General features: G+C 41.7%; 4 protein-coding genes across 5 annotated transcripts; 2 read left to right on the forward strand and 2 right to left on the reverse strand.

Moving 5' to 3' along the window:
• Nucleotides 1–3434: 3434 nt before the first annotated feature.
• OIP5 (Opa interacting protein 5) lies at nt 3435–19312 on the reverse strand. 2 transcript variants are annotated; one of them, XR_009531751.1, is made up of 6 exons: nt 18954–19312; nt 18656–18722; nt 14109–14231; nt 10581–10662; nt 6700–6825; nt 6446–6534 (listed from the first exon to the last, which is right to left on the reverse strand). XR_009531751.1 is itself a non-coding variant. In XM_060096638.1 (5 exons), exons 1-5 carry the CDS (start codon nt 19273–19275, stop codon nt 6439–6441), a joined length of 690 nt encoding a protein of 229 aa, XP_059952621.1. In that variant the 5' UTR covers nt 19276–19312; the 3' UTR covers nt 3435–6438. The 2 variants fall into 2 exon arrangements, 1 of the variants encoding a protein (XP_059952621.1); XM_060096638.1 differs by lacking the exon at nt 6700–6825 and having other exon boundaries at nt 3435–6534.
• A 246-nt stretch (nt 19313–19558) lies between these two features.
• NUSAP1 (nucleolar and spindle associated protein 1) lies at nt 19559–52856 on the forward strand. Its single transcript, XM_060096640.1, has 11 exons — nt 19559–19746; nt 26471–26539; nt 30919–31062; nt 32080–32236; nt 37537–37638; nt 38730–38839; nt 42286–42467; nt 44732–44889; nt 47825–47941; nt 50751–50859; nt 51936–52856. The coding sequence occupies exons 1-11, from the start codon at nt 19654–19656 to the stop codon at nt 52030–52032; spliced, it is 1338 nt and encodes a 445-aa protein (XP_059952623.1). The 5' UTR covers nt 19559–19653; the 3' UTR covers nt 52033–52856.
• NDUFAF1 (NADH:ubiquinone oxidoreductase complex assembly factor 1) lies at nt 50345–71693 on the reverse strand. Its single transcript, XM_060096641.1, has 5 exons — nt 71578–71693; nt 66406–67058; nt 62363–62548; nt 55834–55908; nt 50345–55329 (listed from the first exon to the last, which is right to left on the reverse strand). Exons 2-5 carry the CDS (start codon nt 66979–66981, stop codon nt 55180–55182), a joined length of 987 nt encoding a protein of 328 aa, XP_059952624.1. The 5' UTR covers nt 66982–67058; nt 71578–71693; the 3' UTR covers nt 50345–55179.
• A 22400-nt stretch (nt 71694–94093) lies between these two features.
• RTF1 (RTF1 homolog, Paf1/RNA polymerase II complex component) lies at nt 94094–142238 on the forward strand. Its single transcript, XM_060096642.1, has 18 exons — nt 94094–94291; nt 107429–107539; nt 117859–118006; nt 119391–119595; nt 127033–127147; nt 127826–127937; nt 133673–133808; nt 134302–134479; nt 136479–136561; nt 137731–137818; nt 137926–138033; nt 138617–138694; nt 139223–139344; nt 139501–139558; nt 140001–140078; nt 140552–140647; nt 141616–141727; nt 141972–142238. Exons 1-18 carry the CDS (start codon nt 94094–94096, stop codon nt 142076–142078), a joined length of 2133 nt encoding a protein of 710 aa, XP_059952625.1. The 3' UTR covers nt 142079–142238.
• The last annotated feature ends 1941 nt before the right edge of the window (nt 142239–144179 follow it).

Below are 144179 nucleotides of genomic sequence, written 5' to 3' on the forward strand. Positions count from 1 at the left end.
AGTTTAGTTACTTAGAACAATTAAAGATTACCCTTAATAGCAACATTCATAGTTTTAAATGCTCAAATGTGCAACAAGTTTTTGTAGTCTCCAAGTATGGTTGATACTTCTCAATGTTGTTTTGGTCTCATGTTTACTCTTTGTGTACCTGTGATATGCAAAATATGAAGAGACCCTTGGCCTCCAGGAGTTTACATTCTCATGGTGCTGCTGGTGCAAGCAAATTGCTTCTAGTTTATTCAGAACATTGCTTGGCTGTTAATTATACCATGTTTGGAAGGATTCCTTGGCCAATAGTTTTCAAAAGCAGAGGGCTATGCTAAACTTCAGGGCATTGATTTTTGAGTTTACATTGTATTAGCTCTGCTGTTCATGAACTCCTTTTCCCCAGGGAGCTGTGCAGGTAATGCTCATTCATGTGAATCAAACTATTCTGCCTAAGAGCATCTTCATCATCTCTATACCACCTATGCTCTTCTATGCCATCAATGTTAGTAAATGGCCAAGAAAACTCACTGCTCCAGAGGACATCTCTCAGTACTCTATTTTCCCAAATTTTTTACATCATTCTCTATCCAAAAGGACCAGAATTTGCAATTAATCCTTTTATAACTGAATAATGGTCCTAATTTTAACCTTTTTGTGTGTGACTTTTGTACCTCTGTCTGAAGCAGCATTGTGATAGATGTGGAGCACCTGCCTGCATTTCTAAGCAATCACTTTATTAACCCACATTTTCAGTTGAAATTTTGCATGTATCCTTGTAATTTCCTCTACTTCCTCTGAGTCAAGGGGTTTACTCTGCATGTTTATTAAAAGTGGGTCTGGATGGAAGTGCAAGCAATAGTGGCAGGCCCATAGCTCTTATTTTAGAGTATAATATTCTAATGCATGGTTGAAAATGTCCAGTGTTACGTGGCTACTAGTAATTAGATATATGCATTTATTAATAATGAAGCAATAGAGACTTAAACCACTAGCTTGAATTTATTGTTTGGATTATTAGTTTTCATTTTCTAAGATTATCTTACTTCCATTGAAAATGGAAGCTAGAAGATAAACAGGGGCAACCATAAGACATTCAAACTGTCAGGAATAGAGCATAACAGTGCTCACCTTCTAACCTCTTGCCTGGTTCCATTAGTCCCCAAGCATGTTTAAAAACAAAAGGCACAAACTAAGCATGTTCAAATAAATAAAGAAGCTGCTATGGCTATAATAATAATCAGAAAGGTGCAGAGTTTCAGAAAGGGTATGGAATACCAGTGTGGAAGATGTAGAGTAACTAGGGATGGGGTTTGTCTGATACAGTTTATGTGGCTTAAGTTTGTATCTCTTAAGACTAGAATCTTGGAAGTGAATAGAGGCAACATGGACATATTTCAGATGTTCCAGGATTTTCAGGTAACTAGGTGACTCTTTGGATGGTACTGGTATTACCCAGCCATAAAAGATCTTTCCAGCAAAGGCCCCATTCCATTTTATGGAAATAGTCCTTAAAATATAGACACATCTGTGGTTTGGTTTTTCTGTTGTTATTGTATTTAAGTTTTTAAAGAAATTTTTTTATAGCCAGAGTTTTATCCTTGATGTTTTGGTTAGACGTCATAATTTGTTGCCTAAAGCTTTTGATGCCAGGTAGACAGGAGCAAGTTTTCCCGTTTTGTAAAAAAGAAAAACCTTGCTGTTTATTTTCTTACTTGATGCAGAAAATAGATCAGTTCATTGTAATAGCTTAAAATTTTTTGAGATGATTCCTGACTTTGAAATAACCCGTGTAAGTACATGTGATCATAACAAATAATGTACAAATGCAATTCCTTATATTTGAAAGAGACCTAAGTAGAAGAGAATTCAAGATTAGACTGGATGATTTTCACTAGGCCCCTTCCAGGTTTCATGTTCTATGATTGAAAAATAATTTTTCCAAAATTATTTCAACCTCATTTTAATCTTCACTGTGGGATTTCACTCTGAATACCTTTATGAATGTTTAAGTGGAATGGTAACTTTCCAGTAGTTCCTAATGAATAACTTATAGTCCTTTTACCCAGTTCAGGAAGTGAAATGTCATATCCCATATGTAAAGTTTCTGTTTGGTACTTATCAGTAAATGTCTGCCAAACAATGAAACCAGTAAAGATTTAAGGACAGAGTTTCTCTAATCTCTGTTCCTATTATTTCCACTAGGCCATATTAAAATGTTAGTATTAGAAGCCAGACATCACAGATTTCTCCAGGAACCTATACTCATAAACCATTAAAGTCAATAGTAGATAAGGTTAGAATTTTCAAAAGATTTTGTCTCCCTTGTTGATGGTATGCCATGCCATAGATTAAAATATAATTTTCTCCCAGGGATAAATATTCTGGCAATACATTATCATCAGTCCGTAAACAACAGTAATAGTCTTGGCCCTTACCTTAAAACCACCTATCACTGGTAATTTAAAAGATTCATGTTAGAATAACCTTTGCATAGAGTTTTACTTCAGTAGCTTTTGTTTTTACTTGCTGTTCAGATCTTCTTCATTGCCTCATTGGTATAGAAGATAATGTTAAAAGAATTTCATTGAATGTTTGAAGTTTTACAAAAGGCAGCTTGCTTTCTAATCTATGCATCTTTGGGATATTAGAAATATTCTTTGCTGTAAAAAGGAACTGCTGTAAAAGTTGGAAACTCTGCGCCTGTGTACATATATATTTTGGCAATAAAGCAGCATGGGCTGAGAATGCACTGAAATTTCACTGTGTTGTTATTTGGAATGGGTAATTCTAATAATGCAGTAAATTATGGAGATGGAAGAAGGAGCCTATCCACAGACCTGTGCTTAGGTAGGCGCCAGATGTCAAATAAAGAAGACAAAGGACCTGGGTTTCTTGATGCCAAGTTGTGGCAGTTTCTGTTGTAGTTCAAGGGAAAAACAGGCAACCATATGAATAAAGAGGCACCTTATTTAAACTATGCCCTTATGCCATCCCCTGTTTTACCTTTAGGGCCAACCTTATGCTAGGTCTAGGAGCAAATGTTTAGTTTCTGGTAAGGAAATAATGATACAATTATTGCCAATAATTAAGCTTTTATATTTAATTTTAAAAAGTTAACTAAAGACGTTGCAACACTAATTAAGAAGAGATCCTCCTAGATTCAGGGGAAAGGAAAGGAGTTTTTTCAGTTTTAAGAAAGCTGTTACAAACTTCCTTGGGATTGGCTATTGTCAAATGAACAAAAGCTATGTGGTTTTTGTGATGTGATAACTAATGTAATAGTTCCTTCCTTTGATTTATGAGACTATTCATTTAACACACACTGATATACTCCACTCCCAGGTACTGTGCTAGATGCTGGAGTTATAAAAATTGAGATGGTTTCTGCCATTAATTAAGGAGCTCAAAAGTGTACAACTGAGGACTTTATATATGCAATTTTTTTGTTCTCATAAATACATGGAATTTTGAAAACACTTTTATTCAACATATACACAATGCTAAATGATAACTAGCCTTAGAATCTGTTAATATCAGCCAGTCATTATTGATGTTATAGACTTCCAGAGGAGCTTTTATACCACTAAGGCCTTGTTTAAAAAAGTCACCCATTAGTGAGAGTATTAGTACAATTGGTACAACATTTATGGAAGGCATAATATCAAAATTGTAAATGCACATGCCCTTTGACTCTGTTCCACTTTAAGAATCACTCCTACAGAAATACCAAGACAGATACGCAAAGACATGACAAGGATCCAATAAAACAATGGTTAAATTCTGATGTATTCATGATTGAATCATATGCAGGTGTTAAGTAATTTGTGAGGCCTGGTATAGAAAGCTGTCTGTGACATGTATTATTTGAGAAGCAGGCTGCAGAATAATGTGAAAAATATAATTGCCTTTTATGTCTGTGTCTGTCCACACGCATGAAGGTTATAATAGCTAGCATTTATTAAGCACTTAATATTAAGCGTTACTCTTAATTACATTAGATGTATTCATTAACTCATTTAATCCTCACTAGAGCCCTAGTTAGTTTTTAATCCCTATTTTACAAGAAGAGTTTAATTCTTCAAGTTCATGGCTAATAAGTAACCAAGCCACAATCTGAATCTAAATCATTTGGCTCCCAGCATGCTACATTGTGCCTCTCAGAAATGTAAGGGGAAGTGTACTTTTACCCTTTCCTTTGTCACACATCTATATCTGAATTTTTTTCTAGAGTAAACATGTAATTTGTATTTGAGATAAAAAAATATTTTAAACCAGCCAGCTTAATTTTTTTTTTTTTTTTTTTTTTTTTTTTTTGCAGTACGCGGGCCTCTCACTGTTGTGGCCTCTCCTGTTGCGGAGCACAGGCTCCGGACGCGCAGGCTCAGCGGCCATGGCTCACGGGCCCAGCCGCTCCGCAGCATGTGGGATCTTCCCGGACCGGGGCACGAACCCGTGTCCCCTGCATCGGCAGGCGGACTCCCAACCACTGCGCCATCAGGGAAGCCCCAGCCAGCTTAATTTGATGTCAAGTTCAAGCATTTAATTTTCTATTGAAAGTCTACCAAAACAGCAAATCCAGAGGTTAAGGAAAATAGCTACGTAAGAACAGCTTTTTAAAGAAAGGAAATATGTTGAGTTGAGGCAGACATACCCATACGCAGTAAGAATCCCAGGGTGATTCAATGTAGTATTATTATTAGGTCTCATTCTTTAGGAGTAGAAAGAGCTTTTCTGGTACTGGTTGTTGCCAGAGGCTTTGCCCTTACTTAACCAAATTTTGCAACTCAAAAGCATAAAGCGAGCCAGAATTTTCTCTCTCAAATAGTTTTAAAGGAAAATATCCTATATGCAGTCTAAAATGGAAAGAATCTGCTCTTATATCTGCTAGCCACTGGGGACTCCCCTGGTGGTCCAGTGGTTAAGACTGCGCTTCCAATACAGGGGGTGTGGGTTCGATCCCTGGTCAGGGAACTAAGATCCCACGTGCTGTGCAGCACAGCAAAAAAAAAAAAAATCTGCTGGCCACATCGGAACCACATTAACGTCTCTGTGCACCACCACCTGGCTATCATCTCTTGATTGAGCTAGTGCCAGCCCCTCCTTGGTGGTCTGCTTGCCGCCCTCCCACCCATTCTCATAGGACAACCCTAATGAGGTTCTGAAAACGAAAACTTGATCCTGTCACAGGCCTCCTTTAATAGTCTTCAACGTTCTTGGGAGAAAAACAAACATCCTTTGGAAGGCTGATAAGACCTTGCAGCCGCTGGTTTCTGGACACCGTTGTAACTCCTACAGGTCTTTTTAAGGGCCTTTGTATAGACTGTTCTCTTCATCAGCTTATTAAACGCCTACTCATATTTCAGACCACTGCTGAAACATTACTTCCACAGAGAGGCCTTACCTGACCCCCAAACCAGGTCAGTTACTTGCTATATGTGCTTATATCTCTATGTCCCTTTTCTTCAGAACCCTTACTACAGTTGTAATTTTAAATGTCTTCATGTGGTTATTTGAGTGTCCCATCTCTTGACTACATTATAAACTGAGGATACAGAGTAGCTGATTTTGCTTATCTTTCATCCCCAGCAGCTAATAAATATTTATACTTTATAAATATTTATTAAATGAATAATATGATGAGCTACTGAGCCACAGTGCTACATAAAGCAAAAGAAAGCATTTCAGTAAATGTTTGATGTTTTTATCATTCCTTTCATTATCATCCTGTTAAGCTCAGTTTACAACAGAAAAGGGAAAGATAAATATATATTATGCAGTTAACTTACTGAACATAACCTACAGAAAATGTATGTACCCGTATTTCACATAAGAAAAAAATGATTCTCAGTATTCATGACAGTTGCTCCATGTAGGAATAATAGTCAACATAAGTACAATGCTATTTTCAGGGCAAACATGCATCTTTAGATCAGAGCACTCATGGGACATTGCCTCTTAATCCCTAAATTTGCAGTCAAAATGTTTTCCGAAATTGATAAAAAGCTAAAATAAATTCTTTTTTTTTTTGCGCTATGCGGGCCTCACACTGTTGTGGCCTCCCCCGTTGCGGAGCACAGGCTCTGGACGCGCAGGCTCAGCGGCCATGGCTCACGGGCCCAGCCGCTCCGCGGCATATGGGATCCTCCCAGACCGGGGCACGAACCCGTATCCCCTGCATCGGCAGGCGGACTCTCAACCACTTGCGCCACCAGGGAGGCCCCTAAAATAAATTCTTAAGACAAATAACTATGAAACCTGGACAGAAGTCTCAGTTTCTCATCTTCCAGAAACAGCTTCACAAATCACTTGGAAAATCAGTCTAGAGGTAAACAATAAACCACATTTCCCATCCATCCTTGAAACTGATCTTTCTTGAGAAGTGATCAAACAGCACCTGTTGTTGAAGACAGCAATAAGGCCTGAACATGATACTCAAGCTTTGATTCTGGATCAGTTTGTTGGCTTGGACTCGTCAGGAGTCACTTCCTTCAGAATCTTCATAAGTGAATTTAAGCGAGTATGCGTTAACATTATCTTCTCTTTCAGCTGGGAAGAGAAATACATAGATATCAGGGAATCTTAAATTTAACTCTCAATCTGCTGGTTCTAGAAGCCACTTCAGACTTCAGCTAGTGATTGGGAGCTGGCAATACTGCAACACATTTCAAAAGGACATCTGTTCTATTTCTGAAAGAATTTTATACAACAAACCTAGAGCATAATAAGGTGACAGATACAAAGTTTCATGTGGAAAAAGACCAGCCACTGCTGAGCATCACTGCTTCTAGTCTCCATCCTTCCTAGCCCTTATCACCAGTTTGGTGATAACTCCAAAACCTGGGGAGGAAGACAAGAATAAAGGGGGATAAGAAAGCTTGTGGAAACAGAAGCATTAATAAGTCTTTCCCTTTTTTTTCCAGTGGCAAGAATTTTTTTTTTTCTAATTCTTTGTTCACAGTAACAAATACCTGTCTTTAATATTCTGCTAATCACCTTCAAGAGTAGCTCTGGTTGTCAGATTTAGAACAGATGTTTGTGGTAGCTAATTTTCAATAGTTTTTTCAGCTTAGAATAGCTATACCTAGAACCAAACTTAGTGGTGTTACTCAGAATACAACCTGTACTCAGACTCACAAAGTTATCATGGATAAGTCTTCTGTTGAAGTAAAAAAAAAAAAAAAAAAAAAGATATTTCTGCCATAATTTGCATAGCACAAAATCTACTTTTTATGATACAAGATACAAGAATACACAAAATTCATCAGGAAATTTTGCTTAAACAGGTCACTCTAGAGCCCATTAATCTTATTTGGGTGCTCTTGGACACAATGAATCATTTTTGTTACTTTAAAGATTTTTCTTCAGTCTTTAGCGTTCAACATTTTTACTGTGTGTTGGGGTACAGTTCTCTCTGCATTTATCCTACCTGTGCTTGTTGAGCTTATAGACATGTAGATTGTCTTTTATCAGATTTGGGAAGTTTTCAACCATTATTTCCTTGAACATTTTTTCTACTTTCTCTTTCCCTTTTGTACTCCCATTACCAAAGCATATTTAGGTGTGCTTGATGGTGTCCAACAGGTCTCTTAGACTGTTAATTTTTCTTCATTCTTTTTTCTTTCTTCTTCAGATTGCAAATCTCATCAGTCTATCTCCAAGTTTGCTGATTCTTTGCCCAATTCAGATCTGCTGTTGAGCCTCTCTGGTGAATTTTTCATTTCAATTGTTGATTGTATTTTTTTTTTTTTTATACAGCAGGTCTTTATTAGTCATCAGTTTTATACACATCAGTGTATACATGTCAATCCCAATCTCCCAATTCATCACACCACCACCACCACCCGCTGCCGCTTTCCCCCCTTACTGTCCCTACGTTTGTTTTCTTGTTGATTGTATTTCAACTCCAGGATTTCCATTTAGGTGTTGTTTGTTTTTTAAGCCCTTTTAAAAAAATTTACTATTCTTTTTTAATCTTTGGCTGCGTTGGGTCTTCGTTGCTGTGCACGCGGGCTTTCTCTAGTTGTGGTGAGCGGGGGCTACTCTTTGTTGCAGTGCGCAGGCTTCTCACTGCGGTGGCTTCTGTTGTTGCAGAGCACAGGCTCTAGGTACATGGGCTTCAGTAGTCGTGGCTCACGGGTTCTAGAGCACAGGCTCAATAGTTGTGGCACACGGGCTTAGTTGCTCCGCAGCATGTGGGATCTTCCTGGACCAGGGTTCAAACCCGTGTCCCCTGCATTGGCAGGCAGATTCTTAACCACTGCACCAATAGGGAAGCCCCTTTTGCACATACTTTTAATTGCTGCTTTGAAGGCTGTGTCTGCTAAGTCCCAACATCTGGGCCTTTTCAAACAGTTTCTGATGCCTGTATTTTATCCTGTGTATGGGTCATACTTTTCTTTGCATGTCTCCTAATTTTTATTGAAAACCAGACATTTTAGGTAACATATTAAAGTAATTTGGGATATTAAACATCCCCCTACCTCCACCCCATGTCCTGGCTTGTAGTGGTTATTTTTTGCTTATCTGTTTAGTAGTTGGCTTGACTATTTCATTGATGTCTATTTCCCTCACAGTGTGCAGCTTCTGATGTCACTCCTCGGAGGACAAAGCCTTGGGCACGTGCAGTCACCCTGGGATGACAGTGGATTTAGCAGGGCCTTCTTTGACTCTCTTTCCCTGAGCTCTGTGTAAATTGGATGCCTTTGTTGATATCACACCCAGCTATTAGCCTTCACTAATTTCTGGCTGACTGCTCTATTTTGACAGTGCCCTGGGACATAAATTGCTCCACAGTCTAATCCAGTTAAAATCAGACCCATTTATACGGGGGTAGTCTCTAAGGCCAGTCTTCTTTTGTCCCAACTCCAGGAGGGCTCTTATTTTAGCTGTCTGTTTCCCGGATTTTCTCTTATAAATTTCTAACTTGTCCAAACTTATCAGCTTCCTCTTAATTGCTCACCACCAAAATCTCCATTGTTTTGGGTAGAATCCTTAGACTTGAATATCCCCACACCCTGTTCCAAATAAAGTTAGTTCCCTTAGGAAAGCTTCAGAGCTCTTTTTTTTTACGATCTACCTCTTAATATGGGCTCCCAAGCTGGGGTGGGGTAGTGTCTCTCAGAGTAACACCCCTGCTTTACCAGCAGGGCGCTGGGCAGAAGCAGTAGCTTCTGGTCTTCTCTGCTTGCATCTGTCAGCATGAAGCCTCTGCCCTACAAGCAATCTGGGACAAAACTGACTGGGTTCCTAGTACTCTTAGCCTATTGTGCCAGTGGTAGAACTTGCACACTACAAATGGCTGTTCTTGCCTAGAATAGAGCTTCTGATGAGAAATGCTGGTAGCCTGCCCCTCCTGGGAAGATACCACAGCCCTAAACTGAGAGCTAGGGAAAAAGGATCCCTGTGCTCTTGGCTGCATTTGCCCAGATGGAGCCTCCCTCCCTCTGAGCTGGAGGGGCAAGGGAGGGAGGGAGTAGGTTGTGGCTCAAATGCCACAGGTTTTCACTGCTCTTACCAAAGTTTAGTAGATTTTCTTCAATAAATAAATATCTCTTCATTTGCTTTAAGCCTTGAGGAAAATTTCCACAGACTTAAGATGGCTGTTTTCTTTATAATTTTCTTCGGTTATGGCTGTTTTGTTGGGGAGGGGTCCATGAAGCAACTCCGGCCACCATTCTAGAAGTTATCTCCCATACGAATTATTTCTAACCACAGTATTTACTGACCCTGCTCATCAACTTAGTTGCTCAGAGCAAGGGTAGGCGAACTATGGACTGCAGGACAGCCTGCTGCCCATTTGTTTTAATAATGTTTTATTGCTCCAAAGCTATATCCATGTGTTTATATACCGTCTATGTCTGCTTTTGCACTACAATAGCAGAGATGAATAGTAGAGACTGAATGGTCTAGCTTAAGACATTTGTCGTCTGGTCCTTTACAGAAAAAGTTTGCCAATTCCTGGCTTAGAACATGGTTTCATGAGCTTAGTTAATTATGCAAAAAAAGAAAAAAAAATCACTGTTCCCCTGTCCTAAAAGTTACTTAAACTTTGAAAAGTAAATGCCCTGGTTACTAAATGTGTAATTACCGAGGAATAAACTATTAACAGTGCTAAAAACAAAACCAACAGTAAATTCTAAGGTTGTTCTTCCGACGGTAGTAAAGTTGTAGCCAAATTTCCACTCAGAATGAGCCAGCAAGCTACTGAAACAAAGTTCATTTCTTCAACTGGAAACCATGAAACACTAGTAAAGCCCATTTAAGTAAGAATTCTTAATGATGGTTTCAGCACTCTTTTTCCTCCAAGCTATCTAAGCATGAGGTGCTTGCAAAGAGGAAAGACCTATGAAGGATGATGGTGTCCATACCCAGCAGAGAGGAGGAATAGGAATGTGGAGCTCAGCAGCTCTCCACCTCCTCCTGAACCAGACTTGACAATATGGCTTTACTATTTTGCTTTGTGTCACAAATTCAATAACCAGGTATAAAGAATTACTGGCGTATTCACCATTTCACTGCCCCTAAATTCACAGGTACAGATTATTAGGAATTGCCTATATTAAAGGAAACACACAACCATCATGAAATTTTACCTCTGCAACCTTTTCTGGTAGAGATACGTTGTGAATATCCATCTCAGATGCGTTTACTATGGCTTTTGTTTTTAAGAGGTAGCTAAGTAGAAAATATAGAGAGAAAATATTAGTACCATACCACAGTTATAATTATCAAGGAACCAAACTTGCAATATCTCTCAAGCAAAGATTGCCTTCTTGCTTATTTCAAGATTCATAATGTATTTTGTAGGAAAAATATTCTCAATTAATAAGTCATCACGGGCTTCCCTGGTGGCGCAGTGGTTGAGAGTCCGCCTGCCGATGCAGGGGACACAGGTTTGTGCCCCGGTCCGGGAGGATCCCACATGCTGCAGAGCAGCTGGGCCAGTGAGCCATGGCCGCTGAGCCTGTGCGTCCGGAGCCTGTGCTCCGCAACGGGAGAGGCCACAACAGTGAGAGGCCCGCGTACCGCAAAAAAAAAAAAAAAATAAAAGTCATCAGAGGGACTTCCCTGGTGAGCACAGTGGTTAAGAATACGCCTGCCAATGCAGGGGACACGGGTTCGATCCCTGGTCTGAGAAGATCCCACATGCCTCAGAGCAACTAAGCCCGTGTACCACAACTACTGAGCCTGCACTCTAGAGCCTGCGAGCCACAACTACTGAGCCCACGTGCCACAACTACTGGAGCCCGTGCTCTGCAACAAAGAGAAGCCATTGCAATGAGAAGCCCCCGCTGGCCGCAACTAGAGAAAGCCCGTGCGCAGCAACGAAGACCCAATGCAGCCAAAAATAACACAAAAAAATATATAATTTTTTACATATTAAAAAATAATAATAATGAAGTCATCAGAGAGACCCTGTGCCTCATCTCACCCCTTGCCAACCCAGAATACATGATTTAAAATTATCCTAGGACAAACTAAAGACAAAAAACCAGGGTCATATGAATAACTGTGATAAGTATAAGCCTCATAACTCTACCAGTAGATGGTGTAGCACAGTTAGAAGAAAAGTAACCACAATTGTGACAAATACTGTTGGTTGCCTACCCCAGAGCCATTCCTCAAGTTTTTGTTGCTAACAGAACCCAGATTTTGTTTAGGGCAGCAGTGTGTCCAGTCCTAAAAGATGAATCATAACTGTTCTGGGCCGACTGTGGCAATCTTATTCCCTACTGTCACATACTTGCTTTCCCAGCTTAAGGCAACCATGTGACATAGTTCTGCCAATGATAAGGAAATTTTTGCTGATAAAAGAAGACCATTCCCTGTGTTCCCACACTTACCATATCCTTTTCCTTCCAGTTTTGGATGCTACTATTTATGGATGTAATGCTTATACTTGCAGCATCCAAGAGGAAAAGGCCAAGAGAATCAGAGATGCTGACCCAGAGCCCTGTCATGGCTGAGCGACTAGAACAATCCTGGAGTGGCCAACTGCCCCACACTGTACTTGTTGAAGCCACTCTTTGGTTTTCTGTAACTAGCAACCAAATTCATTCTGATACAGACATAGATTTATCACATTCCCAGACGCATGCTACCTATACTTTCCCTTTTTTAAAAAAAATTTAATTTTATTTATTGACTGAGTTGGGTCTTCGTTGCTGCGTGCGGGGCTTTCTCTAGTTGTGGCAAGCGGGGACTACTCTTCATTGTGGTGCACGGGCTTTTCATTACAGTGGCTTCTCTTGTTGAGCGCAGGCTCTAGGTGTGCGGGCTTAGTTGCTCTGCGGCATGTGGGATCTTCTCGGACCAGGGCTCAAACCTATATCACCCGCATTGGCTGGTGGATTCTTAACCACTGCGCCACCAGGGAAGTTCCCTAATGTCTACTTAATCAGAAAGAATATACTGACCTTTGAGTCCAGCTCCTCATTTTGATTAAGAAATTACTTAAAAATCTCATAATGCTTTTCAAATTTATATTAAAAATTTTTGTTACTAAAAGCTTATTTCCCTAAGCAAAAACTCAATTACAGGTTGGCTGGAATAATTACTTAAAACTATTTCTAAAAAAGATTCGAGGTTACGAATAGCACACATTTAGGGATACTTTTCCCTGTGTCTTTAAACTTAATTCTAAATAGAAATTATTTAAGAATGAACTAGAAATTGAAAGTAAAATATCAGTCCATCTCAAGTACATATATCCTGTTGAAAATCAGCATTGAGGGACTTCCCTGGTGGTCCCCGGTTAAGACACCACACTCACAATGCAGGGGGCCTGGGGTTCGATCCCTGGTCAGGGAACTAAATCCCGCACGCCACAACCATCCACGTGTGTGCCGCAACTAAGACCAAGTTTAGCCAAATAAATAAATAAATAAATAAATAAATGTTTAAAAAAAAAAAGAAAATTGGCATTGAAGAACAAATAGTGTACCTAATGTGCACTGAACAACCTCATGGTAAAGAATGGGCTTTATTTATTTATTTATTTATTTTTGGGGGGGGCTTTATTTTTAAGGTTGTTTGTTTGTTTTTGCGGAGTCTTAACCACTGGACTACCAGGGAAGTCCCCACTATTTATAAGTTTTATTCCTCTTGTCCTCCATAGCTCAGCTAGAAACACCCATCTAAGCGCATTAAATGAGGAAAAGGAAACTTTCTGTTTTATGAATGGAAATTAAGCTTTGGAGTTAAGACATGGACTCAATTCTCAGCTCCTCCACATCTCCAAGCCCCAGTTTTCTTACATTAAGAACTCAGTAGGGGGAAAAAAAAAAACTCAGTGAGGTAAGCATAGTACAATACCTGACACAAACTAGGTCATCAGTGGCTGTTTTTGTTTCTAATAACAAAGAAAAGACTTTGATGGATGTTTCAGTTTGTTGCAATAAAAGAAAAGCTTAAGTAAAAAGTAGAATTTATATTTAGAAAGATAAGAAATATCCAAAGTAATTCATGAGAAGGAACAAACAATAGGGAATTTCTTCTGACTTTATGAGGCCACATGGTCATTATTTTTTACTTTTGTGTATCTGCTTCATTCTCCTTTTTCTCTAGACAAATTTCTCTGCATTTACATGGACGACATAGAAAATATCTACCCTAAACCTAGAGCTTTCACTTCCCAACTTCAGCACCAGTTCCATCTACAGATGACCAATGTCTCTGGGTCTTTATTTCAAATTCTTAGGGTAAAAAGCCTGATTGGCTTAGCTTAGGTCAGGTCTATTCCTGATCCCATCACCTGGGAGTGGTATCACACAGGATAAAAAACATGGCCACAAAGCCCCACACTATGGGAGGGAGACAGGGGCTAGGCACAAACCCCAAAAGTGTCTACTACAGCATTATTTTGCAAAAACTTACCTTCCAAAAGTTCTTGGAATGAAAGAATATCCTCTCAGTTATTCCATGGTATGATTATTAACACATGGTATGATTATGAGACATCTAAAATGATCATAATGTTATAAGACTGTGTTTTGGTCCCATTGCCATCTTTTTTGTAAGAAACAGTACCTGGCTTTAGCATTTTCTCTGGTACAAACATTCTGCCTTTTCTCGAAGATGTTTTAAAATTTATTTGATAAAGCATATCTAAGTCTACTTACCACACCATTTTGTCAGTGGAAAGGCAGAAGTGACCTCTCAAGGCAGCAAGGGCAGCATGAGTAGAATACAGATGGAAACCAATGGGAATCTCACAGGAACTACAGAATAAAAGGTTGTAAGTGCTGGGAGGAAAAAACAGGATATGGGTTAAGAAAGAAAATCAGAGAACAAATATAAAATAACTCACGTTATGGACTCATTCCTAAAAAATAGGCTATAGTAGGAATGAGACTAAGGAAATGTCACATTCAAGAAAGGTTAACTCAGAGATTATAGATACCCTTGTGGATTCTGGCCACAAAAGCCATCATATGATATATAACTGTCATTTCACTGAAGTAATTTATATCTGAAAGCAGAAAAAGAGCTAACAAATCAGATTAACATTTAAACAGGGACCTCCCTGGTGGCTCAGTGGTTAAGAATCCACCTGCCAATGCAGGGGACACAGGTTCAAACCCTGGTCCGGGAAGATCCCACATGCTGTGGAGCAACTAAGCCCATGCACCACAACTACTGAGCCTGCGCTCTAGAGCCCATAAGCCACAACTACTGAGCTCACGTGCTGCAACTACTGAAGCCCGCGCGCCTAGAGCCTGTGCTCCGCAACAAAGAGAAGCCACCTCACTGAGAAGCCCATGCCTAGCAATGAAGGGTAGCCCCCGCTCGCCACAACTAGAGAAAGCCCGCAGGCAGCAATGAAGACACAATGCAACCATAAATAAATAAATTTATTTAAAAAAAAACAAAAAAACATTTAAACATATAAAACTACACATGACCATATAAATTAGCTACCATTAAGCCAATTTCCAGTTAAAGTAAAACAAATCGATTAGGGCTTATTAAGCAATTTATTAATAGAACTCAAATCAGGTTTTGTTTTGTTTTGTTTTTGCAGATATAACAAAAAATAAAAAAATTACCCAGATAAAATGCAAAAGAAAGAAAATAAATCGTATTGTCCTAGCAAGCTATTTTATTTTCCTTTATCCTTTGAAAGATTACTGGATGAGGAATCAGGAAACGTGGATTTTAGTTCTAGTTACACCATGTGGCTAAGTCACTTACCTTATTTGCTGGTATATAAGACAAATCCAAATATTACAAAAAATATTTAAGAAAATATTAACTTTCATCATTCATGTACTGAAAGCAATTTAAAGTGGTTTAGTAAGGGAAAAAAATTATCTGTATAAACATACTATATGCAGTAAATGAGTACTAATAAAGTATAATAATTGTATGGCTAAAAATAGATTCATGTCAATGGACACTAAAGACCAAGCAACAAAATATAAATTTACTGGTAAATGAAGTCCCACACCACACATGCAGTACTGTATTTTTGTGACTATGTTACCAAAAAGCAAGCCATGAAATAAAGTTGCATTTTTATTAATTCCTACGTAGGAATTAATTATATCAGACAAACCACAGTACCTGTAGACAAATATCTGTAGAAACTAATAAATGGGACAGAGCTGGGACTTCCCTGGTGGCGCAGTGGTTAAGAACCTGCCTGCCAATGCAGGGGACACGGGTTTGTTCCCTGATCCTTGAAGATCCCACATGCCGCGGAGCAACTAAGCCCGTGCACCACAACTACTGAGCCTGCACTCTAGAGCCCGCAAGCTACAACTACTGAGCCCGCATGCCACAACTACTGAAGCCCCCACGCCTAGAGCCCGGGCTCCGCAACAAAGAGAAGCCACCGCAATGAGAAGCCCGTGCGCCGCAACAAAGAGTAGCCCCCGCTCGTCGCAACTAGAGAAAGCCCGCGCACAGCAACCAAGACCCAACGCAGAAATAAATAAATAAATAATTGTAAAAGTGTCTTTAAAAAAATAAATGGCACAGAGCAAAATGTAAAGAGATCCCAAAATTATGCTTAGCATGTAACATATAACAAATATTTCATTGAATATTAGTCTGCTAATGGCCCAGGAATGAAGGTTTGCATCACACCAGGTAAAGGACTATGATCATCTGAGTGCCTTCTGAAGGCAATAGGAATACAGAATGGGTAGTGGAAGAGGGTAGTTATAAATACCAGCTATGACCATGTGAACCAGTTACAGGAATGTAATTGTCATGAATATCTCCTCTTTATTTTGTTATGAATAGGTTTACATGTATGTGCGTGTTTGTTTTCTTCCCTTTCTTTTCCCTTATATAACATAAGATGTACTGACTTTGTATTATAGTATTTTAAGTATTAATTTTACATCATAATATTTAAGCTATGAGATATCAAGGAGAAAAGTAAGTATCACTTAAGGACTTTATCTCCTTTTCTGGAGGAGGGTTTAGTGCGTTTTTAGTTGCATGCAAGATAGCTGTAACATGTTAGGAAGAATTATGACCTTGTTATTGTCTTTATTTGGAGATTAAGTATGGGTTTAGGAGATGCATGTGGATGCCAGGTTAACACGTAATGATTAAATTTATGTGTCAGCTTGACTGAGCCAAAGGGTGCCCAGTTATTTGGTCAAATGTTATTCTGAATGTGTTTATGAGTGTTTTTGAATGAGAGTAATATTTGAATCAGTAGACTGAGTAAAGCAGTTTGCCCTCCTTATCGTGGGTGACCCTCATCTAATCAGTTGAGGACCTGAATAGAACAAAAAGGCTGGCCCTCTCATGAAAAAGGGGAACTCCTCTTGCCTGACTGCCTTGAGTTGCAACACTGATCTTTTTTTCCTGCAACACTGATCTTTTTTTCCTGCCTTTGAACTTGAACTGAAACGTTCAGCTCTTCCTGGGTCTGGAGCCTGTTGGCTTTTGTACTGGAACTTACACCTTTGGCTCATGGATCTCAGGCCTGTGGACTTGGACTAGAACTAAACCTCTGGCTCTCCTGTGTCTCCAGCTTATCAACCTGTCTCTTGGGACTTCTCATCCTCCATAATCTAGTGAGCCAATCCTGACAATAAGTCTCTTCCTGCTGAGTCCCACGGCTCTCCTTATTCCAAACACATGGAACTTTCTGTCCAGTGTTTTATAAACCATCTAGATCTGTACTGTCTATTAAGAATGCAAGCCACATAAGTAATTTTACATCTTCTATTAGTTTATCTTCAAAAAAAAGTAAAAGAAACAGGTAAAATCAGTTTTAATACATTTTATGCTACCCAATATTCAAAAACATCGTAATCAAGGGAATTCCCTGAGGGTCCAGTGGTTAAGACTCAGCACTTTCACTGCCCTGGGCCTGGGTTTGATCCCTGGTCTGGGAACTAAGAGTCCCACAAGCCGTGCGGCGTGGCCAAAAACCAACAACAACAAAAAAACCCCCATGTAATCAGTACTTTTAAATTATTCAATGTTTTGGGCCAAGTTTTCAAAATCTGGCGTGTATTTTGCACTCACAGCATACTTCAATTCAGAATGGCCACCTTTTAAGTGCTCAATAGCCACCATGTGGCTCGTGGCTACAGTACTGGACAGCACAGGTCTAGCGAGATGTGCTTCCCTCTAAGATATTCAGAGAGCTTCTGCCTCTGGCCCCAAATGAACCAGTTCCAAGCAGGCCATCACTCCTTCCCTCTCTGTTTCCTTTGGGTGGGAAGAGGACACTCCTGCAAGGATAGGGAGTGTCTTTCAGTTAGGAAAGAGGAGCTGCAGAACTCTTCCTGATTACTGAGTACAGCAACTAAGAATTCCTATACGAACTCTACTTAACATTAAAATTGAACCAAACTGTGGTCAGAATGAATTGTCTTGCTGTTAAAACCAACACTGAAAACTGAGTACTACTGAATTCAACTGAATTCAACTGAGTACTTTGTTGTCACTTGTAAATCACACTAGTCAAGATGCAAAGTTTACCAGGCAATATTCAAGTAACTTTCCACCTGTGTTTTTCCCCAGGTTACAGCAGAATTAATCCTGCCATAACCTATTACAAATTCCAGGTTAAATGAAAACTTGTAATTCCTAGTTATGTCAAAGGATTGTAGTTTATGGTAAGTGATTCTCACTATACACTTAAAGGTAATTTTCTTCTTTTTCCCCTACTAGACATAACTTTCTTTTTTTTTTTTTTTTTTTTTTCGGTATGCGGGCCTCTCACTGTTGGGGCCTCTCCCGTTGCGGAACACAGGCTCCGGACGCGCAGGCTCAGCGGCCATGACTCACGGGCCCAGCCGCTCCGCGGCATGTGGGATCTTCCCGGACCGGGGCACGAACCCCTGCCCCCTGCATCGGCAGGCGGACGTTCAACCACTGCGCCATCAGGGAAGCCCAGACATAACTTTCTTAAACTCACTTCACTTGCACAACCCACTAGGGAGATGTGGCCCTCAGAAAGACCTTAAAACCTACACGCAAATATCTTTTCCATTTCATTAATACATCAAGTTCGTACAAGACTCAGTCAAGTAAAAGGAGCATCCTTCCAATACATTGTATGGATGGAACAGACTTTTATTCTAGTGCAAGATAGGAATAAACTGTTTTCTCCTCGTACAAGTCGGTTCCACGCTCCTCAGTCTCATTAAGTCAGGGAATGACTAGAGATCTATCTGGAATTCTCAGTACGTACCTGCCTTTGAGCGAACCGTCAATGCCAACTAGGAAGGGAGCCTCCAAAACTACATTATTTGTGACTCCTAGGAAGACAAACACGGGTCAGAATGACTACCTGTGAGGCATTGAAAGGGAAAAACTCTCCCCTCCAGAAAGACTCATCATGGCCGCAAAAATAATGAAAAGTGACTCGCCCCCGACCCCTGGCAAAGGAGTTAATTTCCTTCCAAATTTTCATCCCGCTTCCCTCCCAGCCGGCTCCCAGCCACCCAGTAAGAAAGCGGCAACGCTTTCCAGACGCCGTGCCCACTCACTGGAGAAGACCACGGCTCCAAGGGACCCCGACAGGTCCCAGGCGAGGTGCACAGAGTCAGCGAGCACGGCGTGGCACTGCGCACACTGGAACACAGCGCACCTCTCGGGCTGCAGCCACCATGGCAGCCGTGGGCCGGAAGACGGCTCCTCCGGCCCCAGCCCGGCGGGGCCGAGTGGCGAAGACCCTTTCACCACCTGCGTGTCCCACTCCATGGAAGTCGTAAGAGAAGGTTCATCAATCGTCTTCTTAGCGCCATCACAAAAGTTACCCCGCGGCTGCTTTGCAAAGCGCGAGCGATGCCTCCGCGGCCGAGCCGCCATCTTCTTGCAGCTGGCGCCTCAGTTTCAAAGACGCACCATGCCCCGCCCCAAGCTTGGTTCCTGGGTCCTCACTGGACAATGTGAGCCGGGTGGGGCTCTGCCGCCCACTCGTTGCCCGGACACGCCTTTTGGCGCCTTCGTGTTGGTGAGGGATGGTGAAGAACTTGCGTCTGGTGGAGGGGAAGTCTGCCTTTCTATTGGTCAACACCAGGAGACCCCGCCTTTGAGGTATTTTTAACCAATGGAAGTGCAGCTTTCTCAATTTAAACTCTGTAACATTGGGTTTGGTCAACGCTTAGAGCGGCGCCAGAGTTTTGAAAGGCGCTTTTGGGAGTGGAGCACCGATCCTCTGCGTGGTCGCCTGGATTGCAGTTCGCCATGACCGTCCCCTCCCTGGAGGAGCTGGACTCCTTCAAGTACAGTGACCTGCAGAACTTGGCCAAGAGTCTGGGTCTCCGGGCTAACCTGAGGGTACGGGGCAAGTGGCGGGTGGGGTACGACGAGCGGCCTCTACGAGACGGGGTGGGAGGGGACCGAGCGGGAATTCCAAAGGCTGAGGCTGCTGTCCCGGCCCGGGGGCGGTAGATTTGGTTCACAGAAGGGTCCTACTAACTCTGCAAAACCGAGAGGGAGCCATAGTTTTCACCTTATGTTGAGGCTGACTTTCCTGGGGACTCACAAAGACACCGACTCCAAAAGGGTTTGTTTGGTTTCGTTTTATTGGGAGTACTCTGTTATACTTACCAGGGCATCAGTTAGGAAACGGAGGCCCAGAGAGCTAAAGGAATGCTGCATCTAAATGCCGATTAATTGTTAGGCTGTCGCGGAAATAATTGCCTTGGCTTTTGGAAAACTCCAAACAGCTAACATTTCTGTAAATTGTAACAGCACCCCAAATCTGCTACTTAAATGGGGGACCTGGAAGAAAGGATGACTTTTAGGGGACCTCCCCCGTGGATAAGTTTTTACAACTCAGCCCTGATTTAGTCGGATCGTTCCTCTATTGATCACTACTGTGGTAGTGTTCTATTCAAAACCGGTGAGGTCTTTGAGATTTCAAAACGTTTGGGGGGAAATGTGAGGGTTCAATTCGGGATTCGGGTTCTCTATATTTTATTTTCCCACATAATATTAACGTATACCCTGGAGTTTTGTTCTGCAAGCTGTGATATTTACACGGAGTGAATACCTAAATCAGTCCTCACCAATGTTTTTAAGTGGTTTAAACAAAATAATCAGGGCCCATGCACCTGTTGGTGCTGAATGATAAAGGGCTATCTTTGGAGATATTTCTGAGCTATAGTATTTAATGGCTCCTCAATACTTCATAAACAAAATCTTAATTCCTTGGTTTAAATCTCTTAAATTTTTTTTGCAATCTGGCTGGAATCTTTTATCCAAGGCAGCATCCAGACTGTACTGGTGCCTGAACACTTGGCACCTTTGTCCATCTTTCTGCCTTTGCTAATTTTAATCCTTTGACCTCAAATCCCCTTCTCTCTCCCTCTTCTTTATCTGCATGAATAATTTCCAATTACTCGTCACAGTCCAACTGAAATGTCATCACTGACCTGGCACCTCGTCCCCTCCTCTTCATTCCCTTGGCCACAGGTCCACCACCCCAGTAATCCTAGGAACCCTCTGCGCCTTTAAGGCAGTATAATTCCAAGTACTTTTTCTGAGCACTTGCAGGCTTCCACCTGGCACTGTGGTTATTTGTGTAGATACGTTCTCTACTAAACGTTAAGTTCCTTGAACAGGGATCTCATCCATCCACCTTGGAAGTCTTTACAGCACTAAGTGCAGTACATTTTATTTGGGAGGCGTTGGATACTTATTCAGAACTACTATTTACAACTGCTTCTTGGCAGCGCTGGAACAATGCACCAGAGGGTAGCTCCTTTGTTACTATGGAGGTTTCCTACTTGAGTTCGGCGCTCTAACATTAAGGCCCCGCAACCTTTTGGATATCTGAAGAGCTGTTGCAACTTCGATCTTCTTCTGAAAATCCCACCTATCATTGTCTCTTGAAGAACCTGATCTGGGGTAGCCATTTAATCACCTGTTTTCATATAAGTGGTGTAGTACAGTATTTTGTGTCACTACAGACCTCATTGCTTGCCTAGCATACAACATCTGGTGCATAGTAGGTGTCAACAAATATCTGTTAGAGGTGCTCTTTCCCAGACAAATTTGACTATACGAGGCATTCTAATAACCAACTACAAAAAGACAACTTTGAGATGATGGGAGAAAATTAAACTTGGACTAGGTATTAAATTATATTAAGGTATTGTTAATTTTGTTGCATATGATGGTGGTATTGTGGTTATGCTTTTTTTTTTTTTTAAAGTCCTTACCTCTTAGCCAGATATTTACAGGTAAAATGTTATGATGCCTGGGATCTGCTATAAAATACTCCAGGAAAAAGAGGGGGAACTAGATGAAGTAAGAACAGCACAATGTTGATAACTGTTGAAATTGGGTGATAGATACATGGGGGTTCATTGTACACATTTGAAATCTTCCATAATTAAAATGTTTTAAGTTACAGTTGGTACAGCTTCAGAGCTCGTTAAATCAATTGCCTTTTTAAAATTCTAAGTGCATAGCAAAAAAATTGAATAAATTGCTCTAAGAAATTATCAAGATTTGATTATTTAAAAAACTTAACAGAATAAGATTTAAGTAAATTTCACCAGTATGATAACATTCAAAATAAATTTAGAAGAGAAAATATTAACTTTCTTTTGAGACACTACTCTTTTTTAAAAAAAAATTTATTGAAGTATAGTTGATTTACAATGTTGTGTTAATTTCTGCTGTATAGCAAAGTGACTCAGTTATACATATATATATATTCTTTTTCATATTCTTTTCTATTATAGTTTATCATAGAATACTGAACATAGTTCCCTGTGCTATACAGTAGGACCTTGTTGTTTATCCATTCTATATATAATAGTGAGACACTACTCTTAATAGTAAGGCAAAATGAAGGAGTCAGTTACTAAGATTTATTACATGGCCAGGGTCCTTTTCTCACTCTTGCAAGCTTCAATTATAAAACTACCACTGTTTCCACCTTCTTGCAGCTCCCTTCCCTCACCTGGCAAAACTCTACACCTGATTAAACAAGCTATGTGCTTAATCCTTGCCTGTACTAACCAGCTGACCCTGGCTGGAGAAAATCCCCTAACTTTGTTGACTGAACTTAATTTAAATGTGACCATAAATTTAATTTATGATTTATTTGATTCTCCTACACTTCCTTGGTAGTCATTAATTTTCCCATTATTGAGGACAGTTATTTCATATCTTCTCACCTTAGATTGGCGCCCTTCCATCACTTGATGACTTTGCCTCATAGGTCATGGAAACATAGATGCAATTAAGCTGAGAATTACCTCACCTTTCCATTACCAGACCCACCTGTCTCCGTATCCTTTGCCTTCAACCTGTTATATGTTATGGTAAAAGGCTGTGCCTGAGGGCAGCCTTGCAGTTTGTGCTGGAGATCCCATTCCCCCCTCTGGGGCTACATTCCTGCAGTTCTTCCTCCGCTGCATCAGTTTCTCTCACTCTGCTGGCTCATTTCCATAATGCGCCCAATCAGATCTTAATGTCATCCATCTTTTAAAAAAGAAACAAAACCCCTCTTCTGACCCACATCTTTTATCTACTGCCCAATTTCTCTGTTCTTTTCTACAGAAACTGATGTTTTTGAGGCCACCATGCCCTGCACCTTGCAAAGCTTGTGGTGCATCTCTATCTATCTTCACCTGCCCATCAGGAGCATTTGGCGTGATTGAACCCTCCCTTCTGCTCAGACCACTTCCTTTTCTAGACTTCTTTGATATTTGGTTTTCTCCTGCCTTGCTAGCACTTCTTTCCAGTCTCCTTTGCTAGTTCTTCCTCGGCTAAATCTCTAAATGTGGCGTATCCCAGGGTTCTCTCTTGGGCCTTCTTTTCTCTAATTGTGCTTCTCCCTTGGTGATCTTATTCATTCTCAGAACTTTAGATTCACCTGGAACTAATGACGCCCAAATACATACCTTCAGTAAGACCTCTCATCTGGTGACTTGTGCATTTAAGTGCATCGTAAACAGCATGATCAGGTCAAAACAATGAAGATCTATCCCCCGTGTCGGTAAATGATTGATTCCTCCCTTCACTGCCCACACCCATCCATCCTGGTGAGCTCTTCCTCCCAAGTATCAATACACCTGAAATCTGGCCTGTGTGCCATCTCCAGTGCTCTAAACCTGAGCCATGACACCCTCCTTTCTTGACCACTGCTTCAGGCTGTCTGCTGGTCTCCCTGACTCTACTCTTGCCTTAAAATAGTATTCTCCTGGTAGTTGGGTGATAGTTGAAACTTAGAATATGTCATTTTTCTGCTCAGTTCTCGTCAAATGATTTTCCTCACACCTAAAATAAAATCCAAACTTCTCCAAATGTAATGTGAGAATCTTGGGTTGATCCTGATTTGGAGGGAAAAAAAATTTTTTTAAGCTAAAACTGGAGACAATTGAGTAAATTTGATTTTAGGCTATGTATCAGAGGATATTAGAAAATTATTACTTTTCCGAGGTAATACATTAGAGGTTATGTAGGAAAATATCCCCTTATTTTTAGGAGATGTGGCTGATGTATTTAGTGGTAAAGTATCATGATGTCTGGAACTTATTTTCAACCAGCTTGGCAAGAAATACATATGAATGAGAAAGAAAGCAAACATGAGACAATGTTAAGGGTTGCTGAATCTACGTGAGGAGTATCAGAGTGTTTACTAGATTATTGACTTTTCTATAGACTCGACATTTTTATAATTTTAGTTAGAAGGAAGAAATCTACACTGCGTGCTGTGGCCTGTAACCCTCTTCTTGACCCAGGTCACCTCTTTGGTCTCCCTGCCCTCCACTCGCCCCAGTGTTCACTGTGCTCCCCACACTGGCTTCTCTCTGTCCTTCAAATTCACCAGCCCATCTCTGGGCTTCGTGTTCCCTCTGCTGGGAATGCTCTTCTCCTGCATCTTCACCTACTTCCCCTCCCTCATTCACATCTCACCTCAAAAGTCACCAACTCTGAGAGGCCTTTCCTGACCATCCTAACGCAGGTTGTCCTCCCCCGCCTCTACCCTGAGCCTCCGGTTTTGTTTTTGCTTCCTAACACCTAATGTCATACCATTTATTTTTGCTTACTTGGTTAATAGGATGTTTCCCCACTAGCCTACCTCTAGAGGTTCCTGGAGGGCAGAGACCTTGTCTGTTTTGCTCACCATTGTCTCTCCAGTGCCTGGAACAGCGTCCAGCACAATAAATCCTTGTTGAGGTAGTGCGTGAAAATGTGCTGATGCTAACATCGGCACCTCCAGCTCAGCTCCCCCGAACGTCACCCCCATCATTCCTCCTGCTGTATGCCCTCACCTGGCTCTGCCACAGGCCCTTCATTTCATCACTGTTGCATGTTTGAGGTTTTCGTGGCATTTTAAGATGTTCTAGAAATCTGTACAACATAGAGCCTATGATTAACAATACTTTAAAATTTGCTAAGAGGTTAGATCTTATGTTAAAGGCTCTTACCACCAAAAAAAATCCAAAGGGTGCAGTAGAAAACTTGGAGGTGATACATTTAAGGCAGTGATGATGGGTTCACAAGTGTATATTGATCTCCCAACATATCAATTTATATGTATTAAATATCGACAGCTGTTTGTATGTCAGTCATACCTCTGTAAAGTGATTGAGGGAGAAAAAAAGTCAGAAGAACCAAGAATGCCTAAATTCTGCCCTGCAATCACTCACTTCCCAGAGAAGACCCGAAGAGAGGTTCAAGAAACAACAGCAAGTAGAAAATAGGTCTCTCCTTTATTACTGCTAGCCAGTGTGGTGCCTGATATCTTGATGTACAGTTCTTACCACAGTTCTGGTAAAACTCACAGCCTGAGCACAGCATCTCCTGTGCCCTGAAGCCCAAACCAAATCGGGATCTCTGCCATTCTCACCTGAACACATGGCTGATGGTAAATGGTAGGAGCAGAGAAGAGACGAGCCTGGTGGCTGGGCCCCCCTTGAGAAGAAACTCTCTGGCTCTCAGCTGCATGGCTGGTGGAAGAGGAGGGAATGAAAACCCAGCCATGTGCTTGAGCTTTTAAAGCACAGGAAAACATAACCCGTCTGATTAGTATTCTTCTTTCAGGAAAGAACGGGAAGGGAAGTTCTCCTGTGGTGGAAGGAGGAACTAGGAGTTCTCTTCCCCTGGGGACCTGTAGCCATCCTCCTAAGGCGGCGCCTTTGGCCTTCCCCATCTTAGGACCCCCCACGCCTCCACACATGCTTCACCAGCTGCCCAAGCCAGAAACCTAGGCGTGATAAATTTCCCTGTTCCTCAACCCTCACATTCACACTGATTCTACTTCCTAGGAAAGTTTTTAATTCATCCGTGTGGCCTCAGTCCCATTCTAGCTCAGGCCGAAGTCGTCTCTGGCTTCCTACGACAGCCTCCTGGCCCTCGCCCTGTCTTCCATCTTGCCCTCACCAAATGCATTCTGCACATTATACAGCCAGAGTAATCATCCCGAGTAATGCAAAACTGATCACCCATTGCCCTGCTGCAAACTCTGCAGATTGCCTTTGCCCCGAGGGTGAAGTTCATACTCTTTAGAGGCTTAGTAGGCCTGGCAGGATCAGGCCCACTTTCCCAACATTCTCTCTCACCATCCCCTCCAACAGCTCCCTGGCTTCAGCCCACACTGAATTTTAGTTCTTCAAACTCCACACATTCTTACCTTCCTATGCTATTTCTTTGCCCTTTTCCCTATGTCCCACTCTCTCCTATTTGTCCTTCAGCCTCAGCAGCTAGTGACTTCACATCTTTGTCTTAGGACTGGCGTGTCCACTTACCTACTGAAGTCTACCCTAGCGGTCCAGGCTTTGGTGGCCCAGCCCACCTGTGTTCTCACACGACACCTGAGCTTCCTCATATGGGCATTTACCCCACTGCGCTGTAATTGCCACTTTCCTCTCTGGCTTCTGCCGTGAAATCTGTGCGGACAGGGACCCCTTCTGTCTTGGTTACCCTACTCCCAGCCTGCCCCGGATGACATTTGATGAGTAGAAGAACAGGAGAAAATGTTCAATGAATCTTTTGTGCTTATTTGATCTACTGATAAGGTCTTTAAACTTTTCTGCAGGCAGACAAGTTGTTAAAAGCCTTAAAGGCCCACCTTAAAAATGAAGCAAGAAAAGAAAATGAGAATCAGGTAAGTAACATTTTCATCACCTATTAAATAGCAAAACCATCAGTTAATGAATGATAAACACAGTTGGTGATGACTTAAGACATGCTATTTGTTACCAAAGAGATTGTCATTGGTAATTGTAAATCCTTTCATAATTCTTATAAATGACAAAGCTGCCTCTGTAATCTATTGAATAAGATGTTCTCATACAAAGGCAAAGATTAATTACTAGTTGCCACATGTATGCCAAATGGTGTGAATAGGGAGGGAACTGGATTTGAGGTCAGAAAAACCCAGTTAAGTAGCAGCTCTGTCTTTTTTGTATGTGTGACCTTGGAAAACTCAAATCATTTATTCTTAGTTTCCTGGTCTTTGAAATGGAAATAATATCTTTTCTGCCGAATTGAGGGTTGTGAGAATCACATGAAGTAGGGGCTGTGGAAGTGACTTGTGGGATACTAAACCACTGCTGATGGGAGGGAGCGGTGGTCATGGCTGCTTCAGACCCACTCCAAAGAGTTCTGACAAGGCTCAACACCTAAATGATCAATGAATGCTTCATTCTTAACTTGAAAAATAGGAAAATGTTGAAAGGCCTTAAGGAACTGGGCTTTGGAGGGCATCCATTATATATCTTGAAATGAAGGTAAATATAAACATGAACTGAGCATCTGAATTCCTTCTCTCTGTCTTTAGAGATTCCGTAATTCTCTGTATTCCAGGTTATAAACATTTAAAAACATTCAGTGTTCAAAATTCTTTTTGATTCCAGATTTAATTAATATAAAATAGACAACAAAATTGATTTTGGATTCCTTTAAGTTTCTATATCAACTAAATCAATATAGATATTTTAATTAATTAAAAATTTTTTCGGGGCTTCCCTGGTGGCGCAGTGGTTGAGAGTCCGCCTGCCGATGCAGGGGACACGGGTTTGTGCCCCGGTCCGGGAGGATCCCGCGTGCCGCGGAGCGGCTGGGCCCGTGGGCCGTGGCCGCTGGGCCTGCGCGTCTGGAGCCTGTGCTCCGCAACGGGAGAGGCCGCAGCAGTGAGAGGCCCGCGTACCGCAAAAAAAAAAAAAAAAAAAAAAAAAAAAAAAAAAAATTCATGGTTAAGGATACATGATCGTAGTGCCATCTGAAATCGGGATTTTACTTTGGGTGGTAATTGATGGGCTAAATTTAAAATGATCTATCATGTTTCAAATTCAGCATCTCAAGAGCCATTCCATTTTGAAAAACTTTCACAAGAGCAGGATGATAATCAAAATTTGGTCAGCTGTAGAATTCCTAAGTGGTGAATCTGTCAATAGTGAGCTTAGGTTGGTGGAAAGAACTGACATAGACAAAGAGTTTATTTATCTAAAACTGCAGGAGTCAGCACAGTCCAAATACATGGCAAAGAGATCAGTAATATTACCAAGGACAGACAGATGGGTAAGCTTCCAGACCTCCAAATCGTCACCTAGGGAAGTGCACGGGTGTGGGTCACATCTAAGTGAGCATGACCTTCTGGATGCCTTGTTCCCCCTCTGTAGATTAGCCTTAACTATATGAGTTGGAGCAGCTCTGTATGTAGGTTAGTCTGACTGTGTGCTGGGGACTCTCAGAACCAGCTGTGCCACTTCAGTCTTGGGCTTATACAAGTCTTTACAGGTACATCATGGTGCGTTCAGGAATGAACATATCCTACCTGATCACTGCTGGCCTCCCAGACTAACATACCCTGGGTAAGGTGTGTGGGGTTAAAACAAGACGTCTCTGGGAGTCGTGTTGATAGGTTTCTAAACCAGTTATAGGACCTCTTCTGTACTGTGTTAATGGGGGTAGGGAGCAATAAGTACTTTTAAAGTGTGTCTATACAATATGTATAACCTGAGGGTTACACTTCTGTAGTGAGAACGGCTTCTTTTTCCTCTCTTCTTCTTCATGACCATCCAGGGAGTTGGAAAGTAGGATTCAGATAGCGTCTTTCTACTCTCACGTAAATATCCCTGCTCCTTTGAGTTCAGGCTCACCAATGCTCATCTCTCATCTGTTGACTTCCTTGTTGCTTTCCAGTGTTCACTGTCTTATTGCCTGGCTCATCATCTCCTGTCCTGACCTTACTTTGGGTGAATTCAAAGGTCCACCTGGATGTCCCTTACTACCCTTGCCTCCCTGTTCCTTGAGTCCTGTGACTTTCTTTTCCACTCTTCATTAGCCATCCCCTTCTTTGGGTATACCTTGGATCTTAGATCACTTAGAACTATTATTCTTCTGTAATATTTCACCTCCGTCTAAAAACCTTCCATTTTCTAAGCCTCCTTATTCTTTTACAACCAAAACATTTATTTTATATTGTGGTTCTCAACCCAGGATGTGTGGGAGAATCATTTGTGGGGCTTTTTAAAAACACTGATATTTAGGCCTCACCAAATCCCAGGCAACTAAATTAACTCTCAGAGGGTGGGGTCCAGTCACCATACTGAAATGGACTGAAAAGTCAGGATGCAAAGCCCTCTTACCCACTACTTCCACGTGCAGAGTACCAGGTGTCTACTACCATCTAAAATGCTGGAAGGTTTCTCTGTAAGGAAGAAGATGACCCTAAAGGAAACATGATACAGAAAACAAATGAAAGCTTTGAAAAATGTCTTACAATAACCTATTGAATTACCAACTCCTGGAATCAAGCTACACAGACGATTCAATTAAGGTTACATAACAAGCTATAAATGTTAACAACTTAAAGAATAGACGACAGAAGTTGAGATAAGGACAGGAGGTGAAGAAAAGTATAAGGATGCTAATATATGCAGTTTACAGGATATGTGTCTGTAGTCATGGAACAAGAAATAAAGGTTTAAATATATTTAAAGCTGCAAAGGTAATAGAGTGAGTAAGTGGTATAAGTCTATTAGGAAGAAGATGGGGAGATGAGAGTGGTACAAATGAAGTAAATCTTAGTACATGAGGCACTGAAAATAGTTATTGAAAATAAAAATGAATATCCCATCAGCAAATCATTAGTGATATGTAAGTAACCTCTTAACATCAAACCCTAGAAATACGAAGGGTAGGGCAGAGAATGACTTACTTTTCATTATACTCTCTTTAGTATTTTATTATTTTAACTATATGTATGTATTAGTTTATTTCAAAAAATTAGAATTTACGTTTAACAAGCTACAAAAACACCAAGAACAAATCAAGCCTCTCCTTTATCGTCTCTAGGTAGGATAACATGCTTAATGCCTTCCTAACACTCGATGAGGATATAATTCACCTGTTTCTCCCTAGTGCTTTTATAGTTTCATATTTTACATTTAAACCTTTAATCCATCCAGATTTCATTTTGGTGTGAGAAAATGATCAAGTTGCATTGCCCACCCCCTCACCAAAAACATAGTCAATGTTTTCTCCACATCATGTGTTGAATAATGAATCCAACCATCCCCCACTAATGTGAGGTGCAACCATTGTCATACGATGATTTCTTCTAGAAGCAGTTCTATTCAAGACATTCTGGTACCTGTGCCATGCTGTTTTGATGACAAAGCTCTTTACTTCTAGTTTATGATAGTGCACATGCCCTTCTTCCCTTACTCCCTTATGTTGACCTTTAACAAGTTACTTTGGGCTCTCTAAGCCTCAGTTTCCCTACCTGTGAACTGCAGATAATGATTTTTTTTTTTTTTTTTTGCGGTACGCGGGCCTCTCACTGTTGTGGCCTCTCCCGTTGCGGAGCACAGGCTCCGGATGCACAGGCTCAGCGGCCATGGCTCACGGGCCCAGCCGCTCCGCGGCATGTGGGATCTTCCCGGACAGGGGCACGAACCCGTGTCCCCTGCATCGGCAGGCGGACTCTCAACCACTGCGCCACCAGGGAAGCCTGCAGATAATGTTAATACTTGTCTCATAGGCTTTGAGGAATAAATGAGATAATCCATGTGAATACTTAGCCCAGTGCAGTTATGATATTAGCTGTAATTGTTATTAGTTATAGCATACTGCCTAGATATAGTGTATATTCAGTAAATTAACATACTTTTAATAATTTGTGGGAATTCCCTGGCACTTTCACTGCCATGGGCCTGGGTTCAATACCTGTTCAGGGAACTAAGATCCCACAAACCATGTGGTGTGGCCCCCCCAAAAAAATAATTGGCTTATTTACGCACACTAAGATGCCTTTGAATGCTTTGCAAGCCTAGTTTTTTAGCTTGGGTTGTTAAGTGTGATTGTTTCTTTCTGAATACTCTATCATTCTTGTCCTTGCCTATAATTTAGTGCTGGAGGGTTTTAAAATTATCTCTTGCATATGTAATACATATTTTTTATTCAGTTTAAATTCTGATTCTTCCTGAGCGTTGTAACTCTATACATTGGACATGGCAGATTAATGTCTCTCTTTTTCAGGATGAAATTCAAACTTCTGTATCTTCTTGTGATGAGATTGAGTTACAGCTCAGCAGCCAGGAGCAAGCTGAGAGGGAGCCAGTTGGCCATGTCACCAAAACAAGGAGAAGGCGCAGGACTGTCTACAGGAGCCCTGACTCCCAGGTGAATAGAAATGTGCAAACTAAAAATAAGCTACCACCTGTGTCCAAACTGGTATATTATTAGGGAACCTTCTCTTAATTCCCTTATGATATCGGGTGGTGGCAAACACTGTTGTGAGCTCCATGAAAGCGCAAACCTGAGTCTGGCCTCATCACACCCCAGGCACTGGCACTCGGGAAGCACTTAGTAAGTATTAAGCACAAATTAAATGTTTGTTGAATAATATGAACATTCATTGAGTGTTTACTTAAGTGAGGTGTAGTAAGTAAGAAGGAAAGAGATACCAACATCAAATATGATTTTTTATTTTTCCTCCTTCCTATCTTGTCCCGGGCCTGGTGATCAGCTGAGCTTAGTCTTTGAACAGTGTGGTCACGTGATTCCGGGGGCTTCTCCCACTTGCTCTGAGAGGACTCTGATTTTATTATCCTTTCATTCAAATGTAACTTTTACAAGATGGTCCTAATTTTTATTTTCTAGCTTTATGTAGTCCCTTAGTCATTAGCTTGTCTAGGTCTCTCAGTGTTAGTTTCTCCTCCCTAGGAGAGCAACCTCTGCCATGTATGCCTTCCAGTGGTCCCTAGTCTCTACTATTCCCAGATGCATGTTCTCATGACATTTGGTGAGGCAGAGAACCAAATCTGCCACTCAAAAAAGCTTGGTCTCCTACTTTTCTTTCTTTAATTCATTTTCCTCCTCAATTTGGTTCCTATCTTTGGAAGGCAGTGATTACTTTTTTCTTTCTTTATGTCTGACTATAAGCAATGTTTTTAATGATATGTTTTTAAATTGAGATATAATTCACATGTAACATCCTATCAGTTTCAGGTGTACAATGTAATGATTCAATATTTGTGGCGATCATTTCACAATATATATACAATAAGTCTAGTTAACACCTCACGTAGTTACAGTTTTTTTCTTGTGATGAGAACTTTTCAGATCTACTCTTAGCAATTTTCAAGTGTGATTCCTTATTTGTTACTGAAATCATTTATTTTCTTTTAAAATTTGTAGCAGGATCATTCAGAGATAAAAGTATGTGATCCTACTGAATTCCAGAATGAAGAAAAGCATGAAAAGCAGGCTCTCAGAACTGCTGCAGAAGCTCCTTCTCTACCAAACAAGAGTCAAGATGAGAATGCAGTGCCCTCAGGAAAAAGTGGAATAAATGGTATGCCAAGTAACTTTTTTTTTTTTTTTTTTCTCTTTTTTTGCGGTACGCGGGCCTCTCACTGTTGTGGCCTCTCCCGTTGCGGAGCACAGGCTCCGGATGTGCAGGCCCAGCGGCCATGGCTCACGGGCCCAGCCGCTCCGCGGCATGTGGGATCTTCCTGGACTGGGGCACGAACCCGTGTCCCCTGCATCGGCAGGCGGACTCTTAACCACTGCGCCACCAGGGAAGCCCCCAAGTAACTTTTTAAAAATCCAGAGTTGCTAGGGTAACCACGTGCATTAGTTTCCTAGGACTGCCATAACAAAGTGCCATAAACTGGGCAACTTAAAACAACAGAAATTTGGGAATTCCCTGGCAGTCCAGTGGTTAGGACTCGGCGCTTTCACTGCTGGGACACGAGTTTAGTCCCTGGTCGGGGAACTAAAATCCTGAAAGCCGCACGGTGCGGCCAAAAAAAGAAAAAAAATTTATTCTCTCACGGTTCTGGAGGCTGGAGTCTAAAATCAGGGTGTCGGTAGGGCCACCTTCTTCCAAGATTCTGGGGAGAATCTTTCCTGGCCCCTTTGCACCTTCAGTGGTGGCTGTAGACCTTGGCTTGCAGCTAAATCTCTGCCTCCTCATCGTGTGGCAGTCTCTCTGTGTGTCTTTTTCTTTCTTTCTTTTTTTAAAAAAAAATATTCATTCATTCATTCATTCATTTATTTATTTATGGCTGCATTGGGTCTTTGTTGCGGCGAGCAGGGGCTACTCTTCCTTGGGGTGTGCGTGCTTCTCATTACGGTGGCTTCTCTTGCTGTGGAGCATGGCTCTAGGCCCATGGGCCTCAATTGTTCTGGCATGTGGGCTCAGTAGTTGTGGCTTGTGAGCTCTAGAGCGAAGGCTCAGTAGTTGTGGCGCACAGGCTTAGTTGCTCCATGGCATGTGGAATCTTCCCAGACCAGGGCTCGAACCCATGTCCCCTGCATTGGCAGGCAGGTTCTTAACCACTTCACCACCAGGGAAGTCCCTATTTATTTATTTATTTATTTATTTATTTGGCTGTGTCCAGTCTTAGTTGCGGCACGTGGGATCTTTCTTGCGGTGCGTGGGCTTGTCTCTAGTTGTGGCGCGTGGGCTCTCTAGTTGTGGCACACGGACTCTCTAGTTGTGGTGTGCGTGCTCTAGAGCTCATGGGCTCAGTAGTTGCAGCACATGGGCTTAGTTGCCCCACGGCATATGGGATCTTAGTTCCCTGACCAGGGATCAAACCTGAGTCCCCTGCATTGGAAGGCGGATTCTTAACCACTGGACCACCAGGGAAGTTCCTGTGTGTCTTTTTCTTTACATGGTTTTCTTAAAAGGACACCAGTTATATTGGATTAGGTCCATCCTAATGACCTTGGTTTAAGTTGATTACTTCTACAAAGACCCTTTCCAAATAAGGTCAGATCACAATTATTATTATTATTTTTTTTAATTAATTATTTATTTATGTTTGGCTGAGTTGGGTCTTTGTTGCTGCTCGCGGGCTTTCTCTAGTTGCGGCTCTTCGTTGTGGTGCCCGGCCTTCTCATTGCAGTGGCTTCTCTTGTGGCGGAGCACAGGCTCTAGGCGTGCAGGCTTCAGTAGTTGTGGCTTGCGGGCTCTAGAGCACAGGCTCAGTAGTTGTGGCACATGGGCTTAGTTGCTCCACGGCATGTGGGATCTTCCCGGACCAGGGCTCAAACCCGTGTTCCCTGCATTGGCAGGCGGATTCTTAACCACTGCGCCACCAGGGAAGCCCAGATCACAATTATTAGAGGTTAAGACTTCATTCAGCATATCTCTTTTGGGGAAACAGTTCAACCCGTTACACCATTATGTAGAACTTCTAAGGGTTCAGCAATGAAAGCACAAGTTAGAACCAAATACAGTAGGCCATCAGGTCACCTTTAATAACCGTGTAGAAAGCAGAATATGAGTGGTAGCTGGAAAGTTTAAGGCAGGATGAGGAGAGAGCCTGGCTCATTCTGCCAATTAGCTCCTTCTGGCCTGCTCCAGAGACAGGTACAAAGACCTGTTAGCCCCTTCAAGTAGGACAGTTAAAAAGGATCTGCAGAGTCTACCTTCCCAGGGGTGTGGCCATTTTATTATGATAAATGTATATTTTACTTAGTCTCTAACTTCCTAAAAACCTCTTCCCTAAACTTTCTCAACCAAAAATTTGTTTCAGTAAGGCCTGAAAACTTCAGTTCCCCTATGCCTAACAGGACTTGGTGCTTTCTGATTTCATCCCTCAGGAAGCCTGCCAGTTGCAACAGTGTCTCAGTGTTCATTTCCCCCAGCACATCTCTCTGGGACCTGAGGCTTGCCTGAGGGGATTGGGAGAGAAGATGATCCACTCATGTCCACCAAGCAGTTAAATGCAGAATTTCTAATGCTGTGCCCTCCCAGTTTCCCCAGAATTTTGAATGTCTTACTAAATCTAGAAAGTTAAAGAAGGTAGATGTTCTGATTTGTAGGTCTGAGGTGAGCCTGGAATTCTGCAGATTTAATAAGTATCCCCAGGTAATTTTGATGCATATGCCTCATAAACCCATTTTGAAATCCTGAGACGAGGGGAATGTAAAGAAATATAACAGAATCAGAAGTGGGGGTGGAATTTAAAATATCTATTATTCCACCAATCATGTTGTCAAGAAGACTTACCTCTAGGACCCAGTTTTGAAGGCATGGGAAAAATGAGGGTGGACCCTTTAAGTCAGGTTTGCCCAATGAAGCGCACAGGCTGTTTGAAGGAGAAAAATCTGATCATGCAGTTTCTGGTGAGAGGAATTTTTTAAACTTTGACATAATTCCAGACTTAAAGTTGTAAGAATAGTACCAAGAGTTCCTATATCTCGTTCACCTAGATTTCTCAAATGTTAATATTTTGCCGTATTTGCTTTATCCTCCTCTCTATTTATATTTATATACATATCTACGTACGTATATGTGTTATATACATTTTTTTCCTGAACTGTTTGAGAGTGTTTCAGATATGTGCCCGTTTACCCCTAAATATTTGTGTGTTTCTTAAAACATCAGGACGTTTTCTCACAAATGTACAGAGAGCAGAAAGTTCACTGATAGGGTTTCTTCATATTCCGCATTACAACTAACCTCTGAGAAACAACCACTTGTCAAGGTTTGGTATAGTATCAAAGAAGAATATCCACAATTATCTGAAAAGGCTATTAAAATACTCTTCACTTTCAACCACATAGCTGTATATGACAAAATTTGTTTTCATATATTACTTCAATCAAAACAATATATCACAACATATGTATACAGAAGAAAAGAGAATCCAGCTGCCTTTTATTGTCAGATGATAAAGAAATTGTAAAAACAAAAACAAAAAACACTCTACTCACTTTTTTGATTTAGAAATTTTAGCCATTTTTCATAAATTTTTTATGTTAACGTATAGTGGGTATATTTTTAGTGAATCAAATATTTTTTAATGTCTTAGTTTTAATATCTAATATGACACATACTGATATAACGTACATGAACAAAAATTCTTTGGGGTCCTCAGTAATTTTTTTTTTTTTTTTTTTTTTTTTTTTGCTGTACGCGGGCCTCTCACTGTTGTGGCCTCTCCCGTTGCGGAGCACAGGCTCCGGACGCGCAGGCTCCGCGGCCATGGCTCATGGGCCCAGCCGCTCCGCGGCATGTGGGATCTTCCTGGACCAGGGCACGAACCCATGTCCCCTGCATCGGCAGGCGGACTCTCAACCACTGCGCCACCAGGGAAGCCCCCTCAGTAATTTTTGAGAGTACAAAGGGATCCTGAGGCTAGAAAGTGTGAGACCTGCTAAGTAACCTGTAGACAGACCTTATCTAGATTTCATCCCAGCAATATCCCTTAAAACAAAGGCAAATCTCGATTCATTCTTTGCATTTCATTGCCATGTCTCTCCTTTTTTTAAAATAAATTTATTTATGTATACATTTTTTAATTTTTGGCTGCGTGGGGTCTTCGTTGCTGCACACAGGCTTTCTCTAGTTGCGGCGAGCAGAGACTACTCTTTGTTGCCGTGCGCAGGCTTCTCATTGCGGTTGCTTCTCGTTGCGGAGCACAGGCTCTAGGCGTGCGGGCTTCAGTAGTTGTGGCACGCGGGCTCAGTAGTTGTGGCTCACGGGCTCTAGAGCGCAGGCTCAGTAGTTGTGGCACGTGGGCTTAGTTGCTCCGCAGCATGTGGGATCTTCCCAGACCAGGGCTCGAACCCGTGTCTCCTGCATTGGCAGGCAAATTCTTAACCACTGCACCACCAGGGAAGTCCTGCCGTGTCTCTTTAACCTACTTTAGTCTGGAACAGTTCCTCAGCCTTCCTTTGTCTTCTAGCGCATTGACCTTTTTTAAATACAGGCCAGTTTCTTGGGTCCTCTGACTTGGTTTGTCTAATGTTGGTGATGGTTAGATTCAGATCATGCACTATTGGCAGGAATCCCACAAACTAGGGCTGTGTCCTCCTCATTCAGCACCCCAGAGGGCTCAGATGTTGGTTTGTCCTATGACTAGTCTTGTCAACTTGCATCACCTGGTTATGGTGGTGTCTGCTAGGTTGCTCCTTTGTAATAGTTATTATATTTCCATTTGTAGTAAGTATCTTGTGAGGAATGACTGTGACTCTTTAAATATCCTATTTCATGGCCAAGGTCCAAGCAAAAGCCCTATAGCCCCTCTGCTCTATCCAGTCATTCTTTTGCCTTGTTTTATGGATGCATTGGGAAACCTTAAGGATGAGTGACTTTATAAGTAGCATTTCTTGAAAACCCACTTGCACAGTTTTTAGTAGATTTTGCCTTAAGTTGAAAAAGATACTAGAATGTGGGAGATAAGTAGGCGGAAATAGCAACCCTTATATACGTGATGGCTTTAACTGGATTTAAAGAACAAAAGTAAAACAAATATAGAAGCAAAGGACCTGAGAAAATATAATAAATATAATAATAGCCAAAATGATAATAGTGTTTCTTAGGCTGGTGGGATTGTGTGACTTTTATCATCCTCCTTAAAACAGCTAGTCATGTTCATAGCAAAAGCTCTGGAAAAGAGTTTTATAAACATACAGAAATTTAAAAACGTCTATACAAGAAGCATAAAATGTCTGTCTACTTGAAATACGAGCTAAAATTGTGGTGATGCCGTAACTAATGCTTTGTGCTCCTTGCGCCGTCTCTGCCACACCTTGGCAGAGGCCTATCACATGAATATGCTCCACGTTAACTTACATTTCTTAATGGGAATAATTTTTGGAAGTCTTTCATTAGTTCTGTATCCTTGGATTCAGGTAATGAAGGTCCAAAGATACCTTCAGAAAGAAAGAAGTCTCTCTACACAGATGGGCTTTCCAAACCTGGAAAAAATAAAAGAACTGCAAGCACTACTCCAAGTAAGTTTTGCACACAAAGAAACATAAAGTGGTGGTTGGCCCCCTTCAGGCTGACGCTGGAGAGGCAGTGCACTGTGACAGCCGAAGGCTCAGACACTGGCATTGGGGTTTGCGCCCTCGTTCCCTCATTTTCTACCTGTGAGACCTTGGGAAACTTATTTATCCCCAGTAAACCCACGTCCTCAGTTTAAAGTGGGAATAATTAATCTACCTATTTCATCAGGTTAATACATGGATTAATTAAGACTGTTTTCCACTTCTGATTACCTAGCAGGGCAGCTAGCCTGTAGCAAGTATTCAAGAAATATCTGAGAATTAATGTGTATCAAGTACTTGGCACAATGTCTACCTTGTAAAAACTTATTATTTTTAGTAATAAGTCTAAGGGACTCCATTTCTGGACATGTAATTCTCTTTATTGCCTGGCACATAGAATGTTGACTGTGCTATGTGTTTAGATTACTTAAAATGCTGCTTAGCATATTTGAGAAATTCTAACAATTATACTTAATTAGAATATAATTAGTTAGAATAATACAGAGCAGGAGTCAGCAAACTATTGTCCATCTTGGCCTGTCTTATAGCCCTTGAGCTAAGAACGGTTTCTACATTTGTAAAGTGTTGTATAAAAGAAAGAATATGAGACAGAGACCACAGTGTATGTGACCGCCAAGCCTAAAATATTTACTGTCTGCCCGTTTACAGAAAGTTTACCAATCCTTTGCATAGATCTTTCTTAGCATTATTAAATGTCAAATTTATGATTAAGTAAAGGCCATTAATTAATTGGTGAGGGGAGAGGACAAATCTGTTAATCTTTTCTTATCCTCTGGACTAAACTAAGATGTTAGTCAGCAGTGAAATGGACAATGGAGAGATGGTCAGTGTTTGATAGCTTATAAGGTGAATATGCTTTGCCCCTGACTTTCTAAAACCTAAATGTTTTGAAACTAAAATTTTAGCAAAGATGATGCTGAAGTTGAATGTCAGGGATGCCGAGACAAGAATAAGAGTTAACAGAAAAACATAGGGAAGGTGAATAAATGGATTTTGTCTTGTTGTTAATTGTCATATTTGGGGAAATATTCTAGATTTTAAGAAGCTTCATGAGGCTCGTTTTAAGGAAATGGAGTCTATTGATCAATATGTTGAGAGAAAAAAGAAACATTTTGAAGAACACAATTCATTTAATGAACTGAAGGTATGCTGATAAAATTATGTTCTTAATGCCACTAAGCTGTTTGATTTTAATGTTGATACTGTGTATATACCATGGTTAATACAATTAGCTATTATTCTACTAGTGGAATGGATTTGTTTGAGTCTAATGTATTTTTATTATTTTAAATTTGTTTTTGAGAGTTTTCAAAACCCTCCAGATAAAGCAGTGAATCTTCACTATGAAAAAGAATTCTGTAAAAAATAAAGTTAAAAAAATAAAACATTTAAAAATTTGTAATAAAAAAATTTAAAAAGTAAACAGTAAAAAAAGGGAAAAAAAGGAAGAACTCCAAAGTAGCAATAAGTTGTTCTGTTTTCCACATTTAGACACTGTGCCTATCACTTTTGTTGGGGAAGGACTGATACATGGCTGAAGCCATCTTTCCCTGTCTCTGACCTAAAGGGAAAATGAGTGACTAGCAGTTGCTAATTTAAAGGCTTCCTGTCATAACTGAACTCCCTGGGTGGGGGGCCATCAGGCCAGGTCCTGCTGGACTCAAGCAGCTTCGAGTAAGAGAAGGTAAAGTCAACCCCGAGGCTGAGTTAGCAGCAGAGTAGTGAGTAAATAACATCCTAGGAAGTTGATGTTCCTGTCTTACGTGGTATTTGGTGTTAAAGGGGTGCCACAAAGATCGATGGGAAACATTTTTGAATTTAATAATACATAATAACCTGCCTATTTCTCAAAGAATTTGAGGCAGTTTACACACAACACAAAACAGTATAAAGCTGGCTTAAAAGGGGCAGAAAATGAGCACTGTTAACCGGCACAGTGACTAATATATCAGTCACTCAGTTGAGTTTTGAGTTTTCTGATACCAGTGCCAATGGGGAAATGCACTGGGTAATAAGTTCTAAATAATTAAAAAACAAAAAAACATACGGTTCTTAGAAGCTTAATCTTGGATAATAAATGTTCACTTGAACATTTATAAAACCACTGTTACCACAGTTGAAGACACTGTTAACAACCTTCTAGCAAACAGTCATGGCATTAAACATCTCCATTCCTTGATAGTGATCTAACAACATGGGTGGACAATCCAGGGAAGAGATTCAGTATGTCCATAAGAAGACTCTTAACTATTAGCAAGGACTAAGTATCACAACATTCACAGCTGAATATTGGGACGAGAGGCCCATCCCAGAGGAGCGGGGGAGGGTGTCCTGCTGATGCTTTACAGAAAGTAGACAGTTAGCTTCTTTTTCTGCATAGGCATGAGCTAGCCGCAAATATGCCTGTAAGGAGGGCCACTCGTTCTCCTTACCATGAAGCTGAGTCTACTTAAGTACTTGATTGAAAGTCAAGCTTTCTGTACTACATAATATGGATGAATTAATTTCCATGTAAAAGTTAAGGGCAGAACAACTGCTTCAACCATCAACTTGAGTGTAGCCTTGAAGATGTGTTGAATAAATGAGTAGCTTATGTTGTTTTTTAGTTGATAGCCCCATCTGAATGAGTTTAGTTCTAAAATCCCACCCCAGCGCCACTGTTTAAGGAATTGGCCAATCAAATGGGTTATTTGGTATGATCTGTTAGGAGACTAGAGAATAAAAAACAATTACAGTGACTTCATCATAGCTAATATGGTTTTCTTGATGGTTGACTTGTTTGGGGATTGGTCATTTGGAGAGTGATGGACAATAAGAAATGAGCAGAGATCTAGAGAGAATCATCCTGGCTGTGACCAATCTCTCCTTTCATGATTAGAGGATGGAAACCTGATTGAGTTAGTTGCCAAATGGCTCCCCTCTGCAATGATCTGAAACCTTGTGCCCCGAGTTGACTGTTTACTTGGCTAACAGTAGGAATGATCAAATTTTTTGATCTTTGACAGTATATGACAAAATCCCAATTGAATTTGCATTTCTCTGATCATTACATGTTACATGTTTATGTTACAAATCTTTATATGTGTTCATTGATGGTTTTGCTGTGAATTTGCTTTTTCTTAATTTTTGCTGATTTATGAGCCACTTATCTATATTAATGACATATATTATGTATTATATGTTCTAAATACTTTCCCACAGTTTGTCTTAACGGTGTCTTACCTTGTGGAAGGTTTTATTGTTTTATCCAACTATCCAGCTTTTCCTTCTAAAACTGAGGGTTTTGTCTTGCTCTCTCTGTCCCAAGATCATAAAAATATGCTTATATTTATTTTTACTGCTTTTATTATTTTTCCCTATGTTTACTCCTTAACCCACATTTTTATTTTTATGTATGGTATGATTGAGCTCTTTGCTTTGTTAAAACAGGATTTTTTTTGCTAAAAGAAAGGAAGGAATTGATTAGATACACTGCAAACAAAATAAATTAGTGCTACTAGAGTCTGCGGCATAATATTCTACCTGAAAAGTCAGAAAGATTGGTATTCAGTGCGAGTAGAATCATTTAAACATAAGTTGCTCAAGCAAAGGTGTAGAGTTGGTGATTCTGTCACCAGGTGAACTGGAAAGTGGGAATTTTAGGGGAAAGACAGAAGAAGATATAAAAGTTGTGGTTAAATATAACAGCATACTTAATACATCTAACCTGAGTTTTCAGCTTATAGTAAAGATATGTATTTACCAAATACTTTGGTTTTAAATTTGTCTCACAACATGAGAATCTCTTCTGCTCGTATGTCGAAATGAGAAGTTAACATAATTCTCTAGTTTCTTGTATTATTTCATAGGATATAATCAGAATTTTTATGTCTTTTGGCTTTACATTGTCAATTTTAATAGTCCTATCTCTGCTGTCAGTGAAGTTAGATTTCTTCTGCTTGCAACAGAGCTTAGACTAATGATAGTAAAACATTCAGTCATTCTTTGTGCTTTGACAGTATCTAAAAAAAGATAACATAAGCGGAACCCTTCCCTGCCATTTCATTCAAAGACAGCATTTCCCTTCCTCCCTTCTTTCTTTTCTTTAGGTTTTTTTAAAAAGAACTTTAAAAAGCTATTGGGGAGCCAGGGGTGGGTAGGGGAGGAATTATTTGTAGATTCCATAAGCTTTTTACATAGTAGGTTTCTCTTTGAGTTTGTATTTAATAAACTGCATATCATGCTCTCAAAGGAACCATCTTTCCGAGAGAACCGATTTATCCTCCCTTTCTGGCCATGGCTGACTGTTTAGCCACCTGCTTTCTCTAGTTAGAAAATACCTGGGGACATGGTAGCTGGGAAAGGCTTTCTGTAACACGTTACTCAGCACAACCAGAAGTTTCTCTTCAATCAGAGTCACCATAGCAACACAGGTGCAGGGAACTGCTCAGCCTGCCAGGCAGGTAGGGTAGGGTGAGGTAGTGGGGAAGGAAGGATGACGGGGTTAAAAGTGGCGATGAAACGGGATAAATGGGGGCACTCTGCTGCACTTTGCCCAGACAGTACTGTCTCAGAGGCCAGCTTTAATGTGGTGCGTTTCCCTTTCTTCAGAAGCAGCCCGGCACTAAGGGAGTGGCGGCAACTCCAGTTCCTCCCCGAGAAAGACTCTCTGTGGCTTGTACCCCCGCCGGCCAACGGGGCTCACAAGGCCGGCCCCACGCAGGCCGTAGTACCTTGTGTGTGAAGGGGCTGGCCAAGCGCTCCGCGCTCTCAGCGACTAAGATGAACGTCAGGTAAAGAAGAGCTCCAAAATGGAGCCAAGGGCGAGGGCTCAAAGCTTTACTGCTTCTAATACATCTCAGGTGGACCACAGCAAGTGTTTTAGCGTTGATGAAAAAGGAGAAAGGATCGGAATAGAGAGAAAGATCAGCAAACGGTTTTTATTTATAAGTTACTTTTTTCCCCTTAAATTTGTGTTTGATTTTCTTGTTTTGTCCACCTTCCCTAAGCTCGCGGGTTTTTTTTTTAAACACTACCTTTTTATTCATTTTGTTTTGGTTTTTTAATTTATTTATTTTTTGGCTGCGTTGGGTCTTCATTGCTGCACCCGGGCTTTCTCTAGTTGCGGTGAGCGGGGGCTACTCTTCCTTGTGGTGCACGGGCTTCTCATTGCAGTGGCTTCTCTTGTTGTGGCGCACGGGCTTGAGGTGCACGGGCTTCAGTAGTTGTGGCACACAGGCTCAACAGTTGTGGCTCGCGGGCCCCATTGCGCAGCCTTAGTAACTGTGGCGCACGGGCTTAGTTGCTCTGTGGCATGTGGGAACTTCCCGGACCAGGGCTCGAACCTGTGTCCCCTGCATTGGCAGGCGGATTCTTAACCACTGTGCCACCAGAGAAGTCCCCCTAAGCTCACATTTGATTCATAAGTAAAGATAGAAAATAAGATCTATATGGATATTTTACCTTATTAATTTAATGTATGTCTGCAAAGATGTGTAAATAGAAATTTTTCCGTTGATGTAAATATAAAGTTGAAGCTAAATTCCTAATCTCCCAATGTAGTGAGCTAAAGAATTGACTCATCCTAAACTATGAACATTGTAACCCACTGGGTACTGCAGTAGCATAGCCATCTCATGCTCATTGATCCCTGTTTTCTTTGCTTGTGCCTTTCCTGACATCAGGTTAGCCCTCAACTGTGACTGTCCCCACAGATGAAGATCTTCAGGCTCCTTTCTCTTAATACCGAAATTTGATTCGCTCCTTTTTTAAGGGCGTTTGCAGCATCTAACAGAACTGGTGCATGGTAACACTTCCCCAACACGTGCGATTATCTGACATAGTTTTTAAAAACTGAAAAATGCCCTTGAATTTGGAATTCTTATTGAGTTAGCCTGGAATATGAGGTACCTGTACTTGGCAGTTCTGATTGTATTTATTAATAGTTAAGAACACCATGGTCAGGGGCTAGTCCTTGCTTCATGCAGGGTACACAGCAGCCTGGAATTAGTAGCACTTTTCCTACCACACCTAATTTTCTTAACTCTGTTGTAGTCTTTGGTAATAATTTTAGATGTTGATTCAGGATCACCATCAAATCTTTAGTTGTAAGTCCAGAAGTTCCCTTCTGTTAACCCACCACCACCAACCCTATGTGTATTTATTTATGTCTGTCATTACTGGATTTTCATTGAATCTAAGATACCATCCACTGAAGACTCACCATTATTTTATGAACCACTAAGAAAAGGCACTGCCGACTAACTTTGATGTGTTACCAATTGTAAAACACATTCTAATTTCAGAGATGTTAAAATGTAGAAAAACTCTGCATCAGAGGATCAATGAGAAACATTTATGGCAATTTGCTCTGAGTAGAGAAGGACTTAGGTACCACTCAAATGAATGACATTCTTCTAGGAAGATGGAAGAAATGCTCCCATCACTCATTTGGCATCGCAATCTCCTGTTCCCTCGAACTTGCCCTCACTAGGAGGAGGAGGAAGAAGGGGAGCTTTTTAAAATACCTCCTAGGGCTTCCCTGGTGGCGCAGTGGTTGAGAGTCCGCCTGCCGATGCAGGGGACACGGGTTCGTGCCCCGGTCTGGGAAGATCCCACATGCCGCGGAGCGGCTGGGCCCGTGAGCCATGGCTGCTGAGCCTGCGCGTCCGCAGCCTGTGCTCCGCAACGGGAGAGGCCACAACAGTGAGAGGCCCGCATAATGCAAAAAAATAAAAATAAAAAATAAATAAATAAAATAAAATACCTCCTAAACTATAACTTGAGGCCCATAGGCATCTCCTTTGAGCTCTGCCTTATACTGTCATTGGCCAAGGCAGGGAGAGCAGAGAATATAAAACCATATTTTACAAATAACAGAAGTTGATAAATGATTTGCTCAAGCATCATTGTTTAAGAACATGTCTATTCTGTGAAAGAGGTGCATTTGTATAACAAGTATTTATTGAGGCCCTTTCAGTGCTTGGTGATGGGTAGGTGGTTTTGTTCAGAAGCTTGACCCAAGTACTCATGTCTTATACTCCACTGTCCTATTTAGGTTTTCAGCTGCTACTAAAGATAATGAGCATAAGCGTTCACTGACCAAGACTCCAGCCAGAAAGTCTCCACATGTGACCACATCTGGGAGTACCCCCAAAGGCCAGGCTGTGCTCGGGACACACGAGTTAAAGACCACAAGGGCTGAATCTGCTGCTGGTAAAAAAAAAAAAAAAAAAAAAAACAGAACAAAACAAAACAACCTCCCTCCCACCCCCCAAAGTTCTGGTTTATCTTTAAGCCATGTAGCTTCCTAATATGCTTGTCTGTTTCTTTAAAGCCTCTCCATTATCTATAGAATCAAAAGCAAAAATTTGTCTAACATAGTTTTCATTTATACTGGCAAGGGAAGTGCCAGAGACACAGACAAAAAAAACTGATATATCTGCCAGAGGACTCCATCCTGTCCAAGACGAGCCCTAAAATGGGTGACCCTCCCTGAAGAACATTCAGCCCCTTCTCAGGGATTAGGAGGGGGATTACAGTATTCATTGCAGCCTCTGAATGGTTCTGCCAGACTCTGAAACTAACAGGACCCAGAGTTCATGGAATAAATGCCACACTATTGACTACTAGTAGATTGTATAAGCCAGAATAAGCCATATAGATAATCTTCTCCACACTGTCTACTTAATCATCACCTACAAAGACCAAGTGGTTTTCAAAAGAACACTGCAATAGCAGTGTGAAGGTTTAAAAGAGTATCACCAACAGGTTAAGGCCTGTATTAGAACTGAGTATATCAGAATTCTCTCAAGAGTCCTACTGAATGTCAGGCAAGAGCCTTGATTACACAGGAAGGACTGCCAGATTCCCTGAGACTAGAGCAATCCAGCAGGAGTTTAAACAAGAGGAGAGTATTATTGTTGGTAATAATCAGCGTGGAGACTCTGAGGATTTTTTCATGCCTTTGACACCTAAATTAAAGATTGAATAGTGGGACTGACAATTAAATTTCAAGAGAGAGTACAGAGGTGGGATCAGAAAATTAATGATTCTTCCTCTAGATGACCTCTCTCATTCCTACCCACCCTTAATTGTTTCTATATCAGCAAGGAAACTTTCCACATAACATTCTAAATCATCCTGTAATAGGGGAAGAAAGGGGCTTGGGCAGAGAGCAGGGCTAAAAAATGAAGAGTGGACTTGCCTAAGATGTGACTGTGTCATTTTACATGGAGCAGGGGTCACTGAGCAGCAGCCACCTGCCTAATACTGAGAAAGGACTCACAAATACAGATAAGGACATGAGGCAGGAACTAAATGTTTGCCATATCCTGAGCTTTCTCCTCTAAGTAACTCAGGGGTGTGCCCAGTCGAAATGGGATAGTTTTCTTTCCCCGCTTATCAAATATGAATTTTATATAAATGAAATCAAACTAATTTTTTTCTTGTGATTTTCTTTATTCACTGTTTCAAGAATCATATTAATAAATGAACTAAAGTTCATTTTCACCGTGTTTTTCAATTGTATGAATATATTTCAACTTATCCATTTTACTGCTCATGGACCCCATGGGTATTTCCTACTTCTGTTATTTTGTATAGTGTAGCTATGACCATTCTGGAACATGTCTCCTGTCCATGTACACAGTTTCTCGAGAGTAGGACTGGGGCTGCTGGATAGTAGGGTAGACAGACACTTACATTATTGGTTGAACTGTACTAGTTTATATTCTCATCAGCAGTGTGGGACAGTCCCATTGTTCCCCTCCCTGCCAACACTTGATAGCAACACAGTGGAATGGCTTCAGCACAGGAGTTCTGTGCTTTTCTGGGTTGTTTCACTAGGTGGTCCTAGATCCTAGTTGCTTGTTCACATATACAGGCAAGTGCCAACATTTGACAATGGCCTGAAGGCAACCTGTGAGGGGAAAGGATTACAAAATGTGCCAGATATATGCTTCCCAACTGTAGCAAAAATGTGGCTTACCAAGTTATACCATCCTGGTATATTTTTAACTTTATGTTACAAAAATTCATATTCTTCAGTAACAGCCTTCATTAGTAACAACCAGAGCCATGGATCTTTTTATTTCTATGTGATTAGGTTCCTTGCAGGCTTTATATCTGTTTGTGTTAATGAAAATGTTACTATTAACAATATATAATTTTTTTAAAGGGTAGGGAATTCCCTGGTGGTCCAGCGGTTGGGACTCCACGCTTTCGCTGCAGGGGGTGCAGGTTTCATCCCTGGTCGGGGAAATAAGATCCCACATGCCACATGGCTTGGCCAAAAAAGAAAAATTAAATTAAAAAAAAAATAAATAAAAGGGTAACTATCAGGGAAGCAGCCTGAAAATATACCTAGTTATTTTTTTTTAACTGAAATAAACTTGATTTACAATGTTGTGTCAGTTTCAGGTGTACAGCAAAGTGATTCAATTACACATATATATACATATGTATATATAACTGTATATGTAATCTTTTGCAGATTCCTTTCCCTTATAGGATATTACAAAATATTGAGTATAGTTCCCTGTGCTCTACAATAGGTACTTTTTTTTGGTTATCTATTTTATGTATAGTGTGTATATATTAATCCCAAACTCCTAATTTATCCCTCCCACCCAATTAATTCTTTTTTTTAAAAATATTTATTTGGTTTTAGTTGCGGCATGTGAACTCTTAGTTGTGGCATGCCTGCGGGATCTAGTTCCCCAACCGGGGATTGAACCTGTGCCCCCTGCATTGGGAGCATGGCATCTTACCCACTGGAGCATCAGGGAAGTCCCTCACCCGATTAATTCTTAAAACTGGATTCTAAACTCCAGCTGATCCTAGGAAATGTCACGATATTTAGACTCTTTGGGGAGCTGCTAACGGGAACAGCTAAGGGGTTAGTTTTCCTCAGTTATTTTGTCCTTTTTTTTTTTCCTTCCCCCCGACCCCGTGTCCTCAAGTCCATTCTCTACGTCTGCATCTTTATTCCTGCCCTGCCCCTAGGTTCATCAGAACCATTTTCTCCTCCTTTTTAACCCTATATCTGTTTCAGACCGTTCATATTGAATTCTATTTTTAAGATTGAAAAGTGATACTTAAATAGGTCTTTTTTTCTAATTAAGCCCTTGGATCTGGTTTGTTGTTTTAGTTATTACCCCATTCAAGTTGACAGCTGAGGCGGCGCAGACTCCGATCTCCCATAGAAAACCAGTGTTTGATCTCAAAGCAAGTTTGTCTCGTCCCCTCAACTATGAGCCACACAAAGGTATGTGGGAATGTTTTGATGTATAAGATTTAAGATTGAACAATTCCGCATCTGAGGATGTGAAAAATTCTAGTGAGTCAGTGGAAGCCATACTTGGCGTAGAATTCCTGCCTCTGCCCCTGTATCCACGTGACCCATGATTTAAAAAGTGTCCATTAAAAAAAAAAAAAAGTGTCCATTAAGCAAATACTAAAAAAAATAATAATTGATTCACTTATGTTTTTATTAAGCAAAGACAACTTCTAATCAGTGTTACTACAAAGTATTAATAAAACTTCAGCCAAAATCAAGAAACTTGGAAGTTAGGCTGTGGGTAAATGAATGTTTTCTTTATAGTTTTTAAAGGATCCCAAGCTGAGAATCACGGGTCAAACAATCTGGGACATTTATTGGCCAGATGTCGCTCTTGGGGCTATATTAAAGTATCTTTACATCCATTTAAAATGTCAGTACTTAATGTGATCTATCTGTCAGTGCTTCTGGAATTACTTTAAAACAAAACCTTCCTATAAGAATCATGCATCAGTGTTTTTTTTTTTTTTTTTTTTTTGCGGTATAGTGTTTATTTTTAAATTACTAATGTTAATGAAACAAATATAATGAAAATGTAAGTCTTTTTTAAATAAATTTATTTTATTTTTGGCTACATTGGGTCTTCGTTGCTTCGCGTGGGCTTTCTCTAGTTGCGGTGAGCAACTACTCTTCGTTGCGGTGCGCAGGCTTCTCATTGCAGTGGCTTCTCTTGTTGCGGAGCACAGGCTCTAGGTGCGCGGGCTTCAGTAGTTGTGGCTCGCGGGCTCTAGAGCACAGGCTCAGTAGTCGTGACGCGCGGGCTTAGTTGCTCCGCAGCATGTGGGATCTTCCCAGACCAGGGCTCGAACTCGTGTCCCCTACGTTGGCAGGCAGATTCTTAACCACTGTGCCACCAGGGAAGCCTAAAAATGTAAGCCTTATTTAGAGGTAAGAGTCAAACTGAACCGTGGTTTAAGAAAACTTCTCCCACCCATTTTTCCTCCCCAGGTTTTCCCATCTGTGGCAATGGCACCTCTCTCCCGAGTGTCGGGGCAGAAGCCTAGGCGTCACCTTTGCTTCCTCACTCTCTCTCAGACCCCATATCCAGTCCATCGGCTAGTCCTTTCAACTCCATCTTTGAAATTGATCTTTAATCTGACCACTCTTCATCCCTCCACTGACTCCCTTTGGTCCAAGTCACATCATCTTACCTGGGCTTCTACAAAAGCCTCTTTGCCCCACTACAACCTTAAAAACAGGTCAGAGCACATCACTGCTTGCTCAGAACCTCCTAAGGTTTCCTGTCTCTCTCCCACCCTCATTTCATTGCCTCCTCCCTTCCCTGACTCTTTGCCAACCACACTGGTGTTTCAGCTCCTCAAACACTGAAACACCACCCCTCCTCGAGGTCTTTGAACTTGTTATCCCTCTGCTCCACCTGGAACACTATTCCCACTGATCTTTGCACAGCTTGCTCCCTTGTTTTAATGGGGCATCCACTCAACTGTCAGCAACCAAGAAAGGTCTTCCTTGCCCACCCACCTACCCGCACTCTTTATTCCTCACCTTGTTTTACATTTCTCCACAGCACATAGCACTACCTCGTGTTATCTTACTTGACTACTGTCTACCTCTACCACTGGAAATGTAACCCCAAGAGAGCAAGTATTTTTGACCACTTGGTTCACTGCTATGTCCCTAGCACCTAGAACAGTCCCTGGCACATACCAGGTACTCAAAAAGTATTTGTTATGGGAATGACTGATCACCACTAACTTCTACTGATGGTAAAAAACCTGGTTGAGAGCTTCATCTGTGCTTGTTATTTTATATCCTAGACAAGTCACTTAATTCCTTTATGGAAGGGAAAATAACTACTTCAGTGGTTACTGAAAGGATCAAATGATATGGCAAGTGTGAAAAGTCCTCTTTATAAAATGGGAAACACTGCAAATGATAATCTTTGGTACTCAGAAGTAGGTCAAACTATACAAATAAAGTAATATATAAACATCTGGAAATTTGGTCACAGTTCTAAAGCCAACACAATATTCCCACTTCTTCCATTCCAAATAAATTTTAATAGGTTAACAATAATAATAAACTGCACAGATGAAATACTACTTTAATATTAAACATTCCTATGCAACGTTGGGATAAACTACTTAGTTGTTATGGCTTCTTTTAATGTGCTATGTAATGGGATTCAGTATTAAGGGTTTTTTTTTGTTTGTTTTTTTAAGATTTTTTTCTGGCTTTCCAAGGATTAAAAAGTAGAAGACACTTATTTTTAAAGGAAAAAAATGTAACGTCTATCTGTGGAATATTAAATTGAAATTAATAGAATTATACTGGCAAATGCCTTTAAAAACAAAGTATGAATGTTGACAGCAAGCAGGTAGCCACAGATAAAGAGAAAATTAGGAATAGAAATACAGGAATCTTTTCATTTATTTATTTATGGCTGCATTGGGTCTTCATTGCTACGCGCAGGCTTTCTCTAGTTGCACTGAGTGGGGGCTACTCCTCGTTGCGGTGCATGGGCTTCTCGTTGCGGTGGCTTCTCTTGCTGCGGAGCATGGGCTCTAGGAGCGCAGGCTTCAGTAGTTGTGGCTCGCGGGCTCTAGAGCGCAGCCTCAGTCGTTGTGGCACACAGGCTTAGTTGCTCCGCGGCATGTGGGATCTTCCCAGGCCAGGGCTCGACCCATGTCCCCTGCATTGGCAGGCGGATTCTTAACCACTGCGCCACCAGGGAAGTTCCAAGAATCTTCTTAAATCTGTCTCTGTCTTAAACTAGGAAAACTGAAACCATGGGGACAATCTAAAGAAAACAGTTCTCTGAATGAACATGTCAACAGAGTTAGCTTACACAAGAAAAGTTATAAACAACCTCATCGCCAGACCAGGTAAGTACATAATTATCCAGTTCTATAATTCTTTTAATTTTGAAAGACTGTATATAAAAGCAGAGTCTCTGAGGGATAGAGTCACAGTAATAGTGGTGTTTAAGAAGAGGGTAGAAGTGGAATCATATACAGAACTTTCTAAAAGTACATGTGCCTAGGCAATACCACAGTGGGTTCTAATTCAGTAGGTTTGAGATGGGACCCACGTATCTGCATTGTTTCCAAAGCTCTGCAGGTGATTCAGAAGAGGACCCGGTTCACAGCACTGCTCTTACATGACCTATCTGCCCAAACAGTGCACCTGGATGTCCCTCCAGATACCAATCCAGGTGCCCAGGGCACCTAAGTATGCACATAAATTTCACACTCCCAGGGAAACCAGGCTTTCTAGGCTTCAGGGCTCTACACAGGGGGAAACCCCAGGATGATCCTTAGAGGCTTCTTTCTGCGTGAAAACCAAGTTAATGCCAGAGTCTGTCCTGGGCTGCAGCTGGTCCTGGTTTGCCGATTCCCTGTGTGACACCCTCCTGATACCGGGTTAACTACCATTTGACTTGCCAGCTACCACCAAGACCTTATTATTTGCTATTAAAATCATTATCATGATTCTGGGCCTTTTTTTCTCTTAATTCCTTCCCCCCAAAATCATAGTGGTTTAAGTCAGAGACCCTGATTCCAATTATAGCACTTTCATTAGACAATGTGATTTTGAGCTTGACCTTTGACTTCCACAGGTAGAGGTTTCTCATTTAAAACAAACTAAAAAAAACTACAGGGGTTGGATTCGATCTCCAAGGTGTCTTCTGCTTCCTATTCCATGCTTGATAGAATGCTGCCTTAACATTAAAAACACAACAAAAAAACCCCCAAGTTCTAGCCTTTTAACACAACAGTGACTTACAGGTGCGGCTTCCATCACACAGACCACTGGACAGAGCACAGTGTCCTGTAAGAGTGTGCTTTACACAAGTGTGCTGGATGTCATTTTAAGCTTGGACATTAGTCTAACAACAGGTGCTTTAAAGTGGTCCGTTTGGAGCTTCACTAGAGCCTAACGTATACCTATCCCTCCTTAGGGAGGAGCAACGGAAGAAACATGAGCAAGAACGAAAGGAGAAGAAAGCAAAGGTTCTGGGAGTTCGAAGGGGCCTCATTATGGCTGAACATTCATAATTTAATATCCCATAAATATTCCTTTTCTCTGAACCCTCTTTTGTAAATATTTTTGTACTGTCCTCTCACTTTAGCCAAAAGACCTTTTTCTGCTCTTAACTTTGTTCATATATATGTAGTGTCTGTGGCTTCTTCACGTTTTACCCCTGAAAAGACATTACTACCTTTAAAGCTCTCAAATTGTTTTGAAATAGTTTTTACCTAAGCCCCTGTACAACTAACTCAGTTTTCTTAAAAGACCCATCCTATAAATTCTTGACCTAGATTTTTAAGGTCAAGTTCCCTCTGCTGGCTCTAATAACAGAACTTCAGTCCTCTTCTAGGCAAAAGCACTTACCTGATGGTAGCTAGTTATACTACAGACTTTACTAGAAATTGAACAAGTTATGAATAGGGTAAGCTGTGAAAGGCCACCTCTTCATCCTATAGAGAACCTAGTAGTCTTACTGAAACTGTGGGCCATATGGGTTTATGAGGCATCAATATTTTATCTATGCGAAATGTTTCATTTAAGCTTCTATGTACCTCTTTCAGATCACTTCATGTAATTGTCAATTACATATCTTTTTTTTTCCTCAATATATTCTTAAAAACAAAACTCTATAGCTCATTCTAGCCTGGCTTATTTAAAAATATACAAGGTCATATTGAAATTTGAGGATTGCTGCTTTAAGGATTACTATATGCTCTGTCAAACTTATACATCTTACTCAATTTATGGAAAAGACTAGAGTTGCTTAGTATCATATCCATGTCTGTTGCACCCGAATGGAGCTTCTGAGTTTTGTACTGCTTAAAATTTTCATAAATAAAATTTTTTCTCATGGTGGTAGATTCATTCTTTGTAAATGTAATTGGTTTCTAAAATTTAGTTGACCAGCCAAGACTAACAAGAGTTGACTTGTACTCTTTGTGTATCCTTTCTTGACCTTACACTCCCCACTCCTAGAAGAAATCACTATGTCCTTTTGTATTTTCACAGCACCTGTCAGATTCTGTTATACTTATTGTTATACATATATGGGCCCATAGAACATGGCATACTCCTGGGTGCTTAATAAACTCAGATTTTGCTATCAAGAGGCAGAGATCAGATCAATCAAGAAATCTGTGTCAAATACACTGCTACTGGGAAGGTGAAATGATATAACCACTTTGGAAAACAGTTTGGTAGTTTCTTTAAAATATTTAAATGTACATCCACCATATGACCCAGCAATTCTAAGAAATGAAAACATATGTCCACACCAAAACTTGTGTCTGCAAATATTTACAGCAGTATTATTCACAGTAGCCAAAAAGTGCAGAAAAATCCAGCTATCCATCAATGGATGGATTTAAAAAATATGCACTAAAAAAATGAAATACTGATAAACACGCTACAACATGGATGAACCTCAAAAACATTACGCTAAGTGAAAAGAAGCAAGACACAAAAGATCATATATGATTCTACATATATGAAATATCCAGAGAAGATAAACCTATAGCAAAAGTAGATTAGTAATTGTGGGGCTGAGAGTGGGAATGAAGAGTAACTGTAAAGAGGCACTGAGGTTTCTTTCTAGGCTGATGGAAATTTCCTAGAATTAGTTCATGTAAAGACAGACTGCAGAATTCTGGGCATTCCCTGGCAGTCCAGTGGTTAAGATTTGGCGCTTTCACTGCCATGGTCCTGGGTTCAATCCCCGGTCAGGGAACTAAGAACCAGCAAGCCATGTGGCACGGCCAAAAAAAAAAAAAAGACTGCACGATTCAGTAAATAAACTAAAAAATCATTGAATTGTATACTTAAAACAGATGAACTTTGTTATGTAAATTATACCTCAATAAAGCTGAAAAACAGATAATTATATGAAAACATACAAAATAGGTATTTTAGGCCAAGATGATGGGAAAGCTATCAGCCTTTGTGTATTCTCTTATTTTAAACTTGGCTCTCGTAGGGTACTCTGGCTATATCATATAGTTTCCTACTTCTTCCTCTAAGATGACAAGAATTGATCAGTTTAAACTGTTAATCAAGGTCTTATTTTTGGTATATACAATCTCTAATACTAAAAATGACTGGGGAAGCCTTGGGGACATTAGTCTATAAAGTAAGAACTGGTAAGGATCACGCATCTTTGGAGAACCAGCTATGCAGGTGTTATGGACTGCATGCTTGTGTCCATTCCCCGCCCCCGCCTGCCCAATTCATATACTGAAATCCTAATTCCAAATGTGACTTGGTACTTTGAGGTATACTTGGAGGCCTTTGGGAGGTAATTAGGTCAGGCAGGTGGCACCCTCATGATGGGGTTAGTGCTATTATATGAAGAGAAAGAGACTAGAACTTGTTTTCTCCATGTGAGGATACAGTAAGAAGGCAGCTGTCTACAAGCCAAGAAGTACTCACCAGACACCAGGTATCCTGGACTTCCCAGCCTCCAGAACTGTGAGAAATACATATGTGTTTTGTTTAAGCCACCTAGTCTATAGTAATTTGTTATAGCAGCTTGGGCAGACTAAAACAGGTATCTTTTCCCAGTGACTACTACAGCACCTTAATATTCTTCAACAGTCTCCTATCCTGATAGATTAGAAAACAGAAGAAACCTATAAGGAATAGAATGGTAGAGGGCCATAAACAGTCACCTCAGAGACTCCCTGCTTTGGAAACCACCTACTTATATAGGAACTGTTGCTAATAGGAATCATTCTAACCAAAAACAGTTATTTACGTAGTACCTCTGCATCAGTACTTGATTCTTTTTTGTTGTTGTTGTTTTGCATTACGCGGGCCTCTCACTGTTGTGGCCTCTCCCGTTGCGCAGCACAGGCTCCGGACGCGCAGGCTCAGCAGCCATGGCTCACAGGCCCAGCTGCTCCGCGGCATGTGGGATCCTCCCAGACCAGGGCACGAACCCGTGTCCCCTGCATTGGCAGGCGGACTCTCAACTACTGCGCCACCAGGGAAGCCCAGTACTTGATTCTTTAAGTTAAGGTACAGCTTAGATCCTGGTCCCTCTTAGCAGCAGCATTTAGCTATGTTTTAGGGAATACATACCAGCCATTGTTTGGATGCCATTAAAGAAGTACTATATTTTTGTGTCATCGTGGATTCTACTACCCTTAGTTTAGTAATACAGAAATACTACATGATCTCTATTTAAAAAGTCTTGGATTAAGCTCTGGAGAATTTTCATAGGCAAATTCTTCTGTGTGGGCTGGATCAGTAAATACTCCAATAAAATCTATTTCTAGGAAGAATGGACCATCCACTTTATCAGCCAGGGTGAATCCGATAGAAGAGATCTAAATTTAAAATAGAGAAATTGATCAAAATCTCATATGCTGATGTTGTTCCCGGAGTTTTAAAATTCCGTACTATCAGCCCTTAGCAAGTATACCATAGTTCTCATGTGCTGTAGCCAATTATAAGAGGAAGTACAGGACTGCTTTTCTTTCCACATTCTACTTCTCTCTTAAAAGTAGTGCCAGTTAAGACTAGTAAGTACAACATGGATGTCTAATGGAGGTTCCTTGAAGCTCTCCTGAACTCTAATACTCTTATTTTAAAGCTAAAATAAAATGTAGGCACGCTGAAAGGAGGACCATATTGAACTTCCTCCAGGATGGGGGTTTGGCTCACAGGATAGCTCTGAGTCAGCATCTGTCTAGGTATAATAGGAGTATACTTAAATAGGAATTTTCATCTTTCATTTGCCAGCCTTCAAATATGGACTGAACTCATCCTCACAGGAGTTCTGTTTCACTAAAGATAATATAGTTCTGAGTGAAAATACAGGAAAATGTTACCTTGTCAAGCATTAGCTGGTACTGGGCATCCCGGATTCTTCCTCGATTAGAGAAGAAAAATTTGGAGAAAGGAATCTGAAAGAAGAAACCATTGACTTCAGAACTGAAATGCAAGCAACGGAGGCATCTGTTTAGAACTGCAATGATAAAATAATAACAGTTTAAACTGAATTTTAAAATTAATATGTGAAGCTATAACAAGTGGCTAGTCATTTGGATCACAGAAAAAAAAAATTTTTAATGAAATAACCTAAGTACTGGAAGAAAACAGGTGAAAACCTTTCTAAGCCAGGAGTCCCAAAGAAAAAAATGACAGAGAACAATTATAACTTTCTGATGGCAAAAACTAATATCCTAAACACAAAACTTTTACAAATAACTAAGAAAAAGATGAAACAACCCAGTAGAAAAATGGGGATGGGAGAAACAGGCACATCTGTATACTGCTGGTAGGAGTGCAAATTAGTCCAACTCTTTTAGAGAGCAGCAGCTAGCAACTGTGGTAGGCGGGATTCTAAGATGACCCCCAAGATTTCCACCTAGTGCACACACACCTTCTTCCAGGGATTCAAACACAAATCTCAGTGCTGCTATGAAGGGACTCTCCCGAAGTCTGGTCCCAAATCAGTTGACCTTAATATAGGGAAGATTATCCTCTGTAGGTCTGACTTAATCACTTGAGCCCATAAAAGTGCCTGGTAAAAGAGGTAAGAAGAATGAGAGGGATTCAAAGGGGGAGGTCAGGGGGATTCTCCACTTCTGGCTTTGAAGATGGAGGGAGCTAAATGGTAAGGAATGTGGACAGCTTCTAGGAGCTGAGAGTGACTCCCAGCTGACAACCAGTAAAGAAACCAAGACATCATTACAACCACAGGAACTAAATCTGGCCAATAACCAGAGTGAGCTTGGCAGTGGATTCTTCCCCAGAGCCTCTGAAAAGAAGTACAGCCCAGCTGACACCTTGATTTCAGCCTTAGAAAGCCCTGAGCATTGAACCTGGCCACAGCGTGTCCCGAACTATGACTTACAGAACTGTGCAAAGTTTGTGGTAATTTTTTATGTAACAATAGGAAACTAACACAGCAATATCTAGCAAAATTTGAAATGCCGTAACTTGGCCTGCCAGTTTCACTTTTAGGAATTTATATTACAGATAAACTCTGACAAACACATAAATATACAGCTTTTTCTAATTAAAAAAAAGGAAAAATAGGGGAATAGTTCAATAAATTATAGTGCAACCATACAACTGAATACTATGCAGCTATTTTTTAAAATGAAGTAGATCTATACACGATGCTGTGGGAAGACCTCCACAATATATTATTAGTAAAAAAGTAAGAGATAAACAAAATCTATAGTATAAATATCATTTATGTTATTAAATACAACTTTTTTCTTGGCCACACTGTGTGGCTTGCAGGATGTTAGTTCCCCGACCAGGGACTGAACCTGGGCGCTGGCAGTGAAAGCCCCAAGTCCTAACCACTGGACCACCAGTGAATTTCCCCTAAAAACAAATCTTTTAAATGCCTAAAAAAAAACTAATAAAAAATTTACTATAGCAATTGGGAACAACCCAAGTATCTATCAATAAGGACTAGTTCAATCAGCTATGAGATATCCATATAACAGAAAATACCAAACAAAATAACAAAGAATGAAGAATTATTCCATGTAGTGATATAGAAGCTCTCCAGGATCTAAATTAAAAAAAATATAAACTGGCACAGAAGACGCATAAAGTATGCTATATTTTTTGAGTAAAAAAAGGGAGAAAATAAGTGTATGTGTATATATACTCGCTTATATTTGCTTAGAAAAACTAAATCTATGGACGAAACTAATAAATGTGGTTACCTATAGAGGATGAGGGCAAAAAGGGTGGAGAGAGAACTGAGTGGGAGTGAGACTTTTTTGTACATGTTTTTATATTATTTTGATTTTTTGAGCCAAAAAATAAAAATGAGTTAAAAAAATAAAATGTATTGTTCAGATTATCACCAAAAACACTTGCTGACATAAAAGCAAACTCAATTCAAAGCTCATTTAACAAAGCACCACTGCACAAGATCATGTTCCTCACACAGCAAATCCAAGTGCAGTCACATCCTCAGTTCTCAGGTTCCCTTCATTTCTGTTACACAAACCTGGAAGGGACCCTGCACCCCCAGCCCCCAGCCCAGTCAGTTCCTCATTTTTGCATCCTGGTTGGGCACATCATCTACCTCATTATTCAAAATATATTTTGGAAACGGAATCAATACTACCTGCTCACCATTCAAGGAGCATGTGTCACCCACCCCACTGGCCTTTTGTCTTTTTGTCATGTAATTTGCTAAGGCCACTGTCCACACCAAGGGAATTTTTTAGCCTGGAAAAAAAAATGAAGCTAAGAAGAAGCATTAAATTGTACAGCTTGCATAAAAAGAAAAGGATCAACCGTTGTTTTCTCTCTACAAATGACAGAAAACTAGCATGTATAATTTTTCCATCATTTTCCTCTGTTTTCTTTCTATAATCATAGTAAATATTTGAGCATCTCACTTCTATTTACTAAAGGAGAATTATTCATGAAGACATGGACAGCAATTAATAACATTTAATTTTTAAAAATGTCTTCCCTGGGACTTCCCTGGTGGTGCAGTGGTTAAGAATCTGCCTACCAATGCAGGGGACATGGGTTCGAGCCCTGGTCCAGGAAGATCCCACATGGCACCTAGCAACTAAACCCGTGTGCCACAACTACTGAGCCTGCACTCTAGAGCCCGTGAGCCACAACTACTGAGGCCCATGTGCCTAGAGCCTGTGCTCCGCAACAAAAGAAGCCACTGCAATGAGAAGCCCGTGCAGTGCAATGAAGAGTAGCCCCCGCGTGCTGCAACTAGAGAAAGCCCACGTGCAGCAATGAAGACCCAACACAGCCATAAATAAATAAATTTATTAAAAAGATAAAAAAAAAAATCTCTTCCCCAACACTTCCTTTAATAATTTAAAGAGGGACTTCCCTGGTGGCGCAGTGGTTACGAATCCACCTGCCAATGCAGGGGACGCAGGTTCAATCCTTGGTCCGGGAAGATCCCACATGCCATGGAGCAGCCATGGAGATCCCACATGCCATGGAGCAGCCAAGCCTGTGCATCACAACTACTGAGCCAGCACGCTAGAGCCCGCGAGCCACAACTACTGAGCCCACATGCCACAACTACTGAAGCCCACGTGCCTAGAGCCCACGCTCCACAACAAGAGAAGCTACCACAATGAGAAGCCCACGCACCACAACAAAGAGTAGCCCCCACTCGCTGCAACTAGAGAAAGACCCAACGCAGCCAAAAATAAAATTTTGAAGTAATAATAATAATAACAATTTAAGGAAATGTGTTGCAAACAACTGTTATTTCCAGCCAAAGATTAGAACTACATGTATTTTCAGGAAAGAAAGTAATAAGTCAATGATTATACTGGAAAATAATTTGGCAATGTGCATCAAAGGCCTTAAAAATGTACATGTCGGGGCCTCCCTGGTGGCGCAGTGGTTGAGAGTCCGCCTGCCGATGCAGGGGATACGGGTTCGTGCCCCGGTCTGGGAGGATCCCATATGCCGCGGAGCGGCTGGGCCCGTGAGCCATGGCCGCTGGGCCTGCGCGTCCGGAGCCTGTGCTCCGCAACGGGAGAGGCCACAACAGTGAGAGGCCCGCATACCGCAAAAAGAAAAAAAAAAAAAAAATGTACATGTCATTTATTCTAGGAATTTTATTTCCAGGAATACATCTAAGAAAATATTTAAGGATATTTACCTCAGAGTTTGGTATAAGAGTGAAAAACTCTGAAAACAATCTAAACCTACAACAATAGAGGATGGATTAAGTAAATTGTGTCTATTTACATAATATCATGCAGATATCAAAAATGATGTAGAAATATTTCAACAGAAAGTTTGTATATAAAATTCAGTTCAGTGAACAATGTATGTTATAAAATAGCACTGGCACAATACAATTCTTGTAAAAAAAAAGTGTAAATAGAAAAGTCTGAAGGTGCATACTAAAATAAAAATAGTATTTTACCTCTGGGTAGTGGTACCACAAGATTTTTTTCCTTTTCTGCATTTTCTAAATTTTCTATAATGAGATACTTGTTTTGTTTAGTAATTTGTTATAAGTATTATTTATATACAAGTGTTACATACATAATAATTTTTTAGTTATACATCTGTATTAGTGTATAAATATGTATCTATTATATGCTAGGCACTGCACTGTTCTAGGTGCAAGGGAAACAGCTATGAAGGATACAGACAAAGTCCCTGCTCTCAGAACGTACAGAATTTATGTTCCATAGGAGCCTGGTAGAGAGTGACAATAAACAAACAGACAGGGCTTCCCTGGTGGCGCGGTGGTTGGGAGTCTGCCTGCCAATGCAGGGGACACGGGTTCAAGCCCTGGTCTGGGAGGATCCCACATGCCGCGGAGCAGCTGGGCCCGTGAGCCACAGCTACTGAGCCTGCGCGTCTGGAGCCTGTGCTCCACAGCGGGAGAGGCCGTGACAGTGAGAGGCCTGCGCACCGCGATGAAGAGTGGCCTCCGCTTGCTGCAACTGGAGAAAGCCCTCGCACAGAAACGAAGACCCAACACAGCCAAAAATAAATAAATAAATTTAAAAAAAAGAAAACTCTTTAAAAAAAAAAAAAAACAGACAAGTGAATGAAAAAGATAATTTTACTTAGTGATAAGTTCTATGAAAAAATTAAACAGGATGTTGTTATTGGGTGAGAAGGTGCAACTCTAGCTAGAAGGATCAGGAAAGGCCTCTCTGAGGTGGCTTTGGAGCTGAGAGGTAAATAATAGGAAAGAGGAAGCAGGTGAAGACATGGGAGAAGAGCACGCCCACAGATACAGCATGAAATACAAAGGCTCTGAGACAGAAGTAGTTTGTTGAGTTTGACACACACAAAAGGGGCCAGTATGGAGGAGGGAGGGGGGAGGAGGACAGACTGAAGATGAAGACAGGGGTCTGCTACTATAGGCCCCATAGGCCATGTTAAAGAGTTTGGACTGTATTCTAATACAGGGAGACCACTGGAGGGTTTTAAGCATGTGAGTGATGTAATCTGAACTATGCTTTAGAAAGATCACTCTGGCTGCTGTGTGCAGAGTGCACTTTAGGAGGCAAGAAGACAAAGAAGGAAATCAAAAAAGAAGCTCTTGCAGTAGTCCAAAGGCCTGGACTAGGGTGAGAGTGGAAGAGATGGCTTGAAATGGTCAGATTCTAGGTGTATTTTGGAAGGATAGGTGAGCGAATTCGTTAAAAGACTAGATGCAGTGTTGGGGAGAAAGGGATCCAGGATGAACCCTTAGGTTTAAGTATGAGCAAAATGGGGACTTTCTTTTGAATTTATGGATTAAAAACCTTCAGAAGAAAGGAGTGGGCACCTGATTTTGCCCTCACTCCCTGAATTTCCACTATTTTCCTCCTGATGAACATTTTTTACCTTCTAAAAGTTTTTTCTCCCTACAAAATAAGATTGCCTTATATTACCAAGAAATAAACAAAACCAAAAATGTCGATAACTGTAAAATATGAAGTATTTATTCCTCTTAAGGGAGCCTTTCTGCTCAGCCAGGGACACTAGCTTAGTACAGTTGCCTGGAAGAGATGGTATGGCCAGAACTTAAAAAGAAATACCTATAGTACTGATAATTGTGCATAGGGCAGAGATGGACCCATGACTCAGCATGGACCTGGCCACATCCTTATCAAAAATATTTACTGGTCAGTAAGCTAACATTTATATTCATAAAAGAAAAAGTCGGGGCTTCCCTGGTGGCGCAGTGGTTGAGAGTCCGCCTGCCGATGCAGGGGACACGGGTTCGTGCCCCGGTCCGGGAGGATCCCACATGCTGCGGAGTGGCTAGGCCCGTGAGCCATGGCTACTGAGCCTGCGCATCCGGAGCCTGTGCTCTGCAACAGGAGAGGTCACAGCAGTGAGAGGCCCGCGTACCGAAAAAAAAAAAAAAAGAAAAGAAAAAGTCGGACTTCCCTGGTGGCATAGTGGTTAAGAATCCGCCTGCCAATGCAGGGGACACAGGTCTGATCCCTGGTCCGGGAAGATTCCACATACCGCAGAGCAACTAAGCCCATGCGCCACAACTACTGAGCCTGTGCTCTAGGGCCCGCGTGCTGCAACTATTGAGCCCACATGCTGCAACTACTGAAGCCCGCGCGTCTAGAGCCCATGCTCCACAACAAGAGAAGGCACTGCAGTGAGAAGCCTGCGTACGGCAACAAAGAGTAGCCCCTGCTCGCCACAACTAGAGAAAGCCCAGGCGCAGTAACGAAGACCCAACACAGCCAAAAAATTAAAAAAAGAAAGAAAAAGTCAATTATGTAAATTTTGCCCTTAGGTCCTCTTCCTTCTTTCTCTTCCCATACTGTCCAAGAGGAATTAATAAGAAAAAAAAAAAACTACAATGTAACCATGATCTCATAAGACCTCATTTTCATACACAGTAAAGACTTATGCTGTTACCTTGACCTCCTGCCAGTAGGGCCCCCCACGGGTGAACATGAAGTAACTGTACATCTGATCCTTCCTCTGGATTATATCCGTGTCCTCCCTGATATTCACCATCCAAGGCCGACCATCTCCACGGACACGAAGATACAGAGTGTTGAACTGGGACCAATCATAAAGCCTCTTCCTCTCAAAAGGGCCCTAAGGTATAGAAAGGAAAGTTAATTTCACCTCATTTTCCACTATTAGCAAAATGTGAGCCATCACCTTTTACAGCATCAAAAGGATCAACAAGCCATTTTTCTGCTTTTTTCTGCTTCCTACCACGGTAAGGAGGCAGATAAATCTGGTGATTCTTATTTTAGTACAAAATACTGACCAAGTTAAATGTTTCTAAGGTAATGTTCAAGACCTGATTGGCCCAGGACAGTGTTTCCATGGGGTAGACACTCACTTGTGTCACTGAATGGAAATGAATTACTACTGTATGTACTTTCTTTCCCAGGGCCTAGGGAGCAATATCTTCTGACTGGGCCATTTTATGACAACTGCCTTCCCATAAATCAGAAAACTATGAAAGACCTCAAGTTTTAAAACTGGTATTTTATTGACAACACCTACCATCCATTGAAAATATACATTAATCACTCTGCATAATTTAATCCTCACAACAGCCCTATGAGATAGGTACTATCATTGTACTCCATTTTATAGACGAAGAAACTGAGCACTCAACCAGTAAGTGGTAGGTCCAGTGCTGTTTAACTCCAAAATCTATGTTCTTAACAACTACCTAAATTGTCTCTGAAAGTAGAATGTAGTGTTAATTTCCAAAGGTGTTTGTTTACAGCAATCTCAGAGCTAATCAGATTTCAAGAATACCAGTGCTCAGATACGAACTATTACTTACTAGTCATGTAATTTTAGACAAGCTACTAAATCTCCCCAAGCCTGTTTCCTCATCTGTAAAACTGGGATAGTTATACCTTACAGGATTTTATGTGGTGAATAAAAGGGATAATGTATATAAAGTAATTAGCACAAGGACTGGCAGGGTACACTTAATAAATGTTATCGACTACTTTCATTATTCCACAGTACATCATAGAATTATTTTCTACTGTGGACTGACCAAATCCATTCTGTGGATTTTCAGGGCCTGAAAAAAAAATCTTGTATGCATAGTTTATTACCTCTGAAAGAACATGTACCTTTCTTTTTCATCATTATCTGGAGAGAGGGAGCCTAATACTATTCCTATCATTTGCCTTTCTCCTTAAAACACCATAACCAAGGGACTTCCCTGGTGGCCCAGGTTCGATCCCTGGTCAGGGAACTAGATCCCGCATGCAGCAACTAAGAGTTCGCATACTGCAACTAAAGATCCCACATGCCGCAACAAAGATCCTGCTTGCTGCAACTAAGACCTGGCACAGCATGCATGCATGCATGCATGCATGAATGAATGAATAAATAAGTAAATATTTTTTTTTAAAAAAAAAGGACACCACAACCAAGCAAACACCCGTGGGCTGTGGCCACGGCCGGGCACAGGAGCCTGTCCAGAGCAGCCCTGAAACACCTGATCAGCATTGCAAAATGCAACAGGCTGGTGGCGAGACAAAGGAGCTGACCTAAGTAGCCCTGGAAAATGGTGTTCTGACTGGAAACCAAAAGGCTAAAGACAAAAGAAACTATACATAAACATTGTACTGTAGTTGGTAAAGTTGTTTCTCACAGGGTTATGGGTTAGAAATTCTGAAACTGCTTTATTTATTTATTTAATTTCCGGCTGTGTTGGGTCTTCGTCGCTGTGTGCAGGCTTTCTCTAGGTGTGGCGAGCGGGGGCTACTCTTCGTTGCGGTGCACGGGCTTCTCACTGCAGTGGCTTCTCCTGTTGCGGAGCACAGGCTCTAGGCGTGCAGGCTTCAGTAGTTGCGGCACGTGGGCTCAGTAGTTGTGGCTCATGGGCTCTGGAGCACAGGCTCAGTAGTTGTGGCGCACAGGCTTAGTTGCTCTGTGGCATGTGGCATCTTCCCGAACCAGGGCTCGAACCCGTGTCCCCTGCATTGGCAGGCAGATTCTTAACTGCTGTGCCACCAGGAAAGTCCTGAAACTGTTTTACATGTACTCTTGGGTTGACTTAATAAGTACATGTACAGTAAGTGGCGGGAGACAGGTTTCACACCATCACAGAAGTTATCAATAAACAAGAGGGAGGAAACTAGAATAAATAATGTGGTACCAGATTAGAGTCAAAGCATCAGTTTGAACTCATACTTAGCTTAATATAGATATAGAAATAGTTACAGATGTGTTTCCATGAGTTGGTATGCATACATATATTTCCTAACTGTGTCCACTGAGAGGTCCTAGAAATAGTGTCAATCCAGAAGCAACAAGCATACTTAGCAACCAGATCTTGGTTTCCAACTCCATCTTCCAAAAAAAAAAAGAAAAAAAAAAAAGAACCAGGGCTCCTTTGAGAAATGGCTAATTCTAGGGTTGGAACAGAGGAAATACAAGATGAGCTTACACCTGGTAGTGCCAAAAAGTGCTCAAAAATACAAAAGGATGGGGGCGTGTCAAAGGGACACGGCCAACCTGAAAGAGCTCCCAGTGGCCAAAGCTGGAACAATCTGAGCAACAAAATAAATAACATAGTATTGGATTATAACCCGAAGTGTGAGTCCATACTAAATGACTGAATAAATAAATAAATGTGGGAGAAGAAACAAATCTTCCTTTCTGAAAAATCCCAAATAATTTATGTAAATACTACCCCTTCCAGGAGCTAGAACTTAATCCCACACCTTACCCCATGCCTAGAATGCAGGGTACAATTAGTGACTTGTTTCCAAAGAACAGAATATGGAGGGAAAAAAAAAGTAACTTAACAATGGAGTAATCTGGCAAATACTACCTTGACCAGGTGATCAAGGTTAACACATCAGTGATAAGTCATGCTACTAGCATGTAACCTAATACGATGAGAAGGGTACTTCAACTCTGTGCTGTTCTTCCTAAAAACCCAGAAAACCCAAGTCTAACCAGGAGAAAAAAAAAATCAGAAAATCCTAAATTGAGGATCATTCTGCAAAATACCTGACCAGCATTTCTCAAATCCTCATGAAAAATAAGGAAAGACTAAGTAACAGACTAAGGAGACATGACAACTGGATGTAATGTAATGTATCCTGGCTGGGATACTGAAACAGAATAAAAGATAGTATGGAGGGGCTTCCCTGGTGGCGCAGTGGTTGAGAGTCCGCCTGCCGATGCAGGGGACGCGGGTTCGTGCCCCGATCCCGGAAGATCCCACATGCCGCGGAGCGGCTGGGCCTGCGAGCCATGGCCGCGGAGCCTGTGTGTCCGGAGCCTGTGCTCCGCAACGGGAGAGGCCACAGCAGTGAGAGGCCCGCGTACAGCAAAAAAAAAAAAAAAAAAAAAAAAAAAAAAAGATAGTATGGAAAAACTGGTGAAATTCAAGTAGAGTCTGGAATTAGTTAACAGTAACGGAGCAATGTTGGTTTCTCAGTTGTGGCAAATGTACCAAGTGATGTAAGATGGTAACAACTGGAGAAGCTGGGTGAGGGACATACAGGAACTCTCAGTACCATCTTTGCAATTTTTCTGTAATACCAAAAATATTCTAAAATTTAAAAGTTTACTTAAAAAAAAAAAAAAAGAAAATCCCGGCTGACCCTACTTCCACTCTAAGGAACCCCTAGCTATTAGAGGGTCTAAGGCCTATGTTAGAGATGTAAATCTCCCCAGATCATCGTTTAAATATCTAACCTCTCAGGGCTCCTCAAACATAAGTATGCCCCACCCTGGCCCCAAGTGATGCCCAGAAATATGTAGCCTCTCTTCAGGAACCACTTCCCCCTTGTGCTTATGAAACTTTACACTTGTGCCCAGTAGTTATTTAACCCCATACACAAGATGAGATGCCAGCTGTTTTCATTTACAGAAAAAAAAGCTGTCTGCTATAGTTCATGCTACAATGAAGTTCACCTCAGTTCACTAGAAAACTGCAGCTCCTGGGTCTCACGTACCCTTGGAATCTTGGATATCATTGCACAGTATCCACTTCGGCCACTCTCCCCGTCCTGGGGTGCCTCAGAGCTCAGAGTTCCATACAGCAGTGCACTTTGGTTACTCCTGCCCATTTTCAGGAACACTTCACTTCTGCCACCAATCGTCTTATCAGAAGTCACTATCCACTTATTCAAATCTTCTTTGCCACGGAACTGCCAGACAACCTTGGCTTGTTCCATCAAGACCTCATGCAGAGGGCGGCCTTCAGGCCCTATCCAATGATGCACAATATCATCCTTCAAACGCCTAAAATGGTCCTTTATTTCTTCTTTAATTGCTTTATCAAAACTAACTTCAGGCTTGTCCTCAGGAGAAGTTATATCCAAAGCAACTTCTCTCTGGTGATGTCCTTCCAAATTCTCTTCAGTCTTCCTCTGAGAAGAGGCTTTGCCAGGAGCAGCCACTGGTTTCTCAAGACTGCTGGAACAATAATCTGCAAAGCGAGTACCCAAAAATGGACAAGAGGCAACACTTGGCTTCGGGCATTTTCTGAGAATATAAGTGCCATTCAGCAATTTATGAACCAAAGCCATGATTAAAAGAAAGTCAAAATGTAAATTTTTCCCTGGCCTACCAGGGAAAGAAGCTTCAGCAAATAGCCCAATTCCACCTATAATAAAAGAGACAGTGAAGAGTTACCAGTATAGCCAATGAATGCATCATAATTTCACATTCAACATGGATCATGTACTATGAAATTCATGAACTTATTTTCTAATTCTATGAACATTTACCCAGGGGCTACTATGAGCAGAAGAATGTTTACACTCTACATAATACATCCCACTGCCTTGTGAAAAAGTGCCAAGATGAACAGAAACACAGGCCCCTTTCAGGGAGTTAATGATCAACCCCAAAATAATTCAAGTATGTGCTTCAAAAGGTTGTCAATTTTAAAGCAAATTCTTATGCTAGATTTTTTTTTTTTTTTTTTTTGGGTGATACGCGGGCCTCTCACCACTGTGGCCTCTCCCACCGCGGAGCACAGGCTCCGGACGCACAGGCCCAGCGGCCGTGGCACACGGGACCAGCCGCGGCATGTGGGATCCTCCCGGACTGGGGCACGAACCCGCGTCCCCTGCATCGGCAGGCGGACTTCCAACCACTGCGCCACCAGGGAAGCCCTTTATGCTGGATTTTTAAAGAAATAATTGGTCCCTAAAATAAAATATTCAACTGTCAATAATTCACTCCAACATTTTAGCACTTCATCTATAAAAAGAAGAGACTACAGTTCGCATTGTATGTGGAGTCAGAAGGCTTGGACTTCACACCTAGAACTGTTTACCCTCAGGTAAAGCAGCTGATCTTTTGAAGCCTCCATTTCCTTGGGGGAATGGATGTGCTAACACCTCCCCTACCTACCTTAAGGGATTCTTCTATAGATCAGATGGAATAATGGCTATAAAAGGTTTCTCTGATCCAGTAAGTCTGACAAGATCCCCAAGATTCTTCATGTCTAAGAAGCTCCTAGTCTAAGGCCCACACTTTGAGTAACAAGGCTTTGACTATCAGCCACTATCTGATCTCCTCAAAGACAGAACCTAAACAATAGTAGCAATAATACCATTACCTTTAAATGCCATTCTTAGTATTTTCAAGTCACCCTGACAAATATTATCTCATTTAATCCACATAAGCCTCATGTAAGACAAGTCAGGTAGTTATCTCCTTTCGCAAGGAACTAGACACCAACAGGGGAAGTAACTTGCCTAAGATTACACTGCTCATCAGTTTGGAAGCCGTGGCACTAGAACCCTGGCCTTAAATCCTTCCATTAGTTACTGCTGCCTCTCCCTATGTTCACATTAGTAATATAACTTCCATAGCTCTACTGAAATAGCAACTCTGCTCTTACAGCAACATTCAATGACCGCTGGCAGGAAGTGCTGCAAGAACCAGGAAGGCTAAAGAGTCCCCTCTCCTACTTATTCCAGCTACCCCGAAAATGAAATAAAATATGGAATGCTGACTTCATCTTTCTCCTTTGTCTTTCTCTCACCAGAGACCAGGAGAGAGAAAAATCAAAAACAAAAAACCACCCACTAATCAGAACACAGTACTGAGTGAGAAACTAGATGGAATGCTAAAAACTTAAAAAAAAAAAAAAAGCTTCAAAAATGCCCAAATCCAACAATTCAGCTCAGTCGCCTGAGAGTCTACATCAAAATGGCACCCAGACCATTCTATCTACAACACAGGACTGGTCATCTTTCCAGACTGCCCCTCCTCCCTCACTCCCCACATCAGGTGGCTCACCACCTTCTCTCTCCTAAATCACTGCACTCCAGGCTTGCACCCAGACCTCCACCTTATCCCACCACTCAGCATCTAGAGGGCCTAATACACAAAACTGATTGTTTTCTCTGATTAAAACTCTTCAGAGGCTCTCATGGTCTTCAGAATAAAACTTGACTTTCTCCACGAGGTCTGTAAGACCCCTCCAGATCTGGCCTCTGCTCATCTCTCCAATCTCCCCTCTAATCACACCCTACTCTGCTCTAATCACAGAGAACACCTGTGGTCTAACAAGTGCCACCCAGTACCCCCTCTCTAGGCTTCATGCCTTGGCAGATTGCTGCTCCTAGGCCAGAAATGCCCTCTACCGATTTCTGCTGGCTGATTTATCCTTTGGGACTCAGCTTAGGTATCCATTACCTCCTCCAAGAACCCTTAATTACTCAACTCCACAGAGACCTTTTGATGTGTTGCATCCTGGGCTTACACTTTCCCTGCTACAGTTTATTGGCAGTTCCCTTGTCAGTCTCCCCCGCGAGACTGGAAGTGTCTTGAGGGGAGAGACTATCTTCATTGTGGTACTTCCAGCAACCAGGATGGTGCCAGACATGCAGGAGGCTTCTAATATTTGTTGAACAAATAATATCTCCACATTTCTCCACCACCACCATCACTGTCTTGGCTCAGGGTTTTATTGTTTCTTATCAGAACTACTGTAATTCCCCTAACAAAGTGCTTCTCATATGTTAAAGTGCCTATGAATCATCTGGGAATTTTGTTAAAATGCAGATTCTGATTTAGTAGATATAGGATGGGGCCTGAGATTCTTTATTTCTAATGAGCCCCCAGGTGTTGCCCTTGGAGTTGGCGCCAAGAACACCCTTTAGGATTTAGTAAGGTCCTAACTCATCTCTGACTCTGATCTCCTCCTCCTCTCCCAATCCAACCTTTGCCTGGCAACAAAGGGGATTTTTCTAAATATGATGGCACTCCCCTTATTCAGCAATTCCCTCCAGAAATTCAAACTCCTAAAATGGTACACAAGGCCCTCCAAAATGTGCCCAACTCCCTGGCCTAACTTCTCCTCACTTCCATGGGCAATAAATAACCTCAGCTCTATTAATTATACTAACTATTATCATGTCTGAACACACACACAAAAAAAACATTGCTCAAAACCCACAAAAGTGGGGCTTCCCTGGTGGCGCAGTGGTTGAGAGTCCGCCTGCCGATGCAGGGGACACGGGTTCGTGCCCCGGTCCGGGAAGATCCCACATGCCGCGGAGCGGCTGGGCCCGTGAACCATGGCCGCTGAGCCTGCGCGTCCGGAGCCTGTGCTCCGCAATGGGAGAGGCCACAATAGTGAGAGGCCCGCGTGCTGCAAAAGCAAACAAACAAAAACCACGAAAGTGACCAAACATTCTACTATCCTGGCTAATATGAGTGACTGCCATACCCTGACCAGTCATAGCATTAGCCTCACTCTAGATAGATAAGATTCTCTCCTAATTATAGAATTACCTCCACCTCCTCAATACTTTCCCCCAAATCATCTAACACAAACTTAAGTCCAACAATAAATCCCTTCTAACACCCTCTTACTGAGATGCCCCATGGTTTCCCATGGCTGTGTTCTTTCTCACTACAAGAGTAATAAGCCTGGAGCTTCCCTGGTGGCATAGTGGTTGAGAGTCCGCCTGCCGATGCAGGGGACACGGGTTCGTGCCCCAGTCCGGGACGATCCCACATGCCGCGGAGCGGCTGGGCCCGTGAGCCATGGCCACTGGGCCTGCACGTCCAGAGCCTGTGCTCCGAAACGGGAGAGGCCACAACAGTGAGAGGCCCGCGTATTGCCAAAAAAAAAAAAAAAAGAGTAATAAGCCTAACTTCAACTACAAGCATGTTCCTGGTGGTCTCTGATTGGAGGGCACTGACACTGCTCTTCCTCCATATTCTTATGAGAACCTGTGCATACATCTCACAGCACTTACAAACTATTAGAATCTTGCTTTTTTTTTCTGTCTACCTAACTAGCCTGACTTTAATCTTGGACTATGGCTTAAACATAACTGATACACAATGTTTGCTAAAATAAATGAAAACCGTGTAAACAGTATGTTTTCACATGGACTAAAAAATAGAAGGGAACCAGGAAAAATAACAACTGTTGATCTCACGTCCTGGAATCATAGGTAATATCTAAATTTCCCTCACTGACTTCTTTAAATGATTTTACCTCTACATATGCAGGAATTTGGAAAATAAATGATAAGCCTATAAAATGGAATTTGTACAATCATAAACAGGATTTTCGTTAACACCATGCTTAGGCTACACTACTGAGTGGCAAATAAGGAAGAATCAAAATGCATATACACTAACATTACAAGTATAAAAACGTACGCACAAAAAGATTTGGGGGTAAAAAATAAGAAAAAGGCTTAAAGTCGTGTGTAGGATGATGGGATTATAAGTAATATTATTCACCCTATTTTCCAACCCCTCAGTAGTGCTATCACTTCTCGAATAATATAACTTTAATTATAAGTGTTTTGTTTCATACTTTTACCAATAAGCATAAAGTCAAAATCATTAACTGGATGATCCCGGGCGGAAGTTGGTGAGTTTTCAGGGCAACGTAACCCACGCAGCTGAGAGCAGTATTAGTGAAGATTGTACATCCTGAGCTTACTATGTGCCAGAAACTGTCCTGGGTGTATTTTCGTTAACTCCTCACAACAACCGTGAGAAAGGTACTATTATTATTCCACTTACTGAGCAAATTAAATTACCCCCGGTCATACAACTAGTAAGTGGCAAGACCAACCCTAGAGTCCCGGTGTTTACTCGGGAAGCGGTCGGGACCGTGCCACAGCCCCCTCACCCCTCACCTGCTAGGGCCGTGGGGCCCTCACAAGCCCCGGACGCTCCAGCTCCCGGCTGGCGTTCACTGGCCTCCCCTGCCGACGCTTCAGAGTGACTTCCGCCCGAGCCCGGCTTTTGCCGACCGAATTCTCCACTTCTCTGTAGGGCCGTCTGCTTTTCCAGGCCGGCGGGAAAGCAGGCCTGATGACACGAGTTCCGGCCGGGTGCAGAGGCCGGGAAAGAGTAATGAGGCTCCCGGATCCCGGCGAACTGAGGTTTTTGGTCGACTAGCTTCCCCAAAGTCTCCCCCACCCCCACTCCCCCGATCTCTTCTGCCCTGTGTGAGAAAGTGGGGAGAATTTAGAGAAGCTGTTCGCCTCTCCTTCCTGCATCCCGCCTTCAGGCTGCAAACTCCATCCCGTATCTTTCAAGTAGGACCTAGATATTGCTAACATCCTTCGCCCCCAAGGAGCCAGGGTCCACTCGTGCTCCATCCCCCCATAGCCGCCCAAGAGCTGTACACGGCCTCAGAGGACTGGTTCTGCTGGAATTGCCCTGCGGAATCTCTGGAGACCCACCACAAACTTGGACAGCAAACCGTCCTACCCTCCCTTCCCCAATCCAGACCCGTGGGGTCGCCCACTCCGCAGGGTTTCGATTGTATCTTGTGCACACCTCTGTTTGAGCACTTTCAACATTGTAACTTAATTGATTCACTTCTCACTTCCTCCGCCACGCTGTGAGCTTCTTGGGTCCAGAAGGTGCTCTTTTCCTGTCCCCAGCACCTAGCATAATGCTAGCAGGAATTAAGTGCTCAGCATGAATTTGAATGACTTGTAACTGCTGGCACTGAACACCGTTCTCCAGGGTTCCAAGACCTCGCCAAATACAATTGCCTTTTCCACGTTTCCTCCATCACCCTTTTCCACACCATCACCTCTTCCTTCTTTATATTCTGCTTTGACTTTACTAGACTCTATACTTGCCTGGTTCTCCTACCTCCTTGAAACTTTTCTAGCTGCCTACTTTACTGACTCTTCTTTCTCCTCCCACAACCCTAAATGCGGGTTGTCTCCAAAGCCCAGCAGCCTATGGCCTTCCTCTTTTCTAGTTTCAGATGAGTTATCTGCAGACAATCAGATAATCTCTTCCCCTAAACACCAGCATATATTTCCAATTTCTTGATAGCAGTTTCAGTTGTGGGATATACCACTAGCATCTCAAATGTGATTTGTTTAAAACAGAACATATCACATTTACCCATATTAACTCCTCTTCTCATCCTCCCTGTTTCTGTAAATGCCTACGTCCTTCTAAGCTGAAGATTCTTGGCTATCCTTGGCTTCTCTCCTTGAAACCTCCTCTCACTGACCTTAAACCCTGTTTGTTTGTTTTGGTTTGTTTTGTTGCTGTCTTTGATCTTTCACTCCTTCTTTCCAAATCAAGTGACACCCCAATAGTTATTGACCTATGCAATTTACATTCAAACTGCTGACTGCCCTACTCTGGACACAACAGTTTGTCTATTTTCATTTAAAAATCACCCAGAGATAAACACAAAATTCCTTTGGCCTCCAGATGTGCCACTGCATCAATTCTAAACCCTCCATAATCTCCTAATCCATCTATACTACTCATACTTATCCTCAATTTCTCATCTGTGTGGCCAGGACACTCAAGCTCTCTGCACAGACCCTGCCACAAGTCCCTGCTTCACTCACATGACTATCCAATCCTCTTAAGTATAGGGTTAATTAGCCCCTGGTAACTGATGTGCCCCACCTGACGTCAACTCCCCCCCCCACCGTCAATGGTAGCCTCCTTCTCCCCCCAAGTATCAAAGATTGCTGCTATGTTCTGGTGGGGTGTCACTCCAGGACCTTTTGCTTCAGACCTCCTATCCAATAATTCCTTGATGTCTCTGTCACTGTTTCCAGGCTCTTCTCTTTGGAGCTGGGCCTGTGGGGTGCAGCCCAATATCATCCCAGGTGTTACCTGACTAAACCACACCCATTCCTCCTCATAATGGAGTTAATGTTTTCTCTGCTCAGTATTCCTCTTTTCCGAATCCCACACGTTTGATCTCAAGTGTCTACATGACTTCCCCATCCCCATGCACTGACTTTAGCTGACTGGTCCAGTGGTAGAAACCTGGTCAGTACTAGGCCAACCGGTTATTCCCAGGGACTTTCTGAACTAAAACTGGAAAAAAGAGCTTTTAACCCCTGGTGGTTCCAGTGGAGCTCCTGAGCAGCCTGCTGATATTGTGAAGAAAATTGGTTTATGGAAAGAGAAAGTAAAATCAAGGTGCTAAGAGAGACAGAAATGGAAGGATAAAAGAAGATCCAGTCAGCATGTATATTGCTAGTTCTAGTTCCTGAGGCCCAGCTGCATGGTTGTTTAGTCTTTTCCTTGACTTCTAAGCACCAATACATTTTTTTACCTAATTTTATCTGACTTGGGTTTCTATCACTTGCAACCAATAGGTCTTAATTGATACATAGAATCCACCTATTAAGAACACACCTTAAAATCCATGTTCTCCTTAAAAACTTGCCGTAATGCCTCCATCTCAAAATGACTGCTCTCCTTCTGACATCCTATAATATTTATTCTTTATGCTGTAACACTGGCAATTACTTGTGCTCAAGTGAAAACTAGATTACAAACATGAGTAAACTGCTTTTTCACTGTTTTATGTATACAAGACTTTTCAACAGAGTAAAACCCTTGAAGGTAGTGATTTCTGTCATATACTTTAAAATATATATGACAGTAACCTGCACAAATTTAGACAGAATGGGCACTGCCTCAAGAGGCCAAACAAAAGACAAATTTCATGAAAACATTTTAGAAGGGCTGTAGTGACACAGTCAAGCAAAGAATATTGTAAAAGGGCAAGAGGCAAACATGATTCAGCAACTTCACCTCTTGATGGAGTCCTTTCAGAGTTTAAGGAGGCAAAGGAAATAAATGATTTCAGAAAAGGAGATTACCTGGTGGGAGTTTGAGGTCATCTGTAACCCTACAGATCCAGCGTTAGTTCCCTGCTTTGCTAATCCAGGAACTTGATTTTATCTGTTTACTCAGAGGATTACTTCATGACAAGCAACTTCATAGGAGGAGAAATGACAAACCAGAATGTCCAGTTATTAACTGACAACAGAAAATGGGTCTGATTTGAGACCCAAGACCATCCACCCAGGACAGTCCCTCCTGGTGGGGAAACCCACCCTCCAGGCCAGACACAGACCAGTGGGTGAGAAGGGTCACATAATTAGAAACAGCTGGCAGTGCTCAAGCAAACTGTCCTTTAAACAACAGGTATTGTCTATTCTTCCTTTGGGGATATTTCTATCTGCTGTTCTGAGACCAGACATTTTATGACGCCACTTTAATCAGTATATAAACACAGACATGTTCTTTTTCTGTGGTTCTTGTCCTAGTTGACTCCAGGTAGGTAAACCCCAATCCATCCCCCACCAATATATGAGCAGCGACAATCCCTGCAGACTGAGATGATTTCATCCTCCTTGACAATTACAATCACAATCCAGGTGGCTCTATCACTGTCCCTTCCTGACTTGGATTTGGGAAAGATCTGCTGTGTCTGCCACAGCATTACATATCTCCTCAACCTGAATTGCTTTTGCTTAAACCTAGGAGAAAATTTATTTTTCACTTGCCAGGGTGCAAGATTTGGACAGACTTAATAGCTTCAGTTTCTGATTGACAGTTCCTAACTGATAGCTGTTTTCTGGAGTTGAGCCCTAAGCGGGAAACTACTCAATGTTTCCTGATATTTGTTCTTCCTTTGTTTCATTGTAATAGAATATTTAGCTGGGCCCATAAATAAAGTTTACATTTCCCATTTGCAGCTACCAATGGAAGTGGGAATGTTATGTGATAGTGGCTGAGAGCTTTCCTTAAAGAAGTTGACAGGTGGGGGCTTCCCTGGTGGCGCAATGGTTGAGAGTCCGCCTGCCGATGCAGGGGACACGGGTTTGTGCCCTGGTCCGGGAAGATCCCACATGCCACGGAGCGGCTGGGCCCGTGAGCCATGGCCGCTGAGCCTGCGCGTCCGGAGCCTGCACGTCCGGAGCCTGTGCTCCGCAACGGGAGAGACCACAACAGTGAGAGGCCAGCGTACCGCAGGAAAAAAAAAAAAAGTTGACAGGTGTCCTCTCCATCCTTCCCCTTTGCTTTCATATTACTGCTTAGAACCTGTCATGACAGAACCCCATCCTGAACCAGGAGGATGAGGGCAAACTCCTGCAGAAGTAGTAGAAAGCTAGAAGGAGCCTGGGACCTTGAGGACTTTGTGAATCAGAGCAGCCAAAACAGCCCTGCATCACCTATCAGAGCAGCCAGAACAGCCCTGCATTGCCTATATCTGGACTCTAACATGAAAAGTAAGCTTTTTTTTTCCTATTAACACTGCTAATTAGGGTTTATCATCCACAGGTGACTCTAATCCTAAATAATGTATCCCACTTTGTACCACTATCTGTAAGTGTACAACTTGACCAATTTTGGGTCATGTTTCTTTTTTAGTAAAAATAACACATCCAGATAACTAATAAGGACCTACTGTGTAGCACAGGGAACTCTACTCATTACTCTGGAATGGCCTATATAGGAAAAGAATCTTAAAAAGAGTGGATACATGTATCTGTATAACAGATTCACTTTACTGTACACCTGAGACTAACACAACATTGTAAATCAGTTATACCCCAATAAAGATTCTTAAAAACCCACCACACACACATACCCCCAGGGACTTGCCTGGCCATCCAGTGGTTAGGACTCCACGCTTCCATTGCAGGGGGCGCGGGTTCCATCCTTCGTCAGGGAACTAAGATCTCGCACAAGAGTGCGGGCAACAACAACAAACGACGACAACACATCCAGGTAGACCCAACAGGAAAGACAGACAAATAGGCAGGGACTTCCTAAACTCACTGAACTTTCTGTGATGATGGAAATGTCCCCTATCAACGCTGTCCATTATGGTAGACCTCAACCACATGTGGCTGTTAAACACTTGAAATGAGGAATTGAATTTTTAGTTGTATTTATTTTAATTAAGTTTAAATAGCTGCATGTGGCTAGTGGCTGCAATATGGGACAGTGTGGTCCTAGATAATGGTGCAAGAACCCTGAATTACTCCTGAATGGGTCAGCATGTGAAAGCCAGAGATTACTAAACATGATATGGGAAATATATAACTCAAGTATAAATTTTGTCACAGATTAAACCATCAGAAGAGTCAGGTAATACTGGCTCGGGTGGTTTCAACCAGTAAGGCATTATTCTGCATTTTCTCTCCCCCATCACCTAAATGTGGGTTTCCTCAAGATTTAGTACTTAAGCTTTTTTTTAAAAATAAATTTATTTATTTTTTGCTGTGTTGGGTCCTCATTGCTGCACTCAGGCTTTCTCTAGTTGCGGCGAGCAGGGGCTACTCTTCATTGACGTGCGCAGGCTTCTCATTGTGGTGGCTTCTCTTGTTGCAGAGCACGGGCTCTAGGCGCACAGGTTTCAGTAGTTGTGGCACACGGGCTCAGTAGTTGTGGCTCGCGGGCTCTAGAGCGCAGGCTCAGTAGTTGTGGCACACGGGCTTAGTTGCTCCGTGGCATGTGGGATCCTCCCGGACCAGGGCTTGAAACCATGTCCCCTGCATTGGCAGGTGAGTTCTCAACCACTGTGCCACCAGGGAAGCCCAAAAAGCTAGCTATTATTGTTGAACTCTGGGACAGTGCTCAACAAGTCCACAGTCTAGTGCATGGCATGGTGTCAAATAAAAAATGGCAGCACAGAGTGAGAGGAATTATAGTAGAGGGAGTTACTAGGTACAGGGTGGCCCAAAGAAGGGTGTGATGGGCCAGGCACTGAACCTAACACTTTTGAGGCAATTTCTCTTTTAATTCTCACAACATCCTATGAAGTAGGTACTAATATTATGCCTATTTCACAGGCGAGAAAACTGAATCTAACAGATGTTAAATAACTTGCTAGTCACAGGCTTGTCATAGCTGGTGAAGTGGTGGAACTGGGATTCAAACTATGTTTATTGGTTCTCTCCAGGATACATGCTCATTATCCACTACTCTGTATCATATCTGCTCATCTGAGTCAGGGAGTAGTTCCTAGAGGAAACTGAGCTGAGTACTAAAGGATAAAGCACTTAACAGACAGATGAGAAGGGAAAAGGCAATCCAGGTGAGGCAGCATGCATGCCCAAATGCATGGAGTTATGAAAGAGATCATGTATCTGAAAAAGAGTTCTAGCCTAGGGCCAGACATTTACCATATCATGTCTCTTACATATTACCACAATCTTACAAGACAAATGTTATTTCCCTCTGATACCTCTGAAGAGAATGAAGCTCAGAGAGGTTAGGTGACTTGAACAAGTTCACAGAAGCAGGGAAGTGGTAGAACTGGCCTCTGAATATAGGTCCTATATCTCTATGCACTCCTTTGGATCATAGGGTATAGTGAGGGCAGAGGGAAAAGGAAGCAATAGAGCAGTTTCTCAAGTATTTTTTTTACTGTGACCCACAGTAAGAAATGTAATTTATTATGACCCAATACATACAGACATATTAATATGGTGGAATTTTTCAGGGCCCACCAACATCCAGTTCTTCTATCCCTCTGGGCATATTGGAGGATTATATTTCTCTGCCTCCTGGCAATTAGGCAGTCATATGACTACTTCTGGCTAGTGAATTATGAGCAGAAGTGACATTTACCAATTTCTGGCCAAAACATTTCATTTCAGGTTCAAGACCACCCAATGTTCTCTTCCCCACCACAGCGATTGTGAAAGCATGTACTGAGCTGGATGTACCACAGAATTGAAACACCCTGCATTGCTCTTTTTTTGTTTTTTGTTTTTGACTGCACCGCGCAGCATGTGGGACCTTAGTTCCCCAACCAGGGATCGAACCTGTGACCCCTGCAGTGGAAGCACGGAGTCCTAACCACTGGACTGCCAGGGAATTCCCCACCCTGCATTGCTAATCCAACAAGAAGAGGACAGCTGCCCTAGAGCATTTCTGAGATTCACAGTAGACTTTGCATGAGTGAAAAAATAAGCTTTGCTGTGTTAAGCCACAGAGATTTGGGTGTTATTTGTTACTGTAGCAAAAGCTATCCTATCCTCACTTATGTAATATATAAATGAAATGTAATACTTGAATAATCTAAGTAATACACTCTCATAGTTTCAATTCTATATATTATACTTCTTTAAATGTTACATGTGACCCACTAAATTGATTTCATGACTTGCAAACAGGTCACCACTCATAGTATGAAAAACATTTTTGAAGAGTGGTCTGGGCTAGACAGCATCACAAATCATATTTCACACCAAGCCCAAGAGTTTGAAGTCTATCCTGTAGACAAAGGGGTGCTCATTGAAAGGAGAAATACAAATAAGATACGACTTTTAAAAATGTTCTCTAAGAACAAGTCATAATGGCTTTAAGAGATGGATGATGGTGTAGAGGCTGAGGAAAAGCTAATGAGACTAACATAACGTAAGTCAGGCCAGTAGCAGTGGGCATGGATGAAGAAGATAGTGAGATGTACTAAGGAGGTAGAGTCAGAAGGCTTAGGAAGTTTTTTTTTTTTTTTTTTTTTTTTTCGGTACGCGGGCCTCTCATTGTTGTGGTCTCTCCCATTGCAGAGCACAGGCTCCGGACGTGCAGGCTCAGCGGCCATGGCTCACGGGCCCAGCCGCTCCATGGCATGTGGGATCTTCCCGGACCGGGGCACGAACCCGTGTCCCCTGCATTGGCAGGCGGACTCTCAACCACCACGCCACCAGGGAAACCCTTAGGAAGTGTTTGAGGGAGGTATGAGGAAAGATACTAGGAAGCAGTTTTGGATAACTGGGTGGACAGTGACCCCATCAATTAGTAGAGTGAGTAAAAGAGGAGGAACAGGTTTATAGACAAGGATAAGGAGGGTAGTTTACACACGTTAATCTGAAGCACTTGTGGGTCATCTGGTAGGGGGTGTGCAGTAAGCCTGTTGACATATATGGAGACCTGGAGAGCAGAATCAGCTGATTATACAGTCTTGGGAATTATATTAGCAGAGTGGAGTTCAAGCCTAAGTGAATACCCATTCATTAATTTGTTCATTTGTTTAGTATATTGTTTGAGTGCTAATATGCGCCAGACATCATACTGGGCAATGGGCCAGATACAACAGACTTTGCAGATCGACAAGAGAAAAGGGCCTAAAATGGAAAACCAACACTTAAGGGACGAAGCCTGAGAAAGAGTGGTCAGAGAAGCAAGAGTAGAACCTAGACAAAGTGGTATCACATAAGCCAAGGGAGTCAAGAGAGGAGTCATCAATAGTGTCAAATGATACAGAGAAGTCAAACAAGGTAAGAACCTAGAAGGAACAATGGATTTGGTAGTATTTAATGATGTGGGCATGAGGAGCAATTTTTTTCCCAGGATCAGGGCTAAAGAATAGACAGAAGGGGACTTCCCTGGCGGTCCAGTGGTTGACTCTGAGCTTCCAACAAAGGGGGCAGGGGTTTGATCCCTGGTCGGGGAACTAAGATCCTGCATGCCACACGGCACGGCCTATATAAATAATTAAATAAATAGTCGTCCCTGTAAATTTATTTTTTAAAAAAAGAATAGATGGAAGATGAGAGCATTCCACTATGACCATGGCCTATATTTTCAGAAGCATGGCTCTTACAGTGAGTCTCTGTTATTGATTGCTAAGCAGCATTTCCTCTCCTTCCAGTACTGTGTCCCCAAATATTGTTCAGAAAACCACTCCTCCTCCATTCTCAGCCACATGATTTGGGTGGGATTAACTCCAAATCCAGCTCCAAGGGTTGCCCTAAGTGGCTCAATCCAATCAGCACAGCCCAACCCTTGGTCCCAGGGATTGGTTCAGAGATTGACAACTAATTCAGTCAGTGCCAAGGAGTACTGTGGCCTTCTAGGAAGAAACAGCTTCCTCTCTCTTCCCTGGAGGTTCCTCAGTGAGATCCTCTATCTTTCCCTGGGTAAGGTGGTGGGAGGATTTGAGCTATTTTGCAACCATGAGGAGAAAACTTAAAACTGCCAGGGGTGAGTGGGATAGGACACCAAGGATTAAAGTAGAGCAAAGAACACAAAGGGACTAGACTCCTTCAGGCATCATTTGAGCTACTGCATCAAGTGTTGCTTAAAGCCAGACATGCTTCTGGACTTTTCAGTCACATGAGCCAATAGATGCTTTTGTTTAAGCCAATGTGTATTGAGTTTTCTGTCACTTGCAGCCAAAAGCATCCTAAGTGATGGGGTTGTGAGGAAGAAAAGAACATAATTATAACTAGAGGAGACACAAGGTCAAAGAATTTTTACTTTTCAGACAAAAGAGATGTGTTAAAAGGAAGGATCCAGCAGAAAAAGAGAGCTTGAAGGCACAGGAAAGGGCAATCATAAATAGAATAATGGTTCAGAGAAATAGAAGTAGCAGAATATAAGGAATAGGAGGAGATTTAGACAGAAGGGAATGCCCACCAGTACCTGGGACAAACTAGGCACTCAATATTTGTCAAGTGAGGATGTTAATCATTTGGAATCTTCCGAAAACTCCTACATATTGACAGACAACTTGTTTATATAAGTCTGCATTCTTCTGCATTTAAATCTTCCTGAGTCATTGTCAGAGGGTCACTCTAACTTCAGCACATGATAATACGTATGTGCTGCTTATTTCAGGAAATATCAGGGATAAAAATAGTCCCTGATCCTAAACCCCTAATGTAATTTTTGGGCTCCTCTGTGTCGAGACCAGTGTTTTTCAAAATGAGACCATCCCGGGACTTTCCTGGTGGTCCAGTGACTAAGACTCCATGCTCCCAATGCAGGGGACCCAGGTTCCATCCCTGGTCAGGGAACTAGCTCGCACATGCTGCAACTAAAGATCCCGTGTGCCTCAACAAAGGTCCCGCATGCTGCAACTAAGAACCGGTGCAGCCAAATAAATAAATAAACAAATAAATAAATAAAATGAGACCATCCCATACTCTTGAGGAAATCACCATGGGTATCTGTTAAAAATGCAAATTCCTTGGTCTCACCTACTGAAACAGACTCTGCATTTTGATAAGCTCCTAGTTGCTTCTCAGTAAAGTTCAAGAACTGCTGTACTAGATTGGAAGCCGGGATGGTGTCTCGTTCACCTTTGTTTCCTCAGCACCTGGTTCAGTGCCTGGCACAGAGCAGGTGCTCAGTCGAATGTTTTTTGTTGTTGTTTTTGTTTCTGTTTCTGTTTTTAACCGAGCAGCTTCGGGATCTTAGTTCCCTGACCAGAAATTTAACCCACACCCCCTGCAGTGTAAGTGCAGAGTCCCAAACACTGGACTGCCAGCGAAGTCCCTTATAAAAGTAATTTTAAAGATATAAGGTTATCCCTGTGGCAGCATCCCTTTCACTTCCTGGCATTCTGACATGCTTTTCCTGAGTGCTTTTTTGAGTACAGAGGACACTTCAGGTTATGTGTGTATCAAGTGCACACAGCATCTGTTATGTGTGCTGAGATAGGAAAAGGTTATGAACCATGGAGCTATACTGAGAGAGGCCAGAGAGAGGGCTGACTTTCAACATCTTAAAATCAATTCTCACTCACCAGGAGGGAACAATTAAATACAAAAAAAAATGCAGTTTTCCCATTTAATAAGTGTTCAACATGTACAGTATATACAACTTAGTCATGGAGCTCAGGCCCATGGGGATAGACATTACCTTGTAGCTACACGCAGCATTTTCTCAGACTCCTTTGTGCCACCTTGGCCTGGCAGTCAAGCCAGTCTAACACTACTGGGAGAGGTCACGTTACAAGATAATACATGTTGCCCAATCCTGTTTTTGGGGTGTGTTTACATGTGCTCCCCAAAGGTCTGGAACAATACACACCAAACTGGTCTTAAGAGTTAAGGAGAGGGGGCTTCCCTGCTGGCGCAGTGGTTAAGCATCCACCTGCCAATGCAGGGGACAGCAGTTCGATCCCTGGTCCGGGAAGATCCCACATACCGCCGAGCAACTAAGCCCGTGCGCCACAACTACTGAGCCTGTGCTCTAGCATCCGCGAGCCACAACTACTGAAGCCCGCGCTCCTAGAGCTCATGCTCTGCAACAAGAGAAGCCACCGCAGTAAGAAGCCTGCACACTGCAATGAAGAGTAGCCCCCGCTCACTGCAACTAGAGTAAAGCCTGTGAGCAGCAATGAAGACCCAACACAGCCAAAGATAAATAAATAAATATTTTTTTTGAAAAACAGAGTTAAGGAGAGGGACTTCCCTGGTTGTCCAGTGGTTAAGAATCTGCCTTCCAATTCAGGGGACGCAGGTTCGATCCCCAGTCAGGGAACTAAGATCCCACATGTCGTGGGGCAACTAAGCCTCACCCCACAACTACTGAGCCCACGTGCTCTGGAGCCCATTCACCACAACTAGAGAGAAGCCCACGCACCACAACTAAGACCGAACACAGGCAAATCAATCAATCAATATTAAAAAAAAAAAGAGTTAAGGAGAGAAGGAGAATGAGGATGAGGGCTACCTTTTTACTTTATACACCTCGGTATTTGGATTTCTTATTCACAACGGGCATATATTAATTTTGCACTTGAAAAATAAATTCAAAATATCTGAGAGTGACTGAAACATACCCCACATTCCCCCCAACTAATTAAATTACACTTTACTCAAAGGATTACCTTAGAAATGTGTGTCACTCGGTGTTGCAAAAACATTTTTTGAATGAATAAAAAGCCTTGAGGAGACACTGAAAGAAACCGTGGCTTTAAGCTCTGTCCTCAACACACCAGGGGATTGCCTTCTTCCTTTCCTTTTGATTTCATCTATTCCTCATTTTTTCCCCTTCTCCCTTTCTCCCTTCTTCTCCTTCTTCTTCCTCTTCCAAAAAAAAATAGCACCTGCATGAGAGTAGTCAGTAGGAAAATATGATTCTATTCACACATTGGGGCATTAGGGCATGATTTGGGGCTGAAAGAGAAAGTCATCCAGTCTAAGGCAAAGTAAGAAAAACAGGGAGAAAGAGGAAGGGCCATGCATGAAAAGCACGGTGTTATGCTGAGGGAACACAGAGCTCAGAGTCCCCAGGCTGTCATCTCTCCTCTCTCCTTGAAGTCTGGCTGCTCAGTTCATCATTGAAAAGTGCTCAGGCTCTGGTGAACCAGTCCCTGCTAACCAAAGACAGAGAGAATGATTTATAAGATTGATCAACAGTTTATTATGAAAAGTATATTTGTCAAGAATATTTGTGTCTAAAAAGGAAAAGCCTTTTTAGATTAGGGGGCTGCTTGGAGTTCAGGGGCTTCAGAACAGATGGATATGGAGGGTGTTAAGTGATATTTTCTCCAAACTGGGGAAATCTGGAACGTTACCCACTCTTGGACTCCCAGGAGAGTATGACCAAGCTGATGGACAGGGCATGCTAGCTGCTCAAGGCCCCTCCAGCCTACAGCACTGGAGACGTATTAGAAGACTCTCCTTTCCCTATCCCGCCTCTGGCTACTGTGTTTCTCCTTTCTTGCCCCGTCTTGACCACGTTTACTATCTTGCCCCTCCATATGTTTTACACTAAAATTATTTCCAGTGTGCTGGTCCCTTACTGCTTTGAGTAAACAAGCTGAAGGTGCTTGTCTACCAGACCAGGGAGAGGCACCAAATTGCTGACGATGGTTACGAGTGCTACTCTGGGGCTTCCCTGGTGGCACAGTGGTTAAGAATCTGCCTGCCAATGCAGGAGACATGGGTTCGAGTACTGGTCCGGGAAGATCCCACATGCTGCGGAGCAACTAAGCCCGTGCACCACAACTACTGAGCCCGTGTGCCACAACTATGGAAGATCCCACATGCCGCGGAGCAACTAAGCCCGTGCACCACAACTACTGAGCCCGTGTGCCACAACTATGGAAGATCCCACATGCCGCGGAGCAACTAAGCCCGTGCACCACAACTACTGAGCCTGTGTGCCACAACTACTGAAGCCCACGCGCCTAGAGCCCGTGCTCCCAACAAGAGAAGCTAACACAGTGAGAAGCCTGCAGACCCCACTCGCCTCAACCAGAGAAGAGCAGACCCCACTCGCCTCAACCAGAGAAAAGCCTGCGCGCAGCAACGAAGACCCAATGCAGCCAAAAATAAAATAAAATAAAAATAAAAATAATTAATTAAAAAAAAAAGAGTGCCACTCTGGAGTCAGACTGGCTCCATTATTTACCAACTATGTGACCTTGAGAAGCTCTCTGTGCCTCAGTTTCTGGATAGACACAGAAATATATCCTCCAGGAAGGAGGGACTTGCTGGCCCAAATGATGGCCTTTAGCTTTCAGATACTTCAGTATCTAGCTAAGCTGCAGAGAGACCCTTTCCCCAAGGTCATGTCCTTCTCATCTAATGAATACATCTAATGAATAATAGAAGCAGGGTATCATAAGTCTGGCCATTTCAGCCCAATGTGGGACATCCTCACCATCTATTTTAGCTTCAGAGTGCCTACATGATCAGTTCATATTGTTGTCAGGTATGCACCACAGTTCAATTTCTCCCCCTTTTCCTCCCTTCCATGGTTGTCAATCCCAGGAACACTCTCTAATAAACACTCTGTACACTAAACTCGGTCTCAGAGTCTGCCTCTTGGAGAACCCAAACTGCAACAGTTGGTGCTGGGAGAGGTCTGAAAAAGCAGGCAAAAAATTATGTTCAGAAGCTGGGTCACTCACCACACAGCTGGAAATGAAGATCTGGTGGTCCAGTTGTTGAACATTTCATCGATGATGAATGGAGATAGTATGATAATAGAAGGGAATGTACTAGCTCGTGGGATGTATCAGGCATTTAAAAAATATGTGGCGGGGGGTTCACATCAGCTTCACACCCAGACTGCCAAAACGAACCAAAAAGCTGCTCCAGGTTCCAGAAGCACCTTCCTCCCAGGGCTCCAGGGAGTTTGCCAACCGAGGCTGCCTCTCCTCCAATCTCCCCACCTGACACTGCCGTGATTCAGAGGAAACAGGGATGCTTCTGGCTGCCCTGCCAGGCACACAGTGGCTGGAGGCTATCTGTATCTGCCCACATCTACCTAGGCAGAGCTTTTAAAAGTACCAGAGCCTCCCCATAGTCCACTCTAGGCAGGGGCTCCCCCCACCTTCCCATAGTGCACACCTGAAGGTGCCCACACTGGTGAGGGGTTGAAGGGGGTGGGGGGAGGGGGGACCATCTGAACAGCAGCTGCCCACCCCCGAGTGCCTCTGTGTGGTCCGGCTCAGTGGCAACCCTGACCACCACCTGAGCACAGGTGCCCTCTTGGGACCACCCCCCTTATATTTGTTTTTGTAAGAATAACCAAAAGCATTTAAATGTTTTACCTTCTTTTATGCATACAGACTCCAAAAACAAAAAGCAACACAAATTTTTATTTTTTGACTTAAAAGATATAATGAAAAATTATGGGGAGAGTATTCATTATGGCAGGTGTCTATCTGTAAGAAAATATGTATATATCTATATGTCATATATCTTGTTAGCAGGTTTATTTTTTGAATGAAAGGTAACAAAGAAATTGATCTGAAATATATACCATGAGAAGTCCCATGTCCCATCAAACTTGTATTTTATAAATAAACTTATTTTTGGAAAAAAAATATGTGTGTGGGGGCATCAACATCCATTCATGATAAAAACTCTTACCAAAGTGGGTATTGAGGGGGCTTCCCTGGTGGCACAGTGGTTGAGAGTCCGCCTGCTGATGCAGGGGACGCAGGTTCGTGCCCCCGTCTGGGAAGATCCCACATGCCTCAGAGCGGCTAGGCCCGTGAGCCATGGCCGCTGAGCCTGTGCATCCGGAGCCTGTGCTTCGCAATGGGAGAGGCCACAACAGTGAGAGGCCCGTGTACTGCCAAAAAAAAAAAAAGTGGGTATTGAGGGAATATATCTCAACATAATAAAAGCTGTTTATGACAAACACACAGCCAACATAATATTCAACAGTGAAAAGCTGAAAGGCTTCCCACTAAAATCTGAAACAAGACAAGGATGCCCACTCTCATTACTTCTATTCAGCATAGTATTGGAAGTCCTAGCCACAGCAATCAGGCAAGAAAAAGAAATAAAATGTATCTAAATTGGAAAGGAAGAGGTAAAATTATATGCAGATGACATGATACTATATATAGAAAACCCTAAAGACTCCACACAAAAACTACTAGAACTGATAAACAAATCCAGCAAGGTAGTAAGAAACAAGATTAACATCCTGAAGTCCATTGCATTCCTTTACACTAACAATGAAATATCAGAAAGGGGAAGTAAAAAAAAAATCCCTTTTAAAATTGCATCAAAAGGGACTTCCCTGGTGGCACAGTGGTTAAGAATCCTCCTGCCAATGCAGGGGACATGGGTTTGATTCCTTGGTCTGGGAAGATCCCACATGCCATGAAGCAACTAAGCCCATGTGCCACAACTACTGAGCCTGTGCTCTAGAGCCCATGAGCCACAACTACTGAGCCTCCATGCCACAACTACTGAAGCCCGTGTGACTCGAGCCCATGCTCCACAACAAGAGAAGCCACTGCAGTGAGAAGCCCATGCACCACAATGAAGAGTAGCCCCTGCTCGACACAACTAGAGAAAGCCTGCATGCAGCAATGAAGACTCAATGTAGACATAAATAAATAAATAAATAAATAAATAAAGTAAAATAAAATAAAGTTGCATCAAAAAAATAAATACTTATGAATAAACCTGGTCAATGAGGAGAAAGACTTATATGCTGAGAACTATAAAACCTTGATAAAGGAAATTGAAGATGATTCAAAGAAATGGAAAGCTATCCCATGCTCTTGGATTGGAAGAATTAATATTGTTAACATGGCCACACTAAAAAAAAAAAAAAAAAAAAAGGTCATACTACCCAAAGCAATCTACAGATTTAATGTGACCCCTACCAAATTACCCAGGACATTTTTCACAGAAGTAGAACAAATAGTCCTAAAATTAACATGGAACCATAAAAGACCCATAACTGCCAAAGCAATCCTGAGGAAAAAGAACAAAGCTGGAGGAATAACCCTCCCAGACTTCAGACAATATTACAAAGCTACAATAATCAAAACAGTGTGGTATTGGCACAAAACCAGACATATAGATCAATGGAAGAGAATAGAGAGTCCAGAAATAAACCCACACATCTATGATCAATTAATCTTTGACAAAGGAGGCAAGAATATACAATGGAGAAAAGACAGTTTCTTCGGCAGGTGGTGTTGGGAAAGCTGGACAGCCACATGCAAATCAATGACATTAGAACACTCCCTCACTCCATACACAAAAATAAACTCAAAATGGCTTAAAGACTTAACTATAAGACATGATACCATAAAACTCCTAGAAGAGAACATAGGCAAAACATTCTCTGACATAAATCTCACCAATGCTTTTTTTAGGTCAGTCTCCCAAGGCAATAGAAATAAAAGCAAAACTAAATAAATGGGACCTAATTAAACTTATAAGCTTTTGCACAGCAAAGGAAACCATGAACAAAATGAAAAGGCAACCTATGGAATGGGAGAAAATATTTGCAAATAATGCAACTGACGAGGGCTTAATTTCCAAAATATAAAAACAGCTCATACAACTCAATAACAAAAAACAAACGACCCAATCAAAAAATGGGCAGAAGACGTAAATAGACATTTCTCCAAAGAACACACACAGATGGCCAACAGGCACATGAAAAGATGCTCAACATTGCTAATTATTAGAGAAATGCAAATCAAAACTACAGTGAGGTATCTCCTCTCACCGGTTAGAATGGCCATCATTAAAAAATCTACAAATAATGGGGAATTCCCTTGCAGACCAGTGGTTGGTACTCGGTGCTCTCACTTCCGGGCCCCAGGTTCAAACCCTCGTCAGTGAACTAAGATTCTGCAAGCTGCGTGGCACAGCCAAAAAAAAAAAAAAAATTAAAAATTAAAAAAAATAACAGGGCTTCCCTGGAGGCGCAGTGGTTAGTAATCCGCCTTCCAATGCAGGGGACACGGGTTTGAGCCCTGGTCCGGGAGGATCCCACATGCCATGGAGCAACTAAGCCCATGAGCCACAACTGCTGAGCCTGCACTCTAGAGCCCATGAGCCACAACTGCTGAGCCCACATGCTGCAACTACTGAGGGCCGTGTGCCTAGAGCCTGTGCTCTGAAACACGAGAAGCCACTGCAATGGAAAGCCTGTGCACTTCAACGAAGAGTAGCCCCCACTCGCTGCAACTAGAGAAAGCCTGCACACAGTAACAAAGACCCAATGCAGCCAAAACTAAATATATATATTAAAAAATAACAAATAACAAATGCTGGAGGTGGGGGCGGAGAAAAGGGAACCCTCCTACACTGTTGGTGAGAATGTAAGTTGGTGCAACCACTATGAAGAACAGTCTGGAGGTTCCTCAACAAACTAAAAATATTGCCATATGATCCAGCAATCCCAATCCTGGGCATATATCCAGACAAAACTCTAATTTGAAAAGATACATGCACCCCTATGTTCACAGCAGCACTATTCACAATAGCCAAGACATGGAAACAACCTAAATGTCCATCGACAGATGAATGGATAAAGAAGATGTGGTATATGAATACGATGGAATATTACTCAGCCATAAAAAGAATGAAATAATGCCATTTGCAGCAACGTGGACCTAGAGATTATCATACTAAGTGAAGTAAGTCTGAAAGAGAAAGACAAATACCATAGGATATCACTTATATGTGGAATCTAAAATATGATACAATTGAACTTATTTACGAAACAGAAATAGACTCACAGACATAGAAAACAAACTTATGGTTACCAAAGAGGAAAGGGGGTGGGGGAGGGATAAATTAGGAGTTTTGGAGTAGCAGACACAAACTACTATATATCAAATAGATAAACAAGGTCCTACTGTATAGCACAGGGAACTATATTCAATATCCTTAATAAACTATAATGGAAGAGAATATGAAAAAATATATATATTTAAAACTCAATCAATTTGCTATATACCAGAAACTAACACAACATTATAAATCAACTATTTCAAAAATATATATGGGAGGCATAATAATTATAAGGATAGTGAAATTGGGTTCTGTTACTGAAAGCCAAGTGTGAAAGCCAGAGGGCCTCCTTAACAGCATATGAAGAGGTCTTCGACACCTGCAGTGGGACAGCTGAGGTCCCAGATAATCATCAGAATAGTTTAAGCTCCAATAAGGTTAAACTCCCAAGCAATGCAGGTCAGCTAAGGGCCCTAGTTAGGAAATAATGAGATCATGACACATAGAATGGGGATATCTGATTGATGCTCCTGAAGATCTTGAATTTCCAGATTCTCCTGAACCCTCTGAACCTAAATAAATGGCCCACCATCCCACACTTCCCTCTTTCTTGTAGACAGTACAGAAGCCTGTACCCTGTAAGACTGCATGTACCCTCCTCGAAATCTGCCTGTGTCTCCCTCCTGGATACTCGGCCAATAACCGGGGTTAAAGCACCATATAAGCTAGTAGAGGACATATTGGGACTGATAAAGGAGGAAAGGGACTACCCAAAGGAGCTGTAAGAACTAGCCAAGCATGTAAGGGCAAGAACTGGGAGAGAAGCAAGGGACTGGATTCTGAGGGTGCTTGATCAGGGGACCAGGTTGTAAAATTGGGTTAGGGAGAGTTTATTGATTTGGGAGCATTCTCCTAAGATACAGAATTTATCACTCTGCCAAGGAGCCCAGGAAATGGTACAAATTTGTTACTAGAATGGCTCTTAGAGGCACAGAAAACTTTACAGCCCACATGAGGTAAAAAATGCCAGAGCTGCTAAAACAGATGGTGTAGGAAGAGATTTAAAAAACTCAGAGAAGTCAGCATGAGGTGGATGTACTATACAAGGTCAGAAATCCCACAGACTGATTATTTTCTGTGGGAACACCAAAGAGGATACTGCATTCACCAAGGCCACAAGGAATATGACGGTAAGAGGTGCAACAGCATCACTAAAAGTTCAGTGGTGGTTCCTATTTGGGCCAGGACTGACAGTATGAGAGGCTGTTAGAAAACTGGGCTAACTAACAGCAAGGGGGCAATAGGGTCTTGAAACAAGAGGCCAGGTGGCAACACTTAACTGCCAGAAGCCAGGTAGATGCAATTATTATAATGAGCGGAAAGGTCAGAATGACAGCCACAGAAGCCTGAGCCTCAGAGAATTATGGAGATGTTTAACAGAATATAACATCCCGAAGGGCAAAACAGATAGGCAGACAACAAGGGTACTCCTCAATTTTCAATCAGAAGAAATTAAGGTTGGGTGATCAGGGGGCTGAGGGCAGTTGCCCCAATGGAAAGTGATCATCCTTTGCCCACTTTCAGATCTGGGTCAATTTTCAGACCCTGAATTCATTAAGAGATGGTCAGGTCACCAAAAGGAGGACCCTGCAACACCATGGCAAATACATACAGTAATGATTTCCGAGTCCTTCTCTCAAAGTTCACATACATACATGTATTACTATATTCAAATATATTTTTAGATATAGTTGTAAGGAACAGAATACAAGTTAATTTAAAATAGTTAATGAATACATAGTAATTTTTTGGCATATAAACAACAGAAATTTATTTCTCATAGTTTTGGAGGCTGGAAGTCTAAGATCAGGTTGTCAGCATGTTTGGGTTCTGATGAAGACCCTCTCTGGGTGCAGACTGCTGTCTTTTTGCAGTGTCCTCACACGGCAGAAGTGGTGGGAAAGCTCTCTGGGGTCTCTTTGATAGGGCACTAAGCTCATTAATGAGGGTTCCACACTTATAACCTAATCACTTCCCAAAGGCCCCACCTCTTTACACCATCACATTGGGGATTAGGAATGCATAGTAATTTTTGTCATTTTGCATTTTCTCAAAAACAACAGATGTTAAAAATATCTCTTTTGTCCTTTGGGGTGGTCTGCATGAAAAGGGATCCTCACAGCACTTTAAATGTGCATGTCTTTTGCAATGTGTATGTGTGAATAAATGTAATCTCTTGAGAGCAGGGATCTTGTCTTGGTGACTTTTTCGTCTTATTCAGCATCTAGCTCAGTGCCTGAGCTCAGGCATACAGTAGGTGCTTGATAAATACATGTTGAACAAATATATACACATGCAAACAATTTTGTTTGTTTTGATAAAGAGTGGATGGATATCTTGGGATGGGAGAATTTTACATAGATTTTTTTATTCCTTTATGTTCTGCCCTTAAATTTATTTATAAAAAGTAGAAATCATTTTTATAATTTAAAAATTATTCTATTCCCCCAAAAAACATTTTAAAATTATGATGAAAAATTCATATTCAGTGTAATAAGTTCACACAACACCAACGTGTACAAATTAAAAAATAAAAATCTCCAACACTCTTCCTCCAGCCCCTTCCCACTCTACTGTAATCTGCCTCTCCAACTATAACAATGATACCTGACATTTACTGAGTGCTTACTCTTTACCAGGAAGTATTCTAAGCACTTTTTTAACTGTGTTAACTAATTTATACCTTATTATAACCCAAAAAGGCAGATATTATCATTATCCTCATTTTACAAGGGGAAACTTTCACAGGTTGTGTTCCTTGGGAAGCCAACTCAAGAGGAAATTTAGAGTACAGAATGTTAATTCATTCATTTCAGTTTAGTCTCAGTATGGACTAACTCCAGTCCATGATGCATTAGAAGACCCCTTGCAGAAAGATCAAAATCAATAGATTTCACTCAAATAAAGAACCTATCTTTCTTCATTGCAGTCAGGGGTCACTGACTATATTATGACTTTCTTTTATTCACACATTTAGAGAGGGTCCTCAGAGAAGGGCACCAGCCTTTGGGGTAGCTAGAAGCAAGGGAGATGACCTGGTCATTTTGGGTCATCTTGGCCATGGGCTCAGTTCCAAGGGTATGCTGGGGGAGAGAGGTCTAGGGGACTTCTCTTAGGAAAAAAATCTTTTGGAGTAAAGAGATAGTTGAGCCTTATTTTAGGTTGTCTTCTCTACCTTAATACTGAACCCTTTTCAAGTTAACTGGCAGCAAACTTGACATGTAGGTATGTGTTTAGTTCCAGGGATTTCTCTGTGTATGTTATATCTTCTTTTATTATTATTTTAAAGCATGCACATTTGTGATACAAACTTGCTGGAGAAAATAAAATATAGACAGTAAAGGGGAAAGGAAAAGGGAAACCAGACAGCAAGAACTCATCAGCCTGCCTCTGCCCAATAACAGCTCAGGGAAGACTGAAGTCTAGCTCTCAAGTTCACTACCAGAAGAAAGAATTAATGGACTCCAAAAACTTTTGAGAACAGTTTCAAATTATTATTGCTGACGCTCCCTACCTTATATTCCAAATCCCACAAAGAAGTCACTTCTGAATTTGTTTTTATCAGCTGACCTCAACAGGCATAAAACTGATTTCCTGCACCCTCCAGTCTCCCCAACCTCCTCTCCACTTGTGTTCCTTATCTCCATGAAGGAACCATCAGCTTCCTAAGCCAGAACCTGAGCATCATTTGTATTTGGAACGTCACCTTTTCCCTCTCCCAACTAATCTTCAAGTCCTGGTAATGCTACCTTCCAAATTATCCAGAATCCATCCACTTCTCTCCAATTCCACTGCTTCTTCCTTACTTGAGGGCATCATCATCTTTTGCCAAAATGCAATCAATAGCCTCTGTGGTTTCCCTGCCTTAGTATCCTTCTTTTTTAATCCATTCGCCACACTGCAGCCAGAGTAATTTTTTAAAAACACGAATCTGATAATGCCGTTCTTCAGTTTAGAATCTTTCAATACCAAAGTTCAAACTTCCTAAGAGTTTATTAGGTCTGAATGATTTGGCCGCTGGGTCCCTCCGCAGCCTCATCCCCACACACCATACACTCTGTTCGGCCATAATGAACTTTCAGTTCCCTGAGCCCAACTTTTTCTATTATCGCTAGGTCTCTGACCAAGAGGTTCTTTGCTTGGAACACCCTTTCCGCTACTCTTTTTCTGGGTAAATCAGATGCATCCTCCACACCCCAGCTCAGTTGTCACTCGCACAGCCCAGGTAGGAAGGCTTCATCCCACGACAGGTGCCCTCAGCGTGGTCCAGCCGATTCGTGTCTCCCAGGCGGACAGCCCTGACGGTGCCCTCGACACTCCATCAGTGTCGGACAGTTGAAAGGCTCCTTAGAGCGGACCCAGATGCTTGCCGCTCCAGTCCACGAGAGGTAGGCAGCACGTAAAGCTTCAGCCCCGCAGGAGAGACACACCCAAATCTTCCAGCGGGCAGCGCTGGTTACGGAACGGCGGTCCAGAGCCCGGAACCCAACCCGGTGCCCCCGCCTCCCACGCTGCGTCGGGGGCGGGGTGGGGCGGGGCTCTGGGCGCCGGCGAACGGCGTGCGACGAGCAGGGGGCGGGGCCAGGGGCGGAGCGGAGCGCGCATGCGCGGTCGCCTTTGTGTGGGTCGAGCAGCGGCGACGGCGGCGGCAGTGGCGGTCCCACTGGCAGGCGGGCAAGAGGGGAGTCCGGGCGGCGTCCGGCGTGGGAGCCGGGGGACCACGATGGTGAAGAAGCGGAAAGGCCGCGTTGTGATCGACTCAGACACGGAAGACAGCGGCAGCGACGAGAACCTGGATCAGGTGAGGGCAGGCCGCGGAGGCGCGGGCCAGCGGAGCGGGAGAGCTGAGTCCCGGCCACGGTAGTCGGTAACCGGTCGGGCCCCGGGCCTCCTGGCCGGAGCGCCCGGCCTGCCTCGTGTCCTGAACTCCCGCTGCCGCCCCTTTCTGCTCTCCCCACAGTGCCCGCGGCCCTTGGAGTCTGGCCGGGGCCTGAAGACAGAGCCCCGAGGACTTGGCGCCTTGGGCGGGGAGGCGGGGCAGGGGCCAGGCTGGTGGGCCTCGGGCTCGGGGGACTGGAGGGGTCCTTGGTCTGCCAGGGCCAGATCGGGGCGGCAGGCTGCAGGCCAGGCGATCCGGGCACGGAGAGATAGGAAGTATCGCCCGCCAACCCGGGAGACTGGGAGGTTTTGGAGGAGGTGCAAGGGTGATCGTGGGGCGGTGGGGGGGGGAGGGAGGCCGAGAAGGTGCAAGCTCTGGAAGATGAAGTTTTTCAGACAAGGGTGTGAACAGAGAGGAGGGGAACCTCTGTCGTGCTGGGCGAGGAATACGTAGCTGTGGGCACGAATCTGTTTGGCAGCTAGGGTCGTTTGTGTTTGAGAAGGGTCTCTGTTGAGATGTCAGACCCAAGACAGCTCATGGGAGGAGGAAAGAGGGCATAAGTGGAGAAATATCTAGGGCGTCATGGAGAGACTGTGGCGGGGCCTCTTGGCCCTTTTCATGCAGCATCCCAGAATTCTTTCTACTTGAAAGATGTGCAGGAGACATTGAAACTAACTTTTGGTCTCACTGTCTTGGGGTTGCTTGAACTGTTATATACTCTAGAAAATACTGTAGGGAGGAAGCTGTCCTTTGTAGCAGTGCTCTAGTGATACCAGAAGATACAAAGAGGGTTTCCCCCCACATTTTGTGAACAAATGATATAAAGAATATGCAAGAGATAATAGTTCTATAAGTTGAGTAGAGAGAGTACTGAACTTAGAATCTGAATTTTTTGAGTTCTAGGCTGGGCTATGCTGTTTTCTAGCTATGTATCTTGGGCCATAACAGTAAAGTCTAGATAAAACATCAGCCTAGTGTATCTGATTGAGTTATTATAAAGGATTGGGCTTCCCTGGTGGCGCAGTGGTTGAGAGTCCACCTGCCGATGCAGGGGACACGGGTTCGTGCCCCAGTCCGGGAAGATCCCACATGCCGCGGAGTGGCTAGGCCGGTGAGCCATGGCCGCTGAGCCTGCGCGTCCGGAGCCTGTGCTCCGCAACGCGAGAGGCCACAACAGTGAGAGGCCCGCGTACCGCAAAATAAATAAATAAATAAATAAATAAGGATTAAGTATTTGTAAGAATTAATGTTGGGGGCTTCCCTGGTGGCTCGGTGGTTAAGAATCCGCCTGCCAATGCAGGGGACAGGGGTTTGATCCCTGGTCCGGGAAGATCCCGCATGCCACCGAGAAACTAAGTCCGTTAGCCACAACTACTGAGCCCGCGCTCTAGAGCCCGCGAGCCGCCACTACTGAAGCCCGCGCGCCTAGAACCCGTGCTCCGCAACAAGAGATGACACCGCAATGAGAAGCCCGCGCACCATAACAAAGAGTAGCCGTTGCTCGTGGCAACTAGAGAAAGCCCGCGCACAGCAACGAAGACCCAACACAGCCAAAAATCAATAAATAAAATAAATAAATTCATTTTTTTAAAAAAGAATTAATGTTGGTACAAGCACTTAGAAACTAAAGCATTTCTATAAATGACTTCTTGGGAGTCCTTTGTATTAGGTCAGAGGTCTCAGAAATTAAATATTAGGGCATGAAAGAGGAGGACTTTAAGAAAGAGGGACTGAAGATGTGTTGAAGAAAAGAAGGCTGATTTGAAAATGGTGGTATGGAGGTGGGAGGTGGGGAGTAGTGGGGCCTGTGGAGAAGTATCAAAGGGATAGACACCTTGTTATGGGATAGGAAGTAAAAGATAAATTGAAAATGTTCTCACCCGAAAGACTCCTGAAATTTATAAAAATATTTTTTAAATTTATTTTTTAAATTAATTTATTATTTATTTATTTTGGGCTGCATTGGGTCTTCATTGCTGTGCGCAGGCTTTTCTCTAGTTGTGGCGAGTGGGAGCTACTCTTTGTTGCAGTGCGTGGGTTTCTCATCGCGGTGGCTTCTCTTTGTTGGGGAGCCCGGGCTCTAGGCACGCGGGCTTCAGTAGTTGTGGCTTGCGGGCTCTAGAGCACAGGGTCAGTAGTTGCGGTGCGTGGGCCGAGTTGCTCCACAGCATGAGGGCTCAAACCCGTGTCTCCTGCATTGGCAGGCAGATTCTTAACCACTGCACCATCAGGGAAGTCCTAAAAAATATATCCTTGACTCTAAAAGTTTGTTGATAATTTTAGACTGGCACTTAGGAGGATTAGAACTTTTTTTAAAAAACTATTTTCTAATCTAGAAATATAGATATTTCTGATGATAACATTAGCTACCATTTACATAGGGCCTGGGATGAACCAGTCACCTCAATTAAGTGCTTTATTTATATTGTCAGGTTTTCAAATTATGGTGAAGTTGGTACCATTTTCCCCACTTTATTTTATTTATTTATTTTTTAAATTTATTTTTGGCCGCGTTGGGTCTTTTGCTGCGTGCGGGCTTTCTCTAGTTGTGGCGAGCAGGGGCTACTCTTCGTTGTGCTGCATGGACTTCTCATTGCAGTGGCTTCTCTTGTTGTGGAGCATGGGCTCTAGGCGCGCGGGCTTCAGTAGTTGTGGCACGTGGGCTCAGTAGTTGTGGCTTACGGGCTCTAGAGCGCAGACTCAGTAGTTGTGGCACATGGGCTTAGTTGCTCCGCAGCATGTGGGATCTTCCCGGGCCAGGGATTGAACCCATGTCCCCTGCATCCTCCGGTGGATTCTTAACCACTGCGCCACCAGGGAAGCCCCTTCCCCATTTTAGATATGAGGAAAATGGAGGTTGAAGATGTAACTTATCTAAATTCACACAACTTGTTAGTGGCATTTCAACCCAAATCTGTACAACTACAAGGCCTATACTCTTTCCACTATACTAACTTAATCTGTTTTAATATTGCAAAATGAAAATGATGTTTCATAGCCATTTTCTGTGTTGCTAGAGTTCATGTTTGTAAAGTATATTGAATAGTTTAGAGAAAATTGATACATTAGTTTAAAAAATTATTTGGGGGACTTCCTTGGTGAAGCACTCTTAAGTCACCTGTTCTGATGATGCATGAACTAAGCTGTAAATTATTCTGTCTTTGGTGATTTTCCACAGAAGTCTGACATATGAAATGAGTTGAGAGCTTCCTTTTGTAGTAGAGAGATTTTTGTGATCCACAGAAAGCTTTTCCAAAGTGGGAACTGGAGGGATTGCAACTTTAAACCCAACTTTATCTATTTGTGAAAAGAAATTAGCATAAAATTTGTAAGTAATACCTAATGCATTTTAACAGCAATTTCAACTTCCTCCTTTTCAACTACTCATTGGAGTTCTTTTATCAGATGGGAACCAGATCAAAATTCCCTTTTCCTGCGCATCCTAACAGGCACTAGTGCCTTCTCTATATGTTTTGCACTGTGCGAGGCTCTCAGAGGAATCAAAAAGATCTATGCTGTCTAGAAGATCTCCCAGAGATCTTTAGCAGAAGTACAAAGTCAGCCTAGTTTTGGGGTCTTTAGGACTCCTCTGAACAAAATTAATGCATTCTGGACCTTTCCTCACCAAGATGCCTTGGACTGCTCCATCTAAGTTCTGGGTCTTCGTTGGGGGGTGTAACATTGTATTTGCTGTCTAATGGAAAAGAACAAACCATGACAAATCTCTGAGTGTCAAGTGTGAGAGTGGAGCACAGTTAATAAGGAGATCCTTTGTCTCTGAGTATTCCAAGTGGGAATCTAAGCCATTATGTCAGAAATATTACCTCCAAATTAGTCCTTAGCCTTCTACATTGGCTTTTCCTGGTGGTGAGAGGAGGAACATGTGTGTCAGAAACTGCTTGGGTTGCTTGTTTAAGAGGTACTTTGCAGGGGCTCCCATCCCAGACCTACTGAATCAGACTCTCTGGGGACTCTCTCCTCTGCATTTTTACCAGGTACAGCCCAGGTACTTATTTGTGTTAAACACTGAGACCACTGTCTGTATGCAAGTTAATCTTTTAGTAAGACACTGTAAGTAGTTTGGGAGAGAAATAGCTTCCTGTCTCAGCCATAGTGTGTGCACATATAACCAAAAGAACTTAACAGAGATGTTCAAAGTGGCAAAGCTGCTGGTTTTTCTAAATCCCTGAAGCTGTTTGAATTGTTGGGATGATTTTTTTTTGAGGCCTGTTTCTTTTTTCCCTTCCTTCTTCTTGGTGGGAAGAGGTATGTAGTAACTGAATCGGAGTCCTTTAAAATTTGTTGTAACTTTCAAAAGTTTTAAAATCTCAGACCTTTGAGAATTTGAAGGATTTATTTTAACATATGACCTGCTAGTGACCTTACTTTTTTATGTTGGCCACACCCTTTCTTCAACATTTCAGAATTGCAAATCATGGAGATACTTGCTTTTGGTGCTTCTTGGAAAAAAAAATAACAGAATTTGAGCCAAACCTAGGCTTTTTTACCCCACCACGTACCTCCACGGAGATAACATGTGCACTCTTTATGGAATAATATCTATGCAGTGGGTCCTATAACATGAAAAGCATCCAAGATAATAAAGGAATCAGAGTTATCTATTCAGATCAATACAACTCAGTATTTATAAGAACTTTACTCTGCCGTTTTCAAGGAAAAAAAAGCTACATGCATACTGGGATGCTTTATTTCATAATTTCCATCCTTATTTAAAATGGGGATTGTGTTGTCCTGTCCTCTCTTTCTCTGCTCATGCTACTTGAAGTAACCATAAATTAAAAATTTTTTGAAACAATAGGCCCCTAAGTATTTTCTAGGAGTTATTTTTAGACATTATGTGTTACAAATAGCATTGTTATAAAGTATCCTTCCATAAACCTTCCCTATAAAAGGTGGGAAGTTTAAAAGTTGTGCTTCTCACCCAAGTGTCCATTGGCAGATGAATGGATAAAGATGTGGCATATATATACAATGGAATATTACTCGGCCATAAAAAGAAACGAAATTGTGTTATTTGTAGTGAGATGGATGGACCTAGAGACTGACATACAGAGTGAAGTAAGTTAGAATGAGGAAAACAAATACCGTATGCTAACACATATATATGGAATCTAAAAAAAAAAAAAAAAGGTTCTGAAGAACCTGGGGGCAGGACAGGAATAAAGATGCAGACGTAGAGAATGGACTTGAGGGGGGAAGGGTAAGTTGGGACGAAGTGAGAGAGTGGCATGGACATATATACACTACCAAACGTAAAATAGATAGCTAGTGGGAAGCAGCCGCATAGCACAGGGAGGTCAGCTCGGTGCTTTGTGACCACCTAGATGGGTGGGATACGGAGGGTGGGAGGGAGACGCAAGAGGGAGGAGATATGGGGATACATGTGTATGTATAGCTGATTCACTTTGTTATAAAGCAGAAACTAACACACCATTATAAAGCAATTATACTTCAATAAAGATGTTAAAAAAATAAAAAATAAAAGTTGTGCTTCTCATTGATAAAGTCTTTTTACATTAGAGCAGAGTTGGAAGTCTAGGATGAACTTGTGAGAAGTGTTGGGGTTAACTTGTGAAGTTTTAAATTTGTGTCATAATGTTGCATCTAGCCTGATGTAACTCATCTGCCAATTTCACTTGATTTTCTTTTAGAAGTAGTGCAGGGAAAATTGAGTCCCATGGGAGCTTTAACAGAGAGGCTTTCAGGAAAAATTCAAAACCTATCTTTCAACACTGGTTCTCTTGATGTACTTATTTGCTCCCTAGACCATAAGTTCCCCAAGGGCAAAGATTGTTTTTTTGTTTTTTTTAATCTTTCAACAAATGTGTTAGACAGTGCGAGGCAATAGGGCTATTGGGTGAACAAAATCAAAGCAGTCTCTACCCTCAAGGAGCTTAGGGGATGGGGGGCAAAGGGAGGGACAGGGTCAGGCATTGCTCAGAGAATCATTTCCTTACACTTGCGTTACAGGCTATGAAGGAAGAGGAAGGATGCTGTGAGAGTTTGACCAGGGACTCTATGCTCGCCTGATGGGAGTGACATTTAAACTGAGATCTGGAATATGGGTTAGGGATAAGGAGATAGGAGACTGAAGAGTACAGGGACGTGTGAGTGTTCATGGTTGAGGGACCAAAATGTACAAAAGCATTGAGGCAGGACGGACCTAGCACCCTCATGAAACTGAAGGAATCAGAGTAACTGGGACATCACTAGTTGGAGGGAGAGTGGTACAAATGAAGCTGCAGAAGTAGTCTGTTTGGACCCTTTGAGGATGGAAAAGCCAGTTTAGTGAATCACAGCCAGTGTTAAAAATAAAAACGAAATTGAATCAAATAGAAAAAAAAATCATATGTCAGACCTAGTAAAGATAAGTATTGTTTCATAAAACTTGTGTTTCACATATATGCATGTATGTACATACTGGGTCATAAGGTATAATTTATCTTTCTGTGGGCGGGGTTAAAAAGATGTTTAAGCCACTGGCAGGTCCAGGTTGGCAATAGTAAGGACTGTGGACTTTATTCTGAGGGTAATGAGAAACCACCGAAGGACTTTAAGCTGAAAGAGGTGTTCCAACTTGTCTTTTGAAAAGTTTTCCCAGGCTGCTATGTGGAGAGTAATCTGGAGAAGGGACACTAGTTAGATGGCAGATAAGGGAGTCCAGGTGAGAGATGGTGGAGAGCATAAGTTCCACTAGAATGGAAGCTCCAAGAGGGCAAGGCTGTTTGTTCAGTGTAGTATCCCTGCATCTAGAACAGTGCCTGGCCTGCAGCATATACCTTGTCAGTATTTGTTGAATGAATGCCTGACTTGGACTGGTGTAGTTATAGAGATGACAGAAAGTGGATTAATTGGACATAATATTCAAGCTATAAAACTGAGTGGATTTGATGACTGGTTGGATGTTAGGGGTGAGGAAGAGGAGATTCTGGCATGAGATGGGGAACCCTGGAGGAAGATCAGGTTTAAAGGTGAAGAGCATGTGTTCAGTCTTGTATGTGTAGAGATTAAAGTTGTCTATGAGATACTCAAGTGGAGACATTTAAGTACATAGTTGAAAATAATGCCTGCCTGACACAGAGTAGACAATTAATAAATCTTTGTTGAATAAGCAAATGCTGCTTGACATATCCACGGTAGAAAGTTAGATTCTAACTTTTCTGATTATAGTAGTATTACTTGGAGGTAAAGGGACACTGTAAGATTGGGAGTTCTTGCTTTAGCCCCTCTGCTGTAATACTGATACCTGTTCTATAAGGCATGGAAAGTGCATTAGTTGGAAAGTGTATTAGAAGAGGGATCCAAGTAGAAACAAGTAACAGTAGTAGAATTTAAAAAAACATTTTAATGTACGTTTTATTTTGAATGTGTTGAAAACTGGTTTTATTTTATCAATTCTATGACATTGTGGGCATTTATGTAGCTCAGTATTTTATCTATAATTATAATCACTTTGCTAGAAATTGGAAAGGGAAGTTGCCACATTTCATGCCAGTCATGTGAAATGTAAAGGAATGTTACACTGTCACTTTGGAATTACTACTTCAGAAGGGTTTTCGTGTGTATGTTCATTGTTTTGGTTTGTTTTCTTTTGTTTTTTTTTTAATGATAAAAATAGTACATACTTGTTGAAACAGTTCCAGCGAAACAAAAATACCTCCCTGTTCCACAAATGTATATGCACGCAATGGCTCTGTTCCTTACTCCTGAAAAATAACCAGTGTCCACTGTTGGAATGATGTTCTTCAATCAAAAATTTTGATATGAAAGAAATAATAGAAAATAATGTCTCAGATTTAAACCTCTATGAATTACTACTCTTTTCTTAGCTTCTCTCAAGTCCTCCCACTTCTCTCTGTCCCTGTGGCTTCTTACCTTGTCCAGGTCACCATCTACTCTGATGACCCTGCTGTGGACTCCTCTCCGCACTTCCTCCCTGGCCCTGTAATCTGTTCCTCTGTCAGTCAGAGTGCTATTTTAAAAACCCTCAGAGTATGGTTACTTCCCTGCTTAAAACCATTTGATGGCTCCCCACTGCCTTCAAGTAAAATTCATTTTCCTGATCCTGCTGTATAAACCTGGGAATGATGTGGTTTCTTCTTACCTTTAACCTGCCTCATTCCATCACCACCCCCCACCCCCTGTCCCCTTGCCTATGAAGCTCTAGTCACCCTGGTTCCCTTTTAGTTCTTTGGTTAAGCCAAGCTATTGCCAATTTCAGGGCCTTATCTATTCTTTTTTTAATATATAAATTTATTTATTTATGTATTTATTTTTGGCTGTGTTGGGTCTTCATTGCTGCATGAGGGCTTTCTCTAGTTGCGGCGAGCGAGGGCTACTCTTCCTTGCGGTGCGTGGGCTTCTGATTGTGGTGGCTTCTTTTGTGGAGCGTGGGCTCTAGGCACGCAGGCTTCAGTAGCGGCATGCGGGATCAGTAGTTGTGGCTCACGGGCTCTAGAGCACAGGCTCAGTAGTTGTGGCTCGCGGGCTTAGTTGCTCCGCGGCATGTGGGATCTTCCCGGACCAGGGATCGAACCCATGTCTCCTGCATTGGCAGGTGGACTCTTAACCACTAGAGAAGTCCAGGGCCTTATCTATTCTATCTGAAGACTTCTATCCAGAAGACTGCACCCCTGTGTCTTCCCCCCATTTCTAGTCTCAGCCTAAATACCATTGCCTCAGAGAAGCCTTCCCCCAATCACCCTATTGCAGATAGGTTCCCCACTCACTTTGATTCACTTCCTTCTTAGCACTTATCACTAAATATACTTGTTTCTTTACCTGTTTATTGTCTGTCTCCCTCTCTTGACTTTATTTATTTATTTTTAAATTTTTATTGGAGTATAATTGATTTACAATGTGTTAGTTTCAGGTTAGTACAGCAAAGTGAATCAGTTATACATACACCCCATTACTTGATTTTAAATTCTGTGAGGTCAAGGACCATGTATCTCCTATTCCTGGCTTTCTACCCACAGCTTGGTATATAGTAGGTGCTGGTAGCAGGGGAACTATCTGTCCCGCTTGCCAGGAACTGAGTTTCCCAGAATTCAGGACTTTCAGTGCTAAAACCAGGACAGTCCTAAGCAAACCAAGATATTTGGTCACCCTAGATGGTAGTAATCACTTGCATTAGTTGTATTTGTGGAATGAATATGTGAAAAAGAGTTCAGCATGCTAATTAGCTATAAAAAAACCTCTGAGGTTTATTCATTTGGGCTTTTATTCTCCTTTTCTGGGGTGCAGAATCTGTATCCCACTTTTGTGTGATCATGGGAGGCTTGATTAAAGAGATGAGATTTAATTTCCTTTTAAGTAAGTAATTTCCTTTAAATAAGTTGCTTTATTACAGATTGATCCCGACATGGCATTGCAAAAATACACTGTGAATGATGGGGTGGGGGAATTAAATCCTAAGGTTTATGAGTCTTCACATATTGATGGATTAGAATTCTAATTTTAACCAGAATAATACTATTTTAATAAATATTACCTTAGTGCAATTAGACTTGCAATTTGGCTGTCTAGTTTATTGTTAAATATGGTTTTCAAGCAATGTTAATGAAACTGCTCTAGAAGCCAGATGTGGCATCCTACACAGTCATACCTATAGTGTGTTAGGCATTGGCATTACTCTCAGCAGATCTTTAATTCAGCTTAAGTTTGATAAACCATGTGGGCACCCCACAAAGCCATTCCATCCTAGAGGAATGCTGAGATAAGTAGGGGAGGTTTTCACTGGATGTGATGAAATACAGGGAGGATGGTGAGAGAGAACCACTGGACACACAGTCATCTCAACCAGTGTGGCACAGTGAAGAGGGCTAGCAGGAGAGAGCTGCAGAAGGACCTACGCCCTGTGCATGAATCAGTTTTAGACTGGCTTTTTTGAGTATTGGTGCTGGATAAATCAACCACTACAGGTAACAAATCTGATCATCTCTTCATGTGTGGAGTGTTGGCAAGACCTTTCTGTTGCACATTAGTGTGTCCAGCTGTATTTATGAGCCCTCAGAATATAAAGGACTTGGGCTTCCCTGGTGGCACAGTGGTTAAGAATCCGCCTGCCAGTGCAGGGGACACGGGTTCAAGCCCTGGTCCGAGAAGGTCCCACATGCCACGGAGCAACTAAGCCTTTGCGCCACAGCTACTGAGGCTGCGCTCTAGAGCCCGCGAGCCGCAACTACTGAAGCCCGCGTGCCTAGAGCCCGTGCTGCGCAACAAGAGAAGCCACTTCAATGAGAAGCCCGTGTACCACAAGGAAGAGCAGCCCCTGCTCGCGGCAGCTAGAGAAAGCCCACACACAGCAATGAAGACCCAACACAGCCAAAAATAATAAATAGATAATTTTATTTATTTAAAAAAAAAGAATATAAAGGACTTAACTGTGAAGAGTAGCCTTGCCATGAGTTCCCCCAGTAACTTCCTATACAATTCTCAGCTTGTGGAAAGGGTATCTTTCACATTTTTTAAGAAGAACGTCTTTGCTGTCTCTATACTATTGTTAATATGGTATTTAATGTAGTAGAAGAAGAAGGACTGTGCCTGTCAGATGCAGTTGTTTGCTGATGGAGAGATATTTTTTACGTTTTTAGTATAAAGTGGAATCTCTTTAACAGGAAGGCGATACTAACACATTAACACTTTAGTTACTTTTAATGGATATCTACTGCTTATAATATATCTACTGCTTGTTTCAGGAAAGGATTTGATTGCTAGCATATCCAAGTCCCTGTTATAATGAGTTGGTATTAAAACAGAATTCTAGTGCATTTGTGAACCTCAAAGGGTCAGGAAGTACACTACCTACCAGAAGTCTTTTTAATTTTTATAAATTTGCATGAAGGTAATGTGGAAAAAAGATAATAGTAAAGGTCGTACACAAATCACCATATAACCCAGCAGTACCACTCCTAGGTATTTATCCAAGTGAAATAAAAACTAATGTTTACACAAAAACCTGTACATGAACAAATAACTGCCCCAAGATGGAAACAACCCAAATGTTTTTCAACTGGCATATGGATAAAGTGTGGTGTGTCCACACAATGGAATACTACTTTACAATAAAAAGAAACAAACTGCTGATACCTTTCCAATCTCAAATGCATTATGCTAAGTAAGGAAACCAAATTCAAAGGACTACACACTATATGATTCCATTTATGTGATATTTTACCATAGGCAGATCTGTAGAGACAGAAAACAGGTATGTGATTGCCAGGGGATGGAGGGAGAGAGATGAAGAGCACTTACTTCCTGAAAAGGCTTCAGATCATAAACACTCTACTTTTTCATACCAAAATGGTAACTACTATTGACCAGTGCAAATTACAGCAAAATTTGGGGGGATGATGGAACTGTCCTATATCTTGATTGTGTGAGTGGTTCAACTGTATGTATTTGTCAAACTCATAGAACCATCCATAAGAAAGGATAAAAGGTACTGTATGTAAATTACACCCTCAAGTTTTTAAAAGACTGTAAACACACAAACATTGCTGTAATTTGCATTTGGTCAATAGCAGTTACCGTTTTGATGTGGAAAAAGTAGAGTGTTCTTATGATCTGAAGTCTTTTCAGGAAGTTAGCATGCTAGCTCTGTCTAAAGAGATGAGAAGAGTAACATTTCGTTACTGCTTATGAAGAAGAGATGGTGTCAGCTGTTAATCTGAGAAGGTCATTTTCTCATTCTGGCCAAGGAGGGTATACTCCTAAAATAGAAAGAGACTGGAAGAAGAAAACATATTTTATAGCAGTCTGTTTTTAAAAAATTTGTCTTGGCACTTAACCTATAATTGTATAGCACCAACATCATCAAGGAATAATACTACTAGTATTTATTAGTTATATTTTTCTCTCTTTTGGCCCAAGGGGAAAATGTAAACCATGATTGAAATAGGAGCTAGGATTTTATCTGCCCTCGTTTGAATCCTGGTTCTCTCATGTACTAGCTGTATTACCTTGGGTGAGTTACTTAACCTCTCCTGCTCCTTAGTTTCTTTATCTTTAAATGGGGAAGATAACAATACTTACCTTAAGGCGGTTGTGAAGATTAAATGTTAGATGCTTAGAAAAGTACCTGGCATCTAGTAAGTACAATATAATTTTGGGCTGGTATTGATATTAGCAGAAAGCAAGAATCAGAGTGAGTATCCTTTTGTTGTGTTTTTGAGTGACTGGACTGAGTTGGGGAGAAGTAGCAGGAGCGGGAAACCATGTGAGAGAGCAAATCCTGGTTGTAGCCATGTCTTACTAAATGGCGTATCTCTTCTCCTTTAAGCTCCCTTAAATCACCAGGACAAGGCAGAGGTGGTGAATGGGAATATTGGGGTTGTCAAATTGGGATTCCCATGTAGAGGCCAGCATACTTACTGCTTGACCCTGGGTTCAGCACCAGAAATATACTTTTTTTTTTTTCCTGGTTTAGGCATCCAAAATAAAAAATGACCTCAGAAATTTGTAGTTTGTCAGCTTATTCAGAACAGCCCCACAAATGCCAATTTTACCATGAATTATATATAATAAGAGGGTGCTCAGAGTATTAGCTATACCAATAAGAACAAGGAGCAAATTACCTTTGTAGACATGGTTCTTATCATATCAATTGCTGAGAATCAGTACTTCTGTAACTTACAGAGGAAATTCGGGGGTAGCCTCCAGTTTAGTTTTCTAGTCACTTTTCCATCTCAGACATACATTTCCCATTACGAGTGAGGGAACAGATTTTTTTTGGCTGTGCCGTGCAGCTTGTGGGATCCTCGTTCCCTGACCAGGGATCGAACCCGGGCCCCCTACAATGAAAGATCAGAGTCCTAACCACTGAACAGCCAGGGAATTCCAGACTTTGAAAGCATTTCTTTAGCACTTAGGAGTGCTGGCAGTTGGTCTGTTCATGTGACCAAAGTTCCCATTGATGATGTTCTTCAAGTGAAACCACAGAGAAGTAGAAGAGATCTAGAGAAGGTGGGCATTTTATTATTTTTGGATATATTTTCTCTGTGAACAAAACTCACATGGCTACTTTTGCCCTCTCAGGAGCTCTTGTCCCTGGCAAAGCGGAAACGAAGTGACTCTGAAGAGAAGGAGCCGCCTGTTAGTCAGCCTGCAGCCTCCTCAGACTCGGAGACGTCTAACAGTGATGATGAGGTGGGTGTGGAGGGCTAGGCCTCTGGGACTAATGAGTGTTTGAGGGTCCTGAGTTGGTGACTCCTGGCAGCCTCTTTTCCTTAAACTGAGACCTTCCTGCCTAAGATCTATGAGAACTTCTTGGGAAAAGAAAATTGTGTATGGAAAGCTCTCGCATTGTGATGTTCTTTGTACTGCTAGTTACCTAGTGGGTACCTCTGCGGTGCATTCGAGGCCATTTTTAGTCTTTTATTTTCAGCCCTTTTGCAGAGGGAGCACAACTTGTTAGTCACCATCTCTTTTATTTTTTGTCACCTTTTTAATCCCACTTTTATGTTAGAAAAGAAAGTCTATCAGTAATGCCTGATAAAGTATTAGTGAGAAATACTTTAGCAAGGTAAGAAGCTTTCTTTGGGTAGATGGAATCAACATCTCTCAGAGTAGTGGCATTAGCCTTTAATGAGAAACGTCCAGCTGTTCATTGTTTAAGCCAAGGTGACTTTCCCAAACTGCTGCCCACCACCAAACAAGGCCCTGAAAGATCCAGAACTTTAATGGAAGAGAGAGAGATTAGGGCAAAGGTCTTTGAAGCACTCCTACATGTTCCTCATTTGATTTAAAATACTTTTTTTCCCTTAGTAATTTCCTGGGGGGAGGCTGGATATCATCTTTCTGTTTAATCTCTTACCCTGCAGTCTAGGAAAATATTTTTAACAGTGCACTGACAGTATTTTGTTTTAAAGTTCCTCTAAAATAAAAAATGTTTTTTATTATAATGAAATTTAGTTAACAGCTAGAACAGTATTTACCAGTGCCCTGCATATGCAAATTAGGAACGATTGCATTCTGATTGACTGTACTGATATTCTCTTAATCTTAAATAATTCAACAGACCTAAAATTGCTTTGATAGCAAGAGGTAGTGAATGTGCGAGTTTTATTCTTTTGTTTCGTTTATTTTTCATGGAGGTACTATAATTCCTCTAAAATTGATAAAGTAACCCAATCTGCTTAGAAAAACAGTGGATTTTATGAAATAATTTGCTTTGTTTTGTTTTTCTATTTTAAAAAAATGCAAAGATAATATAGGAAAATCTTGAAATAATTCCCTTTCCCACTATTCCTACATCAACTCCTTTCATTTTCCATGTTTCAGAAGTCAGCTGCTGTGGGATATTAAGTTTGAATCTGTGTTGTGTTTGGAATACCCTGTAACATGTTTATTGTCTTTGCACTTCCTTGAGATACAATCAATAACTATCCTTTGAGCATTTTGTTTTCCATATTCCTTTCATTAAGTCACTCCTGAGTATGCAGTTGCTGTAGGGATTCGCTTCATCCTTTTGAGCTGCTTCTACCAGAAGGTCAAAGTATGTATCAACTCCACAGCATTAGAGAAGCCCAAAACTTGTGCTAGGGTAGATCCAGCATCCATAAAAATGTTTACAGCTTAGGATTCCCTTTGTCACTTGCAGCTACTTAACCAAGTCTGAGAGTCTTCACCTTAGAATGCTACCAGCTACTTATGTACTTACTGGAGAAAAAGCTGACAGGCAAGCTGTACCCTGTCTAGTGGGGATTGAGAGTTTGCGTAACTTTCCTCCCAAGGTTCTGAGCTCTTGCTGCTGCCTCCCCGTCCCAGCCCCCTGGCCCACTGGCTTCTGGCAGCTCTACTCTAGTCCCTCCTCACCCTGCACTGGGAATAGCAGTCTCTATAGCATGGCCATTCTGAAAAGAGCCTGTTTTTTTGGTCTGCATTATCACTTTCTGGCCCAGGCTACTAGCTTAAGCACAGAGCACCCCAAAGTTAGGGTAAATACTTCATTATTTTGGACAATTAAGAAAATCTTTTTTTAAAAAATCCTACCAGCCACTAGAGAAATCAGTGGTATTGTAAACTCAGATTTGTGGCTGCCATAGAGGTATTTTAGAGTGGGTAGGGGACTTCTGAGAGATCCTTAGAATACAGTGTTTGAGACAGAGGCTCTTGTTTTTTTTTTCTCTCTCATAATGAATATTCATACATCTTTGTAGGTGAAACCCATATACTGAAATAATTTGCTATGTTTTCTAGTTTCTGCTATGGCTTTAATATCCTTGTTACCTACGAACTAGCCTTTTAGAAATTTGGTTGTTAAAATGTCAGTTCTCAGTCAGATGGAGCCTGCTTGTACTAGAAGCTACTCTGGAGTTTTTTTCAAATACACCTCCCAACCCTTTTCCCCTCCCACGTGACTCTTGTTTATTGTCATTCATGATGATGAATACAGGTAGAAAGAAGTATGTTGTTCTCCTCAGATTTGCTAGGACAGAAAACTAGTCAGGAACAACCGATTTAGGAGGTTAATGGGTAGTTTGTTTTAAGGAGAGACATACACTGACTTTAGAGCAAGAAGATACCTAGTTAATTGTTGGGGGTGGGGAGGGGGACACAGAAGTTATGAAAGTTTCCTATCCAGAAAAAAGTGGGTGCATTGGTTATTAAGTGTAAGGCCCAATTAGGGGGAATTCCTTGGTGGTCCAGTGGTTAGGACTCTGCGCTTTCATTGCCAAGGGCCCGGGTTCAGTCCTTGGTCAGGGAGCTAACATCCACAAGCTGTGCGGCGTGGCAAAAAAAAAAAAAAAAAAAAAAAAAAAAAAAAGGTTCAATTAAGGAGAGAATAGTAGATATCTTGTGTATTATTTTTGATGAGTGAATTATTCTCAGTCATATCTTAGGCACATGAGAAGTAGAACTCTTCCTGTAAGGTTTACATTGACCAAGCCTGGGAAATTGGAAAGCACAACCTCAGTGGTAGGTTCTAATGCTGTGGTGTGGCATTTTGGTGGTGTCACTTCCTGTCCCTGAAAGCATTTGGTAATAGAAGCACCACCAAGGGTGCAGACAGGAGTGGCCGGGAAGAAAAATAACAGGGTTGGGAGGAGGGGAGCTAGCAGTGCTCATTCATGAGATTTAAAGTTTAAAAAAAAAATGCCCAAAACAAAAAAGTCCATTTGTTAGGAGGAACAGAGTCCTAAATCGGGTACTTCAGAGTCCTTTTGAGAAACATGGTGAATCTCGTGGAAACAGATAGCTGCACCTAGATAAGAAATAGGAATAAAGCCTAGGTTTTCCCTTGTTACCAGTAAAAATCATGTTATCAATAGATACCAAGAAAACCCTTTATTTGTTGTTCAAAATTGAATATAACTACATTAGACAAAGTAAGGAAACAGCTGAATTATGTTCTATTGCCCTGTGCCTGAGCGAGAATGATTATTTTAAAAAGCTTCATGTACAGTCCTGTTTTCAACATTTTTGAGAAATAAAAACATTTGGCCCAGCCGTGTAGTTCAGCACTTGTCACCTGTTTTTTCTTTCCCAGAACTTCCTGGATACATTTTACGCTCCAGTTTACTACCTCTTCAGAGACTTTGGCCTCTTCTTGCTTTTCCCCCATTCCATTTTTTTCTACTTTCTTTCTTTCTGAAGCGTCTTCTCTTTCTCTCTTACCCCATTTAATCTTTTGAGCGCTCCCACTTTGATCTAGTTGCGCTCCTATTCCCACTATTATTGCTTGTTGGCTCCAATATTTTTATTAATAGAACATTTTGAAAAAGATACAACTTTTAATTAAAATTCATTTAGTAATAATTTTTCCAGGAAGTCAGCCTAGATACCCAAGAGCATTTTGTTGTTGCTTTACCATGCAGATAATACATAATCAGCACATACTGATAAAGGCCTTCACTGCTAAGCTAATATTTTCCTGTGTGTATATTCATTTAGTAAGGTTTTCATACACACAATACCTCTGGAAAAAGATGTTCCATATAGATGAATTATCCCAATACTAAAACTAAACTTTTGAAAGTTTAAAATATAAAACCACTATATTTGAAAAATTTTTTGATAGATCTTATTATATATAGTTTTTTAACTGATTTAGTCATGATTATGAATGACAGTTCTTATACTGTGAAATAGTGACTTCCAAAATACCAAGCTCTGTGGTGCTGGTTTTTATCTTTCCTTTCTCCCCCAGTACCGAAGGTAAGCAGTGGCCATTGTTCTCATCTCCTAGTAATCTGCTCTACTTCCATCTTCCTGTGTCTCTGATCTGCTCTGGGGTCAGGAAACCAGGGGACCCCATAGAGTTCAGGTTGGAATACTCTGCTTTAGTACTTGAATTTAACAATAGCTATTTGAATTTCTCATAAGCATTTTTTAAAAATAAATTTATGTATGTATATATGTATTTATTTATGGCTGTGTTGGGTCTTTGTTGCTGCACACGGGCTTTATCTAGTTGTGGCGAACGCGGGCTACTCTTTGTTGCAGTGCGCAGGCTTCTCATTGCAGTGGCATCTCTTGTTGAGGAGCACAGGCTCTAGGCGCCTGGGCTTCAGTAGTTGTGGCACACGGGCTTCAGTAGTTGTGGCTCGCAGGCGCAGTAGTTGTGGCTTGCAGGCTCTAGAGCTCAGGCTCAGTAGTTGTGGCGCACGGGCTTAGTTGCTCTGCAGAATGTGGGATCTTCCTGGACCTGGGCTCGAACCCGTGTCCCCTGCACTGGCAGGCAGATTCTTTTTTTTTTTTTTTTTTTGTGGTACGCGGGCCTCTCACTGTTGTGGCCTCTCCCGTTGCGGAGCACAGGCTCCGGATGCGCAGGCTCAGCGGCCATGGCTCACGGGCCCAGCCGCTCCGCGGCATGTGGGATCTTCCCGGACCAGGGCACGAACCCGTGTCCCCTGCATCGGCAGGCAGGCTCTCAACCACTGCGCCACCAGGGATTAACCACTGCTCCACCAGGGAAGTCCCTCTTTTTTTTTTTTTAGCATGCTTCTGGGTTCTTGGCTATGTAGATTACAGTAGCACCTCATTTATCTAGATACCTAAAATCTCATCACAAGAAAAATAAAGTGATTTTCATGTACCACTTGCTTAAACTGTATGACAAATTCTGACACTTCCTACCAAACAGTGCAGTGGAGTACTGATTATATTTTACATTTTTTTGGTATCATTTGTTTCACTTTTGTTTTTATCTCCATAACCAGACTATACGTTTTTGTGATTGAGTATAGGGATTCTCTGTGTTTTCCAGTTAAATATAACTGATTGCTTGATTATAAGATACAGTAGTGCCCTTTGTACTTTGTCTGATTAATTACAAATAATTTCTTTTAAGGGAAGAGAAAACTTAGCTATTCCTCATTGTTCTTTAGGCTGACATTTGCATATACTCTTCAACTTTGCTGACCCTTTTCTATCTTCAGTATCTTCACAGGGAAAAAATACCTAAATCAGGAACCAAGCCCTCTCCGCACACCTCTTTGTTGGCCACTGTTAAGATCTAGAATAATGACTACTGAATCGTTTTGACAAACACTTCAATTTAGTGTAACACTCAGTTCATATAGAATCCTACAACTTTAAAACTCCAAGGGGTCGTAGAGATCTTTTAGATTCCCTTATTTCAGATAAGAAAACAGGCTCCCAGAAGTTCTGGTTTCCTTTTTCCATCATAAAATAGTACCCTCCATTTATATAGAACTTCATGGTTTCTGATATGCTCTTAGCGTCTTTTATTCTGTCTCCTTTGAGTCTCATACTACCCTGATAGGTGGTCAAGGTGGTATTATTATTCCTACTTTACAGATAAGGAAACAGTCTCAGTTTGAGGGCTTGGGCCTTTATTCCAGTTCTTTTAACCTCTAGTCCCATAGTTTATCACTAGCCCAGCTGTTCTTCTTGAACCCTACTTACCTCAAAGTATTTCATTTCACTGTAAATTCGTTTCAGGAGTAACTGGGCTGCAATGGTTTCTACTCTGGGTCCTGAGACCTAGAATATGATCTTCCTTGTCCATTAGAGATAACCTCTCTGAAATGTTGAAGTTTCTTTGCTTTTCTGCCTCCAGGATAAAAGTACTCAGCATGTCAATGGCACCCACGTCCAAGGCAACCACTCCCCACCCCATGTTCCTTCCTGTCTTTCAGCTGAATGCCAGGAAGGTCAGCTGCTTCCCAGAGTAGGGACCTGCTTATAACAACCCCTACACTCTCAGTCTGGCACAGGATTATGTAGTACTTTCTAACCCTCCTTGTATCATTAGATAATTGCCGTCCATTAGAGTATCAGTTACAGCAGTGAGAGTCAAAGTGCTAATCTCTTTTAATTTATTAGTTAAGACATCTTCCTTCTAGTCACTGTTTTAGGTTTTCATCACTGCATTATACGTAATACTTTCCTGGTGTTTTGTGTGAGCCTGCATGCATGTAGAATGCTTGGGAAAAGCAGGGTGTCAGTGTGTATTAGAGTCCTGACTGACAGTGGACCCTTTCCCTTTCCCAGATTGTTTTTAAGCAGCTCTCCTTGGAGGATGCTCTGGCCTCTGTACTCAGATGCAGATCAGCAGGCACTCATTTTCTCATTCTTGCCTTCTGTGTGGTGCATTTTAGAGCACTTTTAAGGTCACAACAGAGCTTGCCTTTCAGTGAAGCCATAGTTCCCAAAACAAATTAAGAAAAGCCAGGTCATTTCTTCTACTCTCTGATGGATGGGGAAAGCCTGAGAGCATCTCTTTAATCCTGTACTGTACTCTTTAGACTCCATTTACTACCACACTCTGGCAATGAAAGAATTAGTTTTCCTTCTGTCTTGGAGTCAACAGAATAAGGCTTTTGCAGGAATAGTTGAGCAATCTCTGGGCTAATGGCTGGGTTAAGATATTTCTATGTCAGTTTTGCCTACCACAAGTCTTGACCATCTCCTTTATGGTTTATTAGATTCTGTGATCTTGAGAGAAGAGGTACTGGGCAAATATTTAAAATATGTGCTCAGACCAAAAAAAACACTCAGGAGCCTCTGTTAAAGGAGTAAATGTAAAATATTACAAATACGATCTATTCTGCAGGAAAAAAATCTTTTGGGAAATTATCAGTACCCATTTGAGTCTCTTTCTCTATATTAAATAGGAGTAATGAGACTGGTCCCCATATTTTTTTTTTTTTCTTGCGGTACGCAGGCCTCTCACTGTTGTGGCCTCTCCCGCTGCGGAGCACAGGCTCCAGATGCGCAGGCTCAGCGGCCACGGCTCACAGGGCCCAGCCGCTCCGCGGCATGTGGGATCTTCCCGGACTGGGGCACGAACCCGTGTCCCCTCCATCGGCAGGCGGACTCTCAACCACTGCGCCACCAGGGAAGCCTGGTCCCCGTATTTTAAGTGATTATTTTATTTCCTTAAAACCCTGTCATATATAGTGAGTTTGGTTGTTTGCCATTGACATGACAGACTCTATTGAGTCTTTTGTCATCTCATTTCTTTTGAAAGTTGTGTTGGAAGGAAAAAGACCAAGGTTCCCTTCCCACACTCAGGTTCAGCCAGGCAAGCCCTTGTTAAATTGAAACATTTTATTTCTTCTATTTTAACTCTTATCTTTTCTCTCTCCCCTCCAGGGGATAAGCATCATAGGCTATAGATGACAGTTGCTAAGCTTAGGCAATGGTAGATTGCAGCAGATAGACAGTGGAAGGATAAGGAAACCAGATAGCTTTCTAGCACCTCCTGAATTGGATTCACCTGTGTGACTTCACATTTAAGCCTTTTTTTTACTCTCATACACAATCCCGCTTTTCCCCCCCGACCCTGGAAGTTCAGAGTTTGACTCTGTTGCAGGTGAGAAATCCAAATCTGTAGGTGAAAATAGATCTATCCACTCTAACACACATGTGACCCTGGTAGCTCACCCTTTACGCTCTCAGCCTTTTCATATTCCCATTGGGTAGAAGTACAAAGGGACTTCTTTGTAAAAAGAAGGGATTTCTGTACAAAGAAGTACAAAAAGATACCCTGTTTAGGGGAGATGGGTCATGCTCATTTTCATAACCAACCAATAAATATTGACTATTATGTGCATAGTTGTGCTATTTCCTGTAGACAAAGCCAATGCAAAAGATGTTTTATACATTATTGCCTCTAGTAATATCTGTATTCTCAGCATAGGAAGTTGATATATTTTAGCTCAGTTAACTATGAAACTGAACACTTTGGCCTCTTTTGGATTCTTTGAAACTGACCTAAAAAGTATCTTCCTTGAATGATTAAGATTTCAAATGGTTGAAAAATAGCTTTTAGAAGAGAAGCATTAGGATTTCTTTCTAAATAGTGATCTAAGTGTTGAATTGTTAAAAGTTTGAGAAGTAAATTCACTTATAAAGAGAAGTCGCTGTTAATGTATATCACTTAATACGTAAGTGGTATATTACTTAATATATCATTTATTCACTTCATATATCATTCTAGAACATGGAGCTGTTTATTTTCACTTGTCCCTCCTTCCTAGCTCCTGAGTACAAAAATAAAGTGGCAATTAAAATAACTAAGAGTAAATTAAAATAAAAAATCAGAAGATTAAAATAGTGCCCTTTCACAATATTTTATCAAGGTAAATTAACAGACTGTAGTTCTTAAAAATAGCTCATCTGGAACATTTCTAACGTGGAAACCTCATCAGAACTATCCCTCCACCCCACACCCCAAAAAAAACTCCAAAGTAAATTTACTTCTGATCTTGGCTATTGTGAGGTAGGAGGTAGATTTATGATCACATTATAATATGATCACATTATAGAAGGAGCAAAGACTTGGTGCTTTTGTTAAATATTAGATGTAGAATTTTTATGGTAATACCAGATTTATAATTCAATCTGTGACGATGGAAAGATGAATATTATTTTGATTTTTTTATCCTCCCCCTCCTTGGTTGGTTGGTTTGTTTATTTAGTATTGTCTCAGTTTGTTTTACAATTTCCGGGTTTTTTTTTTTTAATATTTATTGAAATATAGTTGATTTACAATGTTGTGTTAGTTTCAGGAGTACAGCAAAGTGATTCACTGTTTTTATATTCCTTAAAAATTTTTTTAATTTAATTTAATTTTTTATTTTTTTAAATAAATTTATTTATTCATTTATGGCTGCATTGGGTCTTTGTTGCTGCGCGGGCTTTCTCTAGTTGCAGCGAGAGGGGGCTACTCTTCGTTGCAGTGCACGGGCTTCTCATTGCGGTGGCTTCTCTTTGTTGCAGAGCACGGGCTCTAGGCCTGCGGGCTTCACTAGTTGTGGCACATGGGCTTATAGTAGTTGCGTCTCGCGGGCTCTAGAGCGCAAGCTCAGCAGTTGTGGTGCATGGGCCTAGTTGCTCCGCAGCATGTGGGAATCTTCCCGGACCAGGGCTCAAACCCATGTCCCCTGCATTGGCAGGCAGATTCTTAACCACTGCACCACAAGGGAAGTCCTGAATTTTACTTTATTTTATTTTATATATATATTCTTTTTTAGATTCTTTTCCATTATAGGTTATTATTGAGTATAGTTCCCTGTGCTATACAGTAGGCTCTTGCTGGTTATGAATATTATTTTTAGAGTACATAAAATAAAGTTTCTAAGTAAAGTATTTTTCACCTAAAATCATTCTCCTAAATTGACAAGTTAAAATATCAAAGGAGGTATGGTTTAATGTAACTAACTAGTCTCTGTGAATTTAAAAAATGATTTTATGGTCTTTCAGACTTATAATTAAAGTGCTTGATGAAGATGATTTTTTTGGCCTTGGAGTGATCAACTGTGTATTGCCTGCCTGTTAGTTTGATAATACAAGTTACAGGTTCCTTATATTTAGATGTATGGGATCTCCTATTGAAGATCCAATGTAAACATTATGTTGTAGTGTAATATATGCAGATTTAAATATATATATATACACATATATATATATATATATTTTAATGATCTATTATACTTTCTGACTCCTTGGAGTTGGTACCAGTGATGCTACCGTCCATCAAAGAGTGGCCTTCATCATTTTCTCCCTGTGTTTTCTGAAGTTTTCTCTTGCTAAAAAGCTTTATTCCCTGCTTTCCTGGGACCCACTTCAGAACTCAGCCATGCACTGTGTACTGAAACCCAGACATACCAATCTCTAGCAATTGCTGACCTCTCTGCCACAGGAAACATTAGAAGCTGTTTCCTGTACCAACTGAGTTTTAGTTAACTCAGTTGACTTGCCATTAAGTTGATATATTTGCTTTTCTATTGATAAAAAGTATACTAATTAAATTTTAAGTTTATTATATCACTTATCTACTGACATTAAGAAATTACAAACCAGAGGTTATGAAGTTTTAACAAAGCTTTCAAGAATCAATATCTTTCATCTTATAAAGTGTATTTGTTTCAGATCCAAAGCAGTAGAGACTTGTAATCACTTTGATGAATGTCAGAGACTCTTAATTCTTGAAACTTACAGCTTTTCTCAATAAAATCCCTGGTTCAATTTTCCTTTTTCTTTTTTCCTTGTAGTGGACTTTTGGGAGCAATAAAAATAAGAAGAAAGGAAAAGCCAGAAAAATAGAAAAGAAAGGAACCATGAAGAAACAGGCCAATAAAACTGCTTCCTCAGGCAGTTCGGACAAAGACAGTTCAGCTGAGAGCTCAGCCCCTGAGGAAGGTGAGTCAAGTGGTGCAGACTTGGGAGTGAACTCTTATTTAGTAGAAGCTGCAGTCAGAAATGGAGGGAAAAGGTGCCTGCATTACAATTACAACATGGCCTCTGCCTTTATTGCAGGGGTCTCTCATCTTTTCAGTGGTCATGGTCTGTTTAGAATCTGAATGAAGCAAGAAAAATACATGCATTCCAAAGCGTTAGTGAGGCCCTTGAAACCCATCCTGGAAACCCATGAGGATTCCCTGCGTTAGAGTCTCCATTTACCTTAACTTGAGTGCCTTCTCTTTCCTTTTTCTTGGTTATTTATAGGGGGAAAATCCTTGAACCAGATACAAAACTCAGTAAAAAATGTTGTTTTGAAATGAGAATTTTTGCTAACACTAGTTTGAAAGTGAACTTGTTCCAGGACTAAAATGGTAAACTTTATATTTGTTTTGAGTAATAATGTTTATATGCAAACTGGCTTGTACAGAATTGGCCTAACCTGCTTTTTAAGCACATGCCTGTGAATGTTAGCTCAAATTGAGTCAAGCACAAAATTGCTAGTTTAACTTAATAAATACTCAGTTACAATATGTAATGCTTTTTTCCATCACCCTTTGTCCTACCAAGATCCAATATCATTAGGAATTCACTAATCAATTTAATGACTTATTAAAACATTGATTTTTTAAAATGCCAACTAATGTAGAAGAAAGTATAGTTAGACAGTCACCATTTTCAACCATCATAGTAATAACTGATTTACTGAAGTGTTATCGACGAGTGTTAAAACCACTGGATGATAGTTTGTTGAGGAACAAGACGTTTACACAGTCTCAAAGCATCTCCCTATACTTATTATGAAAATTGAATATGGACTATATGTCAGATAATACTATTTCTTAAATGTTAAATTTCCTGAGTTAGATCATTGTATACTTGGTTATATAAGAGACTGTCCTTTTTGCAAGAAGTATTTAGGGGTGAAAGGTCACAATCTCTGCAGCTTACTCTCAGTTCAGCAAAATAAATGATAAAAATGTGTAAATTGTTTTATGTATGTAGACAGAAAGTGAATTGGCGATGTTAACAATGGGTGAACCTAAGTAACAGATGTACGGGAGTTGAATTATTCTTGCAACTTTTTTCTGTAGGTCTGTATTTTTTTCAAAATACAAAAGTCAAATTAAAAAGATCATGCTGGTTTCTTAATCCAGCCTATGTTTCTGTAACCTGTGTTTGCCTTTGCCAAAGGCAGACCAAGGGTTTTCCCAAGGGAGGTGAGATGACCATGTTCCACTTCACCTAGAAGAGCCAAGGGGTAATGATTATCCACACTGTGGGGCCACCTGTGGCTCTGTCTTCTGCAGCATCACCTAATCTTGTGTTTGGTCCTTCGTTGCAGGTGAAGTGTCAGATTCTGACAGCAACAGCTCCTCCTCCAGTTCAGATTCAGACTCTTCCTCAGAAGATGAGGAATTCCATGATGGCTATGGAGAAGACCTCATGGGAGATGAGGAAGACAGGGCCCGTCTGGAACAGATGACAGAAAAGGAGAGAGAGCAAGAACTGTTCAACCGCATAGAGAAGAGGGAGGTGTTAAAAAAAAGGTAAAGTGGTAGTTCCTTAATGATAAAATAAAATAATAAAGTAATTTCCCAAAGTTCACATTTGGAGCCCTGTCTTCACAGGATTCAAGACTTGAAATTTCTCCTCATTATTTATGAGTTAGGAATCTATCCTCCCAGAATGCTTTTTGTATTTTTTTTTAAGCTCAAATGTTAAATTGCTTTTTGATATACAAAGCTGCCTCAGTATTTTGGATTACTTTTGCCATATTTAAATGGCAGAAGTTTTTCCTTATCTCCTAACAGAATCTCAAGGTGAAAATAAACTTGACTTTGTCTCAGGAGATAAAATAGTCCTCACAATTTGGATCCTTCCCTACCTACCTAATATTGCGAAATAAACAGAAGCATTTTCCTTGGCAGCAGTTAGTCCCATTTCGTCTGGGAGCCTGTCTGTCCCTTCTGGAGACCATATTAAGTCTGGTGAGTTATTCTAGACAAGAATGTTTGGCTTTCATTCAGCAGCAAGTAATAGACATTTGTTTTGAGTGTGAATGCCTCCACGGTTACCTGTATTGGAACAAACAGGACTTAAGAAACTATCACAGTTGCCACATGGTTAAGAATGACTTCTGAAATTTGTATTTCTGAATTGTGGAGAGCATAACAAGAGGTTCTCATATAAGGCCAATAGGGCCCTATGATAAAATCACAAAGTAGCTCAAGAGTAGTGGGTGGCTGATCTCAAACTTGGGTTTTTTATTTTTTACCTTATATGAATGAAGCAGTTGACTGACTGATTCTGTGACTTTTTTAGTGATTGGAAGAATGTTTACAGTGATGATAATTAAGACAGAAGTTCAGAGCCATTCACAGAAAATGGAGGTTTTTGTAGATCATTTGTTTAGCTGCAAGGCAGTACAATATGGTAACTCAGAAACTTTCTTCATCTTTTTAATGTAAACACCATTAGCATCCTGTTTTATAGTTGGCAACACCAGTAGTGAGGTATCATTTTTGGTTGTTAGATTCTTCACCTATTCTAGAGCGTCCTCTTTTTTTATTTAAATTTTTTTTTTCTTTTAAGGTAAGTGCAGGCAGCATAAAGGTAGCTTGGTTGTGCAAAGAGCACTGACATTTTCCATCAGAAAGTCTAGGCTCAGGACTTCTGTGGTGGTCCAGCAGTTAAGGATCTGCCTTCCAATGCAGGGGATGCGGGTTCAATCCCTGGTCAGGGAACTAAGATCCCACATGCTGCAGGGCAACTAAGTCTGCTCACTCTAGAGCCTTCATGCTGCAGCTAGAGAGCCCGCTGCCACAGCTACTGAGCCCGTGTGCCACAAGGAAACATCCCACATGCCACAACGAAGATCCCGTGTGCTGCAACTAAGACCCAATGCAGCCAAATAAATATTTTTTTTAAAAAAAGAAGAAGAAGAAAGAAAATCTAGGCTCAAGTCAGACTCACTGGCCAGGTTATCTGAATTAGTCACTTACCCTCCTCCTGCCTCAGCTTCCTCGTTGGGGATTGTTGTAAGTCCTCAGTGAGATAATACGTATAAGAACATAATGTAAATATAAGCTGTTAACTTTTCTAAAATTGAAGTATAGTTGATGTACAATACTGTATAAGTTACAGATGCATAATTTAGTGATTCACAGCTTTTAAAGGTTAGACTCCACTTATAGTTATTATAAAATATTGGCTATATTCCCTGTATAGTACAATATATCCTTTAGCTTATTTTATACATAATAGTTTGTACCTCCTAATCCCCTACCCCTATATTGCCCCTCCCTGCTTCCCTCTCCCCACTGGTAGCACTCGTTTGTTCTCTATATCTATGAATCTGTTTCTTTTTTGTTATATTCACTAGTTTGTTGTATTTTTTAGATTTCACATATAAGTGATAGCATACAGTGTTTGTCTTTCTGTGTCTGACTTATTTCACTTAGCATAATCTCCTCCGAGTTCATCCATGTTGTTGTAAATGGCAAAGTTTCATTCTTTTTTATGACTGAGTAGTATTCTATTGTATGTATATACACCACATCTTTATCCATTCATTCCATATTTTGGCAATTGTAAATAATACTGCTATGAACATGGTGATGTATGTATCTTTTCAAATTAGCATTTTTGTGTTTTTCAGGTATATACCCAGGAGTGGAATTGCTGGGTCATATGGTAGTTCTATTTTTAGGTTTTTATTTTTTTAAAAATATTTTTAAAAATATTTATTTATTATTATTATTATCTTTTGGTTTCTTTTTTTTAACATCTTTATTGGAGTATAATTGCTTTACAGTGGTGTGTTAGTTTATGCTTTATAACACATTGAATCAGTTATACATATACACATGTCCCCATATCTCTTCCCTCTTGCGTCTCCCTCCCTCCCACCTTCCCTATCCCACCCCTCTAGGTGGTCACAAAGCACTGAGCTGATCTCCCTGTGCTATGCGGCTGCTTCCCACTAGCTATCTGTTTTACGTTTAGTAGTGTATATATGTCCATGCCACTTTCTCACTTCGTCCCAGCTTACCTTTCCCCCTCCCCGTATCCTCAAGTCCATTCTCTAGTAGATCTGCATCTTTATTCCTGTCTTGCCCCTAGGTTCTTCATGACCTTTTTTTTTTTTCAGATTCCATATGTATGTGTTAGCATATGGTATTTGCTTTTCTCTTTCTGACGTACTTAACTCTGTATGACAGTCTCTAGGTCCATCCACCTCACTACAAATAACCCAGTTTCGTTCCTTTTTATGACTGTGTAATATTCCATTGTATATGTGTGCCACATCTTCTTTATCCATTCATCTGTTGATGGACACTTAGGTTGCTTCCATGTCCTGGCTATTGTAAATAGAGCTGCAATGAACATTTTGGTACATGACTCTTTTCTCAGGGTATATGCCCAGTAGTGGGATTGCTGGGTCGTATGGTAGTTCTATTTTTAGTTTTTTAAGGAGCCTCCATATTGTTCTCCATAGTGGCTGTATCAATTTACATTCCCACCAACAGTGCAAGAGGGTTCCCTTTTCTCCACACCCTCTCCAGCATTTATTGTTTGTAGATTTTTTGATCATGGCCATTCTGACTGGTGTGAGATGATATCTCATTGTAGTTTTTTTTTTTTTTTTTTTGCGGTATGTGGGCCTCTCACCGTTGTGGCCTCTCCCGTTGCGGAGCACAGGCTCCGGATGCGCATGCCCAGCGGCCATGGCTCACGGGCCCAGCCGCTCCGCGGCATATGGGATCCTCCCAGACCGGGGCACGAACCCGTATCCCCTGCATCGGCAGGCGGACTCTTAACCACTGCGCCACCAGGGAGGCCCCTCATTGTAGTTTTGATTTGCATTTCTCTAATGATTAATGATGTTGAGCATCCTTTCATGTGTCTGTTGGCAATCTGTATATCTTCTTTGGAGAAATGTCTATTTAGGTCTTCTGCCCATTTTTGGATTGAGTTGTTTGTTTTTTTGATATTGAGCTGCGTGAGCTGGTTGTAAATTTTGGAGATTAGTCCTTTGTCAGTTGCTTCATTTGCAAATATTTATTTAATTTATTTATTTAGGCTGCACCGGGCCTTAGTTGCGGCACACGGGGTTTAGTTGCGGCATGCGAACTCTTAGTTGTGGCATGCATGTGGGATCTAGTTCCCTGACCAGGAATTGAACCCAGGCCCCCTGCATTGGGAGCTCAGAGTCATACCCACTGAACCACCAGGGAAGTCCCTATTCTTAGTTTTTATTATTATTATTTATTTTATTTTATTTATTTTTGGCTGCATCGGGTCTTAGTTGAGGCATGCGGGATCTTCGTTGAGGCATGCTGGATCTTTCATTGTGGTGCGCGGACTCCTCTCTAGTTGTGGCGTGCAGGCTCCAGGGCACCGGGGCTCTGTAGTTTGCGGCACACGGGGTCTAGTTGAGGCATGCGGGCTCAGTAGTTGTGGCGTGCAGGCTTAGTTGCCCCTCAGCATGTAGGATCTTAGTTCCCTGAACAGGAATCGAACCTGCGTCCCCTGCATTGTAAGGCGGATTCTTTACCACTGGACCACCAGAGAAGTCTCTATTTTTAGAGAAACCTCTGTACTCTTTTCCACAGTGGCTGCGCCAGTTAATTTTCTCCACATCCTCACCAACATTTGTTATTTGTGTTCTTTTTGATGATGGCCATTCTGACAGGTGTGAGGTAATATCTCATTGTGGTTTTGACTTGCATTTCCCTGATGATTAGCAATGTTGAGATCTTTTCATGTACCTGTGGGCCATCTGCATTTCCTCTTTGGAAAAATGTCTCTTCAGACATTAAAAAATGTCTCCCATTTTTTAATCAGGTTGTTTGTTTTTTTGATGTTGGGTTGTATGAGCTGTTTATATATATATATATTTGATATTAACTGTGTATTGGTCATATCATTTGCAAATATTTTCTCCCATTCAGTAGGTTGTCTTTTTGTTTTGTTGATAGTTTCCTTTGCTATGCAAAAGCTTTTAAGTTTAATTAGGTCCCATTTGTTTATTTTTACTTTTATTTCCTTTGCTTTAGGAGACATCCAAAAAAATATTGCTGCGATTTATGTCAAAGAGTGTTCTGCCTTTCTTTTCCTCTAAGAGTTTCATGGTTTCTGGTCTTACATTTAGGTCTTTAATCCATTTTGAGTTTATTTTTGGATATGGTGTTAGACAATGTTCTAATTTCATTCTTTTACATGTAGCTGTCCAGTTTTCTCAGCACCTCAGGTATTAACTTTAAAAAATAACTTTATTGAGATGTAGTTTACACACCATAGAATCTACCCATTGAAAGTGGTTGAAAGTGGTTCAGTGGTTTTTTATATATTCATAAAGTTGTGTAGCCATCACTACAGTTAATTTCAGAACATTATCATCACCCCAGAAAAAAACCCTGTACTTATTGGTACTCAGTTCCCTCTATTGCTCCTAGCCTTAGGAAGCCACTAACTTACTTTCTGTCTCTATAGATTTGCCTATTTCTGGGCATTTTATATAAATGGAATCATAAATATGTAGTCTTTTGTGCCTCCTTCTTTCATTTAACATATATTTGAAGTTCATTCATGCAGCATGTATCAATATTTCATTCCTTTTTATGGCTGAATAATATTCCATTATGTGTATATACCACATTTTATTTATTAATCTGTTTTGATATCTTTGCTGTTGTGAATAGTGCTACTATGAACATTCATGTACAAATATTTGAGTATCTATTTTCAATTCTTTTGGGTATATACATAGGAGTGGAATTGCTGAGTCATATGGTAATTTTATGTTTAACTTTTTGAGAAACCACCAGACTGTTTTCCCTAACAGCTGTACCATTTTACATTCCCACCAGCAATGTATAAGAGTTCCAGTTTGTCCACATTCTTGCCAACACTTGTTATTTTTTCTTTTTTTGATAATAGCTATCTGGTGAATGTGAAGTGTCTTATTGTGGTTTTGATTTGCATTTTCCTGTTGACTAATGATGTTTAGAATCTTTTCAAATCCTTGGTGGAGAAATGTCTGTTCAAGTGCTTTGCGCATTTTTAAATTGGGTTATTGTCTTTTTGTTGTTGAGTTATAAGAGTTCTTTATATGTTCTGGTTACTAGACCCTTATCAGATAACATGATTTGCAAATATTTTCTCCCATTCTGTAGGCTGTATTTTTCACTGTCAAGTATTGTTTAATGCACAAAATTAAAAAATTTTTATGCACAATAAATTTTTTCTTTTCTTGCTGCAGCTTTTGGTATCTAAGAATCTTACCAAATCCACATTCATGAGTATTTACCTGGATGTTTTCTTGTAAGAGTTTTATAGTTGTAGGTCTTATGTTTAGATCATTGATCCATTTTTTAAAATTTTATATTGGAGTATAGTTGATTTACAATGTTGTGTTAGTTTCAAGTGTACAGCAAAGTGATTCAGTTATACATGTACATATATCTATTCTTTTTCAGATTCTTTTCCCATACAGGTTGTTACAGAGTATTGAGTAGAGTTCCCTGTACTATACAGTAGGCCCTTGTTGATTATCTATTTTATGTATAGTAGTGTGTATATGTTAATCCCAACCTCCTAATTTATCCCTCTCCCCCTCACTGATCCATTTTGAGATCATTTTTTGTACATGGTGTGAGGTAAGAGTCCAACTTTATTCTTTGTCATGTAGCTATCCAGTTGTCCCAGTACCACTTGTTGCAGAGACTGTTCTTTCCCCAGTCTTGGCACCATTGTTGAAAATCAGTTGTTCATGGATATATGGATTTATTTGTTGACTGTATTCTGTTCCATTGATCATTATGTTTATGGTTATGCCAATACCATACTGTTTTGATTACTGTAGCTATGTAGTCAATTTTTAACTTGGGAAGTGTTTAGTCCTCCACCTTTGTTCTTCTTCAAAATTGTTTTGGCTATATGGGGCCCTCTGCATTCCCATAGGAATTTTAGTATCAGCTTATCAATTTCTGCAACAGCAAAAGAAGCAGCTGGGATTTTTATAGGAATTGTGTTGAATCTGTTTATCAAATTTGGAAGTATTGCCATCTAATATTAAGTCTTTTAAGCCATGAATGTGATATCTTTCTACTTACTTAGGTATTATTTAATTTCTTTCAACAGTCCTTTAGTTTTGGGTGTGAAAGACTAGCACTTGTTTTGTTAAATTTATTACTAAATATTGTAATCTTTTGGATGCTACTGTAAATGGAATTGTTTTCTTTGTTTCGTTTTTGGATTATTCATTGCAAGTATATAGAAATACAGTTAACTTTTGTATATTGACCCTATTAAGAATTAAGTAAAAAATTTCATAATTGGGGTTATTTTAGAACGTTATGAAAAGAGTTTAATATTTATTATATTCCTTTATTCCTTCCATAAAGTTCCTTAAATTCACACACACAAAAATAGTTTTGTTTCATAAAAGCCTGCTTTTTGTTAGAGGGAGAAAGCCTAGATTGCATTTGTTTAAGAGAATAGCATATTTATTCACATGTTTGCTGGGGTGGAGCTGAGGGAGGCATTCTTCCTAATGAAGAAAGATGGAGAGTGGTGTTTTTAAAATACAGCCTGTGTCTTGACCACCTTAAAAATGTGACAGTGGCTCTCTGTGGCTTCATTATGTTTCTAATGGGACACCATTGGAGTGGACCCAAGAATCAACTGTTTTCTTCCATTATGTGAAGTTGAGGAAGAGCAGTGCGTTACCAACAGGATACAACAGTATCCTCAGTATTCTCTCATTTTAAGTCTATTCCACCTTAATGCTTTCAAGTACTTTTGGTGTATTTATATTCAGTATTTCTGATGTACTTATAAGATACATTGGAGTTTCTTACATGAAACCAAAACATTTATTAACTCCTTCCCCGCACTTAATTCCTTTCTCCTATGTAATAGAAATCAGTCTACAAATATTTCATTGCCACTTAAAAACCAAACAAATATATTTTAAACAGATTTGAAATCAGGAAAAAACTGAAAACAGCCAAAAAGAAAGAAAAGAAAGAAAAAAAGAAAAAGCAAGAAGAGGAGCAGGAAAAGAAGAAACTGACACAGATTCAAGAATCTCAGGTAGGAGATTCAATAGCCCTCGTTATCCAAAGAATAAAACCTCTATTTTGAGTGTGTATGTGTGTTTATATAAAAGATGGGTTTATATTAATCAGCCTAGGTCAGTTAGCGCAAGACTATTTATGTACTGTCTTCGTCTGATAGGTTTCATTAATCTCTGGACATATCATTTCACCATTAGCTGTGCTGTTTAACTCCATGGGAATTCTACTCAAGTCTGCATGTAAAAAGCAGCTCATTGGTGTGTGAGCACTCCTTAAGGGAAAGTTTGTAAACTTCCTGTCCCAGGTAGCTGAATTGGTTATGATGTTTACTCAGGTGTATGTCATCCTGGACTTGGTAATAAATGTAGCTGGGAAAATTAGTCATCTCTGCATTTATCACAAAAAGCTTTGTTGACAGTATTAACATATATTAGCTGTCATCTAGGGAGTCCTTCCAGAAAGTATTTATTCTTATACTTCTTAGGCTTTCTGTTTATTAGGCAGGTAAGACAGGGACTGACTTTACTGCTCTATCCTCTTTGTCCACAAGAGGATGCTCTCTCCTCTTAAGCAAATTTCAATTTCTGCAACCAATATAGATTCACATTGGAGAACTGAATGATTTTTAGATATAGAGAATGTTATCATCAGCTGTTGGTAAAAAGAGCCATCCTACATATTTTTCCCTTCCCAGGTAACATCCCATAACAAGGAACGACGTTCCAAACGGGATGAGAAACTAGATAAGAAATCTCAAGCCATGGAGGAGCTAAAAGCAGAGCGAGAAAAACGGAAGAACAGAACAGGTAGGTGGGGAAAATGTGTTTGCGTCTACTTTGCGTCTTTGATCATATGATTTAACTTCCTGATGCCAATTTTTATTTTTCCCCCTTTTTAGCTCTCTAGTATAGGCAGTACCAAACACATACAGAGAATAGTATAATGAAACTCCATGAACCCATCCTCCAACTTCAGCAGTCAACTCATAGCCAGTCTCATTAAATCTACACTGCCCTCTTCCTTTGGGTTATTTTGAAGTAAATCCCAGCGTCATCATACTTCAACCATAAATATTTCAATATGTGTCTCTAAAAGATAAGGACTCCTATTTTAAACATAACTACAGTACCATTACTACACCTAAAAAATAGTAACAAATATTTTCTCCCAGTCTGTAGGTTGTCTTTTCATTTTATTTATGGTTTCCTTGGCTGTGCAAAAGCTTGTAAGTCTGATTAGGTCCCATGTGTTTATTTTTGCTTTTATTTCTTCCCTTTTTAAAAATTATTTATTTGTTTATTTATTTTTGGCTGCATCAGGTCTTAGTTGCGGCACACAGGATCTTTCGTTGTGGCGCGTGGGCTTCTCTCTGGTTGTGGTGTGTGGGCTCTGTAGTTGCAGCACACAGGCTCTCTGGCTGTGGCATGTAGGCTCAGTAGTTGCAGCATGTGGACTTAGTTGCCTGGTGGCATGTGGGATCTTACTTCCCTGACCAGGGATCAAACCCACATACCCTGCACTGGAAGGTGGATTTTTAACCACTGAACCACCAGGGAAGTCCCTGCTTTTATTTCTATTGCCTGCATGGGATACTGACCTAAGAAAACACTGGTACGATTTATGTCAGAATATTTTGCCTGTGTTCTCTTCTAGGAGTTTTATGGTGTCATGTCTTATATTTAAGTCTTTAAGCCACAAAATGGTGATATTCTAATCTATCATTCTTTCTTCATTTATTATCTGGTATGCTTCTGGAAAGAGAAACTTCTCATCAGCTATTCAGTTACCACCAGGGACATTTTGTATAGGAAAGGCAGAGTAAATTATTGCCTTTTTTCCCCCTTTTATTTACTAGTTTTCAAAAGAATGAGATAGTTCCTTGGCAAACTCCAAAGATAACCAGTGAAATTTGTTTATTTTGAATATCCCTGTGAACTCATGGATTCTAACATACTTTATAGTTTTTTTTAATATAAATTTATTTTTATAAATTTATTTTTGGCTGCATTGGGTCTTCTTTGCTGCGTGCAGGCTTTCTCTAGTTGTGGTGAGCAGGAGCTACTCTTCGTTGCAGTGCGTGGGCTTCTCATTGCGGTGGCTTCTCTTGTTGCGGAGCACAGGCTCTAGGCGCGCGGGCTCAGTAGTTGTGGCTTGCAGGCTCAGTAGTTGTGGCGCACGGGCTTAGTTGCTCCTCGGCATGTGGGATCTTCCCGGGCCAGGGCTCAAACCCGAGTCCCCTGCATTGGCAGATGGATTCTTAACCACTGTGCCACCAGGGAAGTCCCCATACTTTATGTTTTTACTCCATTGCAATTATTATTATTATTATTGTTGTTGAGACTCAAATTGTCTTATCTTCAAGCAGTTGTAGCCTGTGTCCTTTTTTTTTTTTTTTTTTTTTTGTAGCCTGAGTCCTTTTGATGTGAAACCCCAGTAGTCTTTAATAGCTTTCTTGCTTTCTGGATTTGGAATCAGCCATTTCTCTAAGAAGCCCTGGTTTGTTTTTGGTTTGGGGTGGGGTTTTTTTTTTCTCATAAGAAATTGTATTTAGACACCATAGTCTAGACGCAGGAGTGCAACTGGGTTGGTTATTATTTCTAAGTCTTTTCAGTGTCCACAGCTAGGATTTTTTTTTTAAGAATAAATTTATTTTGAGCCTCATACTGGTATGTCTGTTTCAAAAATAGGATACCAAGTTTTTTTGTTTTGTTTTGACTTATAGCAGCTTTCTTAAGGTATAATTAAGGTACCATACTGTTTACTCATTTAAAGTATACAAGGCAATGGTTTGTAGTATATTCACAGCTATGTAGTAAAACTCAATGAGTTTTAAGATGTTTCATTACCCCAGAAAGAAACCCTATATCCCTTAACTGTCACCCCGCTACAGACCTGTTATCTCCCAGCCCTAGGCAACCACTGGTCTACTTTCTGTCACTATAGACTTGCCTATTCTGGGCATTTCATATAAACGGACTCATACAATATATGATCTCTTGTGTCTGGCTTCTTTCACGTAGCATGCTTTCTAGGTTCATCCATGTTGTAGCACGTAACAATACTTCTTCCTTTTATGTCTGAATAATATTCCATTGTATGGATATACACATTTTATTTATCTGTTCACCTCTTGAGGGACACTGGGTTGTTTCCACTTTTTGACTGTTATGAATAATGCTGCTCTGAGCATTTATAGTGGAATTGTTAAAGCATATGGTAACTCTGTGTTGGACTTTTTTTTTTTTTTTTTTTGCGGTACACGGGCCTCTCACTGTTGTGGCCTCCCATTGCGGAGCACAGGCTCCAGACACGCAGGCTCAACGGCCATGGCTCACGGACCCAGCCGCTCCGCGGCATGTGGGATCTTCCCAGACCGGGGCACGAACCCGTGTCCCCTGCATCGGCAGGCGGACTCTCAACCACTGCACCACCCGGAAAGCCCTGTGTTTGACCTTTTGAGAAACTGCCAGGCTGTTTTCCAAGAGGCTTAACCATTTTGCATTCCCAGCAGCAATGTATAAGGGTTCCACTCTTTCCACATCCTCACTAACACTTGTCATTGTCTTATGATTATAACCATTTCAGTGGGTATGAAGTGGTATCTTGTTGTGGTTTTGATTTGCATTTTCCTAATGACTGGTGATGCTGAGTATCTTTTTGTATACTTTTTGGCCATTTGGATATCTTCTTTGATGAAATGTCTAGTCAAGTCCTTTGCCCATGTTTTAATCAAGTTCTTTGGTTCTTGTTGTTGAGTTGTAAGACTTTTTAAATTATTTTGAATATTCTTTATCAGGGACACGGTTTACAAATATTTTCTCCCATTCTCCCATAGGTTGTCTGTTCACTCTTTAATAGTGTCATTTGATGTATAAGTTAATTTTGATGAAGTACTATTTACCTTCACTTTTCTTTCTTTTGTTGCCTGTACTTTCGGTGTCACATCCAATAAGTCATTGCTAAATCCAGTGTCATAAAGCTTTCCCCTGTTTCCTTTGAAGAGTTTGATAGTTTTAGCTCTTACATTTAGGTCTTTGATCCAGGGACTTCCCTGGTGGTCCAGTAGTTAAGACTCCACGCTCCCAATGTTGGGAACCCGGATTTGATCCCTGGTCAGGGAACTAGATCCTGTATGCCACAGCGAAGGTCCTGCACGTGGCAACGAAGATCCCATGTGCCACAACTAAGACCCGGCGCAACCAAAAGAAAAGATCTTTGATCCATTTGAATTAATTTTTGTATATGGTGTAAGGTTAGAGTCCACTTTTTTTTTTTTTTTTTTTGGGGGCACATGGGATATCCAGTTTTCCCAGCACAAGTTTGTTTTTGGGTATTTTTGGTTATTTTTGTTTGTTTGTTTTGTTTTTTAATATTTATTTATTTATTTGGCTGCATTGGGTCTTAGTTGCGGCACACAGGATCTTCGTTGCCATGTGCAGTATCTTCGTTGCAGCATGAGAGGTCTTTAGTTGCGGCATGCAGACTTCTTACTTGAGGCATGTGGGATCTAGTTCCCTGACCAGGGATCAAACCCGGGGCCCCTGCATTGGGAGCATGGAGTCATAGCACTGGACCAGCAAGGAAGTACCACCGCACAAGTTTGTTTTTCTTTTGTTTTTTATAAATTTATTTATTTTTGGCTGCACTGGGTCTTTGTTGCTGTGTGCGGGCTTTCTCTAGTTGTGGCGAGCGGGGGCTACTCTTCATTGCAGTGCATGGACTTCTCATTGCGGTGGCTTCTCTTGTTGCGGAGCACGGGCTCTAGGTGCGCGGGCTTTAGTAGTTGTGGCACGCAGGCTCAGTAGTTGTGGCTCACAGGCTCTAGAGCACAGGCTCTAGTTGTGGCGCACGGGCTTAGTTGCTCCATGGCATGTGGGATCTTCCCAGACCAGGGATTGAACCCGTGACCCCTGCATTGGCAGGCAGATTCTTAACCACTGCACCACAAGGGAAGTCCCCCCACCCCAGCACAAGTTTTTGAAATGACTGGCATTTCCCTATTGATTGGTCTTGACACCCTTGTTGGAAATCATCTGACCATATATGCAAGGGTTTATTTCTGGGCTCTTTATTTCATTGGTCTGTATGTCTGTCTTTTGAATGACTATGTTTTAAAGTCACTTGTTGGGAGTTCCCTGGTTGTCTAGTGGTTAGGATTCAGCGCTTTAACTGCCGTGGCCTGGGTTTAATCCCTGACCAGGGGAATGAGATCTTGCAAGCCCCACAGTCAAAAAAAAAAAAAAAAACCAACACAAAACACTTGTTATAGTTGTTTTTTGTGTGGTTGTGCCATCAAATGAGTACTTTATTTTATTTTGCTTGTGATCTGTAGAGATGACTTATTTTTCTGTTCTATGATTATACATGATGCAAGGTTCCAAAGTCAAATCTACTAAGCAAGGTATATTCAGAGAAATTTAGCATCTATAGCCTTCTCTTTCACCCCTTGCCTCCCTCCCATAGTAGACGACCACTTAAAAAAATTTTTTTATATCCTTCCTTTTTATTTTTTAAACAAAAGGACACAGGTTCACCTTCCATCTTAGATTAATGTTAGTGCATTATACACACTTCTCTCTACCTTGCTTTTTTCACTTAACCGTATATTCTAAAGATAACTCCTTAGTTTTTATGTTGAGCAATGGTTAGTAGACTACCTGTTTTTGTAAATAATTTTATTGGAATACAATGATGCCCATTTTTTCATAATTGTGACTACTATCTGTCTGCAGTAGCAGAGTTGAGTAGTTGATACAGTGACCATATAAAGCCTATCCTAAAAATATTTATGTGTTCATTTAAAACATTTTCTGACTCAGGATGCAGTGTAAGGCTCGGCTCTTTCCTTTTTTACAGCTGCAGCGTAGTTCATTGGGTGGATGTGCTAGAGGTGATTCAGCCACTCCCCTTTGTGGACATTTGGGTTGTTTTCAGTCTCCTGCTATTACAGATAGTACTGTAAACTCAAAGTAAGTTTTTCCTGAAAGACTCTCTGAAGACATCTTAAGTTTTTCCCCAATTTTCCTGCCAATCTTCAAGTGCCTTGAGAGAAATAAAAGACATCTGTCAGTAGAGTTGGTGACCCTTTTTGCCCACTTAGTGACAGTCTTCCAGCCCTTTTTTTTTTGTCTACTGCGGCTTGACGTTCGGTGTGACTTAAACTTTCTGCTTAACGCACTTGTTTGTTTGTTTTTGCGGTATGCGGGCCTCTCACTGTTGTGGCCTCTCCCCTTGCGGAGCGCAGGCTCCGGATGCGCAGGCCCAGCGGCCATGGCTCACGGGCCCAGCCGCTCTGCGGCATGCGGGATCCTCCTGAACCGGGGCACGAACCCGTGTCCCCTGCATCGGCAGGCGGACTCTCAACCACTGCGCCACCAGGGAAGCCCAACGCACTTGTTAACACAAGTAATCACAAACCAGGCCAGAGAGGATGGAGCTGTCTATTGAGTCCTTTTCCATGTTCCAGTTCTTTTTCAGGGATGAAAGATGTTTCAGCTTCTTATTGAGAGAATCTAGGTAAACATTTCCTCTTTTTTTTAAGCTGAGCTTCTCGCCAAGAAACAGCCATTAAAGACCAGTGAGGTGTACTCTGACGATGAGGAGGAGGAGGAAGATGACAAGTCCAGTGAAAAGTCAGACCGCTCATCCCGAACGTCATCATCTGATGAAGAAGAGGAGTAAGCTGTGTACATTTTGGTCTAGTAGTCAGGATAGGTGGGTTCTTTGGGGAAAGGCTTAGTGTAGTTTCCAAATTTCCCCTGTTCGGGTGACGAACTTTGGTTTGGTTCCATACCCTGACTTGCTGAGCTGGGTTCCCCAGCACATCAGTCCAAACATATACTTCTGCTGTTGGCCCTTAGCCTGTACCCCTGCACATTTCATCAGGGCCAGGCGGGTAGGAGCTGCCTTCGTGTCACCCTCAGACTGGCCAGGAGCTTCCATTAGTTTTCCTAGTCTGATAGGTTATCTGGGATGGCAGCCTCATTTGAGACAGTTCACACTACCGGTTAGGAATAGGATTCTATTCCCACTTTCCTGTTGCTTCATTTGTTTCTCCTACTGTGTGAAATCACCCACACTTTGGTTAAGTTTTAAGAAGTTGGTATTATTTATTTACCTTGATCTGTTTTTATGATGCACATTTTTCCCAGTGTCCTATGTTCCTCACAGGAAAGAAGAGATCCCCCCAAAATCACAACCGGTCTCCTTACCGGAGGAACTGAATCGGGTTCGATTATCACGGCATAAGCTGGAACGTTGGTGTCACATGCCCTTCTTTGCTAAAACTGTCACAGGATGTTTTGTACGGATTGGCATTGGAAACCACAACAGCAAACCAGTTTACCGGGTTAGTATTTCTTTCCTTGGACAATTGTCCATGTTTTAAATATAATGATTCTTAGCTGGGAGTAGGAACTACTGAACAAATTTGTCACTTTTCCCATTTGATGGGTAAATAGACTCCAGTTGAGATGCCCTTAGAACAGTGACAGTCTGAGCCAACCAGAGATCTATTGTGACCTGCTGCCTGGAGGAGTACTTGGAGCCCAAGGGTTTAGATTTAGAACAATTTTCTCTATCCTCCTTCCATGTAGATGTGAGAAGGCAGACACTTACAAAGTATTTTTCAAGAGTTATGTAATCTGGGGCTTCCCTGGTGGCACAGTGGTTGAGAGTCCGCCTGCCGATGCAGGGGACACGGGTTCGTGCCCCAGTCCGGGAAGATCCCACATGCCGCGGAGCGGCTGGGCCCGTGAGCCATGGCCGCTGAGCCTGCGCGTCCGGAGCCTGTGCTCCACAACGGGAGAGGCCACAACAGTGAGAGGCCCGCGTACCGCAAAAAAAAAAAAAAAAAAAAAAAAAAGAGTTATGTAATCTGGAAGATACGTTCATTTGAAAAATAAATAAATGAAAAATTTCCATGTTACATACTAAGTGACTTCTGGAACAGGGAGTTATATTGAGGTTTGAAAAATGACAAACAGGGACTTCCCTGGTGGCACAGTGGTTAAGAATCCGCCTGCCAGCATGGGGGACATGAGTTCGAGCCCTGGTCCGGGAAGATTCCGCACGCCATGGAGCAACTAAGCCCGTGTGCTGCAACTACCGAGCTTGCATTCTAGAGCCTGCGAGCCACAACTACTGAGCCTGCGAGCCACAACTACAGAAGCCTGTGTGCCTAGAGCCCGTGCTCCACTACAAGAGAAGCCACCACAGTGAGCAGCCTGCACACCACAATGCAGAGTAGCCCCTGCTCTCCGCAACTAGAGAAAAGCCGTGTGCAGCAACGAAGACCCAATGCAGCCAAAAATTAATTTTTTTTTTTTTTTAAAAAAGAATCTGCCTGCCAATGGAGGGGACGTGGGTTCAAGCCCTAGTCCGGGAAGATCCCACATGCTGCGGAGCAACTAAGCCTGTGCACTACCGCAACTACTGAAGCCTGTGCTCCACAACAAAGAGAAGCAATCACAGTGAGAAGCCCTCGCACCTCAATGAAGAGTAGACCCCACTCGCTGCAACTAGGAAAAGACCGCACGCAGCAACAAAGACCTGATGCAGCCAAAAATAAATAAATAAATTAATTATTTTAAAAAATCCCTCCAACCTAATAGAGATTATTTTGTGAGTTCCAGCTCTGCTTCTATGGTCTAGATAACTAGAACATAGCTGTTTGATGATTTTTTTTTCTTTTTGTTTTTGTTTGTTTTGTTCTGGATTGTTTGGTTTTGTTTTTTTTTTTTTTTTTTTTTTGCGGTACGCGGGCCTCTCACTGTTGTGGCCTCTCCCGTTGCAGCCGGACGCGTAGGCTCAGTGGCCACGGCTCAAGGGCCCAGCTGCTCCGCGGCACACGGAATCTTCCCGGACCGGGGCGCGAACGCAAACCCGTGTCCCCTGCATCGGCAGGCGGACTCTCAACCACTGCGCCACCAGGGAAGCCCGGTTGTTTGGTTTTAACATGTGTTTTGCCTCCTTCTGTGAGGACCAGGGGCCCTGCCATGTCCCAGAAACCTTGGCAACAGAAACAGACCTCATGGTCTTCACACTTGATTGATAAGACTGACCTCTGAAATCCAGGTGCACCCCTTAGTAAGGTAGAATTAAGTTGGAGGGGAAGCTTCCAACGCCCCACCAGGCTAACTGCCTCCTCGCCTGGCGCTTGCTTAACTCTGGGCACAGGTGCCTGGCCATCTGAGTTCTAAGCCTGAGAAAAGTGCCCAGAACACCTGGCAGCTGTGGGCTTCTCTCAGTGCGGGGTCACTCATCTGCATTTCTGCAGATGGAGCCAGACGGTGGGGTGGAGAGCTCTGCAAGAGTCTGTTGTGATTGGTGTCTCTGTCCTCACTTAGGTTGCTGAAATCACGGGTGTAGTGGAAACCGCCAAAGTTTACCAGCTTGGTGGCACCAGAACAAACAAAGGGCTACAGCTACGGTAGGAGAGGTGCTTCCGTGGCAGCTTCTGCTCCCACTGCAAACAGGCACTGCCTGTTGGGGCTGTTATTCACTCCCAGTGTGATGTTTCTTGTTACAGTAATACTGTTGGTGTTATCCCCACAGGGGACTTGGAGGGAAACTTGTATTCTGCCTTTGCCTATAGGGAAAGAAGGATATATCTCTCTCATAGGGGGAAGTCAGGGCTATGGAGTGGTGGGACACATAGAAGGAAAATGTCAGATTGCGAGACCCCCTCCTCCCAGAATCCTGCAGGCATTCCTCGGGAGCATGGTCAGGAGGCTTGCTTCTGGTCCTGGCTCCATCACTAACTAACTTGATCTTTCACAAGCCAGGTTACCTTTTTGGACTTGGTTTCTGCTTCAATAACATGATATTGACTGAATGCTGGCTACATGCCACAGTTCTAGGCATCAGGATAGAAGCAAGAACAAAATACACACACAAATCCCTATCCTCTTGGAGCCTGAAAATTCTAAAGGCCCTATATGGGAAGGAATAGAAGTAGCTTGCCAGGTGACTGCAAATAGTGGGTCATAGACAAGGCTCTGCCATGACCTTATTTGGCCTCTCTGGTCTCTCTGTTCCCTTCTCCCATTCCCATCATTTCTCCTGGACTGTTTGAAAAGAGCCAGTTGGGGTGGGCAGCAGCCATGACGTGCTGAGAGTGACTATCTCTGGGAGGGTGGCACTGACTCACGTGACCAGCACAGGGGTCAGTAGAACGGCAGTGTTCTTCCTCTCTAGGGATAGAGCTTCCTTGTCATTCAGATATCTATGTAATATTTCATATTCTTGATGCCAGTTGACTGTGATGGATTTTATTGTAAATGGACTTTGGAAGCACTGGCCAAATCCACTTGTTTCCGGGGCTCACTTTGATTCTTAATCCCTGCTGCCCGTTAGAACAACCTGGGAGGGGTTTTTTGTTTGTGCAATTTCAGTGCCTGGTTCCTACTCCCAGAGATTCTGATTCAGTTGATCTAGAGTGGTGCTTTGGCACTAGAAGTTTTGTAAATACTCCTAGATGATTCTAAAGGGTAGCTAGGATGGAAACCCACAGAGACAGGTGGTGTACAGTCTGGTGGGGTTGCTCTTCTGGTGCTGCAGTCAACATACCCATTCCTGAAGCTGCTCTTTTTTGTGTAGGCACGGCAGTGACCAGCGAGTGTTCCGCCTAGAGTTTGTCTCGAACCAGGAGTTCACTGAAAGCGAATTCATGAAGTGGAAAGAAGCGGTAAGTGGACAGACAGCACCTCCCTGGCAGTTGTTGATGAAAACACTGAGAGAGCCTCTTTCCAAAACCCTTTATCATAAATAACCTTTTATCATGTTTTGGTCCAGATGTTCTCTGCTGGCATGCAGTTGCCCACTCTAGATGAAATCAATAAGAAGGAATTATCTATTAAAGAAGCTCTTAATTATAAATTCAATGACCAGGACATTGAAGAGGTAAGAAACCTGGTACCCCAGAGTCCGGAGGCTCATCAAGAACCAGTGTTAGAGAAGATCATGCCTTTCTTTTCTTTCCTGTATCTTGACATTTTTGGCTCTGCTACTGTTGCATGAGGAAGAGGGAATACTAATATCGCTACCATATTATTTATAGTTCATCAAGGTTTTCTCCATACATTCTCACTTGAAGTCATAGACTAAGGAATTGTATTCAGGGTTCAGGGATCTGTATTCTTCTTCTAGACTTGGTCCTTCAAGAGTTTTCTTTTTCCACAACATTTTGGTAAAATTCTTTGATCTCTGTTCGCTTGGACAGTGGCTAGCCTGACGGTACAAGGTCCTTGGGCTGCTGCTGTTTATTGGTGCATGTTTCTTCCCACTATCCCAGAAGAATCTCCATGACCCCGGAAGCAGCATAGTATCCCTTGGAATGAACTCGCTCTCTCTGTGGGGCATGGCATTCCTACAGGAAGAGCAGCCCCTGTTTAACTAGCTGCTTACCTCCGAACTGGGCTCACCTATCCTGCCTACAAAACTAATTGAGAAACACCTCACTGCTGCTATCTCCTCTCTGTTACAGATTGTAAAAGAGAAAGAAAGATTCAGGAAAGCTCCACCCAACTATGCTATGAAGAAAACGCAGCTCCTAAAGGAAAAGGTGAGGACTTGTGGTTGAACCTCTCTCCCTGTCCTGAAAGGAGATGTGGAAATCAAACTTGTTCACCGTCTGTCAAGTTAGTAGTGGCAGGATTGGGAGAAAATGCTGGGCTCAAATGTAAGCAACAGTGCTTTCTTGGCACCTGGGCAGCATCCTTTGGCCGTTTTCCTTTCTATAAATTGAAACTGATCTTGCTTGTTCCATTTTCCTCACTTTCTAGTCACTTTAGTTTCATGTGTAATAAGATAGACCCCAGGGTAGTATCAGCACTGGGTCTGAACAGACGAATGATACTGCCAAGCCCAGCTGCAGTGGGTGGTTTTCCATTCTTCACATCAGGGTGGGGTGAGCCTTGTTAGGCTGAGTTAGCCATGTGGGGCCTGGGTTCTACGGTGTTTGTTTTCAGTACTCTTTCACACCTCCTGTCATTTGTTCATCATGTGAGGTATCTTGCCTGTGCTGGAAGTAATGGGACACTTAATATAGAGCCAGTCATAGCCAAAATCTCACGTGTCTCTCTATGTGCAGGCCATGGCTGAGGACCTGGGGGATCAGGACAAGGCCAAACAAATCCAAGACCAGCTGAATGAGCTGGAGGAACGAGCAGAGGCCCTGGACCGCCAGCGGACCAAGAACATATCTGCAATCAGGTGTGTTACAGATCCTTGGCCCACAATTATCAGGCGAGCCTGTGGCCTTGTATGCACTGTGCTCCAGTGGCTCCACGTTATCTCCGGGGTGAGGTCTCAGTGGTCCCCTCCCTCCTTTCACAGCCCACTGACTCATGCCTCTTACTCACCCCACAGTTATATCAACCAGCGGAACCGGGAGTGGAACATTGTGGAGTCTGAGAAGGCCCTTGTGGTGAGTAAGACAACTTTATCTGGATCACTGAAAATAATTTTAATTAATAAAACAATATGTAATCTTTTCTGTATCTTGCTTGAGTTTTTCTTTCAATTATTGAAGTAACGTGTACACTTAACACACACATAGTTTCTCTGTAGGCACACATACAACCACATAAGTTATTAATTTATAATAAAAAGCAGCAGTCTTCTGCCCTGTCTTATCCCTTCCCATCTTTAGATTCTACTCCATGCATATTCATTTTTATCAATTTCCAGTCTTTTTCTTTTGGTTGTTGCCCCCATAATCTGCTCTGGTGTTCTTAAAGGGAAAAGGATGATAGACAGCCTTTGACTTTTTTCAGGACCTTGCAGACTGTTATTTATATGTAAGCTTATGATGAATGAGAGGTGGGGGGCAGGAGATGCAGTTCTGTAATACACGCTCTTTGTTTCAGGCTGAAAGTCACAACATGAAAAACCAACAGATGGATCCTTTTACCAGGCGACAGTGTAAACCTACCATCGTTTCTAATGTGAGTGCCTAAAGAGGACGTTTTTAGTCAGGACCTAGATTCTGGGACATAAAATGAATTCCATTAGGAGATTAATAAAGAAGTTAAAAATAATATTGTCTTAGTGGGATTTGCTTGCCTCAAACTCTTGGGTCTGGATACTTCCTTTTTTTATCTTACTGTAGGACATACAGGTAGTGAAAACCTGGCATGGATTTGTAGAAACCTATGGACTAACCGCCTATGCCAGGGCAGGTTTACCAGTGCAGCAGAGGTGAGGAATGTGTAGGCTGAAGCGCCTAGCTAGGGCCCGTCTGGGCTGGGCTTCAAAGCTTTTAATTTCCCCTTTTTGCATCCTGGAGGAAAACCCCACTGATCTGCTGATGGGCCCACTGTGGTGCCTGTGATGTTAGTGGTGGTAGGTGGGACAGAAGCTGGTGGTAGGGCTGTGTGAGTGTTGAACAATCTCTAAAATAACTTGCATTCTCTCTCAGTCCAGAGACCCGGCTGTTCAAGCTGCCATATTGGCCCAGCTGAACGCAAAATACGGTTCTGGAGTGTTACCAGATGCTCCAAAGGAAATGAGCAAGGCAAGTATACTACTGGAGCTCGGCCACTGGTCCGGACACCAGAGCAGGCACTTCCTGGGTCGGGTTTGATTGTCCCCACCTGGAGGAACATGGCGTCCCACTTGCAGTCCTTTCTCCATCCTCATTATTTACAAATCTAATAAACAATTACTGAATTCTGGTCAGATGACCTAAATTCTAAACCCAACACCACTACTGAATGAAGTCCTTGACTACGGCTTTAGGCAACTGACCTCTAGCCCTCTAATCCACATTTTCTCATACGTAAAGTGGGGGTAATATTATACACTCTGCTTCTTTAACTCATAGGACAATTAGAAGGAGTAGTTGACGTGTAAGGATGAGGCAGTTGTAAAAGTGAAAGCTCTTTGGAAACTAAAATGTTAAACCAAGAGGAACTGCCCGTTTAGAAGCCATTTTCTGCCTTTTGCTGAGGAGCCCAAACTGTTCCAGGAATTCCTAAAATCTTGGGTCAGAGGTGGCTTGTTGTCTTAAGCCCACCCTTTCTCCCTCACACCACAGACATGAGCCTTCCCTCCCCTCTCCTCTTTTAGGCTCAGAAAAGAAACTTCTTTGTGGCCTCTCTTGTCCTCCCTCTGAGAGAAGGAATCAGAAAAGGGCCTTAGGGCCTCCCTGGTGGCGCAGTGGTTGAGAGTCCGCCTGCCGATGCAGGGGATACGGGTTCGTGCCCCGGTCCGGGAGGATCCCATATGCCGCGGAGCGGCTGGGCCCGTGAGCCATGGCCGCTGAGCCTGCGCATCCGGAGCCTGTACTCCGCGACGGGAGAGGCCACAACAGTGAGAGGCCCGCGTACCGCAAAAAAAAAAAAAAAAAAAAAAAAAAAGAAAAGGGCCTTAGTAGGAAGATCTAATGAACTCGAGCAGGAGCCTTTACCATTAGTGGTCGCTGCTTCTTGAAGTCCACTTGCATTTATACTTTTGTAATTACTTTTTCTCTTCACATTGCAGGGTCAGGGAAAGGATAAAGATTTGAATTCTAAGTCAGCCAGTGACCTCTCAGAAGACTTGTTCAAAGTACATGATTTCGACGTGAAGATTGATTTACAAGTTCCCAGCTCAGGTAGGTGAAGGTGCAGATTGGCGATGAGCAAGAACCACGTGGCTCCATGGCTCTCAGCCAGCAAGGAGGCCTGATTTTAGGGAAGAAATGGGGGTGTCTGCTTACCAGTATTTATGGAGACCAGAGTAAGACAGGCTGCAGGTCTGTTTTGAGAGGGAACAGGGACAGTAAGGAAGGCTACCTGAAGGAGTGAAGCACAAGACCAAAGGACCTCAGATGCCAATTTGCCTCTTCTTTCCCATAGAGTCAAAGGCTTTGGCCATCACCTCCAAGGCTCCGCCAGCCAAGGATGGAGCTCCAAGGAGATCTCTGAACTTGGAAGACTACAAAAAACGACGAGGGCTTATTTGAGCGCACCCAGCCTGCTGCTTCTGACCCTGCATGCCCCATCACGGTGTCCCACCTTTCCTCTTTTCCTTTGATTTGCCCTCACTGGGCTGGAGCAGCAGTAGAACTGGGAAGAGACTCTAAACTGCCAGTCATCTGTAATATAAACCATTTGCTGTATAGACTTCCCTTGTCTGCGACATCTTCCATCAACCCCCCAGGCCCCACCCAGTGTGAACCTGGGCTCTCTTGGGCTTTATCCATGTCTTTAGATTTGTGTTTGCCTTTTTTTTTTTTTTTTTTTAAACCAGCACAGTTCATTGGCCACTCTGCACGCATTCAGTGTTACCGTGGAGCTGGGATTCTTGCTGGAGCCCCTGGCGGTGATAGCAGCAGCACCGGGCAGCCTCCTCTATGGACTGCCTTGGACCCAACCATTGCACATTTGGCACCTGACCCTCTGGAGGGAGTGGGGACTGGGCACCTGCAGTCCTCCTTCCTCTCTCCTCATCTTTCTCTTCTTCCCATCTCTGCGGAAGAAGGATTTTCAAAACCAGTTTAGTTTCCAAAAAGTGTACATTTTTGGGGAGGGAGGGGGGTCTATTTGAGAGAGAGTGTGTATGTGTGTATGTGTCTGTAAGTGTGTGGATTTTTTAATCATTTTTTTAAAATGCAGTACTCTTTGTATCAGTCTGTCATGGGTCTATAGCTGTTTCAGATTTTTTTCAGCTGTACTTGAGCATCTGAAACTGCAAGAAAGAAACTCATTAAATGTGATTCTTCTTACTAAACAGGCCTGACTGCTGTAGCTGTGTAACTTCCCCTCCCCCACCTCCTCTTCCCCATCACCTCCCCACCTTGGAGAAATCTCCCCAGTTTGGCCCCTGCCCTGTCGGCTGTGTCCTGGCAGGTGTGAGGGAAGCCCACAGCCAGGTACCAGGGAGGGCAGTGCAGGTGTCTTGCTCAGCCCATGTGTATAGACCACAGCTTCCTGGCTGAATGTAGAGTGTGTCTATTCCCCACCCCATGCACTTGTCTCTTCTTAGTGATTCTGTTTTGCCATTTCAGCAAGAATGATACTTTGTTCTGTTTTTTAAGAGAAAGTATTCAACATGAATGTGGAGAGAACGAACACAAAGATTTAGGTTGCAAATGTTACAAGCATGTGCAGTTTTGTGTGTGTGTATACATATATATATGGTAAGCATATATATTGTCGTGCAGCTAGGGTGAAGCCAGCAAAGAAGTATGTATGTCTTTATGAAATGTTTGCAAAGAGATAAGCTGACTGCTTGATAATCATTCTCAGGTGTAAAGCTCCAAGTGTAAATAAAAGTGGCATTTAACAGATCTTTTCAGAACAAAGTACAGCTGACTATATAAAACAAGAACTAAGATAAAGGAACAGCTGAGAGCTGCTGATTCCCACAAGAGGGAGAGGCATCTCAAAGCCCCACTTTGTATTTCTTCACCCTACTTTCTATAAGAAAGTGGGGTGACGGGACATCATGAAGTTAAGTTGTTTTTAAACATAAAAATGAACTTGGTAACTCTTCCGGGTTTAGTAGAGCCTCAGTGTTGCTTTAACTTAGTTTATACTTTTTTTATTTAAAAAAAAGAAAAAAGCGGCAATCGATGGCTTTTAAAAAGAATTGTGTCTGTAAACTTGATAAATATAACTGTAACACAGCTATGTGGTGGTGTGACACAGTTTGGTTGGGCAGAGGAGTGGTGACGGACTCATGAAACTCATATATACTTGAACAGTCCATTGACCGAAACTCTTTATAGACTATTGTGTAAATGTGGAATCACAGACCGTTAAACATTGCCTGGACTCCAGCAGAGTCCTGGAAGCTGCTGGGACCTCTCCTATAGTGACAAACTTGGACTTTTTTTTCTTCTGGTTTTAAAAGACATGAAATTCGAGAATCCATATAATTTGCTGGAGTCATTCTGATCCCACCATGTAGATCTGTATTTAGTATCATTTGGATTTGGAGAAGTGTCGGTTACATTATGGCTGTGTAATAAAATTTTTATTAAAACTACATCACACTGTAGCCATTTTGCCACTACCTCCCCACATGCAGCTAATGAAACTTTCATTCTGAGACACCAAAAC

This window comes from Mesoplodon densirostris, chromosome 4 (assembly GCF_025265405.1).
Source record: "Mesoplodon densirostris isolate mMesDen1 chromosome 4, mMesDen1 primary haplotype, whole genome shotgun sequence".
Lineage (NCBI taxonomy): Eukaryota > Metazoa > Chordata > Mammalia > Artiodactyla > Ziphiidae > Mesoplodon > Mesoplodon densirostris.

Excerpts from the sequence above, each read along its gene's own strand:
- NUSAP1 (XM_060096640.1), top strand. The coding sequence starts at position 19,654 with ATGACCGTCCCCTCCCTGGAGGAGCTGGACTCCTTCAAGTACAGTGAC. Across the intron at positions 42,468-44,731 it reads GCGACTAAGATGAACGTCAG|GTTTTCAGCTGCTACTAAAG; the intron begins GTAAAGAAGAGC and ends TGTCCTATTTAG. Across the intron at positions 47,942-50,750 it reads CAACTATGAGCCACACAAAG|GAAAACTGAAACCATGGGGA; the intron begins GTATGTGGGAAT and ends GTCTTAAACTAG.
- OIP5 (XM_060096638.1), bottom strand. The coding sequence starts at position 19,275 with ATGGCGGCTCGGCCGCGGAGGCATCGCTCGCGCTTTGCAAAGCAGCCG. Across the intron at positions 14,232-18,655 it reads GACGGTTCGCTCAAAGGCAG|CACTTACAACCTTTTATTCT; the intron begins GTACGTACTGAG and ends TTTTCCTCCCAG. Across the intron at positions 6,535-10,580 it reads TACCAGAAAAGGTTGCAGAG|CTGAAAGAGAAGATAATGTT; the intron begins GTAAAATTTCAT and ends TTCTCTTCCCAG.
- NDUFAF1 (XM_060096641.1), bottom strand. The coding sequence starts at position 66,981 with ATGGCTTTGGTTCATAAATTGCTGAATGGCACTTATATTCTCAGAAAA. Across the intron at positions 55,909-62,362 it reads CCTACTGGCAGGAGGTCAAG|ATTCCTTTCTCCAAATTTTT; the intron begins GTAACAGCATAA and ends TTCTTCTTTCAG. Across the intron at positions 55,330-55,833 it reads ACCAGCTAATGCTTGACAAG|ATCTCTTCTATCGGATTCAC; the intron begins GTAACATTTTCC and ends TTTTAAATTTAG.
- RTF1 (XM_060096642.1), top strand. The coding sequence starts at position 94,094 with ATGCGCGGTCGCCTTTGTGTGGGTCGAGCAGCGGCGACGGCGGCGGCA. Across the intron at positions 107,540-117,858 it reads CGTCTAACAGTGATGATGAG|TGGACTTTTGGGAGCAATAA; the intron begins GTGGGTGTGGAG and ends TTTTCCTTGTAG. Across the intron at positions 119,596-127,032 it reads AGGGAGGTGTTAAAAAAAAG|ATTTGAAATCAGGAAAAAAC; the intron begins GTAAAGTGGTAG and ends TATTTTAAACAG.